Source organism: Dromiciops gliroides, chromosome 3, assembly GCF_019393635.1.
Source record: "Dromiciops gliroides isolate mDroGli1 chromosome 3, mDroGli1.pri, whole genome shotgun sequence".
NCBI lineage: Eukaryota > Metazoa > Chordata > Mammalia > Microbiotheria > Microbiotheriidae > Dromiciops > Dromiciops gliroides.
Genome location: NC_057863.1, coordinates 276,856,907 through 277,001,085, shown reverse-complemented (window position 1 = coordinate 277,001,085; position 144,179 = coordinate 276,856,907).

Below are 144,179 nucleotides of genomic sequence, written 5' to 3'. Positions count from 1 at the left end.
ACTGAACTGGAGGAAAACAATTGATCCGGTGTCTACTAGTGAAGTCATCCTTCCAATTTAGTCTCTAAGTTGGCGGTAACTACCTCTGCTACTTATTCATTTTATTTCCACTCTTCATGGCCAGATGACTTTGGTGATGAATTTAATCAGGCTGTCTCTACATACTGCTAAACATTCTGATGAAAAGCAAAAAAACAAAACAAAAAAAAGCAAAAAAAAAACACCTCATCTAATTATCTGAATCTTTTCAAATATTTCAGATGTTTGGTTTAGTTTACTATATGCCAACCCCACAAACTTTCATTTGAACCTAGGTGATTATATAGACAAAAATCTAATTTGCTACTTGTGTGTAGCAAGTTCCAAACCCAACTAAAAACAGACAAGTCTGGGGATATGTTTTAAAGGTTGTTCCCTTCCTGTCACAATTATTATAATTTCTAGGACTACTGTAATTTTGTCTTGGCCCTATCATCTAAATGGCCTTAAATATAATGCTCTCTCCCCCCCATACAAAAGAAGATAATTAAAATTTTATGACTCTCAAAGCAGAGAAGCATTAAGAGAACTTAACAAATGTTTTGAGATCCTTGTGTCAGGAAAAAAAGCTCCAAAAAGGCAAATTATAGTTTTTAAACATTGTCTATGTTAAGCTTTATTTTCCCTATTCCTTTCATGGAAAAAAAAAGTTCAAAGAAATTCATTGTGCACTTGTTGTTATTGCTGTTCATTGTTTTAACATTGTTAAACGTATACCCAAAACAGAAAAAAATTATAATAAAGTGGTACTAAAATTTCTTTAAACAAATTATTCACCTCATAAAATTTCTAAATTTTATCTCCATCATCTTTTAGACCAATAACATGAGGGTTGAATGCAATAACAAATTTGGCAAGTATTTTTACAGTTGGTAAGAATAGTGTTTTTATTTAAACCCAGGGAAAAATGTTTAGTCATTGGCAGAATTGAAGGTGGTTCCCAAAGTAATTTTTTTTCCTGAAGATGGGCACTCTGAAAGTGATTCTTTTTTTTAAAAAAATCACTTTGCTTGTTCCTTTGTTTAAAATGTCTCTTCAGATGAGAAATCAAATTAGGGAAAGCACTGAAGAATCACAGAATCATCCAGTTGGAAGGGACCTCAGTGGACAACTTGCCTAACTCATGATCATTTTATATCTACTTTTGTCATTTAATATATGTATTTCTGAAATTTATACTCTCCCATAAATTTAATAGATACACTATGTTGTTGGTCAGTTGTTTCAGTCATGCCTGACTCTTCATGATCCCTTTGGGGGTTTTCTTGGCAAAGATACTGGGATGGTTTTCCATTTCCATATCCAACTCATTTTATGTATGAGGAAACTGAGGTAAACAGGGTAAAGTGACTTGCCCAGGGTCACACAGATGGTGTGTGTCTGAGGTTGGATTTGAACTCAGGTCTTTTTGACTCCAGGCCCTGTGATCTATCCACTGTATTACCTAGCTGCCCTGGGAGATAGACAATGCTTTCATTTAAATCAATGACAAAAATGTTAAAGAGAAAAGATCTGAGGGTAGATGCTTCCTAACTGTATGACTATAACAAATCATTTAATTTCTATCTGCTTCAGATGGTAGATGGAGATGGTAGTAATAATAATAATAATAATAATAATAATAATAATAACACCTCTTACTACAAGGATAAAATGAGATTTTTGTAAAGTGCCTTAAAAAACTTAAAGCATGATACAAATGTTAGCTAATAATAATAATAATCCCAAAGAGTATAACATATTTAGCATACTCCAAGAAAAGATAGATACTGAAGGTTTCAAGCTGAATCCAAAGGTTACATTGAGCCATTGGATAAAGGCAACAGCTACATACCATGGTCTCCTTTAAGCAAGCAATATTGAACAAAAAGGTCAAAGAGAAGATTATGGCTAAATATGTAGAGATTTAGTGACATGCTGAAATCAAAGCTGGATTGGAAAAAAATGTTTAAAGAAATTAACACCTATGCTCTTCCAGGCTTAATATATATTTTTTTTCAGTTTCCTGAATTTTATTGAATTACAGTGAGTGACCACAGGGAAACCACCAGGAGGTGTTTCCAATATACATTTTCAGTACTGTAAAGTAGACCATAGCAGACTTTGAAAGTATCCCCACAAAAATCTATACAATATTAATGAAAAAGATGGTCTATCATCTTAAGCAGATAAGGATCCGAACATCCTCACCAAAAAAGAGGGAAGAACATTTATAGACATTCTTAGAGCACATGATAAACAAATAAAAATCCATAAAAATTCCTTGAAACAAATGGACATGACTTCACTAAGCAATGATAAATTACGATAACAGGTACACCTCACTAGATTTATCAAATATAACCACAGGTGGCTTTCATCTGGGTGGAGCATCCAAGAATAGAATTAAAAATCCCCCCATGAGGAATATTTATATGATATTAACCAAAAATATATTGACAAGGAATCAGTGAACAAATTTCTCAGTCATGCATATTTGTTTGTGGAAATAGAAGGATATATAATAGCAATTCAGGATTCAGGTCTTCACTCTCAGAAGTTACAAAAGGGTTATCTCTAAGAATTTGGTGATCAATGTAGTTTGCAAAAGAGAATCATGGAAACTGTGCAACATATCACCGTAGAGTATAAAGATGTTAGCACTTACTAAGTACCTAATAGAATATGATGTGATGGTTGTGAAATGACAAAACCTCAAATCATCATACTACAAATACAAATGTCAAAATATCATTCAGAACCCACCAACTGTGCTGGAATGAGACAATTATCACAGACTGAACTATTGCCCACAATTACCTGAATATCACATTAATCCCCCCAAACCTAAGAACAACATTTTATTTATTTATTTTTTGGCAAGAACAACAATTTAAACAGATATTATCAACACAACTATGAATAATATCCAAGCTACATGACATAAAATGCTTTCAAATTACAGAGACTGAGCAGAGGAAATCATAATCATGTGTAGACAAGATGAGATACATATCATTCTTGTGGTCCTTTATACTACTGGGTATTACCAAGGATGCTTTTAATGAACCTTCAGAGCTTACATGCTACTAGTTTTATTCAACTATGGAAAGCAATTATTTTATCCAACTGTGCAACAGTCCATAGAAAATGAAATATAAAACAATAATAAGATAGCAACTTGTCCTAGCACTATTTCTATCTGAAACTCATTCAAAAATATGAGAACACGATAGTAATAATAATTCATATTTACATTGCACATTAAGGTTTGTGAATTAGCCAAATAAGTGCTCAATAAGTATTTGTTGTTTGTTTTAAGTAATAAAATTTAGTTGTGCCAGCATCCTGTAAACTAGAAATTAGTAGATTTTTCCAATTTCTGGAGCTCAAAGGTAGATTGATATTTATAGTGATTATGCTGTAATGAGACAAGATATTGAAGGGCAGTTAGGTGCCACAATGATTTGAGTAGTGGTTCTGGAATCAAGAAGTGAGTTCAGTTGGGATTTTTTTTTAATGGGGCAATGAGGGTTAAGCGCCTTGCCCAGGGTCACACAGCTAGTAAGTGTCAAGTGTCTGCGGCTGGATTTGAACTCAGGTCCTCCTGAATCCAGGGCTGGTGCTTTATCCACTGTGCCACCCAGCTTCCCCCAAGAAGTGAGTTCAAATCTAGCCTCAGACATTTGCAAACTATGTGACTCTGGGCAAGTTACTAAACCACTGTCTCCCTCTCCTCTTCTGTAAAATGGGGCTAATAATACCACCCACCTTGCAGGGTGGTTGTGAGGATCAGATGAGAATATGTATATATAGTGCTTAGCATGATGCCTGACACATAATATGCACCAAATAATTGCTTTTTTACTTTGCTTCAAAAAAATGGTTAATTATAACTTGAATATAATATGCATCTTAGAGCATTTTGATTCTTTGAAAAAGAATATACATTTAGAATGTATAAGGGATCTTTCAATGAATTGGAATGTAAGTTATGCTAGAACATCCAAACAACACATCCAGAATATGCAGGACAGTAGAAAATTTCTGCTACTGAATAATCTGATTAGTTTTCTCAGTGGGGTTAACTTACATTACTCCAAACATTTTTAAAATGACTTAATCAATATTAAGTGCCTACTATGTGCCAGGCACTGTACTAAGCCCTAAAGATTAAAAAAAAGGCACAGGACAGTCCCTGCCCTCAAGGAACTTACATTGTAATGGAGGAGACAACAAGAAAATGAATATATACAAAACAAGCTATAAACAGGGTAAATAGGAGATAATTAGCAGCTGAAATGAAATTCTATTTAGGATAGTCAAAGTGTAAGATGTAATTACTTCTATCCATATTAAATTTGATAACTTAATGCAGCTATTCCATTTGTAGAATTCAATTGCATGGCTTTTGTTTCTAAAAATCTGAGACTGCTTTAACAATCATTTATATTTTTAAAAAAATACAACTTGATTTCTATCAAACTGATATCATAGTCAAAGTAAATCCACTTCCTTGAAATGCTAGCAGAGTTAAGGAGCTCTTTTCATTGGCCTTTCATATGTGTTCATGATATTAAAAAGGAAAATCTCATGTGAGGCCTTCATCCTAAAACTTTGCCCTACTATAAAGAAATGCCAAGTATATTGGCAAAGAGAAAAGAAAAATTATGAATACTGACATCACATTAGATGAAGGAATGAGGGGAAACAAAAACTTTGCACAGAAACATGGTTCTCAAAATGCAAAGTTAATTGTGATGATTTGAATCATTGTAAAATAAAGGCTTTACTTTGTCTAGTTTCCTACAAGTAAACATACAGATTATAATCATAAGCAGTTAAACGAAGAGGAGGATAAGGACAAAAGCAAGACATTTTAGAGAAGAAAGTATTCATCTCAGAGTTCACAATATGAGCTTTATTCCCTGTTTTATTCCTGGCTTTTTCTTCCAGATTGGGCAAATCATTAACCTCCTTGTAGCTCAGTTTCTTAATTTCCAAAGTGAGGATAACACCACCTGTCTGCAATCTAATTTAAAGAATTGTTAGGAGAAGTAATTGGTCGATATCTGTCTTGTAATTTGAGCGACAAAAATGGAGAATATTATATGTTTCAGCTAATATCAATCAACTACTGTCAAAAAACACCAATTAATAAATTGTACCTGTGTTAACACTTACAGTATGCTGCCAGCCTAATGGATTTCTTCAGAAATCTTAAGGGTACTTAGCACATCACAAGGCTGTCTAAAATGAAATAAAACCATCCTTGAGAAATACAAAAATAAACATGAAAAGTATAATTTAACATTTCATCAGATTTGATACTTTTCTAAATAATCAGCACTCTTTAGTTAAACCATTAAGGCCAGAAATAAAGTGTCAGAATGATCTGTTTGTTCTTTTTTGATGTGCATTTGAGAACTGATGGAAGTAAGCTATTGACATAAGTATAACAAACTCTTCTTTAGTTACTGAAACAAGACCTTGTGAATTTGTATCTGCACAATTTTTTCTTAAACATGGAATTTTAGTCAAAATTATGAAAAATAAGTTTTTAAAATATTTAATCACTTGAACTTAATCAATATAACTAATGAATGAAAATTTTCTTTTACTATCAATATTTCTTTTTCTAGGCTAGCATAAGAATTTCAAGAATTAATAAACCAAAAGAAAAGCCCTGAATGTTTTTTTGTTGTTGTTGTTTTTGTTTTTGGTGAGGCAATTGGGGTTAAGTGACTTGCCTAGAGTCACACAGCTAGTAAGTGTGTAAAGTGTCTGAGGCCGGATTTGAACTCAGTTCCTCCTGAATCCAGGGCCGGTGCTTTATCCACTGTGCCACCTAGCTGTCCCCCCCCCCAATGTATTTTTAATCCTAGGAGTATACTTAACACACATCACTGTCATCATTTATAAGAGCCATCAGTTTTATCTCTCAGATAATTGTTACTATGCAAGAGCTTGTCTTCTACCCCTCATAAACTTTCAAATTAAGCTCCTACATGCTCTTCTGATTCATAATTTTGTGCTTGTGGACAGTCCTGATATTAGAAGAAACCTAAAGTCTGTGGCTTTAGAAAATTCTATGGCTGCTCATCTCAGAATGGATAATTATCATCACCAGAGATTGAAAATGAACTAAAGACCCACAAAGTAGAAGGATAATAAAACAAGATAACTAAATAAGAATATGGGCAGAGTCTAATCCTTTGTTGAAGAGAAATTCTATTATTTCTCAGTAATAGAATGAAACTTAACAAAATGAGTTTAGTTCCGTTTTAACTTAAAATTTGCCATAATAGAGAGAGTGTAGTTAATTTAATCATAAATTGATCAAATTGGCTTAAGAAAAAGAAAAAAATTACTTTTTTTTTTTAAGGACAAAGGGTACCAGGTTATAAATGGCAGACTCAAAAGAATGGAGGTGGGTGTGATTAAAGCATCTAGTTGGTATAGGTCAGTGGTTCCAAAACTTTTTGGTTTTTGGACAACTTTATACACTTAAAAATTATTAAGGACTCCTCAAAGATCTCTTGTCTAAGTGGGTCATATTTATTTATCATATTTATTTACTATATTAGAAATTGAAACATCTTAGAATAATTGTAAAAATAGTTTTGACTTCAAAGATCCTCTGAAAGAGACTTGGGGACTCCTATGAGTCCCTAGACAACATGTCGAGAACTGTGGGTATAATGGATAACTGGATCTGACTTTAGGAAGCTCAGAAATTCCTTCATTTATTTTTATATATATATATTTATTTATTCATTCATTTATTCATTCATTCATTCATTCATTTATTAGTTTATTTGTTTGTTTATTTATTTGGTGAGGCAATTGGGGTTAAGTGACTTGCCCAGGGTCACAGAGCTAGTAAGTGTCAAGTGTCTGAGGTCGGATTTGAACTCAGGTCCTCCTGACTCCAGGGCTAGTGCTCTATCCACTGTACCACCCAGATACCCCTCTTATAGCAGATTTAAGTGCTAGGGAGAAGGTATGTATTATTAGACTAACTATAACAAAAAGGAAAAATTATAAAACGGTATGTTCAAAAATAGTAAATTGCATATTTCACCTGAATAGGGGTGGGATCAAGAACAGCCCTGTTCCATTTTAGCCTTGATTATCTCAATTAATCAATAATTCATCAGCATTAGACAAGGGGTTCTTAAACTTTTTTGAGTGTCACAGAACCTTTTTGGCAATTTTGTGATGGCTATGGATCCTTTCTCTGTGCTTTTAAATGCATAAAGTGAAATATACAGGATTTCAAAGGAAATCAGTTATATTGAAATATAGTTAACAAACTATTAAAAAAAAACAAACAAATCCATGCATCCCCTGAAATCTATCCACTGATCTGCTGTGGAGAGGGGAGGTCTGTGGAACTAAGGTTAAGAAACTATGCCTTGGGGGCAGCTAGGTGGCACAGTGGATAGAGTACCAGCCCTGGATTCAGGAGTACCTGAATTCAAATCTGCCTCAGACCCTTGACACTTACTAGCTCTGTGACCCTGGGCAAGTCACTTAACCCCAATTGCCTCACCAAAAAAAAAAAAAGAACCTATGCCTTAAATAGTTTATCTGTCAGATTTATGGATGGGGAAGAATTTAGAACCAAAAGACACAGAGAGCATTACAAAATGTAAACTAGATAATTTTGATTATATAAAATTAAAGAACTTTTACACAAACAAAACCAATGCAACCAGAATTATAAGGAAAACAGAAAACTGGCAAAGAATTTTTGGAACAAGTATCTCTGACAAAGGCCTCATTTCTCAAATACACAGAGAACTGAGTTAAATTTAGAAAAATCCAAGACATTCCCCAATTGATAAATGGTCAAAGGATATGAACAGGCAGTTTTCAGACGAAGAAATCAAAGGTATCTATAGTTGTGAGAAAAATATGGGCCCCCCCCTCAAAAGCTGATTGAAGTTGTCTGGGGAATGTCTGGGAGGTAAATTTCAGCTGGGAGAAGGGTGCTTGCTAATGGCTCCTTTCCTCCCCCTCCCCAGCAATCAGGATCACATAATGAGAGAGACCCAGGGTTGGTCATGTGGGAGAGGAGTTTAGAGGGCTGCCCCTTTGACTATATTGTATTCCAGTTGGCTAGCATTTGGTGCTAGTGTCTTGGTGAGAAGATTGTAACTGAGGAAGAAGGGCGGAGCCAGCCCGTTAAGAGATAAAAGGGTCCTGAGTCCCATGCTTGCCACCATTTCCATTAGGGAGCTGGCTCTTTCTCTAGTGAATGTATGAAGGTCTTTGATACTTCTCCAACACTGAGTCCCAGAAATTTTTAAATAGGGTTTCTCACAATTTTGTTTCCCACAATAGTCATATGAAAAAATACTCTAAATCACTATTGATCAGAGAAATCTAAATTTAAAAACTCTGAGGTACCACCTCACACCCATCAGAGTGGCTAATATAACAAAAAAGAAAAATGTTGGATGTTGGAGGGGATGTGGGAAACCAGATATACTAATTCACTGTTGGTGGAGTTGTGAAAAGATCCAACCATTCTGGAGAGCAATTTGGAACTATGCCCAAAGGGGTATAAAACTGTGCACATCCTTTGATTCAGGAATACCACTGCTAGGTTTATATCCCCCAAAAGAGAAAAAGACCTTTTTATACAAAAATATTTATAGCAGGTCTTTTTGTGGTGGCTAAGAATTGGAAATCAAAGGAATGCACATAAATTCAGGAATGACTAAACAAGCTGTGGTATATGATTTTTTTTTTTATTAGGGAGGCAATTGGGGTTAAGTGACTTGCCCAGGGTCACACAGCTGGTAAGTGTTAAGTGTCTGAGGCCGGATTTGAACTCAGGTTCTCCTGAATCCAGGGCCGGTGCTTTATCCACTGCGCCACCTAGCTGCCCCTGGTATATGATTTTAATGGAATATTATTGTGCTATAAGACATGACAAGCAGGATGATTTCAGAAAGGCCTGGAAAGATTTATATGAACTGATGTATAATGAAGTGTGCAGAACCAGAACATTGTACACAGTGACAGCAATATCATTTGATGAAAAACTGTGAATGACTTAACTAACTATTCTCAGCAATACAATAATCCAAGACAACCCCAAAGGACTAATGATGAAGTATACTATCCACCTACTGAGAAAGAACTGATATTGATTGAACACGAACTGAAGCATGATATTTTTCACTTTCATTCTTTCATATTTTTCTTTTATTTAAGTTTTTTTCTTATATAAAATGACTAATATGGTAATGTTTTGCATAACTGCACATGTATTACTTAAATCTGATTGCTTCCCCCCCTTAGGGAGGGGAGAAGGGGGGGAAGGGAAAAAAAGGATAGAATTTGGAACTTAGAACCCAAGGTCCAAGTCCTGGTCCCCCTACATTCTCCCCCAAAAAGGGGGTAAAAAAAAGACCAGATTTGGGACGGCTAGGTGGCGCAGTGGATAGAGCACCGGCCCTGGAGTCAGGAGTACCTGAGTTCAAATCCGGTCTCAGACACTTAACACTTACTAGCTGTGTGACCCTGGGCAAGTCACTTAACCCCAATTGCCTCACCAAAAAAAAAAAAGACCAGATTTTTCTCCTGGCTGGGGGCTTGATCTATATAAGAAAGAATCTTGTAGTTTTGATTTATAAATGCTTCTTATAAGTTCTTTACTAGCACAGCAAGCTTAAACCATGTGACTTACAATGACTCTTTAACTCTAGTCTTTAGAGATGAATAAGTAGGTTTAAATGGTGGAAAGAGGCTTGGCAAGGAGGCAGACACTTTTCTCAGAGTCAAATGGCCTCACCTATTTTTGCTTTCTCTATTTGTTCTCTCTCAGGCAGTCCCACCTTACTTCTTAGTGAGGGGCAGCATAGAGGTATTGTGAGAATTGGAGTGATGCCCCCTGCTGGAGAGATACTGTAGGAAAGCTCTGCCATGAGGAGAAGGCATCTGAGAGCAAGCCATGTGGCTTGGAAGGTCAGTTCCTTGGCATCAGGAAGTGACGTTTGCTCGAGGGTACTGTCGATCAAAGCTACCAACTTTTTGCTTACTATGTGCCAGATGACGTGCTGAGTATTTTATCATTTCTATCTCATTTGATCCTCCAGCAAACCTGTGACATAGGGGCTATTATTATCCCTATTTTACAGATGAGGAAACTGAGGCAGACAGGTTAAGTCACTTGCCCAGGTTCACACAGTTAGTGTCTGAAGTAAAATTTGAACTCAGCTCTTCCTGACTTCAAGATCAGAATTAAATCTACTGCTCCACTTAACTGGAAATAAAAATACAAATAAATAGAAACTACTTTGTAAAGTATGGGTTACAGGATTTGCCTGGTATAAATTCACTTACTCATTCATCCAACATTTATCATCTACTGAGGAAAAGTAACATAGTGGAAAGAAAATTGGATTTTGGAGTCAGAAGACCTGGTTTGGAATTCTAGGTCTACCACTAACTACATACCTGAGCAAATTACTTACCCTCATAATAACACAGTTTCTTCACCTATAAAATAAGGAGATTGAACTAGATAATTTCTAAAGTTCCGTCCAGTTCCAAATCTTACAATTTTATGTTGTGCAGAGTACTATTCTAGGCACTGGAAGACATGTAATATTTAGATAGGACATAGTCTTTGCCTTCTTGGAGCTACAATTTTAGTAAGAGAATAAAATACAAACACAGATGACTGTAATATGTAGCATTACCTGCTACATGTATTGGTATATTGAAAAATAAAGCACTCTGTAAGGTCCAAAAAATAATGTTCAATAATTATCAAAGAATAAGACATAAAAACTTATTAGGATTGGAAGTGAGATGTAAGAAATCTCCTTAAATAGAAAATGTTGCTATTTTTAGTTTAAAGGAGGCAGATAAATTGGATTTTGTTTTATTATTCTGACCTAATGAAATTAAGTGATAAAAAAGAAAAATCTTTCTTTAACATTATCCAAATTTTTAAAAAGGTGACTAAGATGGCTACATTAACACAATGAATCCAGTGAAGAGGATGATTTCTGAGAACTTAAAAAAGGGGAGAGATGATCACCTCTAATCAGAATGGGTTTATTATGAATAAATTGAGACTAACTTCATTTCCGGTTTTGACAGAATTTCCAGGTGAATAGACAAGGGAAAAGACATGAATAGTATACCTAAATTTAAACAAGGCATTTGGCAAATTCTCCCATGATATCCTTATGGACAACATGGAGTAGATAATAATATGGTTAGTAAGTTCAAAACTGTTTGATTGACTAGATTGTCATTGACTACTGGATCAGTGTCAGCTTAGAAAGAAGTCTTTAGTGAAATCAGATTTTAACTCAGGACTTCCTGACTTCATGTACAGTCTTCAATTGACAGTGCCACCTAGCTGCCTAGTAATAACAGCAATAACAACAACAACAACAACAGCTATCATCACCATCATGATCATCATTATAATTATTTTCAGGAAAGTCTGCTTGGTGCTGGGGAAGATAAATTTAATTGTAAGATATACTCCATGCTCTCAGGGACCTAGCATCTCTGAAATGTAAACATTTATATCCATAACTATGCCCTAGGCAGAGAGCCTTTTCCTTCCCAATACTCTGATCCTTGTATTGTTCAAGTCAAGGTCGTTTTGCTCTTCTCCCACCACTTGAAATCCCCATTCTTTTTAAAGTAAACTATTCTTCATCTTGTTCCTATATGTTCCTTGCATTTACTGAAATTTCAGCTTTCTACTGAGGAGATTGCATCCTGAATCACCCTCTCCAGTGAAGTAATATTTGTAAAACAATTAGCATAGTGCCTGGCACATAGTAGGCACTTAATAAATGTTTATTCCCTCTATTGCTGAGTATTTCTCTCACTTCCTCAAATTGCAGAGTCAGGAGAGATACTGGGATTCTTCTTGATGTCCACTCTTAACTCATTCTCTTCCTGGATATTTTTTCCTCCTTTGTCTGCTCTTCTCTAGTTTTCTTTCTGTTGGATTGCTCCTCAGCATCCTTAGTCAGATCCTTATCTATCTCCTGATCCTTTACCATAGCTATTCCCCAGGGCTCTGTTCTTATTTTTTTTTTTCCATCTCTGTCTTTACTCTTTCCCTTAGTGATATTATCCATTTCAATGGGTTCAATGTATACTTCTATAGAAATCTACATATTCAGGCCTAACCTCTCTGCCAAGCTTCAGGCCTGAGTCATTGACTCCTAGATGCTCTATAGACACCTCAAACTTAACAAGTACAACATATAACTATCTTCTTTTTCTAAATATGCAGTTCTTCAAAGTTTGTTTAGTTCTGTTTAGAGCACCATTATCCTCATAGTGATCAAGATCTGTAACCTGAAAGTCAGTCATTTTTTACTTTTCCATTTCCTTTACTAAGTATTGGAAGTCAGATGACACCAAGTGTAGTTGAGTCTCCCTTTATAATATTTCTTCCATCCCTCTCTGTCCACTCACTAAGATGCCATCCTAGTTCAGCCATTTACCACTTCTCCTATTCCTATTAGCCTAATTGATCTTTCTATTTCCAGTCATTTTCCTCTCCAGTTCATTCTCCACAAAATTTCCAAAAGAATTTCCATAAGACACATGCCTAAATATGTCATTCTCAAAAATCTTCAGTGGCTCCCCATTACCTCTAGGATAAACAAGTTACTCAACTTGGATAAAAGGCAATCTGACACTCACTTATCTTTATAGCCTCAATTTATATTACTCTCCTTCATGCACTGTGTTTTTCAGCCAAACTGACACATTAACTGTTCCTCTAATTGAACATTTCATCACCCATCTCCCTGACTTTGTAAAGGCCACATCCCACCCTCTCCTTCACCCTTATCCTTAATTCTATCCTCCTTCGTCCTTAGTCTCCTTCATGGAGTCAGCTTAAGTAATTCCTTTAATATCAAGATTTCACTGATTCACTCCAAACCCAAAAAATCATTACTGTTTTATTCCTCATGAAATTATCTTCTATGATAACCTGTGTCCATATTTTATCCCCAGTGGAATGCAAACTCCCTGAGGATAGAGAGTAGTTTTTGTTTGGCTTTTGTATCCCCCCAATGCTTAGTACAGTGCCTTTTATATAGAAGATGAATAATCAATGTCTATGGAAATTAATTCAGAGCCTTCCTATGCTGCCACCATTCAACAACCCTTCCTCCTTTGAATGTGATACCATCTTTATGCTTGTCATTGTCATATACTTACCATTGGTATGGGGAGAAGCCCACCTGCCACACAGGGGATATTCAGTGGGCTTTCTTATGCATGCTCTGATAAACAGTGCATGCTACTTGACCCACAGCCCAGGGCCCCAGAAACATGGTGCTCACCAGGTCCAGGACTAATCATTGGAATTTATCTAATAGAGCAATACTTCTCTTTGGCTTGTTATGCTCCAACCCAGAGTTTTCTCCGGGAAATCTCCCATTTTAGCTCATATGTAGTTTATATTTTATACACACATACATACATATGTATATATATGTGTGTGTATATATAGGTATATATTTATGAATATGTATGTATACATGTGTATGTGTGCTTGTGCATATGTGTACATATATAGATGTATATTTATGTATGGGCATGTATACATGTGTATGCATATATGTGCGCATGCATGTGTGTACATGTATGTGTATGTGTCCACAAATGTGGATAACAGAATCTCCAGGTCACATATAATCATTCAAGGTAACAATATATATTGGGCATGGGGCAGACTTTCTTGGTTTAAACATTTACTTTGACTTTATAAACAATCTTAATCAGGGATTTGCTGGATGTACCTACTGGAAATCAAGTCAGGAGGAGCCAATTGTTCTCAAGGGAGCATCCTCACAGAAAAGAAACTTAACAATGATGTGTTTTTTCCAGATTGCTGTCACTACAAATTTGTTATATAATTTTAACTGAGCCTTCATCGACACAAGGCAATCCTTTTGTACCCCACCTCCCCCAGTTGATTAATTCCATGGCTTTCCCTCTCTGACTCTTTCAGCTGAGGACCTTGCCTCAAACTGAAAAAAAACTGAGGCCATTTGTGAGAGCTCTCTCTTCTCCTCTTCTCACTTAGATGTCTTCCCCTGTCATATCCTTCATTCTTTATTCCATTTCACATGAAGAGTTTGCCTTTCTTCTTGCTAAGACTAACCCCTCTGCAGACCTCCTCCATCTGGTATTCTCCAGCCGACTGTCCCATCTATCATCCAGACTCTTTCACTAATATTTAATCATTCCCTATCTACTGGCTGTTTCTCTACTGCCTACAGACACACCCATGTCTTCCTCATCCTAAGAAATTTTTTACTTGATCCCTTTATAATCACTAGCTATCATTATATCTCCCTCCTTTTCATGACTAAAATTGTTGCCTACATTTCCCCTTCAAAACTCTATGCATTTTGGTTTCCCACCTCATTATTCAAATGAAAATACCAATGATTATGACTGCTAAATCCTTATCCTTGACCTCTCTGCAGACTGTCAATCATCCTTTTCTCTTTTCTCTAGGTTTTCATGATTCCGCCCTCTCCTGGCTTTCCTCTGCTTCTGTCTGACCCACTCCTCAACCTCCTTTGCTAGATCCGCATCCAGGTCACGTCTACTAACAATGAATGTCCCCAAGGCTCTGTCCTGTGTCTGCTTCTCTTCTCCCTCTCCTACTCTCCTCTTCCTAACTTCCTCATTACTGTCAAGGGCATCATCATTCTCTCAATTTCTTAGATTCACAGCCCAGTTGGTACCCTGGACTCCTTTCTCTCTCGTACTCCCCCATATCCAGTTTGTTGCCAAAGCCTGTTGAATCTACCTTTGTAACATCTCTTGTATAAATGCCCCCTTATCACTTCTGATAGTGCCACCACCCAGATGAAGTCTCTCATTACCTTATGCCTGGACTTTTGAAATGGCCTTCTGGTTGTTCTGCCTGTTTTATCTCTTCCCTATCCAGTCCATCCTCCATTCTGCTGTCAAAGTGATTTTCTTAAAGCACAAGATTGAGCATACCACTATCCTACTCAATAAACTCCGGTGGCTTCATGTTGCTTCCAGGTCCTTCTGTTTGACTTTTCTTTTCTTTCTTTTGGGTGAGGCAATTGGGGTTAAGTGACTTGCCCAGGGTCACACAGCTAGTAAGTGTCAAGTGTCTGAGGCCGGATTTGAACTCAGGTCCTCCTGACTCCAGGGCTGGTGCTCTATCCACTGTGCCACCTAGCTGCCCCCTCTGTTTGACTTTTAAAGCCCTTCACAACCTGGCCCCTTCCTGCCTTTTGAGTCTTATTCCACTTTACTGCCCTTCACATAATCAAAGATCCAGTGACACTGGCCTCCCTGTTGTCTCACACATCACATTTCTTTTCCAAATTCTGTGAATTTTTATTGACTGTCCCCCATGTCTGAAATGCTCTCCCTTCTCATTTTGTCTCATGGCTTTTCTGGGTACACTCAGGTCTCAGCTCAAATCCCACCTTCTGCAAGAGGCCTTTCCCAGTGCCTTCCCTCTGAGATTACCTCCAGTTTACTTTATAGACATATTTGATATACATCATTAGAATGTAAACTCCCAGGGGCAGCTAGGCCAGAGAATGATTGTTAAATGTTCAGTGTGAGTATTTATATCTCAGAAACAAACAATTTATTGCTGCACTCAAGAAAGTGATGGAAAAAAAGTTAATAATTGCAGATTAAACTTAAGCACATGTCTTGTGTACATTTTTTTTTCTTGGAGGGAGAACTCCTTGTTAAAGATTTACCAGTACACCCATACTTAGATCCAATTAATTGTGAAAGCCTTTAGATTCTATCTCTGTAATCCCTCGCATCTGTTCTCCCTTTTCCACTTAGTTTCTCATCTCTCACCTGAACTATTGTATGAACTTTATAACTGGTTTTCTTGTCTTAGTTCTATTTTTATTTTAATGCATCCTTCATATTTCATCCAGCCAGTGTAATCTTATGAAAGCACAAGTCTAAACATATCACTTCCAAGGCTCAAAAACCTTCAGTGGCTCCTTATAGTTTACCAAATCAAATATAAGAACCCAACCCTGGTATTTTAAGCCCTCCACAATTTAGCTCTACCCTACCTTTCTAGCCTTATAAGATACTAACCTTCTTCATTCACCCTATAGTCCAACTAAACCTTACCATATCTTGATCTTATCCCATGCTTTTCTCTATTCTGGGTTAGGCCTAGCTAAGGCAAATCCAGTTTTAGGATTGTAATTCAGTGAAACACTCATGTCCCCCCACCCCCCCCCCCAAAAAAAAATTCAGTCAAAATAAATTTACTCACAAGAAGATTATAAGGACACAATTCACCAAAAATAGATCTGACTCCTCTCTACCTCTGCATTTTCCAGGACAGTGATGCAGGATTAGAAAGATCTATGGTCTATGACACCATACACTCAGGGATAGACCTTTGCCATCCTATATCCCTTGTGATAGGTATTTCATTGTGGGAAATCTCTTCTCCAATGTACATTGTAATCCAGATATAACTCATAGCCTTAGAGAGATGTGAAAGGTTCAGGGTAGGATACATTACTTTCATATCATCACATAGCTAGTAATCAACAAACACATTTTATTAAGTATATATACCAGGCACTGTGATAGTTGGTGGGAATTCAACTACAAAAATGAAATAGGTCTTGCTCTCAGGTAGCTTATATTCTTTTTTTTTTTTTTTGGTGAGGCAATTGGGGTTAAGTGACTTGCCCAGGGTCACACAGCTAGAAAGTGTCAAGTGTCTGAGGCCAGATTTGAACTCAGGTCCTCCTGACTCCGGGGCCGGTGCTCTATCCACTGCGCCACCTAGCAGCCCCCCCCCCCATTTTTTTTAATTAATTTTTTTTTTTTGCGGGGCAGTGGGGGTTAAGTGACTTGCCCAGGGTCACATAGCTAGTAAGCGTTAAGTGTCTGAGGCCGGATTTGAACTCAAGTCTTCCTGAATCCAGGGCCAGTGCTTTATCCACTGCGCCACCTAGCTGCCATGCTGCCCCAATTTTTAATGTTTTTTTTGTTTTTGTTCACATTTAGTTTTAAATTCTCTCTTTCCCCCATTCCATTTCCCAGCTATTGAGAGAGCAAGAAATGCATTACATACTCAAGCAAAACAAAGTCCAAAATTAGTCATATAAAAGAAAGGAAATGAAAAGGAAAGGAAGGAAAGAAAACAAAAGAAAAGAAGGGAAAAGATCTGCTTTGATCTGCATTCTGAGTCCATCAGTTCTCTATCTCGAGGTGGATAGCATATTTCATCTTGAATTCTTTGGAATGATAGTAGGACATTGTATTGACCAGAGTTCCTAAATCTTTCCAAGTTATTTATCTTTTACTATTATCATTAGTGCATGGATTTATTAATTGGGGAATGGTTCTTATTCTAATACATTTGACTCAGTTTCATATATATGTATATATATTTATATGTATACATATATATTAGAAATGAGACATTTAAACTCATAGAAGAATGTGCTGCAATCATCTTCTAACCAAGAATGGCTTGGAAGGTCAGAAGGAGGGAACTGCTGTGCTAATACAGGAGTTGAGCCCAACCCCACAGTCACCTGACACAGATCCAGTCCCAGGAAGGCCTCACTAGAGAAGCAGACCCCCAGAGTCTCTGAATCAGCTGAAGTGCCAGTGTTGTCTGGAACTAAGCTCACAGTCTGGTGAGTGGGCTGAGCCCTGGGCAGGGGGGAGACTACAGAGGTCTATGTTGGTGCTAAGGCAGAACTTGGATTTTACACCCCTGCTGAGAACCAAGAGGTAGGCTTGAGTAGCAGTGGCCCAGGTGGGGGAGGGGCACAGGCTCGTTGGAGCTAACAACCACAACACACAAAGCTGGTTGATTAGCAAGTTGGTCTGGGGTCATCTAAGGACCAGGGAACAGGCCAGGTGAGTGAAGAACCTGATTCTCCTTAAATCATACCACCTGGGACTTCTTAAGCTTGGGATATTGCAGCCTGGAAACAGTGCCCCATTTTAAGGAGCTAAAAGTCAAGTAAAAGAAAGGCAAGATGAGCCGACAGAGAAACGTGAGGACCATAGAAAGTTTCTTCAGTAACAAGGAAGACCAAGGGGCACCCTCAGAGGAAGATGTCAACATTAGGGCCCCTATATCTAAAGCTTCCAAGAAAAATACGAATTGGTCTCAGGCCATAGAGGTGCTCAAAAAGGACTTTGAAGATAAAGGTGGAGAGGCAGAGGAAAAAATGGAAAGAGAAATGAGGGTGATGCAGGAAAGACATGAGAAAAAAGTCAACAGCTTGAAAAGTCAAGTGGAAAAGGAGGTACAAAAGCTCTCTGATGAAAATAATTGCCTAAGAATTAGGATTGAACAAATGGAAGTCAGTGACTTTATGAGAAACCAAGAAATGAGACATTTAACAGATAAAACTTGTTGCAGATTTCCCCCACCAATTTCCTGCTTCTCTTCTAGTTTTAGCTACATAGTTTTATTTGTGCAAAACTTAAAAAACAATTTATTTTATTACAAAATATAATCATATAATCAGAATTGTCTATTTTACCTTCTGTGAACCTCTCTCTCTTTCATTTGGATATAAACTCTACCTCTATCCACATATCTTAAAGGTCATTTCTTCCATGCTTTACTAATTCACTTATGATACCATTCTTTATGTCTGAATCATCTACCCATTTTCAGCTTTTCTTATTATATGGTATGGGATGTTGTTCCATGTGTAGTTTCTGCCAGAAAACTTTCCAGTTTTCTCAACAGTTTTCATTGAATAGTGAATTCTTGTTCTGATAGTTAAGATATTTGGGTTTATCTAACACTAGGTTACTGTATTCATTTGCTTCTGGATATTTTGTACCTATTTCTTTCATTGATCAACATCTCTTTTTCTTACTCAGTACCAAATTGTATTTTAGTGATTATGATTTTGAGTATAGGTTGAGATCTGATACTTCTAGTTCTCCTTCCTTCCCAGTTTTTTTCTTTAATTCTCTTTATATTCTTGGCCTATTGTTTATGTAAATCAATTTTGTTGCTATTTTTTCTATTTATCTAAAGTATTCTTGTGTTATTTGATTGATATGGCACTTATGACATAAATTAACTTAGAAATATTATTATTTTAATTCTATTGGCTCAGCCTACCATGAGCAATTCATGTTTCTCCAATTATTTAGATTTGTCTTTATTTATATGAAGAGTATTTTGTAATTGTGTTCTCATGGGTGTATCTTGGCAGGAAAACTCTCAAGTATTTTGTACTGTCTGTAGTTGTTTCAAATAGAATTTCTCTTTCTATCTCTTCCTGCTGGATTGCTTTGGCAATATTTCAAAAATGCTAATGATTTGTAGGGTTATATTATATCCTACAAATTTACTAAAGTTGTTCATTATTTAAATTAATTTTTATTTGACTCTCCAGGGTTCTCTAAAGTAATCCATCCATAATCATCTGGAAAAATTAATAGTTCAGTGTCTTCTTTACCTATGCTTATTCCTTCAATTCCTTTTTCTTGTCTTATTACTTCAATTAGTATTTCTAGTACAATATTGAAAAAATAATGGTGATAATGAGTATTATTTCTCTGTCTTTCATCCTATTGGAAAGTATTCTAACTTGTCCCCATTACAGATAATAGTGGCTATTGGTTTTTAAATAGATATTGCTTATCATTTTAAAGAAAGTTCCATATATTCCTTTGATTTCTAGTATTTAAAAAAAAACAGGGAATGGGTGTTGTTCTTGTAAAAAACCTTTTGTTATATCTATTGAAGTAGTTAATATGATTTTTGTGTTCTTGTTATTATATGGTCACTTATGTTTATAGTTTTCCTAATATTGAATCAGCCCTGCATTATTGCTATAAATCAACCCTTATCAAAATGTATGATCTTTGTAATATGTTGCTATAATCTCCTTGCTAATGTTTTATTTAAAATATTTGTATCAAGGCTCATTAGGGATAAGGGTCTATAGTATTCTTTGTTTTGATTATCCCTGGTTTAGGTATCATGAACATATTTATGTCATAGAAGGAATTTGGTAGGACCTCTTTTTGCTTTTTCTTCAAACAGGCAGAAGAAGAAACACTGAACAGCAGAAGCATCAGTTGAGATTAGAAGCTATAGTGAAGACAGCAAGAGGCATTAGTGAAAAATGAGAATGGAGAAGAGAAACACCAACTTGAAGATTACAAATGGCAGTATTCAGTGAAATAGCAATGTAAGACCTGCACGTTCAATTTCAAGTCATCAAACATTTATTTGCCATCTACTATGTGTAAGGCACTATGCTAGGTACTAGGGATAAAAAGACAAAAAATGAAGCAATTCTTGCTCTCAAGACATTCACATTCTATAGTCACATCTTAATTATTCCTAATGGCCTCTGTGTTATGGTATGGTCTCTAAGATCCCTTACAACTCTAACAGACTGAAAATGTATGAGTTGTATTCATTCAAAAATCCTTAAACACCTAGTATTTGTAGACATTTACTCTGCTATGTACTAGGAATACAAAGACACAAAATGAGTACCTTCCCTCAAGGAGTTTACATTCTATTCAGGGGGAAACAACATGTATTTAGAAAATTAAATATAAATATATACATACACAAATGTGTATACATATATATATATATATATATATTTTTTTTTTTGCAGGGCAATGAAGGTTAAGTGACTTGCCCAGGGTCACACAGCTAGTAAGTGTCAAGTATCTGATGTCAGATTTGAACTCAGGTCCTCCTGAATCCAGGGTCAGACTTTATCCACTGTACCACCTAGCTGCCCCTGTATATATTTTTATTATATATGTATGTATATATTTATTTTTTCTTTTTTTTTAGTGAGGCAATTGGGGTTAAGTGACTTGCTCAGGGTCACACAGCTAGTAAGTGTTAAGTGTCTGAGGCCGGATTTGAACTCGGGACCTCCTGAATCCAGGGCTGGTGCTCTATCTACTGCGCCATCTAGCTGCCCCAATGTATATATTTCTGAGAGAAGGACACTAGCAACTGGAGCATAAGGATTGACTTCTTGCAGTTTATTCAAAAGCATGATAACTAGAATAGCACAGCGGTTTGGGGTATTAACTAAAGGGACAAGCAGCCTGACATATCTCAATAACTCCTAAAGGCACAGTGTAAGTATTGTTTATAATAATGATTGTACTATTAAGAAATATGAAATTATGTTCAATTTTTGTTGTTTACTAGCACATGGAAATGTATAACAATTTTATTCAAATGGTTAAAATGTTTCAAACTGTTTCAACAGTTACCTGGAAAATTAACTTATTACTCATAGCTCATCAATCCAACCATTATGAACTGAGCTTTTACTGTATCAAAAAATAAAATAAAAGAGGGGTAGGTAGAGGCAAGATGGCAGAGTAAAGGCAGGGACTTACCTGAGTTCTCCTGAGTTTCCTTCCAAACATTGTTAAAATAATACTCCAAAAGGACTTCTGAAGTGATAGAAAGGCAACAGAAGGACGGGATGAAACAATTTTCCAGCCCAGACACCTTAGAAGGTTGGCAGAAAAGGTCTGTCTCACTGGGGTGAGAGTAGAGCTCAGTCCACAGTCTGCCATGCCCAGGTAAGACAACAGCAGGCCTTGGAGGACTATTGAATGGGTGGTGCCTTTCAGCGTTCCCAGCCTACAGATGATAAGGGGGTCAGACCATTGGTCAGAAGGATAATACAGGTCACCCTTTGTTGGCCCTGGGAGCAGGACTTTGTTGTATTGCCCATACATGTTTCTGGGTCACAGTCCCAGGGCAAGGAAGAGCACCTAGCAGAAGTTGTAGGATCCTGGACACAGTTCTGGAGTTGAAAAGAGTACCTGTGGTCTCTCACAGATCAGGGTTGCAGACCAGCAGAGCACTGACCAATCTCTCCATAGATTGTACCACCTTGGAAAAACTGAAAACTTATAAATCCCAGAACCTAGCCCTGAAAACAGCAGCATGAAAGACTTGAAGCTGGGGACAGTGTCCTTTTCACTCTGGGAGCAGAGTGCAACTTTAACATAAAGTTATAAGTCAAGAAATAGGCTGGAAAATGAGAACAACAATAACAAAAAAAGTCTGACATAGAAAATTGATATGGTGACCAGGGAAGGTCAAAACACAAACTTGGAAGAAGACAACAAAATGAAAGCAGCTTCTTGTAAAGCCTCAAAGAATTTGGTAGTGTCATTGGAAACAGAGAGAAATTACAAGGAAGACTAAATGAGAAAAAAATCAAGGTAGGAGTGTGGGAGACAAGTAGTAATGTGGAATGTACAGAGACTAACTTATTTGTGTTTCTCATTGTCTCTTTCCATTAAAAACCAGCCTTTCCCCCCTACCATTTACATAGTCTAAAACTTTGTTATGATCACAGATAGATGTCATTGGCTTGGAGGCAATATTTGTTATATGAATTTTTTGAAAATTCACCTACATGTTGGTGTTTGGTGGAGCTTTTTGTGGTTTATGTTTATTTTCTGATTCCAGAGGGGAAAGGAAAGGGATGTCAGTATCTTGTGTCCTTGTGGGTAATAAGGAAAAGGAATAAATATGTGTATAAATATTTAGAGTAGTTTTGTTATCATAATGGCACACTTCCTAGACAATAGACTGTGTTGGATTGAGGAGGGTTTTTTTTCCCGTTAGAAAAGCAGACAGGAAGTTTATTCATGTTTTATGGTTCAAATAATGTTTGTATAAACATAACCACTATTTGTGATCTCTTTGTCGGCACTACTTAGTTTCAAGTAGCTGATTGGTATAAGTTTGGGTAGCATATAAAGTCCAGTAACATATTGTATTTGAAAAAATGAAGGAATCTCTCTCTTCATTATATGGTATATATGTCGTCTATAATTGAGACAGGTTTATAAACAGGCAAGTTACTAGAACAGTGTTTCTATTTTCAAAATACTCATCTCTTCCCCTTTTTTACTTATTTCCCTCTATATAGTTCTTATATGTTTTTCCATGGCATAAAATGTTTGCCTAGATTAACCTAGTGGTCATGTATCTATAACCCCTGTAATGCCTTTCTCACAGAGACTAGAGATACTGTTACTCTTTCCTTAAGGGCCAAATGGAATGTTTCAGAAAGGGCAGCTTGTACTGGTAGTTTTGAGGTGATAGTTGAAACATGTCTTACTATGAGATGATTTTCCTTATGAAGTCAAAGAAGAGATTGTGAGGTTTTGGCTTTTGATTTATAAGGATCTATAAGATAAACTGTGGAGAGTAGTTGAGAGAAAACAAAGAGATTGTTCCCTGTTGTGACTGAGGAAAAGCTGGAAAAGACAGAGAGAAAGGAGATGGAGAGATTCTTGATCTGATGAAGCTCTTTTTACTTTTATATTCAAGAAGATTTTAGAAGAGATTGGGAGCAGAGCGGGCGCAGAACCAAGATGGTGGAGGAAAGACTTAAGCTCACAGGGCTCCTGATACAATAACCCCCAAAATAGCAATAAAAGAAACCCTTGGGGCAGAAAAACACACAAAAATACGGGCTGAGAGTTTTCTCCAGCTATAGATAGATTTCAGGGGGCCGTGCTGGACCAACAAGCCTAACCCCATAATCGGGACGACACACCAGACACCCACAGAGGAATTTGCCCCAGTGCCTCTGAATCGACTGCAGCACCGGAGTCGTCTGGAACCCCAGCACGTTGGTCGGACTGAATGGCTGGCCTGGGGGAGGTAAGTGCAGGGATACCAGTGGATTGGGGGGAAGGATTCGACTGTCCCACCCCAGCGGGCAACCAGGAAGAATCCTGAGCAGCTGAAGGCCCAGGTGGGGGAGAGGGAGCAGTCTCACCGGAAGCTGAGAAACCACACCACAGAAAGGCTTTGTTGATGGTTTCTTAGTAAATAGGCCTGAGATTATCTCCGGACCTGAGAACCAGACCAGGTGAGATTAAAAGCCTGCCCCACCCCCACCCAACCCAAAACACCTGGGACCCTCTGAAGCTGAGAACAGGAGTGGAGTCGAGAAGCAGCCCCCCCTCCCCCAGTGGAGAGTTTAAAATCAAATGAAAGCGAGGCCAGGCAGGCTGAGAAGAAGCCCAATCATCCCCCAGGGCCACGCTGTAGCTTGAACAGTGTGTCCTGGAAGCAGCGCCCAACTTAAAGAAGGAGTTAAAAGCCAAGAATAGTAAGCCAGGATGAGCAGGCAGAGAAGCAGAAAGACCATCAAAAACTTCTTTGGGGGTAAGGTAGACCACAATACAACCTCAGAGAAGAAGATAATGACAGGGTCAAGCTCCAACATCCAAAGCTTCAAGAAAACCATGAACTGGTCTCATGCCATGGAAGCTCTCAAAAGGGGACTTTGAAGAGAAAGTAGAGGGAGAAATAGAAGATGTAGAGAAAAGGAGGAAAGAATGGAAAGGGAAATGAGAGCAATGCAGGAGAGTCATGAGAAAAAAAGTCAACAGTTTGAAAAGCCCATGGAAAAGGAGATTAAAAAAACTGTCTGATGAAAATAACTGCCTAAGAATTAGGATGGAACAATGGAAGCTAGTGACTTTATGAGCAACCAAGACACAGTAAAGCAAATACAATTGAATGAAAAAATAGAGGGCAGTGTGAAATATCTTCTTGGAAAAACAGCTGACCTAGAAAATAAATCTAGGGGAGATAATTTGAAAATCATTGGACTACCTGAAACAATGACCAAAACAAAAGCTTAGACACCATCCTCCAAGAGATTGTGATGGATAAATTGCCCTGATATTCTAGAAGCAGAAGCTAAAATAGAAATTGAAAGAATCCACCGATCACCTCCTGAAAGAGATCCCAAAAGGAAAACCTCCAGGAATATTATTGCCAAATTCCAGGAACTCCCGGCTGTCAAGGAGAAAATACTGCAAGCAGCTAGAAAAAAGGAATTCAAATACTGTGGGAGCTCCAATAAGGATAAAGCAAGATCTAGCAGCTTCTACATTAAAGGACCAGAGGGCATGGAATATGATATTCCAGAGGGCAAAGGAACTGGACTTCAGCCAAAATCACGTAACCCAGCAAAACTGAGTATAATTTTTCAGAGGCAAAAATGGGATTTTCAATGAGAAAGAGATCTTTCAAGCATTTGTGATGAAAAGACCTGAACTGAATAGAAAAATTTGACTTTCATAATACAAGATCCTGGAGATGCATAAAAAGGTAAACAGGAAAAAGACTTCATGAGGGATATTAAAAGATCAAACTGTTTACATTCCTACATGGAAGATAATACGTTGAAATCATAAGAACTATCTCAATAAGAAATTCAGGGGCAGCTGGGTGGTACAGTGGATGGAGTGCCGGCCCTGGACTCAGAAGAACCTGAGTTCAGGTGTGACCTCAGACACTTGACAATAATAGCTGTGTGACCCTGGGCAAAGTTGCTTGGCCCGGGTTGCTATCACCAAAAAACAAAACAAAAACCAAACAAAACAAAAATTCTTCACAAGAAATTCGCAGAAGACAGGGCTGAATATTCATATGAAGGGATGATATCAGTAAAGCATTATGTTTTGTTCTTTGTAGGGCAGATGGGGAGGGGTGTCATGTCTGGGGCTGGATTGAGCTTGGGGGGAGCCTCCTGGGTCCAGGCTGGTGCTTTATCCATTGTGCCACCTAGCTAATCCATGATGATATCATTAAAATATGTTTGAGGTGTAGGAGGAATAAACTGGGGAGGGAGAAGGGGAGAGATGGTCTGGGGAGAGGTATTTCACATGAAAGAAACAAGAAGAAAGCTTATGGAGGAGAGTAGAAGAGGGGGAAGGAGTTGGGAATGAGTGAACCTCTAATATCATCAGAATTGGCTCAAAGAAGGACTAACATACATACTCTAGTAGGTATAATAATATACTTTTGGCCCTGGGGGGGGGGGAGGGAAGAAAAGGGACGGGGAGAAGGAAGGAGGAAAGGGCAGATTGGGGGACGAGAGCAGTAAAAAGCAAAACACTTTCAAGGAAGTGAAGATGTTCTGCATTACTGCACCAGTATGACATATTGAATTGCTTGATCTCATAGGGAGGGTTGAGGAGGGAGCGAGGAAGAAAAATTTAGAACACAGAATTAGCTCAGGGACCCTGATCTCATTGGAGTGGGCTCATGGAGAGAATAGCTTTCATATCAGTTGGGAAGAGCAATCTATTTATCCCTGTAGGAAAACAGGAGGAGAAGAGGACAAGGAAGGAAGGTGAAAAAAGGGAGTGCAGAGCGAGGAGAGGATAGTCAGAAGTAAGGCACCTCTGAGGAGGAATAGGTAAAAAGAAGATAGAATAATGTCATGGGAAGGGAGTGGGATGGAGGGAAAATAGTTATGATGATTGATTATAATGGCAAAATGTATGGTACCTACTTTTGCTGGGCTTTTGTGAAGAAGATTCTCTGTCAAGCTTAAGGTACTATATAGAGGTTGTGATGAACAGGATGCTATCTGGAAAACCTGGAGAGACCTACATGAGCTGAAGCAGAGTGAAATGTACTGTATACAAAATAACAGCAATGTTGGGGGATGATCTGCTGGGAAGCATGTGGTTGTTTTCAGCAAGGCAATGATCTAACATAACCCTGAGGGACTTATGAAGATTGCAGCCTATCTGCAGAGAAAGAACTGATAATATCTGAAAACATATGGAAACACATTAAAAAATTTTTTTTTCATTTCCTCTTTGACAATTCCTTAATCTAAAGTTTTGGGGTTTTTGACTGTTTTCTCTCACAACTAGCTAATATGGGGATTTTTCCATGACTGCTCATGTATAACTTATTTTGAATTGATTGAGTTCTTGTGGGTGGGGGATAGGAATGAAGGGGGGAAGAGAAGTTGGAACACAAAGTTTTTAAAAAATTGATGTTAAAATTTTGTTTTGGAAAATAAAATTCTATTCAGAATAAAAAAAAAAAAGAAGAAGAGATTGCGGGCAGCTAGGTGGTACAATGGGTAAAGCACCAGCCCTGGATTCAGAAGAACCTGAGTTCAAATCCAGCTCAGACACTTGACACTAGCTGTGTGACCCTGGACAAGTCACTTAACCTCATTGCCTCACAAAGAGAGAGAGATTCTACTTTGTGTCTTGAAAGAAACTCAATGGTTTGGAACTTAGTTTTTATAAGTAAAGGGAAGTCGATCTATATTAGAATGAGGGGTTGAGTGAGCTTTGGCTGTGTTCTTTTGCACTTCAAAACATGGCAAATAATTAATAAATTATATATGCATTGATTTTAATATCTGTTTAATCATGTGACATTAAGATATTTTACTATGCAGTAAAATAAGAGTAAACTATTGGGAAAGGAGATTTCTCCAGTTTATTAACTAGCATGTTTAATGAACTGGGATGAGAGCTTGAGCTAATTCATTAGTGGAAAAGAGTTGGCAACTTTATCAATGAGAGAAACTATCCAAACTCATTCCTTGATCAAGCTAGAGTTAGAGAGGATAAATGTTTTAAAAAAGATTAGAATCAAGTGATAGTTAGAAGGGTAATAACTACAAGCAGGTGTGGGAGTTCCCTTTCAAACTGGCCATATCTCATCATGGAATAGAGTTGAATTTGGGTTCTCAAAGCACATAGCAGTAGGGAAAACAACCCACAAAACTATTGCTGGTCCTACTAGCTAGAAAAGCCAGAAAATCTTTTATATTGGTCTCAGAGATGGAACTATACCTTTTTTCTACTAATGACAAGATCAGAAAGGCAGATCACTAGTCTGTCCACAGGGTGATGAATTTTTTTCAGCCACAACAATGTTCAAATGTCATCTATGTACAAAAAAAGTAATTATTAATAACTACAACTAACCTGGAAAATTATAACTGGACTTATGAAAAATTATGATTATATGAAAAATTATAAATTTAGAAAAATTATAATTGGGCCGTAAGTCCCTCATGGTCGCCATTCAAATGTTAGAATATTTTTAAATGACTAGCCTAATTTTGGGGGCTGAAGCTGACTGGAGGAACTAATTGGGGGACCTCTTGACTATTAGGCTTACCTGACTTCATTTAATTTAATATGGGCCATTTATAAAGTTCTCCCAACCACACTGCTCCCAAACTGATAGACTAAAGATTAAGAAACCTCTTAACCAAATAACAAAGCAGAGTTTATTTATGAGATACTATTTTCAAATTAGGAATACAGGGGAAAATAAAGTACAACCTGACTGCTTTCCTGAGGTCTCTTTCCACTGCGTCTCTTTCCCACCTGCTGCACTTGGAACTTCTTGAATACAATAAGGGCCTTAGCCGCCCCAACCTCAGGACAAGTTACACTTTCCCTGGTTTGTATTAAGGCCCATAACCTTGTCAGCCTGGTCTCTCCTTTTCCAAACCGAACTCTCCTCCGTCGTTGTCCGGGCTCCCCTCTAGTCAGCCCCTCTCCTAGTCCTTCCTCGAGTCTCCTTCCTCTAGTCCATCTCCTCCATCCATCTCTTGACCTCTTCTTGTCCGTCCGAACCCCTGAGTCTTGTCTATCTAGTCCGTCCTCAGCCTGTACTCTAGTCTGTCCTTCTTTATCTAGTCCGTCTCCTTCTAGTCTAACTCCCAGGTCTATATATACCTTTTCTTCTCTCCACTCAAATCTTGGGGCTTCCTTCGCCCCCATAAACCAGGCTAATCCGCTAGCCAGGGCTGCGGCTGGTGGGGGGGGGTGCGCTCCAAGTTTCACGTGCCTCAGCACAGGCTATCCGGGATCCTTCAGATAGCTCCGCTCAGGTCAGAGGGAGCTGGGGGCTTTTTTTCCCCCCCCAAAGCTGTCTGACCTGGCGTCTTGTATAGCCCATGGGGCTTTTTCACTTAGCTGAAGCTGAGGAGGAGGGGGAGAGACCCTGAGGGCCTAAGGCTTTCTAATCTCAGCCTAAAGGTAGGGTCCCCAAATCAAAATAAATTTCCACATCTATGAAGTTCTAGATACCTTGTAATGTGACAAATATGCTATGATATACATCAGTGGAAAGAGTCAATACCCTGATGAAACCAATGACCTTTGAAATCCTCATCTCTTATCACTCAGATGCTTTTTGCCACTTTCTCCTCCATAAGACTTATCTCACATGATGAGTTAACCTTAGCAAGGCTAACCCCTTTACTTGTTTGAGAGATCTCATTCCATCCTGGATGTTCAATAGACATTTTCAACTCAATATGTCCAAAACAGAACTCATTGTTTTTTCCCTCCTAAGCCCTTCCTGACTCCCACCTTCCTGCAGTAGAGGACAACACCATTCTCCCAGTCCCTCAGGCTCACAACCTAAGAGTCATCCTGAATTCCTCATTATTTCTTCCCATTACAAAGCCTGTCAGATTTCACCTTTGTAACATCTCTTGAATATGCTCCCTTCTCTCCTCTGACACTGCCATCACTCTGATGTCGGCTCCTATCACATCAGGCCTAGATTATTGTAATAGCCTGATGGTGGGTCTGCCTGTCATTCAGTCACTTAAGTGGACCATATCACCTCCCAACTTAATAAACTCTAGTGATTTCTTATTGCCTCTAGGAGCAGATTTAAAATGCTCCGGCCTTCAAACCCCTTTATAACCTAGCCCTTTCCTTCCTTTCTAGTTTCCTCATCCTTAATTGCCCAATATAAATTCTTTAATCCAGTCACACTGGCTTGTTGGCTGTTCCATGAACAAGACACTCCGTCTCTTGGCTCCAGACATTCTCTCTGGCTTTCTTTCATGCCTGGAATACTCTCCTTCCTCTGTTCCAACCATTGTGCTCCCTGGCTTCCTTTAAATCCCAACTAAAATCATACCTTCTACCAGAAGCCTTCCATTGTACCTCTCTCTTTCTTCTACTACCTTACCTCTGTTAATTACTTCCTATTTATCCTGTGTATAGCTTGTCTTGTATATATTTGTTTGCATGTTGTCTTCCCCATTAGATTGTAAGCTCCTTGAGGGGTAGGAACTTCTTTCGCCTCTTTTTGTATCCCCAGCACTTAATACAGTGTCTGGCACATAGTAGGCTCTAAATAAGTGTTCTTTGATTCGTTGAAGTACTGAGAAAATACTGGTTTGAGTTAGTCACTTAGGAATTCTCTTGCTGACCTGGTTCTACATTGTTCCTTCACCTTTCAATTTGCTTCTAGGATTGTCTGACTTTATTACTTGTAGAATAAATAAAGACCATTGGTTTCAAGTGGGTATAGCCAAACTCAGCAGAAAAGTCTTCTTCAATATCTTATGTGAGGGCAACTGGAAGAATAAGGAAAGATCTTGATTAAGAGACTATTGTTAAAACTGTGGAGCAAAGCCATCTTTGTTTAGACACCAAGAGGTCATAGTGTTTTGGTTTTTTTAGTCTGATCAATCAAAGTTGGAGTATCTGTTTCTATTACAATCTGGCTTGTTTTAAGAAATAAAAAGCCAAGTTGCTTATTAAGGTATGTCTTGAATATTTTACCCATTTATCTGAAGTATATGGGACAAGTTTAGACCTGTTTCCTGTGCATTTTTTTTGCCCAGAAAACAAAAGACTAAACCGTAGAGTGGGTCCTTAGAAGAGTACTTCTTTTTTGGATCTAGTACATAATAGCAAATCTTCAACTTTCCTGAAGAAATTAAATAACACTCCCATTTGTGTCAGTGAAGACCTATCATCTCTGTCACTATCCATTTAGGAGGTGTAAGAGGCTAAAATTAGCCTTAGGCACGCTGCAGGTCCCTCTGCGCCCCCCAGCCAGCAAGCCTCATGACATGCCCACACCCGGCTCAGCCAGGGGATATGCACGGGTTTCCAGAGCTCCCAGTGTGTCCAGCACAGCCTTAGGCATGGCCCTAGGCATGGCCCTGGGGGTGCCAGTGAATTAGCTTGGTGTTCATGGGCATGGTCAGCCTGAGGTTCAGGGGAGAGAAGGTTTTTATAGCCTGGGGGGGGAGAGACTCAGAGGGAGGTAGTGAAGACTGAATAAGAGGGGGAGCAGAGAAAGAAAGAGGCTGCTAATGAGAAAAGAAGAAGGGATTTCCAGTAGTTCATTGACTGAGGTTTCAGGTTGTATATTCTATTTGTCTTTATCCTTATCTCTAAGTTTATTATTATCAATAAACCCTGTTTTGTGTTAAATTGAAGGGAGGCTTTTTAATCTTGTTTCATTCAGTTTGGGAGAAGCAGTTGGGAAGGGAGCAGGCCCCTACAGATTGGCCCACATGGGGCTTAACAAACCTGGGGGATCTTTAGAAGCCCCCTTACAGATTGGCTAGGCAGATAAAAGCCTACAGACTGGCTTAGGCAGCTAGCAGCAGTCAGATGCCGAGCCAGCTAATTTGAGCTATAGAGAAAGTTTCAGATAGCCAGTCAGCCAGAAGTTTTCAGCTATAGTTTTTAGCTATAAAATTTTTTACAGAGGGTTAAGAAAGACTTTCAATATTGTATGGCTATAGTAAAACTCTATAAATTGCATCTACTCATTAGATCAATTCATTCAATAGACATTAGTTTGGATCTCTTATATTGAATACATATATTTTCTTTGTATAAGAGAGTCCATCAAGGAGCTCTTTGTCTAGCAGGCTAAGGGTAAACTCTTATACGTGATAAGTAACAATATAAGATTCTACACAAAATGAAAGTCTGAGGAGTATTATAGATTGAAAGTAAATTCCATAGGAATATAGAAAAGGGGAGAAGATAGGTAAGGGGTGGAGTGCTTGTAGAAAGTTTCATGAACCAGGTAGGCTTGAGTTGGGCTTTAAAGAAATGTTAGAATTCAGGTACTCAGAAAGGTGAAAAGAGGCTGTGCCATCTGGGGAGATCAGATCTTTGAATACCTATGCCCAACTCTATCCATTATACTGAGTCAATCCTACTAAGAGCAACTGATCAAATAGCTTAATTTTGCTCAGTCTCCCCTACTAAGAGAAACTGATCAAACTGAGCTTAACTCTGCTGAGTCCCCTATTTTTGAAAGGTAAACATTCTTGAATCTCTCACTTTGAGTTCTCTTCCTCTACTGTTATTTCCCTGACCTTCTTTCCTGAGGCCAGCACCCCCTCTAACAGAGCAACTCCATGCCTGTGTTTGACAACAACTCGGCCAAACACACCATGAGTACCAGTTTTATCTGGGAATTGAGTTATCTTGAGAATATTATGATGATGCTTCATGCTAAAAGAACATAATTTCTTTCTTTTTTAAAAAATAAAAGTATTTTAGTATTTTCCAGTTACATGTAGAGATAGCTTTCAGCATTTGTTTACATAAGATTTCCAATTTCAAACCTTTCTCCCTCCCTCCCGTCCTTCCCCCCCTCCCCCAGACAGCAGGCAATTCAATATAGGTTTTACACACACACACACACACACACATAACAACAACAACAACAACAGCATTAAACATATTTCTGCATCAGTCATGCTATAAGAGATGAATCAGAACAAAAAGAAAAACCTCAACATAGAAAAACAACAGCTCCAAAAACAAAAGAAATAGTATGGTTCAATCAGCATCCATATTCCATAGTTCTGGATTTGGAGAGCCTTTTCCATCATGAGACCCCTGGAACTCTCTTGTACCATTGTATTGGTGAGAAGAATCCAGTCCATAGAACATTATTTCTTTTGAAGTAAAGTCCATAAACTCATGGACTAGAAATTCAGTGCTTGTTTTTATCTTATGTAGAATAGGGTGGGTGCCCACCTTGTGTGAGAAAAAGTTACAGGAAAAGTCCTAGACAAAAAACAAAACCTTCCCCACAAGCCTGTCACTCAGTGACTGAAATGTCATCATTGGGTACTTAGTCTGGGTTCTTCAGTTAAAATGGAAATAACTTTGGGAGGAATAACCTAGTATATCTTTTCAGGTATTTATACCCTCCCATGAATCATTTTATCATGTCCCTTTCAATTTGACAGCTAGCTGAGAGCAGTGTTTTATGAAATGAGAAATAAAATAAGTAAAATTTCTTAAGTGGGAGGGGATCTAGAGGGGAGGTCCTTCTCAGGGAGCAGTCTGAATGATTAGGGGGCCATTTGAGGGTAGTGGAAATGGGAGGATAAGTGAAAAGGAGTGCCTAGGGCAGTGGGAGAGCCAAGAACAGAATGAAGGGTGTTAAAATAGAGAGTTTCACAGTGTTAAACACTCATTTTGCTGACTTTACAATTTTGCTTAGGGTTTCTTCTGGCTGCAGTAATGTCCTTTGATTGTCATTTGGTTAGGGTCTGTGGAGAACAACAACAACAACAAAAAGTTTAAGGCTTCATTTCATAAATATATGTTAATGAATGAATGAATTTATACTCCTGATTACCAAAGAGGACAATTATCTTGAATTAGACATCTAGGTGGGGCAATGACTTCATCTGGGGATGAAAGTATTGTCAGATTTTCCCATTCAGACAATAGCAGGCAGAGGCAAATTAATACATGTCATTGGTTACAACACAGCACCTATGCAATCACTACCATTGTTCTAGGTATCTAGTACAGGATCTAAGTTGAAGAACTATTTTGATGTATTAGGTGTTCCCATGGAGCACCAAATAAAGGGAGTATCTAACAGATATTTGTACTACAATTAAAGAATATAGGGGCAGCTAGGTGGCGCAGTGGATAGAGCACCGGCCCTGGAGTCAGGAGTACCTGAATTCAAATCCGGCCTCAGACACTTAACACTTACTAGCTGTGTGACCCTGGGCAAGTCACTTAACCCCAATTGCCTCATTAAAAAAAAAAAAGAATATATCTCTCTAACCTCAAAATTCTTTCATTATTTTATTATAGAAGAAATTAAATTGGATTGTGAGCTCATACAAAACAAAAACTTTAAATTACTGTTAATGGAATGAAAGCAAGCATCACTATGTATACACATATACATATGTGTGTGTATGTATACACACATGTATATAAACACATACATATATACATGTACACATACATTTATATACATATATACATTCATACACACATGCATATGAATGATTGCCTGCTTAAGGGGAATGTGCATTGGCTATTTTTTGGCTTCATTTTTTCAACATTATGGAATACTCTCCCACAACTGCCTCTTGTATGATAGTTTATATGATGTGATAAACACATAAGAAGCTATGCACTAAACACTTTCCTAAACTATTTATTAAGGAAGTTAAACTAATAGTCATTGATTTCTAGGAATTACTTGCTAAATTGGGCAGATTGGACATAAACATATTATAAAAACTAAAACAAAAGAGGCAGCAAGGTGCAGCAGCTAGGCTGGGTCTTGGAATCAGAAAGACCTGAGTTCAAATCTTGACTGACGTATGTTAGCTATGTTACCATAAGCAAGTCACTTAAATTCTCAGAGCTTCGTGCCACTCTCTAAGATTATAAATTCTACTATGCCCAAAGGGCAATCAAACCATGCATAATTTTTTATCCAGTAATACCACTACTAGGTCTATATCCCAAAGAGATCACAAAAGGTGGGAAAAGGCCTACATGTACAAAAATAATTATGGCAATTCTTTTTGTAGTGGCAAAGGATTAGAAATTGAGGGGATGCTCATCAATTGGGAAGTGGTTGGACTGAATTGTGGTATGTGAATGTAATGGAATAGTATATTATGTTTAGTATAGATATGAAAAATAGCAGATTTCAGAAAACCTGGAAAGACACATGAATTGATGCAAAGTGAAATGAACAGAATCAGGAGAACATCATAAACAGTAACAGCAATCATGCAATGATCAATTATGAATAATTTAGCTCTTCTCAGCAATACTGTAATCCAAGACAATTCCAAAGGACTCATGATGGAAAATGCTGTCCACATCTAGAGAAAGAACTGATGGAGTCTGAATGCAGAGTGAAACATGCTATTTTTTACTTTCTTTGTTGTGTGTGTATGTGTGTGTGTGTGTGTGTGTGTGTGGTGTGTTTTGCTTTTGGTCTATTTCTTCTTTTGCAATATGACTAATTATGGAAGTATTTTAAATGATTGCACATTCTTACTTTTTTTAGGGAGGGGGCAGCAGAGGGAAGAAGAGAGAAAATTTAAAACTCAAAATTTAAAAAAAGAATGTTAAAAATTGCCTTTACATGTAATTGGAAAAAAATTAAAATACTATTTAAAAAAAGATTTTAAGTTCTAGGCAAGTTATTGATCTTTAGTAGAGGAGGGACTATAGTGTATGTAGAGAAAGAGGTTACTATGCATCATTACCTGCAGAGGATAAAATGTAACAGAAATCAGTTTAGCAAACTCTTGATTAATTAAACTCAAATTTGCAGATTCCTCAAATAATCAAAACTTGCAGGGGTTTTCAAAAGAAACAGAAAAAATGAAGAAAAAATGCGATATCAGGACTTGGTCCAACAATATTCCCAAATTTCTTGGTTCATACGCCCTTGGTTCAGTACACATTCACATCAATTTCATATACCTTCTACATCTGTATTACTGTAAATGAAGCTTTGAAATATGATCTTGAGATATGAAACACTGAATTATTAAAGATGGTGTTTGCTATATTGTACTTGGTAAGGAAAATGGAGCAATTTCTGGAGAAGGTTTTTTTTTAGCAAGTAGCTAAAATTTTTTAGTTAAGTTAAAGATGAAATCAAATTTATGAAAACACCCCATTCTAAAAAATTCCAGTTAATAATAATTTCTCATAATATCAGAAGTTTGAGGATTTGAGGATTTCTATTATATGAAATGTGAAAATTGCTCACTAGAATGAAGTGAAGGGACTATTGTTTTCATATCTACTTAATATGTTGCTGATGAAATGATAGAAGGGCAATTTATAGACTGGAAGATAGAGGAGATTTAAGAAAGAAGAGGGCATTCTATGTGTAGGGAGGAAGAGATGAGATAGTCTGGGGGAGCGGAATTAAAAAAGGGATGTCTGAAGAGGCTTATGTTGAAGGGAAATAGGGAGAAGAAAAATAAGAAAGACAGTCTAGGTATACTGAAAAACCTTTCAGCTGAAGCAAGTGACTTGCATCTTAAAAGAAAGAATGGTGGTAATTTGATGACAGGAAATGACATAGTCAATAAAATGAGAGAAAGAGAAGTAGCAGTAGGTAGGAATTGATGTCTTATAATAACATGAGAAATAGTTGTCTTGTTAACCATATGATAGAGTGGACAAGAAAGTTGCAGGGCTCTTAACCTTCATTAAGAGATATATAAATGACCAATAACAAGGGAGATTTTGCCCCAGGCAGACCACATCTTAGGTACTGTATTCAGTTCTGGGTATTACCTTTTAGGAACTTCATTAACAAACTAGAGAACTTAGTTCTCTAGTGGAGATTGCAACTACTTGGTGTGTTTTACTGAACAGGTTTTTCTTCTCTTTTCCTTTATTCTTTTGTTGTTGTTGTTTTTAGTGAGGCAATTGGAGTTAAGTGACTTGCCCAGGGTCACACAGCTGGTAAGTGTTAAGTGTCTGAGGTCGGATTTGAACTCAGGTCCTCCTGACTCCAGGGCCGGTGCTCTATCCACTGTGCCACCAAGCTGCCCCTCTTTTCCTTTATTCTTTGTCAGGATGATTTTAGAACACTTAATTTGTGGTTTTTGCTAGTAACAAGTAATGGTTATATTTTGATATTTTGGTAGAACTGTGATTTCACTGAGGTGGCTCCTCCTTCTGTGCTAAGTAGGACAAATACTAAAGTCTTTGACAGATAGGCTAGTATACTTTTTTCTTAAAAAGGTAGTCAAGCTCTCTGAGCATTAATTGACCAAGAGTACTAAGGCCTGACATAGTGTTAAAGTTGTTGTAGCTTTCTGGTGGTTCAAATACAAAAGTCAGTGTCTGAGGAGCCAGGAGCTCCTGCCTTCAGTTTGATACATGCTTCTGACCAGAGAGGTACCAGAATGACCAGCACAGAAGCAAAAGAAGCTATATCCTCACTGAATATATCTTCTCCATGCTATGTCCAAGTCAATTTCCTTTTGTTGTTAGACGGATTGCCAGTATTTAATTTTATTCCAATCCTGAACTTAAACCATTGCCTTGGCCAAAGTCAGCCTTGGCCTATGACACTCTTCAAAAGCAGACATTGCTTGGTGTACTTGGTGTATACATGGTGTAGTCTTGTTCTGCACAGCTGTTGTCCTTGTCCTTTTGTTTTTAAAAAAATCCCCTACAGAGTATCTGTCCAAAATGGTGGGAAGCTTTCTTCTAGATCCCTTGACATTGATATTATTGGAGTACATAAGCTGTCTACTGGTAGACTCTTCCCTCTTGTTATACAACCAGTCCATCTGCTTTTTCTTTTTTTTTTTTTGCAGGGCAATGAGGGTTAAGTGACTTGCCCAGGGTCACACAGCTAGTAAGTGTCAGGTATCTGAGGCCAGGTTTGAACTTAGGTCCTCCTAAATCCTGGGCTGGTGTTTTATCCACTGCATCACCTAGCTGCCCAGTCCATCTGCTTTTGCAGCCATTTCCTTGATAATTTTATACTTATTCTATAAAATTCTTTACTGGCAATTTGCTTCAGCCTACTCATTCCCACCAAGCACATAGTTTTCCTATGGGAAAAAAAAGTGTTTTTTTTTTCTTAACAGAATTGATGACTTCTAAGCATTCTTGTTGAGAAAAGCATGATGTACAGTCATTGAAATGCAAAAGAGTAACAAAATAAATAATAAAGGTAAATCAGTATGAATAACTGGAAAAGGCTAATTGCTGATATAATACTTAAAAGGGAGATAAAAGTCTACAATTCTTTCAGAGTCCCATCCTGTCTAAAGGTCAGTGAAGGAACAAAGAGAAAGAAGCTCTGGGCTTGTATAGTAAAAGACAAAACCAAGCAAAAATAGCTTGAGGCAGCAAAGTAGTACAGTGGATTGAGAGCCAGAGTTAGAGTCAGGAAGACCTGAGTCCAAATCCAGCCTCAGATACTTACTAGCTGTGTGACTCTGGGCAAGTCACTTAACTTCTGCCTGTCTCTGTTTCCTTATCTGTACAATTGAGATACTAATAACACCTATCTCCTAAGGTTGTTGCTGCTTCATCCACTTCCACCACAACCACCACTACCAACACTACCATCACCACTACCACCACCACTACCACACATAACTACTACTATCACTACTATTATAACTGCCACTGTGGCATCTGCTATTACCACTACCACTACTACTACTATTATTACTACTGCTGCTGCTACTACTACTCCCACTACTACCACCACAACTGCTGCTGATGTTACTACTACTACTACTACTACCACCACCACCACCACCACCACCACCACCACCACCACCACCACTACTACTACTACTACAGTGCCCTAGGGAATAAGAGGAAGGAACTTATTATTTCAGATAAAGGTCATTCAAATATAGGGGAGGTGCTGGTGGAAAGTTTGAGCCAGGCAAGGTAAATACGCATTCATTAAATGGTTACTATGTGCCAGGCACTATGATAAGGACAATGGATAAAAGTGTAAACAAAAAGATAGTTCTTGTCCTTAAGGAGCTTACATTCTCATGGTGAAAGATACAAAAAGATGCTGAAAAAAGGTGAGGGGGAAAAGTTGTAGAACCTGCTCTAAGCAGGGGCATAGTTAAAGTACAGAAAGTCAGAAAGAGTGCCAGAAGAATGAAGATTGAGTGACCTGAGGTTCTTCCACCTCAAAAAAAAAAAAAAAATAGAGGCCTTGGGAGGAATTCATCAATAGGAGAAAAAAGCCCGTATGGCAGAGGGATGTTCCAGGGTAAAAAAAGTCCCAAATGTTGAGGGAAAGCCTAGAATAAGACACCTGAGGCATGGAAGGTAAAATCTGGAAAGTCCAAAGTAGAGCCAGGAGGAGAAATGAATGGGAAACTAATGAAACTAATTTTCATTTGGGCTGTGCTGATTATTATTTCTATGATTTGTTTTTTAAATTCCATTCTTTAGGATAACATTCTCTACTCTCCTTTATTAACATTGAGTCTATGACCTTTATTCATAAAAGGCAGCATGGCATAGTGGAGAGAGAACTGATCTCAGGAAAACCTGAGTTCAAGCCCTGCCTCTGGACACATCTGGCTGTGTGACTGGCCAAATCACAACCTCTCAGGGATTTAGGGGACTCTGAATGGAAGAAAGTTTCACCACCTCTTGGAGAGATAAATAAATAAGTTGGTAAATTTTGTTTTATTGTGTACTCAAAGGTAACAGGACACATTTCATGGTCTACTTGGTCATCTTGCATTGTAATTTTCATGATGAGCATTTGTAAAAAGAATACCATAAAGATAATTGCAACATATGCACCAACATCTGTTGGAAAGGATGAGGATATTAGGAAAACTCTCTGAAGAACTAAATAAAACTCTTCACATTAAATCAACATTTATTTAAGACTTGATGATTTCAATGCAATGCTGGGCATTGGGGAGGATGGCAAAAAAATTGGAAAATATGGCTCAGGAGTAAGTAATAGCTGCACATGCACAGAATCTAATTTGCTATCCCTTTGAGAGGGGAAGGTAAAAAGTCTATAGGAATACTTTCTTACTCTCCAGATTTTCATGGAAAATGAAGTATTCCTTGAAAAAGTGGAAGTGTTTCACAACAAAAACAAAAAAAAAGGGAAAAAATGAAAAATCAAAAGGCAACTTAACATGGAGAAGGGAGGAAAGAGGAAGGACAATTGAACATTTGGAGTTGGATAATAAATATAAGCCATTTATTGTTTGTTTGTTTTCCCTAGAAGGAAAGATCTGAACTCACTAAGAAGGAATCTTCTGATGCCTCAAGGAGAGTGATCATGCAGGCCAAAGGTAGCATAGGTGAATAGCAGTGTTTAGTGATTCCTTGTTGAGGGATACCAAGGCAACCATATGTTAAACTGACATGAACAATAGAGTGGTATGTTGTCTTCTTAGGGATATGGATCAAGGGAGATATATTTGGAATGAGATGGATAATTTTCTGAGACTTGTGAAATCTGATGGCATCTGCCCATGTGGCAATAAGTGATACCATCAGAAAGAAGCTAGAAGACATTGCTAGGGATTATGATACTGGATTAAAAAAAAAAAACCCTGAAGATTTTAGGGGCACATGTAGTATTTTCAAAATCACTCTTGCTGATTAAATATAGGGATTTCAGAAAAAGACAGATTTTGAATATGTATAAATGGCTAGGGAGAGGGTATCTCAGAAAGGAATTTAGATTTCTGTCCTATGATAGATATGATGGGTGCTTGGGAGGCATGAATTCACTTAGTGAAGACTGGTGAAATATATATTTGCCTAGAATTTAGTGAATCTGAGAGCCCTAAATTGAAAATATGGAAAGAAAAGTGAGAAAGCTGCCTACATTTATCTGCCGAGGCAGGTACCACACAGACTAGTCAATATAGCATAGGAAGAAACACATAAGACAACATCAGTAATTTATAGGAGACAATATGCAAGAGGAGAATTAGCAATACAATCAAAGATGCCTATATACAAACCCACTGTGTTGTAAGTATAGACAAAGTGAAATAATAGCTTAAAATAAGAAGGCAAATTTGACTTCACTGCTATTACTTAGATCACGTGAGATGGTACTCATGACTGAATCATAACTATGAAAGGTATATCACTCAAAAAGAACAAAATTCATTAGAAGGTTGATTGGGTGGCATTAGATGTATATGTATGAATGTGTGGCGAACACACACACACACACACACACACACACACACACACACACACACACTGGTTCAGCTGGGTGGAAGGGCTCAGAATCAGGAATATTTATCTTCCTGATTTCAAATCTGGCCTTAGACATTTGCTATCTGTGTGACCCCAGGCAAAACACTTAACCCTATTTGCCTCAGTTTCCCATCTATAAAATGAGCTGGAGAAGGAAACAGTAAACCATTTTAGTATCTTTGCCAAGAAAATCCCAAATGAGGTCATGAAGAGTCAGACACAACTGAAATGACTAAACAACAACAAAATATATGTGTGTGTGTATACATATATGTACTTTCTTAATTGCCATATTTATTAAAAATAAAGAGCAACACTACCCTGCTAATTATCATAATGCTGTTATATCAGCTTCAACAAAGTGATCATGAGATAATCTTTCCAAAAAAATGTACATTCCACAAAAAGACAAGAATTTCCACTGAGGAAATGAGATCATTTAAAAAAATAGCTTCTTTCTAATAAGTAATAATAACAATAATGATAATAGCTAATATTTATATGGTATTTACTTTGTGCCAGGCACTGTGCTAAGTGCTCTTTGATTATTATATCATTGGATCTTCAAAACAACCCTTGGGAGGGCTATTATTACCCCCATTTTGCAGAAGAGAAAACTGCAGGAAACAGAGGTTAAGAGACTTGGTCAGGGTCACATAACCATAAGGGTCTGAGGCCAGGTCTTCCTGACTTCAAGCCCAATGCTCTATCTACCACACCACCTAGCTGCCCCATTTGTATGGAATACTCATCACAAAATGGAGTTTGATACAATATTGACTATTGAATTAAAATTCATGAAGATTACATGCCACTGACACAACAGTACCACAAGTCCAAATAAATATCATGTATCCCAAATGGTATCAAACAGAAAAAACCTTCATGCTTTCAGTTGTTAGCATTTTCACCAAAGTCAAAGGCATCCTGCATCATTGGAGTTTTCATATTCATTCAGTAAAAGACTCTGATGTCTTTGTGTGCCTCTTCATTAACAAGTGAGAAGAGAAAATCTAACCAGATCATTTTCATGCTTTTACATGCCAATGAATCTCTTCTACTATGATCTTCATAGGTTGTCCAACTTCTTTAAGATATACAGTATGGGGGCAGCTAGGTGGCACAGTGGATAGAGCACCGGCCCTGAAGTCAGGAGTACCTGGGTTCAAATCCGGCCTCAGATGCTTAACACTTACTAGCTGTGTGACCCTGGGCAAGTCACTTAACCCTAATTGCCTCACTAAAACAAACAAACAAACAAAAAACCCCAAGATATACAGAATGGAAGGGGGCAGCTAGGTGGTGCAGTGGATAGAGCACCAGCCCTGGATTCAGGAGGACCTGAGTTCAAATCTAGCCTCAGATTTGAAATCTAAATTCCTTTCTGAGATACCCTCTCCCTAGCCATTTATACATATTCAAAATCTGTCTTTTTCTGAAATCTAGCTTAACTAGCTGTGTGACCTTGGGCAAGTCATTTAACCCCAATTGCCTCCCCCCCCCACAAAAGATATACAGTATAGCACACAGCAAGGCTATGTAGAGAAGGAAGTCTGTATAAGCCTTTATTAAGGGTTTACTATGTGCCAAGCACTGGGTTAAAGAAAGTCAGAAGATAGGCCCTGCCCTCAAGGAGCTCATAATCTAATGGGTGAGACAACAAGCAAATACTTAAGTATAAACAAGCTATGTATAGGACAAATAGGAAATGATTAACAGAAGGAAGGTACTGGAATTTAGAAGGGTTGGAAAAGGCTTCTTGTAGAAGATGGGATTTCGGTTTGGCTTGAAGGAAATCAGGGAAGCTAGGAGGCAGAAATGAGGAGCATTCCAGGAATGGGGGAAGAGTCAGAGAAAATGCCAGGGCCCGGCCATGAGAACAGTATCACCAGATCAAAGGGTGCTTTGGGAGGTGAAAGGTGTAAGAAGACTGAAAAGATGGGAGTAATGCTAAGTTATGAAACTTGGAACACCAGTCAGAGGAGTTTGAATTTGATTTTGAAGGTGATAGGGAACTGCTGTAGTTCAGTGAATAGAAGGGTGACATGGCTCAGAAAGTTAAGCAGGCCTGTCTAGGATAGAGAGAGAGTAAAAGCACCTCTGTTCCCTCCAGCGTTCCTGGGCTGAGAGAAAGACCAGCCCAGTGTAAGCTCGCTGAGGTCAGGATAAGAGCCAGCCCTTCCACAATGCTCAAAGCTAATTGGATCCATCATTCAAATCTATTGGTTTATTGGATTTGAGGGTGGTTCTGCAAAGTACATGCTGAGATCAAAGTACAGAAGACAGACCTTCTGAGGGGAAGGCTTTCATGTAGGTGTAGTTTTATCCTATATTGTCTGTATTCACAGTCCAAGGCCCAACTACATTTTCTTTGAAATTCTCCTCTTGTAATGGGAGGAGTTGGTGAGTAGGAATCAACATGTTGGGCTAATGCAATTCCATGGAATCACAGGGAGCCTGCTTCTAGAGAGGCATGATGACATGGACTGAAAGTGTCTTGGAGATATTTGGAGCATGTGCAGACAGTCTGTAACTGATTCTACTCTACTAACCATTGACTGGTTGTGTATCTGAAACTGGCGTTATATTCAAAAGGACACCCTAGCCAGATCACATGGTCTGACTACTATCTGATTGTATTCCAATGGGAGAAGAAAGATAATACTGCAAGGGCAGAGGTCTTCTGCTCTTCCCATCAGGGATTGAAATGTGGTTCATGAATGCTACTAGCCTTGGTTCTTTTTCTTACTGGATTTTTTTGTTTGTTTTCATAACAGGCAAAGGAGAATTGAGATGACTATGACCTTGTGAGTTTCAAAAGGTCAGGAGAATAAGCTACTTTAAGTTTCCAAGTGAAGTACCTGTCATGTTTTGCAACTATATAGTTTAGCATCAAATACCTTGCTGTTTCCCCTGATCCCTGGGACCCAGCCCATAAAGCTGAGACAAATATAGTACACATCTAGCAGTGATACCAAAATTAGCCATGAACTAGGTGAAACTAATTCTATGTAGAAATTGTATTAAGTCTGTGTCCACTCTCCCTGAGAGTGATTTAGGGGGAAGTGTATCTTACTAGTTGTTGCGAGGAAATATTTGAATTATATGTTTTCCATATCTTTGAAATGAATATCTTTAGAAAGCCATGGTTAGGGGCAGCTAGGTGGTGCAGTGGATGGAGCACTGGCCCTGGAGTCAGGAGTACCTGAGTTCAAATCCGGCCTCAGACACTTAACACTTACTAGCTGTGTGACCCTGGGCAAGTCACTCAACCCCAATTGCCTCACTAAAAAAAAAAAAAAAAGCCATGGTTAAATGGAACTGGAACATTAATCACTGTCATTTGATAGTGGGGTGAACACACTAGAATGGGGGTTTGAACTGGTAGAAAATTAGATAAAGACACTCAACCTGTCAAGGGTTTACCTAGAATACTGAAGGGGGGGGGTGTAAAAAGTCTCTTTGGAGAGTGAGGTCAGTCAAATTGCTACATCCTCAAGCTATTGGCCCACATTTCTTTCTCTTTATCAAAGCACAAAGAAAAAGGTTTTTTGTATTCTTACCTTCACTTCCTCTCCTTTGAGTCACTTCTCAACCCAATAATTTCTTAATTGCCAAATCTAAGACTTTTTTTTTCAATCCTAATACTTCTTGATTTCTCTGTAGCCTTTGACACTGTTAATCATCCTTTCCCAGACACTCTCTCCTTTCAGGGTTTTGTGTTCTTTTCTGGTTATCCTACTATCATCTCACTCCTCCTTAGTCTCCTTTGCTTGAGCTTCATCAAACTGTGGGTGTCCTGCAAGGCTATTTCCTTGGCCTTTTTCTCTTTTTTCTCTAGATTATCTGTCTTGGTGATCTCATCTACACCCATGGATTCAGTACTCTATGCTGATGATTCTCAGAACTATTTATACAGGTCTCCCACATGGTAAGTGTTTAACAAATGCTTTTTGATTGACTAACTGATCTTTGCTTTGTTGCTTGCAACCTTATCACTAAACTGAAACTGCTCTCTCCAAAGTTATGTCTTATTGGTCGTATCTGATGGCCTTTTCTCAGTCCTCATTATTTTTACCCATTGGTAGCATTTAACACTGTTGATTACTTTCACCTCTAAGATATTTTCTCTTAGGTTTTTAAGACCTTCCTCCTTCCTGGTTCTCCTCTTGCCTGTCTGATCACTCCTCATCTCCCTTGCCAGATCACCATCCATATTTTACTCCCTAACTTTGCCATTGTGCCTCAGCTGTTTCTTAAGCCTGGGAATTCCCTCAATGCTTAGGGCCTTCTCACACTGAATGATCTTTCTGCCAAGCCAGTCCCTTTCTCCCATTGGTGAGTTTCCCTCAGGGATTTCCATTTGGGAGATGGGCCCAGAGTAGCCATCTTCCATTCTCTTCCTGGCTGCAATCTTTACACTCTGGATTTTGATATCATGCCTTCATCCCTGATCCCTGCTCCCATATTTGGTTCCCTTTTGTGTGATATCTTTACTCATTAGAATGTAAGCTTTTTGAGGACAAGGACTGTCTTTCCTTTTGCTTGTATTTGTAGTCTCAGCTCTTAGCAGAGGATATAGCACATAGTAAGTCATTAGTAAATGTTTGTTGCCTCGCCCAATTTCTGGGTATTTCTTAAGGCTCTGTTCTGGGGCTCCTTCTCTCTATACTCTCACATGATGACCTCATCACTATGATAGGTTCAATGAAGGATTATATGCAAATTATACCTAGATCTATATATTTAGCTCTAGGATCTTGCTTTACTTCTAGTACTAGGTTACCAACTGGCTATTAGATATTTCAAACTGGATGTCCCATAGACACCTAAAATTCAGCGTGTTCAAAATAGAACTTATTATTTTTCTTTCAAAACCAATCCTTCTTCTGAATTTTCTTATTTCTGTCATAGATAACAACATCCTTCCAGTCACTCAGGTTCATAACCTCAGCATTATTCCTGACCTCTCACTCCCTCCTCCATATTTCTAATTACCGGCCAAATCTCATCTGCAACATCTCTCACAGTCATATCCTTCTCAATACTCATATAACCACTACTTTATTTCATAACTTTGTTACATCTTTCCTGGACTATTTTAAAAGCCTCCTAGGGGCAGCTAGGTGGCGCAGCGGATAGAGCACCGGCCCTTGATTCAGGAGGACCTGAGTTCAAATCTGGCCTCAGACACTTAACACTTACTAGCTGTGTGACCCTGGGCAAGTCACTTAACCCCAATTGCCTCATTTAAAAAAAAAAAGAATAGATGGTCCCCAAGGGCAAGGACTATCTTTTTGTTTGCATTTGTATGCCTAGCTTTTAGCACAGTATATGACAAATAGTAAGTGCTTAATAAATTTTCTATCTACCATCATCTATCTATCTATCTATCTATCTATCTATCTATCTATCTATCTATCTATCTATCTATCTATCTAATCTATCTATCCATCTATCTTCCTCTCCCTCCCCCTCCATTATCAACATCAAAATCACCACCACCACCACCATCATCAATCTATCTGAGTTACTGGTCTGTATGTATGGTAGTGATTATTTTATTTATGTTAACACATGAGGTCTTTAGTGGAGTACCTCAGGGATGCCTCCTTTGTATTGAATTATTTAATATTTTTAAAATGATTTGAATGAAAGCATAGATGAAATGTTTATCACATTTGCAGATAACACAAAGCTAGGGGGGGATAATGGGCACATTGGAAGACAGGGTCAAAATCTAAAAATACTTTCACTGGCTATCATGTAGACTAATTTGAATAAGAATATTTGATGAAAATAAATGTAGGGGGCAGATAGGTGGTGCAGTGGATAAAATACTGGCTCTGGATTCAGGAGCACCTGAATTCAAATCCAGACTCAGACACTTGACACTCACCAGCTGTGTGACTTTGGGCAAGTCACTTAACCCCCATTGCCCCACAAAAGAAAAAGAAAATAAATGTAAAATATACTTGGGTTAAAAAGCTTGACTGCCAAATGGAGGCTCAACAAAGGATACCTATGTAATTTGAAAATGATCTATGCCCTTTATGCAAACAGCCTTTCCCAGTCCCCCTTAATGCCAATGTCTCCCTTCTGTGATTATCTCCAATTTACCCTTTATACCTATTTGTTTGCATATTGTCATCCCCATTAGATTGTGAGCTCCTTGGGGAAGAGGACTGTTTTTGCCTCTTTTCATATGTTTGGTGCTTAGCACAGTGTCTGGAACATAATAGGTGCTTAATAAATGCATATTGAATTGATTTAACTAATATGCTTTAAGGCTTCATTAATAGCAGAAGGAAATGCTATAATCTTGATGTACTCTGCCCTGATCATATTACATCTATAATGTTTAGGAAAAACACTGATGAATTAAAGTAGCTTCAGGTGAAGATGATCAGCACAGCCAAGGGGACTGGAAATCATACCACATGAGGACTGATTGAAGAAACTGAGGATGCTTTTGTATTCGTTTAGCATCCTCCGCTCTCCGAAGTAAGTTGATAATAGATATCTTAGTGGCTTCTAGATACTGTCACTCTTATCACATATTTCTTTTGTGAATATTTGGTTAGGGTGAGATGCTCTTTCTGACTTCTCCTTAAATGCTATTTCTACTTCCTCATATAGCATTTCAGGTATAGATGTGTTGGAATACAAATGTAGGGATTTTACTTTCAATCATGAAAAGAGATGAGTGGGGAAATGTTGCCAAATAGGTTCCATTTTGCCTTTGTTTTCCTCTATTCCATTTTAAAATAAATGTTCTTAGAATGATTGTTCACAGCCCCATATATGCATGATAGGAATCCACTAATTTTGTTATGATGTTTTATTATGTTTCCTCTGGCTGGTTGGTGGTGACTTATGAATGGTAGTTTTGAGTGAGTGCTCACATTATCTTTGACCAGGTGGCTTTTCTGGGAGCCTCTGTGTGAGAGATGGTACTTTAGGTGCCATACACAGGATATTTACACATCACAGGTGAAAAAGATCAGCATGATCTAGTGCAGTGGGTCTTCCCATTTTTTGTACTGTCAACCCCTTTAGCAGTCTAGTGAAGCCTATGGACCCCTTCTCATTCTAATATTTTTAAAAGCATAAAAGTACAGCATTACAAAGGCAACTCATTATATTGAAATATAACTCTCAAAATATATTTTTAAAAGTTCATAAGGGGCAGCTAGGTGGTACAGTAGATAAAGCACTGGCCCTGGATTCAGGAGAACCTGAGTTCGAATCCAACCTCAGACACTTGACACTTACTAGCTGTGTGACCCTGGGCAAGTCACTTAACCCTCATTCCCCCCTCATAATAGTTCATAGGCCCCAATTTAAGAACCCCTGATTTAATAGAAAGAGGACTAGATGTGTTGTCAGAAAACCTGGGTTCAAAACGTAGCTCTTCTTTGTTTGTTTTGTTTTTGCAGGCCACCTAGCTGCCCCAAAACTCAGCTCTTCTTAAAACAAATAAAACACAGGCACTTATTAAGGACTTACTATGTGCCTAGTCTTAGGCTAAAAACTTTACAAATGTTATCTCACTTTATCTTTATAACAACCCTTCAGTCAAGAGAACTACTATTTCTGAATATTTCTAGAGGGGATTCTGGGTCAGTTTTGAGAAATGGTGTATCAGGCCAGAATTCTGAGAGATCCTCTTGGATAACCCTTTCGAGAAGGAGATTTCAGAATTGTTGCCATCAGTGGAGACAACAGCCTGGGGAGTTCTTGCTCCATGTCTCACTTTCCTTCTCAGTCTGGTAGGAAACTTTATTTTACTGCAGAGAAGAAACAACTTATTCTGTACCTTTTAACTTTATTTTTCAAATGTATACATCCTATAGTTGGATGTTTACAAACAGTAAAAATCATATCGTTACAAAAATACCCTTATAGAATTAAAAAATTACTTGGATTATATAAGAATAAAAAAGAACTACTATGGTAATGTGTACAGACAGGGAGTCATGGTATCTTTCCTCACCTCTTCTGTATCACTTGAACTTGGAAGCATGACTGCTACTTGAACCCAGGGTAGAAAAACACTCTGTAGGATCAATATCATTTGGACTGATTTGAGCTTGTGCCACATCTCTTCTGCACTTAGCCACGGTTCCTTACCACCTCCCCTCCTCACGCTTGCTCCTTTCCCCAAGAAAAAGATGAATTACTTAGTTCTAGTTAAAGGTGAAACCTGTGTAAACAAACTCTTGGTACAGCCATCATGTACCTAGGAAAGTTCTAGGGTCAAGGGGAACTAAGTAGAGTAGCTGTGACTTTTTTTTTTTTTTGGATATTGATTCTCCCTGTCTTGTCCAGCATTGGCTACTCATAACAATATCTTAATTGGTTAAGAAATTTTAACCTACTCCATTTTTCCAACCTGGGCCAGTTTGTTCCTCCTCTGCTCCTGGGGCCTCACTATTGAAGTGCCAGACTTAATGCAGACACTCAATCAGCTTTTTTTTTTTTTTTGGGGGGGGGGGTTGGTGGGACAATTGGGATTAAGTGACTTGCCCAGGGTCACATAGCTAGTAAGTGTTAAGTGTCTGAGGCCGAATTTGAACCCAGGTACTCCTGACTCCAGGGCCCGTGCTCTATCCACTGTGCCATCTAGCTGCCCCTCTCAATCAGCTTTTACTGAAGCTCATAATCCTGAACTCAAGGGATCTATCAACCTTAGCCTCGCCCAATTGTAGGGAGTTCTTCCCCTACTCCCCTCTCACCTCTAGCCAATAGAGCCATTTACAGCTAGATGGAGCAGTGGGTAGAGCATGGAGCTTGGAATGAGGAAGATTCATCTTCATGAGTTCAAATTCACCCTCAGACCCTTACTAGTTGTTACTTTGGACAAGTCACTTAACCTTCTTTGCCTCGGTTTCTCATATATAAAATGAGATGGAGAAGGAAATGGCAAAACACTTTAACATCTTTGCCAAGAAAACCCAAATTGAGTCATGAATAGTTGGATATGACTGAAAAAGGATTTAAGAACAACAATATAGCCATATTTCTATTTCTATTTCTGGGGGCGGAGCCAAGATGGCAGAGAGTAGCCAGCAAATCGCTTGAGCTCTCCTGTTCCCTCAAAGAGAACATATATTTCTATTTCTTTGGTATTCTCAAATAAAGCCTCTGCAAGCAAACCAGCCATGAATATGCTCCATTAGAATCCTGTGAACCAAAAGCTGATATTAAGAGAAGACAACTGCAACCTTCCAGAGATCTCATTCAAGATGCAGGATTACCAAAAATACCTTCACACTGCATGTTAGGATTAAGAATTCCATGTAAGATAGACAACACAGCTCACAGACAGTGGGTAACTATTGTTGATTACCCCCAGACTATTGAGAAGTGGTAAAGACACTTCTGAATTGCTAATCATTATATAGTTCTGGAGTAGGCATAGCAAGTCAGCCTTTTGAGTTGATAGAACAGAGCTGATATACCATAAGAACATGAGGTGAATGCGTTTAGGTGTGCATATATTTCCCTACAAGTGATAATACAGGAATAGAGGGCAGGAATTAATATTGAGTTTGAGTGAGGGTTACTTTGGGTACATATATATAGACACACACACACACACACACACACACACATTTGTGCGGGGCAGTGGGGGTTAAGTGACTTGCCCAGGGTCACACAGCTAGTGAGTGTCAAGTGTCTGAGGCCGGATTTGAACACAGGTACTCCTGAATCCAGGGCTGGTGCTTTATCCACTGTGCCACCTAGCTGCCCCTTGGGTATATATTCGTTTTTTTGTGTGTGGGGGGCAATGGGGGTTAAGTGACTTGGGGGTCACACAGCTAGTATATGTCAAGTGTCTGAGGCTGGATTTGGACTCAGGTCCTCCTGAATCCAGGGCTGGTGCTCTATCCACTGCACCATCTAGCTGCCCCTTGGGTATATATTCTTAAAGTTACTTTCATCCCTTTTAATGTGAACTCCTGAAGGGTTTTGGAACTGAAAGAAAACAAGAGAGGGAGAGAGAGAGAGAGAAAGAGAAAGAGAGAGATACACAGAGAGAGATAGAGAGATAAAAACAGATGGAGAGACAGAGAGAGACAGAGAGACAAAGACAGATGGAGACACAGAGACAGAGACAGAGACACACAGGAAATCAGAGAGACAGAGACAGAGACACACAGAAAATCAGAGAGACAGACAGAAAGTGAATGTTGACTGGTGTTCAGACTACTTTGCTGAGACTTCAAGTTTGGAGAGTATTTGTGTACTCAGTGTCAATGCCAATCCTCATGGAATGATTTCAGAATTTTCATGGATTGTTATGGTGAAATGGTATAACCATATTTTACATCTAAGACAGCAAATTCTGAGCCCTCTAGTTTTACCAAGGGAATTAAAAAACAAAAACTAAAGGCATTCAGGGAGGAGCCAAAGACAGAACACTGGAAAAAATTTGTGGTCTGATTGCAGAGTGTCTGAGTCCCTTAGTTTTTGGAAAATATATCCAAAATACACATTCACTTGCAATACACAACATTTTTTTTCTCATTCCCTGACTCTACATCTACTCACTCAGATCATGACACTAACTCTAAAGATCTAAAGATCATGACACTAACATCTGTGCTTCATTCTTCATAAGAGTGGTACTCCCAAATTAGGGCCAGTATCCTAACCATAGCTATTCTATCTACCACTAGAGTCAGAAGACTATCTTGACCACTCTTTCATTTCCTCAGTAATAATAATTACTACTGGCAGCTGGAAGACATCTTCAACTAAGCTGCACAGCTACTCCCTCTCAGACTCTAATGAAAAAACCAACAAACCAACAAACCCCAACACATAAAATATGTCATCGTTTCAAATGGTCTTACCTACAAAGGATTCCTATAGTCCTTCACAAGAAAAACATTTGGATATGGAGGAGGAATAGTCAACATTATCCTTGGAATCTTTCCTCTGGGAAGGGAAGGAACACTAACAAGTAATAGTTTCAATTGCTTCAGTCAGCAGCCTTACACGAGTTGATCTCATGGCTACTGGTCTGAAGAGCAGTTTATAATTAAACATTCAGTGTATACCAAGGTCTTTCCCATCCCTTAGAGGAGATAATTAAATTGAAAGAGGCCAGAATGAGTACTATGGGTTTGAATCTTGAACTCCAAAGCAAAATATGTTCAAATACATTCCTTTATCTTTATTAATCACCAAATAAGCTGAGTGTTATTAAAGCAACCCCTCTATCCATTAACATTCCTGTAATGACCTGACTTTTTGAGCAATGTTTATATCCTTAGCCAGAATGGAGGTGTGTAGGGAATTGTGGATAGGTAAGAAAAAAATCATTCTCCCCTAAAAATTCATTAAGTGATATTTTTGCCAGTGAGGATGCATTAGAATTAGAGAATAATTGTTTTTCAAAAATATATCTATTCATTTCCTTATATATGGATTTATAATCTATCCTTCTTACTATTCTCCAACTACTGAAACAAAAAAGAAAAACAAAATCCTCATAATGAGCATGCCTAGTTCATCAAAACAAATTATCACACTGACTATGCCTGAAAATTTATATCTTTCTGCATTTTAAATTCACTTCTCTGGCCAGGGGTGAGTGGTGTGTTTTGTCTTCAGTCCTCTGGATCTGTGATTCTAGATCAGAATTCTAAAGTCTTTCCAAGTTGTTTTTCTTTCTTTCTTTTTTTTTCTTTCTTTTATTTTTTTTTTAGTGAGGCAATTGGGGTTAAGTGACTTGCCCAGGGTCACACAGCTGGTAAGTGTTAAGTGTCTGAGGTCGGATTTGAACTCAGGTACTCCTGTATCCAGGGCCAGTGCTTTATCCACTGCACCATCTAGCTGCCCCCAAGTTGTTTTTCTCTACTGTGTTGTTGTATAATTTTTTTCTTTTAGATCTAATCACTTGGCTCTGTATCAGTTCATAGAGGTCTTCTAAATTTCATCTGAAACTGTTAATTTAAAGAGATGCCCCCACCATTTCTATTTATTTATTTAGAATTTTTGCCACCTTACAATTCGCCTTAGAATTGGCGCTACCTTCACCAAATTGTAACATCGGTTTTTAAAACTTTGTGTTTCAAATTCTCTTGCTTTCTTCCTATCCCCCATATAAGAACTCAAACAATTCAATATGTTATACATGGGCAGTCATGCAAAACATAACAGACAAAAAACTTTAGAAAAAGGAACTAACAACAACAAAATAGACTTCCATCTGTATTCAGATACCATCAGTTCTTTCTCTGTAGATGGATTGTATTTTTCATAGGTCCTTCAGAGATGTCTTGGATCATTGCATTGCTGAAAATGTCATTCACAGCAGATCATCTTACAATATTGCTTTTATTTGGATATAGTACACTTCACTTTGAATCAGCTCATGTAAGTCTTTTCAGATTTTTTTGATTGTATCTTTTTTAAAATAGGAAACTACATTTATATAGTACTTTAAAGGGAGATTTCCTTACAAAACACCAATGAGGTTGATTATTGCAACAACAATAATAGCTAACATTTATATAGTACCTTATACTTGACAAAGAATTTTCTTCACAAAAGCCCAGCAAAGTACTTACCCTCACCACCACCATCCTCTTCTTACATTGCTCTTACCTTTCCTTCAATTTTTTTCCTCAGTTACTATTGCTGTTTCCCTCCATCCTATTCCCTCCCCTTGATATTGACTCTATTTTCTATCTTCTTTTACCCTATCCCTCCTCAAAAGTGTTTTGCTTCTGACTGCCCCTCCCCCAATCTACCCTCCCTTCCTTCACTCCTCCTCCCTTTATCCCCTTCCCCTCCCACTTCCCCGAAGGGCAAGATATATTACTATACCCACTTGAATATGTATGTTATTCCCTCTTTGAGCAACTTCTGATGAGAGTAAGGCTCATTCACTCCCCCGCTACACCCCCATCTTCCCCTCCACTCCATTAGCTTTTTCTTGCTTCTTTTATGTGAGCTACTTTACCCCATTCTACCTCTCCCTTTCCCTTTCTTCCAGTGCATTCCCCTTATCCCTTAATTTTATTTTAAAGATGTCATGGGGCAGCTAGGTGACATAGTGGACAAAGCATCAGTCTCGGACCCAGGAAGCCCCCAGCACAAATCTAGTCCCAGACACAAGCCACCTCACCCTGCCTGCCCCACAAACAAAAAAGAAAACAAAACAATAAACAAAAAATAAATGCTTTACAGATATCATCCCTTCATAACCAATTCCCACCTGTGCCCTCAGTCTAAATTTATTCCTTTCAGCTGCCCTAATACTGAGAAAGTTCTTATGAGTTAGAAGTATCATCTTCCCATGTAGGAATGTAAACAGTTTAACCTTTTAACCTCCCTCATGATTTCTTTTTTCCTTTTTTCCTTTTTATGCTTCTCTAGGGTCTTGTATTTTAGAGTCAAATTTTCTATTGCATTGATGTATTTTCATCATGAATGCCTGAAAGTCCTCTTTTGCATTGAAGTCTCTTTTTTTCCCTGAAAGATTATACTCAGTTTTTCTGGGTAGGTGATTTTTGGTTGTAATCCCAACTCCTTTGCCCTCTGGAATATCATATTCCATGTCCTCTGGTCCTTTAATGTAGAAGCTGCCAGATCTTGTGTTATTCTGACTGTGACTCCACAGTACTTGAATTATTTCTTTCTGGCTGCTTGCAATATTTCCTCCTTGACCTGGGATCTTTGGCTATAATATTCCTGGGAGTTTTTATTTTGGGATCTCTTCCAGGAGGTGATTGGTGGATTTTTTCAATTTCTCTTTTACCTTCTGCTTCTAGAATATCAGGGTAATTTCCCCTGACAATGTCTTGGAAGATGATGTCTAAGCTCTTATTTTGACCATGGTTTTCAGGAAGTCCAATAATTTTCAATTAACTCTCCTGGATCTATTTTCCAGGTCAGCTATTTTTCCAAGGATATATTTCACATTGCCCTCTATTTTTTCATTCATTTGGATTTGCTTTACTGTGTCTTGATTTCTCATAAAGTCATTAGCTTCCATTTGTTCAATCCTAATTCTTAAGCAATTATTTTCTTCAGAGAGCTTTTCCATTTAGTTTTTCAAGCTGTTGACTTTTTTCTCATGACTTTCCTCCATCACCCTCATTTCTCTTTTCATTTTTTCCTGTTTCTCTCTTCCTTTTCCCTCTACCTCTCTTACTTTATCTTGAAAGTCATTTTTGAGTGCTTCTATGGCCTGAGACCAATTCATATTTTTCTCGGAAGCTTTGGATATAGGAGATTTGACTTTGTTATGTATTTCTGAGGGTGTATTTTGATCTTCCTTGTCACCAAAGAAACTTTCTATGGTCTGCATTCTTTTCTGTCTGTGTATTTCCCTCAATCCTATTTCTCTACCCTGTTTACCCTTCTTTCTCTCTTTTTTTACCCTTTCCCTCTCGAAAGTCTATTTTGCTTCTAACCAGTGCCTCTTTTAATTCACTCTTCCTTCTATCTCAGGTGGTATGATCTAGAGAGAAGCATGGTCACTGCTCTCCTGACCTGTGCTCTGGTCTTTACTCAGGAAGGGATGTTGTTCTTCTGTAACCACCATCACTAGCACTCCTTCTAGTCCTGGGATTGTGACCAGGTCCCCTGCTCTCTGGCAGGCTCAATTGCTAGTGTTTCCCTCCATCTAAGAATTGAGATCAAGGTTCCTACTCCCCCTGGGTCACAAGTGCTATTGTTCCTTTTGACTCTGGAACTGTCACCGGAACTGCATGTAGGTAATGCAACAGGGTCCTGAATCCAGCACCAGCAAAGGGTCCCCAGAAATATCCTTTTGACCAGTTGTCTGAATTTGATTTGAGGCATTATTTTAGAGTTGTTTTTTTAAAAACATTTTTTTAAGTGAGGCAATTGGGGTTAAGTGACTTGCCCAGGGTTACACAGCTAGTAAGTGTTAAGTATCTGAGGCTGGATTTGAACTCAGGTACTCCTGACTCCAGGGCCAGTGCTCTATCCACTGTACCACCTAGCTGCCCCTATTTTAGAGTTTTTAGAGGGAAATTTGGGAGAGCTCAAATGAGTGCTTCTCTACTCCACCATCTTGGATTTGTCTCTCTAATATATAGCATTTTTTAAAAGAAAAAAGAGAGGAAAACCCACCATAATTTCCCCATGGGAAACATATGAACATGTGTACAATGTACAATACTTGTTGACTTCCTGCTTCTTTAAAGGGATGAGGTGGGGTGTTTTCTTATTGATAAGAATCAGTTCTAATAACACAATATTTTCAGAAACTTCATTAATAGAAAAAATATATGTGTATATGTATATAATATATATATATTCTAGGATATGGACTACTTTCCAAATGTACCTTACTTGACCACTCCTGATCCAAATATGGTAGACTTTCTATATCTCTTGGCCTGTTTAGGGGCCACTGCCACATCTTTCAGGACAAATGGGATTCAATAAAAACTAATGTAAAACCATACATTAAAATTATTTTCTAAAACAGAAAAGTGTAGCCACAAAATACTGTACAACCTTTTGCCACATCATTAGAGGCATCTTTTAGAGATAGCTAGGTGACATAATACATACAGTGCTGGGCCTAGAGTCAAGAAATTGCGTTCAAATTTAGCCCTAGACACATAGTAGTTCTGTGACCCTGTTTGTCTCAGTTTCCTCATTTGTAAAATGGGGATAATAATAGCACCAGCCTCCCAGAGTTGTTGTGAGGATCAAATGAGATATTTGCCAAGTACTCAGCACAGTGCCTGACTGTGTGGAGTGTAAACTCTTCAATATCAGAGACTATTTCATATTAAAAGCTTGTGACTTGATCTAAATCCAGTAAAAGATATACATTCTTCAGATGAAAAGATCCAGAAAAATGATAAACACTAACAAAAGCTTGGCACATAAGAATATCATACCTAAACTTAATCTTTAAGGAATAAGACTTTTCTCACTACACCTTACAACAATGTGTTAAATAAACATCAATTAAATAAGTCCTCAATATTTGATGTCTAGTTTTTCAAATAATGTACACAAGAAGATCTGTGGTAAGCACATTTAGCCCCTGACATCACTTGTTTGTCCCTTTGTCAATCCAGTCACAGAAAGTTATTCATTGGTTTTCCTTTGTGAATGTAGCTTTCAGAGAGGCTATTTCATTCTAAGCATTTAACAAGAACATAAACAAATGATCACCTTCAAGTTATTTCAATTTAGAGATACAACCAACTTGGTAGGCAAACTTTATATGTTAGGCCTCAATTTTTAATTAGTCACAGTTACATTGATCTGGCCTCTCAATAAACCCTTTAAGTCAGACTTCATATGATTTGAACTTCAGAATTCTCTGGGGATTATACACACACAGAGGCACACATGTATGCACACACACATATATGCATACACATATTTTAAGATGACCAAGACTTTTTCCTATTCTCAAATCTGCCACTCTTTCCATTATTATAGGTATCTGTGTCCTCCCTGTTTCTAAAACATGAAACATTTTCAGAAATTATTCTTCTGTTCTCTCAAGAGCTATAGCTTCTTGGCTCACATAATTTTACTATCCTATTTCTTACTCCCCTTTTCTGTAATGTCATCTCATGTTCACAAACTAGTCATTTTGTGATTTGACTTATACAACTTGATCCCTATTCTGTTTTTTCCCAATAAACACTGTCAAAATAATTTTCTTCACATTTAGTTTTCTTCTCTCCATCTTTTACCCTCCCAATCTCCCACACCATTGTCTCCCTTTTAGCCTCCCTTCTCCATCTCATTTCTCCTTTCTCTGATATTTTACTCCTCCTTCTACTTAACTTCCTAATCCCCTGCTTTTCTTCTATTTATCTAAGTCACTGAAACAAGGAGAAATTACTACATATTTACTCTGTATGTATTTTGTATGTATAGAACTATGTATATGTAATTTTGTCCCAATAGAATGTAAGCTCTTCGAGGGCAGATACATTTGTTTTTGTCTTTATATACCAAGTACCTAGCATGTTGCTTGACATACTATAGGAATTTAAAAAGTACTTTGAGAAATAGAATAAATTTGGTGGAGAAAAAAAGGAATTTTCTCTGCAAGTTCAAGGAAAAAAGTCACATAGCCCACTTCCATGCCCAGTTTCTTCTTCTCACAGTATTCAATCAAGCTGTGACCTAGGAAGGCTTAGTAGAAGTTCAGAAGCTATTAGCCACTGGTAGAGTAAGAGTCTCTCATCATAGTAAAATTAATTGGGTGTTGTATCCACGTACTACAGCCCCAGGATGAATGGAAAATGAGAGCTTATTCAGAACTAAAAAGAAGGTAGGTAAAGAATTTTAGATGTTGTGTAGGTGGAAGATGAAAGGTGTTGCCCTCAAAGGAGGATTTAACAGATCTAAGAAAAGCAAGTTCAGGTTAATATATCAAGTTGGTGATTCGCTGTGCAAGCGAAAAACCTGTTTTACAGCTTCTGTGGGAGGTGGTCAATGAAGAGGTTGTTATTCCTGACAAAGAGAAGAGCAACAGATGGATAAGTTAAGTCACCTGGAACCTGGATACAATGGCACATGATGTAATTTTGAATAAGCAAGTCTGAGAAAATGGTTACATTGGTTTATGCTCAGAAGAGCTCTGAATAAGCTTACAAAGTGGAGAACACAGGGCACATTGTATCACAACAACCTCTCCATTCTAGTTCCTTGGCAAAACTTGGAATAATTTATTCCTTCCTGAGTGAGAGCTCTGTCTTATAAAATCATCAGATTAAGAGCTGGAAATTCCCTTAGATATCAACTGGTCCTACCTCATTGTTATGGGCAAGAAAATAAAGGCCCAGGAAGGTGAAGTGACCTTTCATAAGGTCACACAGGTGGTTAAGTATACCCTGCTTCCCAATCCAATCCAATTACTGCTCACACAAACTTTCCTAAGGATCACTAGGCAGATTAGATTTAAGAGAAAAAGTAATAACAGAATCCATACAATAGACAAAGCTTATCCAAGAAGAATCATTAAAATTAGTTATTATGTCACTAGCATCTTCAGTGGGAATGTCCTAGTGAAAGGTACTTGGCTTTGGAATTTTTGTTGTTTTTTTGTTCAACAGGAGGTGATGTCATGACTTTTAGTGAAGTGGATGTAAGTGAGGGAGGGCTGTGCAAAGTCACCAGCCTTACTTTCTCCTCCAGAGAGGGAGGGGAGAGAATGAGAGAAAGGAGAGTGGTCCAGTGGCAAGATATACGTCAGAACAAGTGGAGAAGGCCTCAGATATTTGAGACAATCAGGGTTAAGTGACTTGCCTAGGGTTACATAGCTGGTGAGTGTCAAGTGCTTGAGGTTGGATTTGAACTCAGGTCCTCCTGACTCCAGGGCCAGTGCTCTATCCACTGTGCCACCTCACAGCTCCTTGGCTTTGGGATTAGACACTCTTCCAATGGTGCCTGTAACATTGCACTATCCTGTTCCTTCTACCTCTTTTTTTTTTTTTTTTGCAGGGCAATGAGGGTTAAGTGACTTCCCCAGGGTCACACAGCTAGCAAGTGTCAAGTGTCTGAGGCCGAATTTGAACTCAGGTCCCCCTGAATCCAGGGCTGGTGCTTTATCCACTGTGCCACTTAGCTGCCCCTTTCTACCTCTTCAATGTATACATTGTCTACTTTATCTTCTCTCTATAAAGCTCCTTTGCTAATCTCACCCATCCAATAACTTCAACGAATATCTCCATGCAGATGATTCTCTATATCTATATCTATAGCTTCTGCCTTCTAACCAACTGTGGTATACCTTCTTCTGGTTGTTGTCAGTACCCCAAACTAAAAATATGCAAAAGCAAAATATGTATTTTCCTGGATGAATTACCTCATCCTCTTGACTTCCCTATTTTCGCAAACGGCATCACCATAGCTGGTCCCCACATGTGAAAGTCAGTCATTACTGCACCTCCCTTTTCTTTGTTCCCCCATCAAATCAGCCTGTCCTTTCAATTCTGTGAAATATCACACTCATTTGTCTGTAGTTGTCTTTCTTTTTCTCTATAGTTTCTCCCTTGGTGGTGTCATTTGCTTCTGTGACTTCAATTATCACCTCTACATAGATGATGTCTTTTTCTATATACCCAGTCCTCATCTCTCTCCTAGATTTTAGTCCCTCATCTTCAATTGCTTACCTGAAATCTCCATTTGAGTGATATGTTAGCACTTAAAATTCAACATCTTTGGGATTAAATTTAATACTTTTCCTCTTGAACACCCCGAAACTTCCATATTTCTGTTGATGGTACCTCTATATTCTTGTGAGACCACCACTAATTGAGGTGTATAACCTCATGGTTACCATTGGCTTTTCCCTTTCCCTCATACCCCATATCTGATAAATTGCCAATTTCCCCCTCACCCCCAACTCTACCTCTATGATGTCTCTTGAATCCGATTTCACCTCTCCACTCACATGCACACCATTCTCATTTAGACTAGGCTACTACTTGCCTTAATTATTTTAATGTCTATTTAATTTGCCTCCCTCTGCATCTAATCTTTCCCCTTCTCCAATCTAACCCTCACACAGGGAAAAGCCAGCATCATCTTTCTGAGGTATAGGTTTGAGCATATCATTATCATCAGAAACCTTCAGGGACTCTCATATTCCTCTGTGATAAAATGAAATTCCTCAGCCTGTCATCTGAGGCCCTCCGCAATCTGGGTCCAACCCCTAGAACAGGCACAATCAGGGGAGCACTTGATTAATTTGATAAGTATCTTCAGTCAATTCATTGAGATTATGGAGCATGCACTTCTGTTGGAAGGGCACCTTAACTAGCATTAGACATGTTCCCTAGCACTTTATTGAGAAGATATGGGGAAATCTTCTGATAAGCCACTAGTGACTGTGGACATGATGGTAGATTAGTCACTAGATGACTAAGAGTTGGAAGGGGGGAGTATGAACTCCTGTTGGAGAAACCATTTTTCCTGTGGTTTATGAAATCACATTGTGAAATGGCTTGCCCCTATTATTTTCTCATATTTTCTTTTTCTGAGATTTCCAGAGCATAATGCCAGAAGGAGGAGAGGGGATTTCTCCCTCACTCTTTCAGGATTAGAAAATGGTAACTGGCGGGGCAGTTAGGTGGCGCAGTGGATAGAGCACCGGCCCTGGAGTCAGGAGTACCTGAGTTCGAATCCAGCCTCAGACACTTAACACTTACTAGCTGTGTGACCCTGGGCAAGTCACTTAACCCCAATTGCCTCACTAAAAAAAAAAAAAAAAAGAAAGAAAAAAAGAAAATGGTAACTGGCAGGAGGAGCACAAGGCAACTTACCTATGCTCACTGAAGTGGCCTAAAGGGCAATTCATGACTATATGCCCCAAACTATTACAATGTGCATACTTTATAACCCAGTGATGCTGCTACTAGGTATACTCTGAGATCAAAGAAAGAGGAAAAGGACCCCCCATATATACAAAAATATTGATAGAAGCTATTTTTGTGGTAACAAAGAATTGGAAACTTAGGGGATACCATTAATTGGGGAATGGCTGAACAAGTTATGGCATGTGAATGTGAACTAACACAGAGTGAACAGAACCAGGAGAACAGTTTATATAATGACAATAATTTTGTAAAGACAGACAACTTTGAAAGACTTGGAAACTGTGACCTACACAACAACCGGTCATAATTCCATGATGAAACATGTTACCTAGAGAAATGATTCACTCGGAGTGCAGATTGAAGTTTCTTTCCCTTCCCCCCTCCCCTCCCCGTCCCTCCCTTCCCTTCTCTTCCCTTCTTTTTCTTTCTTTTTCTCTTTCTTTCTTTCTTTCTTTCTTTCTTTCTTTCTTTCTTTCTTTCTTTCTTTCTTTCTTTCTTTCTTTCTTTCTTTCTTTCTTTCTTTCTTTCTTTCTTTCTTTCTTTCTTTTTCTTTTTTTTTTAGTGAGGCAATTGGGGTTAAGTGACTTGCCTAGGGTCACACAGCTAGTAAGTGTTAAGTGTCCAAGGTCGGATTTGAACTCAGGTCCTCCTGACTCCAGGGCTGATGCTCTATCCACTGCGCCACCTAGCTGCCCCATCTTCCTTTCTTTCTGACAAGATTAATTCAGACTTTTTTTTTTGCATGATTATACACATTTGGTGGACTTGCCTTCTCAATGGTAGACGGGGGTGGAAAGAGGGAGAGAGAGCATCTTGAACTAAAAATAAAATTGAATTTAATAAGAGAGAGAGACACAGAGAGACAGACAGACAGAGAGAGACAGAGAGAGACAGAGACAGAGACAGAGAGAGGAGTTCATGGACCAAGGAGTTTCTAACTGCCTTCAGCTCTGAGTTTTTTTTTTAATACAAATTTGAGAATTCCCAAGAGATTAAAAGTTCCTATGTTTGGTTGTTTGGGTACTAGTTCACTAGAGGAAGATTTCTTTAACAGCATGCAATTCAGAGAAAAGAACTATTCTGAAATTGGAGGACTGAAGCTATATCCTGGGGAACCTTGAGATTTGGACTTTGCCATTCCTCTGATATTGCTGTGAGTTCCTTAACTAGGGCCAGTGGAAAGTGAATGGGGAGTTAGGAAGCCTCAAGATATCTTTGTTTTATGTACGGATTCATGTATGCAAGTATGTGTGTATGTATGTTTATATGTGGGAGGGATCTAAGTAGTCCAGTGAGGTTATCTGAGTTCTTTATGTTTCTGAGTGCATGTGTGTGTCAAATGGGATCTTGTGAGTCTTTTGCACTGCAGTACCCAGGGAGAGACTGTGTACTAGGGCAAGAAGAGGTCTCAGACCCATACCAGGGCACTCCATCAGGACATAGGTGCAGACTGGCAGCTTTGTCACTCACTACCCAGTTCTATGTCACAGATACAGGGCAGAGTGAGAAGGGGACCTGTACAGGGGAGTAACATTGGCAGATATGGAGGCTCTGGTGGTTTACCAGCAGCGGTGACAGTGTGGTCCAGACTTTGAGCCCTGAGCTAGGCATCACTTCAGCATCTAGTCCAGCTTGCAGAGGAATAATCAAGGCAGGAACTCTGGACCAAAAAGGAGCCTATAGTTTAGTCACTTAGAACCAACAGAACTTTCCAACTGTCTATTGGGGCAGAGTCTAGCAGCAGTATACTTTTGCACATACCTAAATCTACCTCAGGAACTTGCAGAGTTCAAATGAGAAGGTATGGAATATAATTAGCAATCGGTCTTTGTCCTAGATCAAACTACTTCAGGGACACTAAAAGCTTGCAGGTCTTCTGCCTGTCACTGTGATCCAGATAGCACAATAGTCAGTATCCCAAGAGAGCAGGAACAGGAGCAGCCCAGGCCTTCCCTCCAGAAATGTGGCAGAAGCCAGTCCTAACATCAAGTCTGAAGTCAGCAAATAGGCTGAAAGAATGTTCAAATAAAAAAGAGATCCACACCATAATGAGCTATTATGGTGGCAGTGATGCTTAAGACACAAATATAGAAGAGAATGACTCTAAAATATCTATAAGTAAAGCCTCAGAGAAAAATACAATGTGGGCACAAACTCAACTAGAATTCCAAGAAGAGATGAAGCAATGATATTTTTAAAAGAGTTTAAAAGGTTTAAAAAAATGGAATTAGAGCACTTGAGGGAAAAAATATTGGGAAAAAATGAGAGCCACAGAAGAAAGAATTAGTTTTGTGTGTGTGTGTGTGTGTGTGTGTGTGGCTAAAAAAATGAGAAGAAAGTAAAAGCTTGGAAAGGTATATCAGCAAAAAACAACTGATGCAGAAATAGATTGAGGACAAAAAAATTAAGAATCAGTGGACTATCTGAATTCCAAAACAAACAAAAAAAAAGCCTAGATATCATATTTCAAGAAATCTTAAAAGAAAACTTCCCAGATCTCTTAGAACCCGTGGGCAAAGCAGAAATTGAAAGAATACATTGGTAGGCTTCTGAAAGAAACTCCCAAATGAAAACTCCCACTAATATCATAACCAAAAGGTCAAAGGAAAATATTTTAAGCAACCACAAAGAAAGAATTCAAAGTACTGAGAAATGTCAGTGAGGATCACACACAATTTAGCAGCCACCACTATAAAGCAGTGGAGAACATGGAATACGATATTCCAGAAGGCAAAAGATATGGGCTTACAGTCAAGAACAACTTAGAAAAACTGAGTATTATGTGACAGGGGAAAATGGAACTTTAATGAAATAAAGGAATTCCAAGCATTTCTGATAATAAGACCAAAACTGCACAGAAACTATTAGATTTAATCATAGAAGTGTAGAGAAACATTAAAAGATAAACATTCAAATGTTTCCATGTTTTTTCATCATTTCTTATAGCACAGTAGTATTCCATCACAATCATATACCACAGCTTGTTCAGTCATTTTCCAATTGACAGGCATTTTTTGCAATTTCCAGTTCTTTGCCACCACCAAGAGACCTGCTATAAACATTCTAGAACATATAAGTTCTTTTCCTTTTCCCCAAGTCACCTTTGGAAATATACCTAGTAGCAGTATTGTGGGGTCAACAGGTATAGACAGTTTAATAGCTCTTTGGGCATAATTCCAGATTGCTTTCCAAAATGGTTGATTCTGTTCACAATTCCACCAACAATGAATTAGTATCCTGTTTTTTCTACCTCCTCTCCAACATGTGTCTCTTTTCCCTTAAATCATTTTAGCCAATCTGGTAGGTGTAAAATGATATGTCAGGGTTGTTTTCATTTTCATTTCTTTAGTCAATAATGATTTAGAGAATTTTTTCATATGACTATAAATTGTTTTGATTTCTTCATTGGATTCCAGATAACTAATGATGAAATGTGCCACCCAATTCCTGATGAAGAAGTGAAGTACTCAGAATATAGAATAAGACAATTTGTTTTTGGCAGAGCCAATGTGGAAGTTTGTTTTGATTGACTAGACATGTCTGGAATGGGTTTTGATTCTTTTGTATTCTCATTTGGAGGGGTGGGGTTAAGGTGTGAGGGTGAGAAGGTAGACCTTTGCTGATTGAAACAAATAAAAATATATATTTTTTAAAAAACAAGATTTTACTGTATTTATCCTATACCCTCTTATCTTTGTAAAGTCAAGCATTATCTGTTTTTTAATTTGTTATTGAGCTCCTTAGATTTTCTAAATATATGTTGACTTTATCTACCACCACCACCACCACCACCACCACCAACAACAACAACAAAGAAATAGATGGTTTAGCCACCTTCTCTACATCTTTATCACATTTACATTACTGGATACTTAATTTATTTTCTTGTATTGAACTCTGCTACATATATATCTTATTCCAGTGACACAAACAGATACTTTTTCCTATATCCCCATTTGCTGAAATTTTGTCCATCCTTCAAGACTCAGCTCAGATGCCAATTTCTTGGTGCATCCCTCTTTAATACCACCAAATGAAAGTGATTTATTTTTCCTTTGAAACTCCCATAGTTTCTTTGTATCTCTGTCTAATATATAAAATATACTAGCTTAAATTACAGTTGTGTGTATTGGTCTTATCTGCTCTGCTAGATATTATGTGGAGAAACTAGATTTTCTTCATTAGAATTTCTCTCACACAATAAATACCTTGATCATAAGAAGGGGGTATTCATTCCATATATATTGAATGAATGAAATGAACGTGGTTGAATTGTAGATCTTGTTAAATTTTAGATCAGACAGGATTTTCTTCTCACTTCTGTATAAGTGAAACATTAACTTAGGCTATTTGATTTTAGAATAGTCATTTTTACTTGCTAGAACAGATCTGTCTAGGGCCAGTGGTAAAATTAAGTAAATACTTGGAGTGGTCTAACACTTTTACTATTCCATCTGACTTTAAGCAGCCTGTATGGGTGTGTCTATTCCAAAGACATGCTTAGAAGTAGTTAAATGTGTTTTCTATATCTTGGGATTCTGAACTTTTCCCAGACAAATGTTTTCTGTAACTAGGCCTTTGTTTAGATTCCCCCCCCCATTTTCCTATTGCTTGCTCCTTATACCATTTATCTTTAGAATTTACTATGATTTTATGGTTATATTTAAATATTAAAATGTTATTAATCAAGAGAGATAATCTGATTTGGTCTGTTGGCCTAAATAAATGGGGGGAAACTGATAAACTGATGACTTATTTCACTTAATTTTTATACTGTCATATTGAAAATTTGCTGGAGAATGAATAGAAATCACTGTTAAAAGAATTTATATATTTTCAGACTCATTAATTAGTAGTGAAATAAATATCATCACATGAGAAATACTTTGTGACAGTGCAACAAATCTGTCATATGCTATGGTGTATAAATTCTTAGAGACTGCTACTTTGTAAATCATTTTCCTCTCACATGCAAATGTAGTTTTTCATGGATGAGCAGGCAAATAGAGGAAAAGAGTTCATATGGTTACATGTAACTCCTGGCTAGAAGAAATAATTGTATGGGACTCTCTCCTCATTGGTAGATATCAATGATTCTTCAAGCAAAAGGGTTATGATAGAGAATTTACAAGGAAAACAGAAGCATATTATCCAGAAATAACTCTTGAAAACTCAGTTTTCAGGTTTTTATGGCCCAATATAAATGGCAACTAAAAGAAAAATTAATGAAGCCATGTGAAAGAAGAGGAGTTGGGGTCAATTCTTTGATATACTCTTGTACCTTTGCACAGTCACTTCCCATTTCAGTGTTCCTTTACAATTATCATGCCATCTGCTCATGTAACCATTGGGAAAAGATTTTCTGGTTAAGGAGGTGAAACAATCAGATCTGGACAGTTTAAATTCTAGAGCTCCAAGAATCCTACGTTTAGGAAAGTTCTTTAAGGATGAAAAAAAAAGATTCTTGGCCAGGAAGGGCAAGAGATCATACTTGTGGTTTGGGGGACTATTAGGCTGCACAGTGAATAGAGCACTGGGCTTGGAATCAAGATGACTTATCTTCATGAATTCAAATACAGCTTCATACTCTTATTAGCTGTGTGACCCTGGGCAAGTCACTTAAACCTTTTTGCCTCAATTTCTTCATCTGTAAACTTAGCTGGAAAAGGAAATGGCAAACCACTACAGTGTCTTTGCCAAGAAAACCCTAAATGGGGTCATAAAGAATTGGATATGAATGAACAACCACACAAAAAAATGGATTTTAGTTCTATTTTATACTACTTCTCTCCTACCTACTTTCAATAACATATGATATATGGAAAGAACTTTTTTAAGATAGGGTGATTCTTTATTTTTATTTTTTAATTAAAAATTTTTTCAACATAAGTTACACATGTGTAGTCATACAAAATATTTCCACATTAATCAGGTTGTGAAAGAAAACAGAAAAAAACTTCATTAAAAAGGAACTAACAAAAAATTATACTTCCATTTATATTCAGATACCATCAGTTCTTTCTCTGTAGATGGATTGCATCTTTCATAAGTCCTTCAGAGTTGTATGGGATCATTGCAAAGCTGAAGATAACTAAGTCATTCACAGCAGATCTTATAATATTGCTGTTTTGTATATAGTACATTTCACTTTGCATCAGCTCATGTGTATCTCTCCAGGCTTTTCTGATAGCATCCTTCTCATCATTTCTTTTTCTTTCTTTCTTTCTTTCATTTTTTTTTTGCAGGGCAACGAGGATTAAGTGACTTGCCCAGGGTCACACAGCTAGTGAGTGTCAAGTGTCTGAGGCCAAATTTGAACTCAGGTCCTCCTGAATCCAGGGCTGGTGCTTTATCCACTGTGCCACCTAGCTACCCTGTGCTCATCATTTCTTACAGCACAATAGTGTTCCATTCTAATCTCATCCCACAATTTGTTCAGCCATTCCCCAACTGATGGGCATCACCCCAATTTCAAATTCAACTTTTTAGAATCTCTCTTAGGATACCAACCTAGTAGTGGTATTGCTAGGTCGGAGAGTATGCATGGTTTTATAACAAGAACTGTTTTTTTTTTTAAATCAATGGTGTGGGGGCAGCTAGGTGGCCCAGTGGATAAAGCACTAGCCCTGGATTCAGGAGGACCTGAGTTCAAATCTGGCCTCAGACACTTGACACTCACTAGCTGTGTGACCCTGGGCAAGTCACTTAACCCTCATTGCCCTGCAAAAAAAAAATCAATAGTGTCACCCTGGAAGGCAAAGAATGATAATAAATTGTGTATTTAATGAAAAGGAAACTGTTAGAATTGATGGTTTTCATTGGAGCAATACTTTATTGAAAGGGAGAGTTGAATCAGTCTAAATACAATGTGAAGCTTTCTATAATAAGACTTCAATCATGGGAATCTTTATTAGGAGTCAGATTGTACTTTCTGAGAAGGACTGCAGAAATAACCTGTACAAGGACTAAGGGTAGAACTTGATGACCCTTGAGGGCCTTCCATTGATAATATTTTCTTTTTTAAAATATCAGTGGTATAGTTATTTGAAACACATATTTCAAAAATGTATTATTAGTATTTAAGAGATTTCATACTTTAGCTCCAAATATTTTCTTCTGAAAGGGCTCTATTGACTCTGGTTCAGGCATGCAATTTATAAATCACCCAAAATAATCTCTGGGATATGATCTGCCAGCATTGTAAAGGAAGACTAGAAAAGATAAGCAGAGCCAGTTTAATGGAGCTGCTGAAATACAATGAATGAAGAGGTATTCTTTTGGGGGATTAGAGTAGGAAATGGCTAGTAGATATACACAATTCACATTTGTGTCAAATTTTAAGGCTTAGAAAACACTTTCTTCATAACAATCCTGTAAGGTAAATAATATAAATATTATAGTTCCAATTTTATAGGTGTAGGGAGACAGAGGTTTTGCACTAACCAGAATGCTGCACATAAGTCAGGGTTGTTTTGTTTTGTTTTCCCTTTGATGTCAGAAATATCTAGTAAAGGCAGGAATGTAGGGCAGAAATGTAAAGGGTAATGACCCTGCCCTCTAGCATAGCTTATCTGTTTGCTCAGATTTATTTATGAAACTTTTATAAAATCTGAGAATCTTTATCTGAACCCTCAGTCTCACTGATGAATTAGGTCCCCCCAGAGCAAGGTTACATCATTCCCCCCCCCCTTAGGCTTCTAGGGGCTACCCAGGAGGGATTAGAGATGTCTTTCTCTTATGATATCAGCACAAGTTTTCATTCCAGCATGTTCTTCTTCAATATCAATAGACAATTCAGGGGGAACAGCACCTCTGTTGTGAGGGTTGCCAAGCTCTTTTCAGGGTCTCTCATCTAACTTTGGTGTCCACCTTCATCCAACTCTCAACTATGGGTCAAGAAGTTGTAGCATGCACAGTGGCCACACCTCAATAAAACCATCATGGAAGATGGGTTAAACCGGGTTTAGAGTGATTAATAAGTTTCAAACCCATCAGGGAGGTAAGGGAATGCTTATCCCAAGCATGAGAAGACTTCCCTTGGTGGGATGAAAAGATGAGAACAATTTGTTCTAACAGTCACAAAGCAGGTGCTGTGGAGTGCTTAGAGCTTGGTCCCACATCAAAAATGCCAAGGTCATCCACTGTATCCTGGGCCATCACCAAATCATCCTGACTTTTGTCTTGCCACCAGATTTCAATGATTTTGGAAGAGTGGCTTTGTGCAATTCTGCCTCAACTCCAATTCACACAAAAGTTAAAACATTACCTATCACATTGTGATATCATCGGTCCTCTCTGAAAATGAAGGATGAGCAACAGAATAGTAGTAGTAGTAATAGCAGCAGTGGTAGTGATAGTGATAGTAGTAGTTAGCATTTATATGATGTTTTAAGGTTTGTTGAGTGCTTTATAAATATTATCTAATTTGATCCAGACAACAACCCTGGAAGGTAGGTGTTGTTATTGTCCTTTTACAGATGAGAAAATCAAGGCTGAGAAGTTAAATGACTTCACCAGAGTCACATACCTAGTAAGTATCTGATGTCAGATTTGACCTTCCTAATTCCAGGTTCAGTCTTCTATCCACTGGTGCTACTTCCAGTGATCATTTAACCAATGAACACCAATTAATTTTTAATAAAAGGGATCTTTACTGAGAAGATACAGTAAGAACAAGGGTACAAAGTCACTCCCCAATTGATAAATGGTCAAAGGATATGAACAGGCATTATTTTTTAGATGAAATTAAAGTTATCTATAGTCATGAAAAAATCCTTTAAACCACCATTAATTAGAAAAATGCAAATTAAAACAACTGTGAGTTACCACCTCACACATATCAGAGTGGCTAATATAACTCATATAATATAGACTCAAGTACTACTTACTATCTTCGTGGTGTCTTTTCTGATGTTCCCCAATTGTTAGTGCCCTTCCTATCTTGTATTTATGTAGTATATATTCATCTTTCATATATTTATATATATTTATGTTCTCACCCTTGAAAGAATGTAAGAATTCTTTTTATTTTTATTTTTTGGTATCTCTGGTACCTAGCACAGTGATAGGCACATTGTAGCTGCTTTGTAAATAATTATTGATTGATTAGGAGCTCATTTACACAGTGCCTCAAACCTGGAGTAGTTTTTCTAAGAGTCATAAAAGATAGGGATTAATTACCCTTGGGCTTTACGAATGAAGAAATAGGTTTTAGAGTGGTTAAGGGATTTGTATGTTCTCTTATAAATGGCAAAATTGGAACTCAGACCAATTCTCTTTCCACTCTTCTGATGCCTCTGTAGGCTCCATGTTATCTTTATCTCCCCAAGGATTCAGCCTTTGCTCATATTATTCCCCAAGTCTGGCATGCTCTTTACTTTTCATCTATTGAAATGATAATTATCCTTTAAAGTCTCATTCAAAGGTCTCCTCCCAGAGGAAACTTCTCTGATTCTCCATTCTCTAATGACCTTTCCACCCTCAGGCTTCACTTAGTGTTTGGCTTACATCTCTGTTTGGCAGCTCTCTTGTGTTATATACTAATTGTGTGCACAAATTAGTTCACCTCTCTTGAAGCTCAATTTCCTCTTTTGCAATAAAATACTTGCAATACCTATCTCACAAAATTATTTTGAAGACATGCTTTATAAACCTGGAAATGTTAAATAAATGTGAGTTATCATTTTATATATGTGTGTTGCTATACCCTTCTGATGTGGGCAGAATTTGGGGTCAAATTGATCGTGAGTCATCCCAAAAGAATTACAAGACTCAGTGACTCAGTTTTCCAAGTTTTATTGCAATACTGTGAGTGACCACAGGGAGAGAACCAGAATAGTGGAAAGGTATCTCTCAAATAAGGAAAGGAAAGACAGTTATATTTATAGTACAGATAAATTGATTTATCAGTCTCATTATAATATTCTCCACTTTGGGGAGATACAGGGGAGGGCCTATCCTAATTTGGAGTTCCGGGGGCCCTAAGCCAACCCCTGAGGCGGGTACCTTTTTCAGTGGAGGTGTGTTTTGGGGGTTTACACATTATAAGGTGAATCTGGGGACAAATTTGGCCTTTTCTGCGCATGTCTCTTTCTGTTTCCCATGGCTAGTTTCAAAACATATTCATTTTTCTTTTATTTCTAGTCTAAGTTTCTATAGGCTGTCAATTTCTTTATTGTCATAGTCTTCAGATCTCCATGGCCCAGCTCCCTCTGTTCCTGTTGTGGGTAAGAGAACCTAGCATCCTGACTTGTAAGTTATCCATTAACTGGGGTCTGACTCCCTTTTAGAGCTAATATCTGAATTAAAGCTTGGTTCTTAGGTTTTTCTGTTAACCCTTTTTTCACCTTCTATATCACCTCTACTAACTTCCAGGAGAGTTGGGACCTTAACCAACTTAGAAACTCCTACAGTGTCTAACTTACCCACCCTGAACCAAATTGAAATTGTTGACTTACCGAGTTATTCACACTGTGGCATGAGTTTAATCAAGTCCTTCTAAAGGGGTAGCTAGCTCAGAGCAGTTTTGATAAAAATGATGAGAAGGTGAAGAGAGAGTTTCAGACCATAAGGTCTAAATTTTTGAACTTCTTGTAGCCTATCATCAGTGGTCTTCAAAGTGGGCACCAGTGCTGACCCTAGTGTAGGTTTTGGTCTGATCCCAAAAGGGCTGTGGTCTGACTCCAAGAGGTGTGTAATCAGGGTGGGAAGATGTGTTCTATTCCATCCTTTCTTTCTTTCCTTCTTTTTTCTTTTTCTTTTTCTATCTTTCTTTCTTTTTAAATAATAAACATTTTTATTTGTAGTTTTGAGTTCCAATTTTTATTCTTTCCTCCCCTCTCCCCTCCCTGAGGTGGGAAGCAATAAGATATGGGTTATATATGTATGATTATGTAAAACATTTTCATATTAGTCATTTTGTACAAGAAAACTTGAATAAAAAAATGAAAGTGTCATGGGGAGAATGGGGTACGGGGTTTGGGGTAGGGGTTAGGGGTTTGGTGTCCTTAGGAATTCCTCTTTAGAGAATTACACCAGGGGCAGCTAGGTGGCACAGTGGATAGAGCACTGGCCCTGGATTCAGCAGTACCTGAGTTCAAATCCAGCCTCAGACACTTGACACTTACTAGCTGTGTGATGTTGGGCAAGTCACTTAAGCCTCATTGCCCAACCAAAAAAAAAAAGAATTACACCCTCTTGCACACAAAAGCAGTTAGAATAAGATAGTAGTTCATTTCTGGGCTGAGGAAGGGAAGGGAAGGGAAGGGAAACCAAGTGAAATCCTTGGACTTCTCATGGGGAGAGAGGCATGGCACAAAGCATGTGGCTCTGAGATACCAATCTCCTCGAGCAGGAGACTGGCAGGTACTTTTATAGAGGACTGATGGGGGTGACCGTCTGACTGTGGAAAGTTCCTTTAGTGAGGGAGGAACATCCCTCACTGGTGGTGGCTGGAGGAATTGGGTGAGGGGTGGAGGACCATCCCCCACTAGTGGTGGCTGGAGGAGTTGGGTGAGGGGTGGCTGCAGATCTCCCAAGCCATTTCTTCAGGACACAAAGGAAGCAGCCACACCTAATCTTATATCCCCAGGGTTGAGGGAGACTAGAATGAAGGGTGGGGGTCTTGGAGCTAGCTCAGTCTAATCTGGTTCCGCTTTTTCTCTCTAGGCGTATCTGTCCTCTGGTTTAGTTTTTCAAGGAGAAGGTTCTTTGATGTGCCCCAGAGAACTTCTGGGGTGCTCTGGGCCCATAACAAAAGAAAGTGAAAAATGCATGATCCAATCTGTGTTCAATCAATATCAGTTCCTTCTTTGGAGGTGGATAGTATGCTCCATCATTAGTCCTTTGGGATTGTTTTGAATCATTGTATTGCTGAGAATATGAAATCATTCACAGTTCTTCATCAAACAATATTGCTGTCTCTGTGTACAATGTTCTCTTGGTTCTGCTCACTTCACTATACATCAGTTCATACAAGTCTTTCCAGGACTTTCTGAAATCATCCTGCTTGTCATATCTTATAGCACAACAATATTCCATCACCATCATATACCACAGCTTGTTTAGCTACTCCCCAGTTGATGGGTATTCCTTTGATTTCCAATTCTTAGCCACCACAAAAAGAGCTGCTAGAAATATTTTGTACAAATAGTTCTTTTTCTCTTTTTTGAGAAGTCTTTGTGATATAAACCTACCAGTGGTATTACTAGATCAAAGGGTATGCACAGTTTTATAGCCCTTTGGTCCTAGTTCCAAATTGCTCTCCAAAATGGTTTATTCCATCCTTTCTAAGACAGCCAATTATGATATTTATTTCTAACACAACCACGCTATAAAATTATAACACAATATTCTTTTGGTCTGTTCCCTCTCTTTGCTTGTGTAACTTCCCTTATCCCCTCCTTCTGAGCTAGGCCCACTATTGTGGCACTCACAGCAGGAGCCACACAGGGGTCATTGGGGAAAGTCCCACTTCTTTTCCCTGATCATTGGATGGCTATATCAGGCACCCTTAGATCAAAGCTATATGGAAATTGTGAAAAATTTGGCAACAGAAAAAGGTTATGCATACCTATTTTATATACCTATATACTTGGGTTTGCATAAAAATTTCTTGGGCAAAAAGGGGTAGCAAGTGGAAAAAGTTTAAATAGCCCTGCTTTAGTGAGTAAGCTAGGGCAATAAATGGTAAGGCAGGGCCTCACCATTTTTTTTGTTTTGGGTAGAATAAAGTGAGTCTCACAAAATGAACAGGAATAGATGGGTTGTAATATTCATTACATTTTCTCCTTGGTGAGGCCAAGATACTACACAATGATTTTTTCATCACAACTAGATCTCAGTTCCAATACCACTTGAGTGTAGGGACACTTACAGAGGTCACCATCATCTTTCCCCACTGCAACAATATAGTTTGATTAAAAGCATGAGAAAGCATCTTCTGTGATAAAAACCTAACATAGACAAAGTTTGAAAAATTCAATTTGAGAATGAAGTCTTAGGAACTGTCCTTGGAAGAACATATGTGGAAGAAAAAGAAGAACCAGAAATGCATGAGTAATGATGATAGAAAAAAACTCTGGAATGACATTGGAAGTACAATTTAGGAATGAAAACAAATAGCAGAGTTAAGGGGAAAATTAAAAAAAGCTATGGACAGAAGAGATAACAGCAGAAGAAATGGAGTAAAATAAGGTGAAAGAGAATAAGACCGACTGAACAAAATGTCAACTAAGCTCTAAATCTAACTAGTCCCAGACCATGATTCACACATTACCTAGTCCATGATTCACCTACCACCACTGGGACACCAGGACTTTGGTTCAGCTACCTCACCATCTGCTCTATCCCTGAACAGATACTGCCTCCCTCTAACCAATTCCATCTCTTACTTGCCCTGGGGACAACTGTCAAATCAATACTACCATTGCTCTTAGAAAGATCATGGGAATCTGCTGTCCCATGAAGCAATGGATAGAGTGCTGGAGTCAGGAAGACTTGAATTCAAATCCATCCTTAGATACTTCCTGGCTATATGATTGGGGGCAAGTCATATAACCACTGTCTGCCTCTGTTTTGAAGAAACTGAAAAAATGGTGATGATGATAGAACCTATCTTACAAGGTTGTTGTGAACAAATGAGATAATATTTGTAAAGTGTTCAGCACAGTTCCTGGCGCCTAGTAAGTTCTTCATATTTATTCTCTTCCTTTCCCCAAGCCTTCAATATAAGTATATTTGCTTGTTTATAAATTATATACATGTAATACTACACTAATAATTATGGGCATTTGTCATTGTTCAGTCATTTCAGTCATATCCAACTCTTTATGACCCCATTTGGGATTTTCTTGGCAAAGATGGCATTTCCTTCTCCAGCTCATTTTATAAATGAGGAAATTGAGACCAACAGGGTTAAATGAATTGCCCAGGGTAACATAGCTAGTAAGTGTGTGAAGCCAGATTTGAACTCAGAAAGATGAGTCTTCCTATCTTCAGGCCCAGCACTTTATCCACAGCACCACCTAGCTACCCCAATTATGGACATTACTATAAAACTTATAAAAAAAAAGATGAGATAGAGATATTTAATCCTAGAGTCATTAGGGAACATATGTAGTTTATTGAGCAAAGGAGCAATACAGCCAAATGTGTGCTTTAAGAAAATCACTTTGGCAGTAGTGTGATGGGTAGACTATAAAGGGAAGAGAATTGAGGCAAGGAAACTAATAAGGAAGCTATTAGAACAGTCCAGGAAAGAGAGGATGTGGGCCAGTACTGGGAGGTAGGTGTTTGAGCAGAGAGAAGGGGATAAATAAGAGAGATGTCACAAATTTAGAAAGGACAAGATTTGATAATTGATATGAAGGATAAGGAAGAGTGGAAAGTTGAAGAGGGCACTGAGTTTGTGAACCTGGATAAGTTAAAGGATAATGATGGGTGGAAAAGGGATAGTGGTGCCCTCAAGGAAAATAGAGAATCTTGGAAAAGTTGTAGATTTGTGAGGAAAGATAATTTAATGAAATACGAGGTACAAATTACAACCTGAAATAAAAAAAGGGGTGGGCTTCTTATTCATCATTCACTGTCCCAGAACAGAGACTATTTTTCAAGGAGTATTTGCTTCAGTTATTCATTCATCTGGGGAACAGAAGGTAAGGATGCTGGGAGAGAGGAATTCTCCCTTCTCCCCAAGTTGTACTCACACAGCTGCTGCTGTGTATTGAGCCATCTTAGAAGTGGGAAGGTTGGGAGGTTGCCCAGTGGAAGGAGTAGAGTTGGGGAATGTTGGATTATAAAGGTAGTTATAGTTGTGTTGGAGACAAATCCCATGACTTTCTATTTTTGGTAGAGTGGGTCAGACCACAACCATTTTGGGGTTAGTCCATGGTCAACTGGGGAGCCCCAGTTAATACTTTAGAGGTCACTGGCCTAGACCATAACTTCCTTCCCTGACCACCATTTCTCTATATGTGGTTGTATCTTGTTGTTGGAATGTAAGTTTTCTGAGGGCATGGACTACGCTTTTATAGGCCTTAGCTCAGACCTATACGGTAGGTATTTAATGATTGCTTGTTGATTGATTGAAGAAGAATAAAAATGAAATCTAAAGACAGATAAGAGTTCCAAGGATGTACTGAATATCAGAAAACTTTCACCCAGAGTAAAATGATACTTGAACATTTACAAATCCACTAAGGAAGCATGGAAAGTGGTGATAGTTCCCAGTTTGAAGCCCCCATTAGTTCATGCACATATGCTTTTTCTTGAAAGAAAGTGAAAGAAGATGAAGAGAAAGAAAGGAATATTTCCAGAGGCTGGTTCCTGCAAAGGGATTCCATCCATGAGCCTGAGGCTATGAAGGCATACAACTACCCACAACTTCTTCCCCCCACCCCCCAACTTCTAATCATGCATGGGCTTATTTAGAATGAATTATTTAAGGTGCCCTTGAAGCTAGTTCTAGGGTATGGTGAAGTACATGAACAGAAAAATAGTTATGTAGAGTGAGCTGGTGATGACTGAGTCTGAGATAAAGACAGACAAGGATAGTCTGAGACAGAGACAGAGAGAGAAGCAGAGACCAAGAGATCAACCGAGAAAGAGTAAGGGAATGTCCAGGATCTTAGAGCCCTGGTGGATGAGTGGGAAGGTGACAGTGTGATTAGTAACAGAATGGGTTTCTGGAAATCTATGTGTTTTGAGGCTGAGAAAATGGCTGTTTGTGAAAGCCAAGAGATTCAGTGTGAAGTCTGGTCTTGGCAGCTTCAACATTGCATGAAATTCATTGTGAAAGAAAATGTGTGCAGCAGGAAGGTTGTATAGTATTGTGTTCTGGGTCCTAGTGTCCTGACACATTGATACGTGTATTGAGAGCAAAGATGAGTTTCCATTAATTGGATTTGTCTCTAATTGACAGACTAGCAAGTTTCTGAGTTGTATGTGGTCTCTCGTAAAGGGAGAAAGTGTCCAGGGGTTATAAAAGTCATACGTTGATGTGTCAGTGACTACATGAGAGGACCTTAATACTGTATGAACTTGTCCTTTCCAAGGAAGAAAAGGTGGCAGGAGAAATTCTTCAGCTGCAGGGATTTTAGAAGAAAGCAGAGGGTGAACTTATAACAAAAAGCTTTAAACAAAATATGTGCTCAACAATTGAGGAATAGCTGAACAAACAATTGGATATGAATGTAATAGAATATTACTATGGTATAAGTAATGATGAATTTGAAGAATATAGAGAAACATATGTGATTTGATTGAAGTGATGCAGAGTAAGCCAAAAGAATAGGCACAATACCTAAAACAGTTTAAATAAAGGAATTGCTAAGAAGCTAAGGAATTTGGGTCAAACACAAAAATGTTCTTACATATGAAAGTTAAAATACACGTCTTTTTCTGTTTAACAATGGTTAAGTTACAAAAGATGGAAAGCCAGTCAGTCAATAAATGTTTGAGTGCCTACTATGTGCTAGGCACTATGTTAAGCACTGGGAATACAAGGAAAGGCCAAAAAAAGCAAACCATTTCTGCTATACAAGCATTCTCAATATAATGGGGAAGACAGCATGCAAATAACTGCATACAAACAAGCTACAGACAAGATAAATGTCCCATGATATCACTTGTAATCGTGATGTTATGAGATTTGGCTTAACTCTTTTGGAGGAATGTACTTTGCAGAGAGGAAAGATTTTAAAAGATTTGTTAGGAAGTGTTGCTTGTGTTAAAGCAGAATGTATCGACGATTGTTTTCTTTTAATGAGAAAGTAAAAGATAGGGTTGGTTGCACATGGTTGGGCATTAAATCACCCATACATATGCTTACTCATATGAACACTGAGTGGGTCAAATTAAGATAAATCTGAATAACTTAACACTTTGTTCCTTGCTTAATCCTGAACTATTGAAGCCTGTTTAATGGGTGTCTGGATTTCCTCCATTCTTTTGCCCCATTGGCTTGCTATCCAACATACAGGGTTATGAGAGGAGGTGGCCACTGCTACATCTAACTCTCTTGGTGTTTTCAGTCAACAAACATTTATTCAGTGCCTACTATGTGTCAGGCACTGTGCTAAGTATTCATAGGGGTGGAAAGCTATATTCTTATTATGAACACTTTAGCTTGTGAGCTCTCACCATTGTGCTTACCATTTAACAAATGTGCTAGTGGAATGCCATTAACTCAATCAAAACATTTACTAAACAGAAGGCAAAGCAAGAATAATTATAATGGCATTCTACCAGTAAAGCTGGGGCACATACTCTTCTATCAATTCAAAAATGTCTGTGAGAGAGACCGGGCATAGATTTAAGGTACTATCCTAGTGAGGAAACCCATGTGTCCAGGGCAGTTCAGAACACTGGAATTTGGAATCTTTTCTTCAGAAACAATTTGCATCAAAAGTTCATCGACATGGGTGGTGGTGTCAGGGGTGGATGGTGGCTCCTCTGCTGTGCTGAGTTACTCTTTGGATGGACCTTTCCTTTTCTAGGCAGGACTGCTTCTCCTTTGGACCACTCTGTTCCTGTGTTCTGTGGAACTGCTCTTCCCTGTCAAGGTAGTATTGTATTCTTTTTCTTCTTCTTCTTTTTTTTTTTAAGTGAGGCAATTGGGGTTAAGTGACTTGCCCTGGGTCACACAGCTAGTAAGTGTGTGTTAAGTGTCTGAGGCCGGATTTGAACTCAGGTACTCCTGACTCCAGGGCTGGTGCTCTATCCACTGTGCCACCTAGCTGCCCCTGGTATTGTATTCTTTCAGAAAGAGCCCTTCCCATCCATCTATCCGTAGTAACAAATAATAAAAAAGAAAGAAAGAAATCAATTCGTCAAAGTTAGGCAACACATCAACAGGATATGTAATACTTCATGGTGCCCTAACCCTCCTGGAAAGGAAGAGAGATGCTTTTTCTCAACTCTTTTCTTGTCTTTTAGGAATAGGGTTTATCTCTGTCTACCTCTACCTATAATATGTTTGTATCTTTATATACAGTATATATATATATATATATATAATAAGATAGATATAATACATGTTATATATATAACATGTATTATATCTATCTTATTATATATGTATATATACATATATGTATATCAATAGTATAATTATACTAGGTAGATCTCTATAGGAACTTATGATTCCTAGTTTATCTTCTGTTTCCACTTCTGACATTTCCTCCCATCCTTGGTCCTTCCAAGCTCCATGATTCATCTTTACAGGTCTGAATCTTGGTTTCTTGGCACTTTACTTCTGACTCCTATGCCCCAGAAAATTTTGGACTGCAATATTCTTTCCACTTTTCCTCCCCAACCAGCCTTAATGATCCTAGGCTTCCCAAATTGGAAAGGGTTTAATCAGCATTCCAGACTGTTTAAATGATGTCCTCAACAGACTCTGATCTTAGTTTTGCCCAGGGTCTGGAGAAAAGTACAACCATTAGAGGCCAGGGTCATAAGGATTAAGGGAAATGCAACAGAGTAGGTCATAAATTCAGTTCAATTCAATTTCATTATTTAAATTCAAGTACTTATTCATTACTTATTATGTTAATAATATCCTTTTAGACATTGAAGATAGAGAGACAAAAATGAACACAATCCCTACCCTCAAGTATTGGAAACCAGTGGCACAGTGGGTAAGACTTTGAGTCAGGAAGACCTGGGCTCAAATCCTTCCTTAAACACTTATTAGTTGCATGACCCTGGGTAAATCACTTAACCTTGCTCAGTTTTCTCATCTGTAAAATGGACATAATTTACCTACCTCATAGGGTCATGATGAGGATAAAATAACATATATAAGGGGCAGCTAGGTGGCTCAGTGGATAGAGCACTGGCCCTGGATTCAGGAGTATCTGAGTTCAAATCCGGCCTCAGACACTTGACACTTACTAGCTGTGTGACCCTGGGCAAGTCACTTAACCCCAATTGCCTCACCAAAAAAAAAATAGCATATATAAAACACTTTGAAAACATTAAAGCCCTATCACCATATTAATTAATTAATTAATATTAAACCAAATCATCAATGGAAAAGTGAGTGTCAGGCAGCCTTATATACCTAATTGCCTGACCTGGCAATGTCCAACTGACCTTGATTTCCATGTTAATCCCAGACTTCACAGAGCATCTGAACCACAGAAAACCTTTGGAACATGATCTTGATATTCCTTTAGAGGAGGCTTTTGTTTTAATATCAGACTTCGAATGAGAGGATTTTTTTCTAAAATGAAAAATATCTCAATTTAAAGGTTTTTCTCCCCACAAAAGACAAATGAATTTTCTAGTAATATTCATCTTTAAAATCACATTACTCCATAGAGAAAGCTAATTACTTAATTCACAAAAATGAGATTTTTGAATAATACCTTTGCCACCTTATGCTGTATGGCATTTTAACTACATTCCAGAAAAATTAGTACTACCCTTATGCAGTTTTCCATAGCTCATATTTTAGAAATGTAATGAATAATTTTTTGGTGGGGGGGAAGGGGGAGAGGAAGAGGGAAGTTCTTGCTCTTGCACATAAAGCTACATGTTCTGGATTTCTTCCTTTCACTGGCTCCATCATTGTTCTTGTTAAACTCATATAGATGTAGATTAGGTCATCCACTAGATTAATTTATTGAACACTTCAAGAAGGCCAGGACCAAACCATCTCCAGCATTGGTACACACCTCCATTTCTGGGGAACTGGTCAGGCTGTCTCAGGAACAGGGAGAACTGTTCCTCCCATGTCTTGTTAACTGCAGATGGAGGTCCTTGCCCCATTCCCCTGCACAGTCTACTTACTACCTCAGTGTGTACTGATACAGAGGGAAGAATGCGAGATTTACTCAGAGTATCTGGATTCAGTTCTGGGCTTTGCCACATGCTGTCTATATGACCTTAGACAAGTTACTTAACCTCTATGGGCCCAGTTTTCTCATCTATAAAGTAAGCGGTTGATCTAGATGAACTCCAAGTTTCCCTCCAGGTCTTCATTCTATGATTCTGTGATCCATTCTCTGGTCTAGGACCAGAGCCTTCCACACTCACCTGAATCTTGATGTTGTTGTTTTTTAGTCATTTCAGTCATATTTAATTCTTTGTGACCTTATTTGGCATTTTTTGGGCAAAGATACTGAAGTGATTTACCATTTCTTTCTCCAGCTCATTTTACAGATGAGGAAACTGAGGCAAACAGGGTTAAGTGACTTGCTCAGGGCCATGCATAGCTAATGTGTAATTTAAGATTATAAATGTGGATTCTAATCTGTTCCCCCAGTTTTGGGGGAAACTGACTAAAATCACTGATAAAATGAGTTTAGGTTTTTAAGGGTTTATTGAAAAATAGAAAGAAAAAGATTGAGAACAGAATTCCAACAGCCTGGCATTCCTATCTTTCCTCAAATTTCCTGTGAAGTCCTCTGCCGCCACCACCACCATCAAGTCAGGAACCCCCAAAAAAGCGAGAGCTCTCCGCGCAGGCTCTCTTTCCTCCTTCCTGTCTCCTCCCAGAAAATAGGAGGCTCCTCAAGTTGATTGGCTGGTAGCCTTGATAGACAGCACCCATGAGCAAATGTCACTTCCTGACGCCAAGGAAAAGCTACATGGCCTTGCCCTCTGAGGCATTTTCCTCATGGTGGAGCTTTCCCACAGCAAGTCTCCAGTAGGTGGCATCATTCCGATCATTACACTAATAAGTGTCTGAGGCCAGATCTGAACTCAGGAAGATGAGTCTTTCTGACTCCAGGTCCAGCATTCTATCCACTGCACCATCTAGCTGCCCAAATACTGATATAGCCTCAAATACTCTGGCCTTTTGGTTCAACTCTTCAAAACCCATGACCTACAACTTCGATTCATCCAGACAGTGACAGCCAATGTAAAAAAATGCCTTATCCAGGAGGTGTGCCTATACTGGAAGCCTAAATCTGATATCATCATAAGCCACAAGTGTTTCACTTATGGAATAGAGAATTTGAACTTCCTCTTTCTGACCATAACCTCCTATCCTTCTACCTCTCCATATGCTTCACTCTTCCTAAAATGTCTAGTCACTCTACCTCTCCCTGTTTTCTCTGCTCTGATTTTACTTTTCAGTCTTTGCAGTCTTAACACTTAGTTAACCAGTTCAATTACATGCTGTCTTCTGTCTCAGAACCTCTTTCTGCTTAGTGTGACTGTTGCTCACTATTTTTTATATCTAAACCCTAAAAAAAACCCCCAAACCCAACCCATCTGCATACACACTCATACTGCTCTGATCATATTTCAGTGCTATTGAAAACTTGTGGAAGGCTCCCACTATGAATTTATGTTATCCAAGATCAAACGGACTTACATGATTGCATGGCAACACTTCTTCTTCTTCTTCTTTTTTTTTTTGGCAGGGCAATGAGGGTTAAGTGACTTGCCCAGGGTCACACAGCTAGTAAGTGTCAAGTGTCTGAGACCGGATTTGAACTCAGATCCTCCTGAATCCAGGGCTGGTGCTTTATCCACTGCGCCACCTAGCTGCCCCATGGCAACACTTCTTCTCCCAAACTTCCTCTTCTTTCCTTGAGAAACCTATGCCATATCTCTGTCCCTCAGTACCATCAAAGGCCTTGCCTCATACTGTGCTGAGAAAATTGAGGCTATCTGTCACAAGCTCCTCCTTCTCCCCATTTGTACTTTGAATGCCCTCATAATCATAATTCATCCAATCCTCCCTTGCTTCAGATTCTGAGCTTGATGTAGCTCTTGTCCTTGCCAAGGCCAACCAGATGTGGTGAATGTACTGATTTTTTTTTCTTACCTGTACTTTTGTTAAAAGGTAGGGCTATATGAGGGTGTATTGTGTGGAAAGCATTAGGGAGTGAGAACCATGTTTAAAAAATCAATTGAATGTAACATTTAAAAAAAAGAAAGAATATGTTATAAATGTTGATTAATTCTCTTGCAAATACTGCCATCATCCAGGCAAATTTTGGTTTAAAGAAGCTTTTGTGGGCCAGTCTGGTAACCTAAATGATTTCTAATAAAGTTTCTATGGGAACATGTATTTCAAGTTCTAATTGACTTTCAAATGAACTCCTGTAAACAACCAATTTGTAATTTGTGGACTACATGTGCAGACATCTATAAACATTTTTAAAAGCAGACTTTTATTCAAGCCCAGTTCTGTTTTTCAGTTTTATGTTCATGTAATTCAAAAGATTCTAGAAATAATAAAAACCAATCATCTAAAATATCTCATTAAATAAACATTTATTAAATGTTTACTGTATTGGTTTACTAATACTATTAAGGATCATACAATGATACTTGAAGCACAGTTTCTGCCCTCAAGGAGTTTATAGTCTAATAAGGAAAATGATATATGCACTTAACAAACTTAACAATGTTCCCCCCCCCCTACCCTATCTACTTGCCTACCTGCCTGCCTGGGAGAATTTCATTCTCAGGCCAACTCAAAGATAACTGCATCCTGGCATGTAAAGAGAAGGTCTAGCTCACTCTCTAGCTTCAATCTCTGGCTCAGTCCTTCACTATACTGGTTGCCTGACCATTGTCAAGTGCCCTAGTTCCATCTTCTTCTTCTCCCATCCCTGTTTTCTAGTACCTCTATATGTTTCATTTTCTCCTAAGTGTAGGGACCCATTTTGTTTTCTTGTTTTTGTTTCCCTACTGCTTAGTATAGGAACTGTCATTTGTAACTGCTTGATAAATGCTCTAGTTATTGACTTTGATACTTCACTAGTGTGATTTCATCAGTATGTATATTCTATACAGCAATGATGGTTTGGAATTTCTCTATGACTTGAGTAGAAGGTATTTGAGAGTTGCCATGGTTGGGATAGTCATCACTTTGTGATCAATTTGGTGATGAACCCTTCTACACTTAGCTAGTCTGGATGCTCTTTGATGAATGTACAATCTTAGTTACTCAACTCCTTCTTGAATCTTTCTTACTTGTTGATATGTGTCAGAGCTCATGACTTCTGTTGGCATGGCCTTGGAGAAATCAGGGTTACCTCTTTGTCAGGGGAAGTCTTTGAATTAGGAATGCATACAAAAGACTATAATACAAAATAAAAAGTAAGAAAGTATAAGTAAGTATATGAGTAAGAAAGGTATAAACCAAGTGTTGTATCATATTTAAAAAATTAAAATTAGAAATTTTTATTTAAAAGTATAACTATGTGTTTACAATAACATATTTTCAGATTACCTACACTAGGTGAGAGATATCTTGTAAGAAAGTATATTAAGAAAAACTAAGAATGTAGTGACCTCATCTGAAAGTGTATGCAGTATTGATTATCTATAGCAACCCCACCTCTATTTTTTTTTTTTGAGGCAATTGAGGTTAAGTGACTTGCCCATGGTCACACAGCTAGTAAGTGTTCCACTGTGCCACCTAGCTGCCCCTCCCACCTCTATTTTTAAAAATGTTTTTCAATTAATAGAAATCTATTTTCTCTTCCTCCTACCTAAAGCCCTATTGAATAAAAAGAAAAAAAACCAAATCCTTGTAGCAAATATGCATAGTCAAGCAAAACAAATTTTTTCATTGGAAGAATGTATATATTATATATGTATGTATGCATGTCTCATTCTGCACCCTAAATTCGTGACCCTTATGTTACAAAGTGATATTAGTTTTCAGCATTTGTCTTCTGTACTCATGGATGGTCATTGTATTGGTTATAGTTCTTATATATTTCAAAGTTGTTTGTTTTTTGTGTATAAATTATTCTCATTCTACTCATCACATCAGTTTATAAAAATCCCCCAAATTGTTAATTTTTATAATGGTGATATTATAGTATAAATAAAGGAGAAAATTTGGAACTCAGAATTAAAAAAAATTGAATGTTAAAATTGTCTTTACGTGGGGCAGCTAAGTGGTGCAGTGGATAGAGCACCGGCCCTGGAGTCAGGAGTACCTGAGTTCAAATCCGGCCTCAGACACTTAACACTTACTAGCTATGTGACCCGGGGCAAGTCACTTAACCTCAATTGCCTCACTAAAAAAAAATGTCTTTATGTGTAATTGGGAAAAATAAATATCATTAAAAAGAATGTGTTGAATTTGAAATTTAAAACTTCATATTTTCACTCAAAAGATTTTAAAAAATTATTGTTTTTAACTTAAAATCTGTTAACTAAGTTATAGGTTAAAACTTAGTTAACCTTTGAATTAAATATTTTTTAAAACTCAAAAAAATGTATCAGACCTTTTCCAAATTATTTTTTTAAAAATCTCTTTAGGTATAGTTGGGTTAAAGGGCATGTACTGTGTAATGACTTTTTTGAATATAATTCCAACTTGCTTTCTAGAATGGTTGTGTCCATTCACAGGTGAACCTTCACCAGTGTGCCTATTTTCCCATTGCCCTTCCAACATCTATCGCTTTCCCTTTTTGTCATTTTTGTCAATCTGATAAGCGTGAGGTTGAATCTCAAAATTGCTTTAGTTTTAGTTTTTCTAATTAGTAGTGATTTGGAGCTTTTTTCCATATGGGTATAACCTGGATCTCTTCCCTTGAGAACTGCCTCTTCATATCCTTAGACAATTTTTTGGTTTGTTTACTTATTTTTTTTTCTGTGGCCTCAAGAGTTGAGATATAGACCTTTCCTGATTTAGGGATTAGTTTGAGTTGAGCTGTGTCAGTTTTGAGGAAGGGAAGATAATTTTTGATTCAGGGAATAAGTGACAAGGGATAATGGAAATCATGGTACTTGAGTCAGGTGACATATAGAAGAGATGACAACAGTTGGAAAGAGACAAGGGTGGGAAGAGATAGGCATTCCATGTTTAGGGACAATACTGGATGTTACCTAATTAGTGATTCAGTTTTCAAAGTCTTTAAAGACTTTGTCTATATTTTCATTTTTGGTGGGTTCTTGAGAAATTCATTGAAAGGCTTCTTCATTCATTATTAGGAAGAGGATTGGGGGTGGAGTTTTCCTACTCCCATTTTGTAAACAATTCCAGTTTACATTGTTCATTAGACCAGAAGAGCTAAATGAAAAACCATAACACTGGTATTTTGAACAGAATTAGAGTGTCACTGATTGATAAAATGAAATTTTTGTTACAGTTCAGTTGAGTCTGACTCTTTGTGACCCCATTTGAGGTTTTCTTGCCAAAGATACTGGAATGGTTTGTCACTTCCTTCTCCAGTTCATTTAAAAATGAAGAAACTGAGGCAATCAGGGTTAAGTGACTTGTCCAGGGTCACACAACTGGTAAATGTCTGAGGTTGGATTTGAACTTAAGTCTTCAGAACTCCAGGCCTGGCACTCTATCCATTGTGTCACCTAGTTATCTTTAAAATAAAATAGCTAACTTCACTAAAGCTGCCTTTAAACAGTTTTAAAACCTTGATTATATTATTTAATACTTTCATAAAGCTAGAAAGCTATTCTCCATAATACATTTAGACATCTTTTTTACTTTTGTGTATGAAGATGATATTAATGACCAGATGCAGATTTAGAAGTCAAGGAAATTTGTCTTTAGTCTTTGGCAGCTTTAAATCACAATATCTCACTACCCTTCTTTTTTCTTTCCTTTCACCTCGCACACTTTGATTAATAGTATCCCCCTCAATTACATGTAATGATAATTTTAAACATTAATTTTTTTTTTTTGCAGGGCAATGAGAGTTAAGTGACTTGCCCAGGGTCACACAGCTAGTAAGTGTCAAGTGTCTGAGGCCAGATTTGAACTCAGGCACTCCTGAATCCAGGGCCGGTGCTTTATCCACTGTGCCACCTAGCTGCCCCCTCAACATTAATTTGTTTTTGTTTTTGTTTTTTTGTTTTTTGCAGGCAATGGGAGTTAAGTGACTTGCCCAGGGTCACACAGCTAGTAAGTGTCGAGTGTCTGAGGCCAGATTTTAACTCCTGTACTCCTGAATCCAGGGCCGGTGCTTTAACCACTGTGCCATCTAGCTGCCCCAACATTCAGTTTTGTAAGATTTTTGAGTTCCCAAAATTTTTCCCTCCCCTCTCCCCAACACAGCAAACAATCTGATGTGTTATATTTGTACAACTATATTAAACATATCTCTACATCACCTTACATACTTTATCTCTTTAATGAAGTCTTTTCTCTTAGTAAATTCATTGCCCCTGACTACAGAGAACTCTGTGGAGCTCTTAGGAATGTAGTTTTCCTGTTAGGAGCCAGATGGGTTACTCATCATTGGAAATATCATTCTCCATTGACATTGGATTTACTTTTTTTTTTTTTTAATTAAGGGAGGGAGAATAATAAGTTGCCCTTCCTCAACTTGGCTGGAGGCAGAACAAAAAGTCACAGGAAAGTGGTATCCAGTGATTCAGAGGCAGAGTGCCCTGGATTTGAAGGCAGAGGACCTGGGTTTGAATCTCATCTCTGCTGTTTACTACCTATGTGACTTTGGGTCAGTTACCTGACCTCTGTGAGTCTTAGTTTCCTCATCTTTAAAATGAGGGTGTTGGAAATCAGGTAGCCTTCCACTTTGAAACTATAATTCTATTATGGTTATGAATGAATCAAGGAAACAGTTTTTGTTGTTGTTGTTGTTGGTTTGTTATCAAGGCTGGCCCTTCTTGATTCAAAAATGCCTTGGGGAAAACCTCAAAAGAGAAGGGGAAAAAAATGCCTTGGGCTTTGAAAAATAACATTTCCACAGACCTTCAGATCTAGAATAGACTGGAATATAGAAGGTGTAATGTTGTTTGTTTCAATCCTCTAGGAAACTGAGTGTCATATCTGGAGACCCTAGTATATAATCTGATTAGCTCAGAAATGGAAAGAATTAAAAAGAGAGTTTTTCTGAGTTTTCTCTCTTCTTGGGCCTTTCTTGAGAAACAGAATAGCTCCAGTTGTCAGCAGTGCTCCTCTGGTGGATAAGTGAGGACCAGAGCAACTGATTTTTAATTCAATCCTCCTTTCTGTTTGGTTTGGAGATAGGAAGCCTGCATAGCCTAGGGCAAAGGTAGGCCCAACTAGTCCTTAAAGGGGGAATCTAATTCTATGATATTTATAAGAAAGCTTGAGTGTCTTGTTTCTTTAGAGTTACTGTTAAATATTATATTCTTATTCCATTTTTAATGCATTTGTATGTTTGTTATTAAGTGGGATGTTTTCCCTATTCCCATGTGTTTTCTAGTTCTTGTTAAATGTGTCCCTCCCTTTATGCTTGAACAAAAACCCCTCTATTCAATGGACGTTGGTCCTCCAAGTGTCCTACCGATCACTGTCAAAAGCCAGTGACTTTAATGTACAATGCCACCTCTGATGGGTTCCCCTAACCTACTGTAGCTTATTTGACTTCCAGTGAACAGCTGGCCATCAGGCACAATTAACTTTTAACAAAGGCATTTACTAATAGGCATATTAAAATGATAGTTAGAAAAACATTCTTCCCATAATCCTGGGTGCACTTTCCCATAAAAATAGACACAGTTCTATGAAAAAAGTAAATACAAGCTTAGAGTTCAATGACAGTGAGGCAAGGCTACTCAATAGGCTGGTAATGTAATACCCAGATGTTCTTCTCTTGCCTCCTCACCCTGGGTTCAGCATTTCTGCTGGGTGACCTGTTCATCTGGGCTTCCAGAGTCTGCTCTTCTTGGCAGAACAGTTCTTGATTACTCAGTCTGCTTCTCTCTTGAATTCACAGCTGGCTAATTTTTTCGCCCCCCCCCCCCTTCCTACCAATGGTTTTTCTCCTGCAAGCTGCTTCCTCCCTCTTGAGATTGCTTCTTGGTATTTGTGTCCATGTGGAGTGTACATCTCTTCCCATTCCCTGCTGGATGCAGTGTCTCCTATTACTCTAATAATTCCACTTCAGAGTTACATGGGCATTATGGGATGAGGAACATTGAGAGGAGAGTGAAATCCTTCTTCTCTTTCCCAGGCAGCTCCTAACATTCACTCTGCTTTAATTGCTGAATTCATCTAGAACTTAGTGATTTAAAGCTCTGCAAAGGCATATCCAACATTTGTTTGTTCCTTAAATTCTAGCAGAGAAAAGCCTGACTTACCTTATGACCAGCCTGATTTGGGGACCACTAAATCTGCCTTCTGAGATATCAGGCTTTAGATATGGGTCCCTCTTGACATACACTTGTATGGGTTGGCCCATCAATTTGTGAAATTTGAATGAGAGATAGTTCATATAGATACCCTGAGAATGGTGGGAAGAGACACAGTGTTTACCAACCTTCTAGGTGGGCGGAAAGAAATGACATCCTTTTCCCAGAGGGAGCTTTGGGTGTGGGTCTTAAAATATGGAGTTTGTAAGTAAGTATTCAATTGTTATCCTGGGGTGGTAATGTTAGTAAAATCGTACTGTGGCATTTGGCACTTCAGCTCCTCCCTCCCAAGAGTAAGGCAAATATAGACCCTTCCCCATTTGGCTATTGCTAGACACTGGAAGTCAAGTTACTATGATAACAAGGTACTCTCAGTTGGCTCATTGGGGCATCCCAGTTTCCATAGCATGGAGTTTAGATAGTAGGCATCTGAGAGAAGGGACATGAGCTCTTAGGAATCAGAACCTATATAGTCCTTTTGACAATTTCTATATGAGCTATTTTGGGAGTTAGGTCCAAAAGGAAACCCTTGGAATTGCCATCATCCCATTAATTAATAATACTAAACAGTTTGGTTAATACCAAACGTTATTGGATCTCAAGAAACATTTCTTCTCTAGTGAAAGAGTTAAATGAGGTGGAAGTATTATTATTATTTTTTTTTTTGCAGGGCAATGAGAGTTAAGTGACTTGCCCAGGGTCACACAGCTAGTAAGTGTCAAGTGTCTGAGGCCAGATTTGAACTCAGGTCCTCCTGAATCCAGGGCTGGTGCTTTATCCACTGTGCCACCTAGCTGCCCCTTAGTGGAAGTATTTTCTTATGCCAGCTCCCCTTATAACAACACTAGGTAACCTGTGAGGAAGGTTGATGGTACCTAGTGGATTATGATGGGCTATAGATAGTTGAAAAAAGCTGTCATACCCAATGCTACCCATTCCTGACTTCATTAATGTAGTGGATAGGAAGACCAGCTTTAGAGTAAATGGTATGAAGTTATGCCCTCCTCCAACACTTTCCCCCACTATTTTTTATGGCTGAGATTAATCAAGAGAAGTTTGCTTTCACCTAAGAAAGACTCCAATATGTTTTCCCCATCCTTCCCCATTGTTATCTGAAGTCTTCTTCATGCTGTAGTAATCTGGTGGGCAAACTAAGGAACCTTGAAGGACTGGGCAGACAAGATTTTTGTATGGATTTCTGGGTAGTGACTATGAGTTTGGTACAGTGGTCTAAAGAGAATCCAGCTGGACACTTAAAACCTCTGTACTTTGGAGTCAGGAAAAGTGTGAGAATTTTGGACCATTTGAGACATTCTCAAAGACATAATATCTTGCATTTTACCTACATCACTTCTTCATCCCTGGTTTCCTTACAATGGGACAAACAACAACAAAAACCCATTTGACCTTGGCTTACCATCTATTCCTGTTCCTTCCCTAATATGTTTATTTTAAGGAAACATGAACATTCTTACTTTAGAAAATAAAATTAATACAAATGTATTGACTTAAAATATTAGTAAAGGCATTTTAATGAAAAATAAAATGTTAATGACTATTAAAGATTATTAAGATTTAAGGAAAAGGTATGGTCTTTATACTTCTGAATTTTTTGGTGATTGTTTTTAGCAAAATGACAAAACTATTTTGTTTAAGGCCCTCAAAATTTAACCATTGGCATATAAACAAGAGTTATTGCGTACACTTTTATTTATTTATTTTTTTGTTTTGGTGAGGCAATTGGGGTTAAGTGACTTGCCCAGCTAGTAAGTGGTAAGTGTCTGAGGCCGGATTTGAACTTAGGTACTCCTAAATCCAGGGCTGGTGCTTTATCCACTGCACCATCTAGCTGCCCTGCATATACTTTTATATAATGATGATGCTGTGTTGATGATGAGTAATGAGAAGACAGATGTCTGCCATCCAAAGGCTATTTGGATTATAATAGAAATTTCTTTAGTTACTGATTTGCTTCTGAGCCCAAATTAAATTAAGAAACACTGGGTCAGACTGTAAAAATCTATTTTCCTTTTAAGTCAAGCATACAATCTTCTATTAGTGGCCTGAACAGAACATGGGCAATACCTTTATAAAATATGAACACTTTTAACTGATAGAATTTTAAAAAGCCTCCATTGGATCAACAAAATTTACCACACCCCTGTAGGCATTTAATTGCCTATCTAGACCTGGAGTGAGTCATTGAGTTTGAGAATTTGAAAAAATACAGGTCAGAGTAGATACAGAGGTTGGATGAGAGCCCTGGAGGACAGAGAAGGGGATTTCTCTTTCCTACCTGAACTGGTCATGGCATATGCCAGCAGATATATTTGCTCAGAAAGGGATACTCTGTCTGGCAGTTGAAACTAACTTTGAGAGAATTCAAGGCATAGTTGAGGGAGCAGAAACATATAATCTAGATAGACATGAATCCAGAGGGGTGATATTTCAAGGGAAGAAGCATATTTAAAGAGTTAGGCCTCTGGCATCAGAAAAGAGAGCCAACTATAGACACAGGAGAGAGCTAGCCCTGGAACTTGATTTGAACTGTAGAGAAGAACAGACCCGGTGAGCCCAACTGAGTATATTTGTTATAACCAGTGAGGAGATTTATGTGGGTTCCACTGGGTGATAATAGACTTTAAGACCCCAAAGTATCAGAATTGTAAGTTGCCTTACTTAGGTGTTTTCTCTATCAATGTGGTCCATTTCCTTTGTGCTTGAAATTTGTTAACAATTTTTTCATGAATACTGTGTATTTGTGGGAGAGTTTATTGGGATAAATGTTTTTATTTATTGTTTTTGCTATGGTATCTTAATAAATGCTTTTCCTAAGAGCTAATTGGGCCTTACAGGATGATTGTTAACAGGAAGCAAACTAGTGCTTTCTTCCTTTCTGGGCTTTACTTCTGAATGAATCTCCACACTTTCTCTATCATGATACAGCGATCTCCTCACCCTGGAAATTCTTTTTGCCCTTGGACTTCTCAAAGTGGAAACACACTCTGTTCCTGTGGTCCCTTCTTAGTCTGGTTCTTCTTAGACTCTCCCTTTTAAGGAAAGAGCACAGGCCAACCAAGTCTTTATTACTCTCCAGGCTCACCTCTGAACTCTCTGCATTTTCTCCATCATGCTCCTGGGCAGGTACCTTCTTCCTCTCCCCTCTATCCATTTTGAGCTTCCTTTTATTTGTTGTCTTCCCCATTAGAATAAATTTCTTGAGGGCAGGGACTATGATTTTGCTTCTATTTTTATCCCCATCACTTAGAATAGTGCCTGGAACTAATAAATACTTGGTGACTTGACTCAAGCGGGGTTTATAAGGTACAGTAGTAAAAATATGGATCTGTAGGTTATCCTTGAAACGTAGGGTTGCAGTCCCCTTCTGGGGACATAAGTATAAATGAAAAATTAAGTTGGGGGAACAACAGGGGTGGGGTGCTACACAAACATCAATGGTTATCCAGCAAATAGATTTTTGAGAACTTTCACTTGGCCATGGAATCTTCTTGCTCCCAAGTTTTGTCTATTTCCAGTAGAGGCAGATTAGCTGATATTTACCACAAAAAAGGGAATTTCAGGCCCTTAGATGTTCAAGATCATTTTGCAATTTCAGATAAGATAGTATTATTTCACTTTTCCCTAGGGTCTAGTTTCTGAAGGCAATGTGCAATTTTATCATCTAGAAGAATTCAGAAAACAAAATAAGAGCTTTTCATTGTTCCAATGTGGTCTGAGTGCTGAGAAAAGGGCTGAATTGCACTTGGAGGGTTTTCCATTTTGAAAATTGTATAAAAGGGGGCCAAGAAGGGTTGCAGTTAGTGTCACCAAACCAGTGTTGCACATTTCTTATCAGTCATATCCTGAGCATTCACTTTATTCTGGTAAAAAAAAAATGCCATCTTGTTTTACATTTCAGTTTATTTCTCCACCTTTTAAAGTAGATTTGATGCCAGAACAACAATGTTTGACTTTCCTTGATGGTGTGCCTGAATTTACATATTTAATTCTGTATTACCATAGGGGATTGCATTTAGGATAATGATATTTCAAAAGCTAGTGGTAAAGATTGTAAGAACAGGGTGTTAAGAGGTTGAATTAAAACCTGGCCACTGCAGGGGCTTCAGACTAGTACATTTTTCTTCCTGCCTTGAAAACAGATTAGCATCATAGGGAGAGTGCTAATCAGCTATGTTTCCCATTGATCTGAATGACAGTGCAGATGTGTTTAGATGTGAGACAGGTGGGAGTAGAATTTCATCCTATGGAAATATCTAGGAGGCTTGCAAAAAAAGTCACATAGATAGAATATAACCATTCATTTATAATACAGGGTGTCCCCAAAGTCTTAGTGCAGTTTTAAACTACTAAAGATCTTTAAGCTTAAAACTGCACTATGGCATCTGTGTATTGTTGCTTTAGATTTTTTTTCTATAGTAACCCCTGTCCTAATAAATGAAGCACACTTATTGTTTAGACTGTGACATGCAGTTGGATAGATAACCCATAAATTTGGTCCCTACATACATCCTAGGCAAACATTACAAAGGGACAATGAATTGAACCCAGAATCAAACAGAAGGAAGAGAATTAGTTGAATTACTTTTTGGTATTTATGAAGTTCTTTTAATGACTTTAAGTTTTCCACTGAAATAGAGGCTCATTTTTTTCATGTTGATATTCTTCTGGTGATACTCTTCACTGTAGATCATGATATACCTCAGTCTATAAAGAATTGGGGTTAATGATGACCCAGTGGAGAGGTCCTTGTTGCATGTGAGTGAGCTGCGGTGCATTATAAATAAGGAATTATGCAGGAGCATAAAGGCTGTCATCAGAGAAATCTATGACTATGAAAAAAGAAAGATTGGTCAGGGAAAAGGATATGGGAACAAGATAAAACCAATGGGCAGACCATGTGCTCCATTGTTATCTATCAGAGTAAAGAGAGCTAAAAGATGACCTCCAGTATGCTGGGTGGACCTGCTGTGGCAAATTTTTAGGGGAAATAGGCAAGTATTACACTGAATAGTCAGGTAGAGATGCATTGAGATCTTCATCAATGGAGGGAGTAAGTTAAGACTACAGATCCACTGATCTATAGAAAATTTAATACCTTTTCTTTTCAGAGCCCAGCTATTAAGCTATGAACCCTTTTATATCTTCCCCCCCTTTCTTTGTGTCCCTAGGGCTTAGCACAATGCCTGACACAAAATAGGCACTTAATAAATGCAAATCAATTTGACTTTGGCAACTTTACCTTTCCAGAAAATGATAAAAAAAGGTCTTTTATTATCCAAAATAGACAGGATGTATTAATTTATAGCATGGTTATCACTTAGGTTTTTCCTCAAAGAGAAGAGAAAAGCAGATTTTAGGACCTTTACAGAGGTAGAGCTAGAAGAAATGTTATATCTAATGCCCTTGTCTTGTCAAAGACCAAATAATTATTTAAGGACACATTGTGGAAGACTTCAAAAAACCAAACCAATCCTCTAAGAAATAATGACATTTCCCATTCTGCTAAGTAGCAGCAACTCTTTGATTCCTTCCCAGGGATGCTTTCCTCTACCTACTTCCCATTTTCCATGCATTTTCCATAGTCCATGAATATATTGCCACGTACTCCTGTGAAGCAGTTATCTATAGGTAGAACCCATCTCTGAAAAAACATGTATGTCAAGACTCTCAAACCAAGTTTCCCAAACTGCTGTGTTCGGTCATTAAACACAGCAGATGTACCCGGTAATACTTCCCACTTGTACTAATCATGGAACAGAACTTAATTTTGTTTTCTAGGGAAAACAATATGCAACCTGCATAATTAGAAACTAACTGCTATATTCTGAATTATGCAAATGGCTCTTCAGTAAGAAGTTAAAAGTAAGCTGGGGGTGGGGAGAAGCCCTTGCAAGCATCGTTTTTACTTAAAGCAAATTTATGTCATTGCATTTACCACACTAAAAATATCATAAAAAATTAGGAGGATTTATAATTAGATATCTATCACAATTTGGAGAGAAAGGAAATTATTTTATCAATTCAGTAAACAGAAGAAAGTATAGTAGACAAAATAGATGGATTGGATTGTTTAAAAAAATAAGGAAAACTGCAAACAGAATAAAAAGGAAAAGAACCAATGGGAAAATATATTTCTGATAAAAACCTGACATGTAAAGTCTGTAAAAGAGTCACAGATTTCTAAGAGGAAAATTGAATCCCCACTTGAAAACTGGTCAACACTATCAACAGGAAGTTCTAAAAATAAGAAATACAAATGATCACTACCTCAAAAAAGTGTTCAAACATTCTAATAATTAGAGAAACAAAAATCAAAGCAACTGTACATCCATGAAATTGGCAGAGATGATTAAAAATGACAAAATCCAGGGCCAGTGTCAATGGAGAAAAGGCACACTATTACAATGCTGTTGGACTGGATCAACCTTTTTGGAAACCAACGTGTATTATGAAGTGCTTTGTCTCAGTGACTCAAGTATTAGGATTATCATCCTAAGTATGTGACCAATAGGAAAGAAAGACTTTTTTGTATAAATATCTTCTTCATCTGTTAAAAATGGGGAGAATGGTGTTGTGTAGCATGTGGGACACCCTCTTTCATATGTTGGGCCCTCAGAAGAGCTACCCTAGGTTCAAGGTACTCAGTGGGTCCAGAGGATGATGTGGGAGGCCTTATGTTACACAGTAGAATGCCAGGTTTGCAGTTAGAAGACCTGGGTTGAAATCCCAGCTTTATGGTTAACTGCTTTTTGAACACTTTTTTTTGTATGTAAACTGCTTTTGCAATCTTTTGAGGCCTCAGCTTCCTCCTCTGACAATTATGGGTTTGGACTAAATCTAAATCTGTGCTCCTCTGACCCACTTAAAACCATAGCTAAGGGACTTAAAGTGTTTACTTTTTTCCATAGTTAACAAGAACACACAATTAGTTCAAGACAAAAAGCATTTAATGAAATTACAAAAGATACAATAGGATATTCTTTCCGTAAACCCTGGGTAAACTCACCCAGAAAAGCAGCCATCTTTTTTTTTTTTTTTAAGGAGGAAATTGAGGTTAAGTGACTTGCCCAGGGTCACACAGCCAGTAAGTGTTAAGTGTCTGAGGCTGGATTTGAACTCAGGTACTCCTGACTCCAGGGCTGGTGCTCTATCCACTGTGCCACCTAGCTGCCCCAGCAGCCATCTTTAGTGGGGAAATTGAATGCATATAGGGACCATATATGAGGGGCACATGTGTAGAGATCTCATATGGTCAGGGTATACACATGAAAACCTGCTATTCTTCCACTGATTATGTTTGGTCATTAACTTTTCCCTTATCCATAGATCTGGCTGGTACATTTTTCATGTTCTCCTAATTTACTTGTTTCACCCTTTATGTTTAAATCATGTACCGATGATTTTTGATCTTATCTTGGTATATGCTGTGAGATGTTGGTGTATGCCTAGTTTCTATAAAGCTGCTTTCTAGTTTTCCCAGAAATTTTTGTCAGATGGAGAAGTTTGTTAAAAACTAGATTAATTTGGTTATTTACTACTGTTTCTTGTGTACCTAATCTATTCCACTGATCTATCATTCTGTTTCTTATCCAGTACTTGATTGTTTTGATGATTACCGCTTTATACTATAGTTGGAGATTTGAACCCAGGTTTTCTTAAGTTTGCGTCTTAAAGTGCTCTATGGATGGAAAGAGAAATGATTATTATTATGTTTACAAGGAAAAAGGTCTTGGTAGAAGAAAGAGGCAACAATCAGGTGAAACTCCTTTGTGGCATAGCAATGTGGCAGAGCTTTGGGGCTCTGTTGTTCCCATGTGACTCTCCCTATGTGACTTTTTTGTCCTCCTGAATTATGTGTGTCCCTGAGGACAGCTTGTATACTGAACCATACCATGAGCTATCCAAGGACTTCAGCATGGAAAACAGAAAAAGATTTGGTAATAACAAATCTGTGTCGATTGTGTTCTTGACAACATCTTCTGCATCAGAGTCTGGTCTCCCTGCCAAACTTATGTGAAAGGTTATGAGACCCTTTAACACTAGAAATGCTTGAAAAGCTGTATGATTTCACAATGAACGTGTTGGGTAGGCAGGTGGATTAGGTGGCCAATATAGTCCATTCCATCCATATCTTAGATTCAATGTTTCAAGAGCTATATCATTACATTCATTAATGTATGATTAATCAAAGGTCCTGGAAATGATCAATACCATCTCTTGATAAGTAAATCTTGAAAAGTCATCTATTCATTCATTGATTCATCTAGAGTTGTTGTCACTTGATATAATAGGAGAGCAGAGCCATTAAATGCCAAACTTTACCAACTTATTCTTTCTGTCTCTATTTCTACTGGAACAAGTAAGCTATTAGATCAACCTACCAAAGTTTCAGTCTCCCAATCATTTGGCGATGGCCCTGTGGAATCCAACCTATAACAGCTTCAGGCTTTATTATGAACCAGTGATAGCACAAGTAGTTATTAAAGGATTTTTGGTTGACTGATTGGTCAACTCATCTGTAGAAGACCAGCCTTGATTTAGCTGAGTCAAGGTAGTTCATATCTGAAACTGGAACAAAATGAGACACTCATAAACCATCTGAAAGTTCACAAAAGGAAGTTTATTTAGCTATAGCAAAGGAAAGATTTTCAGATCAGGAAAAGTTATTTTTAAGAGCAATTACATGTAAAAACAATTTTCAACTTTCATTTTTAAAAAAAAATAAATTGAGTTCCAAGTTCTCTCTCTTTCTCTCTCTCTCTCTTTCTCTCTCTCTCTCTCCTTCTCTCTCTCTCTCCCTCTCTCTCTCCAACTTGAGATAGCAAGCAGAAAGATATATATCATGTAATCATTTGAAACATAATTCCATATTAGTCATTTTGTGAAAGAAAACTTGAACTAAAAAAAGTAAAAAATAGTATGCTTCAGTCTGCATTCAGACTCTATTAGTTTTTTCTCTACAGTCAGATAGCATTTTTCATAAGCTCTTTAGGATTGTCTTGGATAATTGTATTGCTGAGAAGAGTTTAGTCATTTGCAGTTGTTCACAGTACAATATTGCTGTTACTGTGTACAATGTTCTTCTGGTTTTGCTCACTTCATGTTGCATCAGTTCATGTAAGTTCGGATTTTTCTGAAATCATCCTGCTTGTCATTTCTTATAGCACAATAGTATACCATTACAATCATATACCACAACTTGTTCAGCCATTCCCAAATTGATGGGTATCTCCTCAATTTCTAATTCTTGGCCACCACAAAAAGATCCATTAAATTTTTTTTTTGTACAAATAGGTCCTTTTCCCTTAAAAAAAAAATCTCTTTGTGATGTAGACCTAGTAGTGGTATTTCTGGGTCAAAGGGCACACACAGTTTTATATACCTTTGGGCATAGTTCCAAATCCAAAATGGTTGGATCAGTTCACAACTCCACCAAGAGTGCATTAGTGTCCCAATTTTCCCACATCGTCTCCAATATTTATCTTTTTCCTTTTCTATCATATTAGACAAACTGATAGGTATGAAGTGGTACCTCAGATTTGTTTTAATTTGGATTTTTTTAAGTAATAGTGATTTAGAACAATTTTTCATATGACTATAGATAGCTTTGATTTTTTTTTTGTCAGAAAACTGTCCATATCCTTTGACTACTTATCAATTGGGAAATATCTTGTATTCTTATAAATTTGACTCAGTTCTCTATATATTTGAGAAATGAGGCCTTTATCAGAGATACTTGCTATAAAAATTTCCCCTCAGCTTTCTTTCTGATCTTGGTTGCATTGGTTTTGTTTGTGCAAAAACTTTTAAATTTAATTATCCATTTTAAATTTCATAATGCTCTCTAGCTCTTGTTTGGTCTTATATTATTCCCTTATTTAGAGAACTGACAGGTAAACTATTAGAGCAGGGAAAGAATCTTCAGCAAGAATCTTCTGATTGGCATGCCAATCAGAAACCTGAGGGAAGAGCCAGACATTCTACTTCCCTGAAATCTATGTCAATAGTCCAAACTTTAGGCCCCTTTGAGTCAATTAGGTCTCAAAGGAAGTTTCAATTCCTTTTAAGGAAAAACCTCTCCTACCTGGGGCACCCCTTTAGGAGATTGCTCCTGCAACACTCCACCCCTTTGTAGTAAAATCCCAAATGTCTTCTAGAATAATCTCCACAATTTAAAGGACTCTAAGAATGTTATTGGACAATGTGGGCCCTTGGGAATAGCCTAGTACTGCTAGCTACTCAGCATTCCCTGACCCACTTGCTAGAGTTGCTCCTTCCTGGGATCCTCCTACTTGAAGAGGAGATATTAAATCTTTGCCCCTTTAGAGACTTCTGCTGAAGGACATCCCCTCCTTATTCTACAGGGGGTTGGTAGTTTCACCTCTCCCCATCACCAGATTGTAGCTTCTTGGTCCTCTAAGCCCTTCTGGAAAAGCAGTTGTCCAATGATCCCTGGGCAGAGATCATAGTGGCAGCAACGTTGAGGGACTCCTCAACATTATCAGTTGCATTGGATTTGCCTTTGCCACTTCCATGTCAGTGTTCACTCCACCAGGACCTGTGTTTGCTGATCACTCTGCTACAGCTGGAATCTTTTGTGCTGCCTATTGCCGATGAGTCTGCAGAGGATTGAAAGAAACTTCCCACTCTATTGGGACAAAGCACTGACTCTCTGTGGGAGGGCCCTTCAAGAGGCTGCCACTTTACTCTATGCTTGGCGCTATTACCACAGGGGCCTGAACTCTTCTCTCTTATTTATGGACCTGAGCAATGCCATGGCCACTACCACTGCCCTTATATGATGGGTACTGTTGTGGCCTGAGTATTCTCTCCATGATGGGGTTTAGCAATGCCATCTTTGCCAAGGCTTGAATGTTACCACTTCTCTCTAGTCCCACAGTTGTAACTCTGACACTGTTTGGGTCTGAACTCTGCCTCTCTCCCCCAAGGTATTATTTTAGTGATGCTCCATACACAGTACCAGATAAGATATTATAGCCATGTATAAGGGCTGTTTTATCCACTGCTAATACTATAGGCCAAACCATTACAAGCCCTGTATGATCCACTATATTAACAAAGTCAGGCAAATATTGGAAACGATGTAAAAAATTGAGACACTAATGTACTATTGATGAAGTTTTAAACTTGTCCAACCATTCTGGAGAACAAGTTGGAACTATGCCCAATGGGCTATAAAACCACACATACCCTTTGACCCAGAATTACTACCACTAGGTCTATGTCCCAAAGAGATCAAAGAAAAAGGTAAAGAACTTATATGTTTTATATATATATATACATATATATGTATATGTATGTATATATATGTATATACACATGTATTTATTGTGTGTGTAATATGTATATATGTATGTATATATGTATTGTGTGTTTGTATATATATATATATATATCAGCTCTTTTTTTTCAGTGGCAAAGAATTGGAAATTGAGGAGATGTCTATCAATTGGGGAATGACTGAACAAGTCATGGTTTATGATAGTGATGGAATACTATTATGCTATAAGAAATGATGAGGGGGATGATTTGGGAAGATTTATATGAACTCATGCAAAATAAACTGAGCAGAACCAAGGGAGCATTGTACAAATTAACAGCAATATTGTAATAATGATCAGCTATGAAAGATTTAGCTACTCTGATCAATACAATAATCCAAGATAATTCTGAAGGACTCATAATGAAAAAATTCTATCCACCTCTAGAGAGAGAACTGATAAACTCTGAGTGCAGATTGAAGTATAATTTTTTACTTTCTTTTTCTTTTTTTTTGGCAACATACCTAATGTGGACATATGTTTTGCATGATTTCAAATGTGTAATTGATATATTGCTTGCTTTCTCAGTGGATGAGAGATAGATTGGGGGGAGAGTACTCAGAACTCAAAATTTAAAATAATGAATGTTAAAAAGAAATAAGTAATAAATTTATTAAAGAAAAAAAGCTTCCATAAGGCCAGGAGTGGTTATACAGGATGGCTTAAACAAAGCCAACAGTGCCAGCTAGGAGAGAGTTTGGGTCATTCTCTCTAATGAAGGAAATTCTTCCTCCTGCCAGTTAGTACCAACTGAGGGTCCTAGGAGCTCTTAATGTCTTAAACTCACAATTCTGTCACCAAGACTAGAAATGCCCACCTTAGGATCACTCATATATGCTCAGGAAAAGAGACACAAAGCAAAAGAGGTGGCTAGAGCCTCATTATTTTTTCTTATAGATCAACATTCCATGGTGCGTAGACCATCCAGTTCATTTAAATATAATATTTTTTGGTATTTTTCTTATTTACTTTCAATTGGTTGTGAATCTTCTTTTTCATGATAATTCCCCCATCTATTTTCCCATTCTAAACAACAGCTTTTTAAAATCAACTCAACAGCTCTTTTATATATATTTCCTTTGATTTAAAAAATTTATACTTTTGTGCTTGTTTGGGGATTATTAATTTGTTACTTTTGTAGTTGCTTCAGCTGAATGCGCATTTAATTAGTCTCCTGTTTTTCTAATGTATTAGTTTAAGTGTTGAGAAGTACATTTTCCTCTAAAGGCTACATTAGCAGTTTTGCCTCAAATTTTGGGATGTTGTTTCATTTTTATTTTCTTCAACATAATTATTGAGGCAGCTAGTTGGCACAGAGAGAGAGCATTGGACTTGGAGTTAGGAAGACTTGCATTTAAATCACTCAGATACTTGCCTGGTGCATGACTCTGGGTAGGTAAGTCACTTGACTATACCATCTGCCTCTGGATCCTCATCTGTAAGATGGGGATAATAATAGCACCTACCTCCCAGAGTTGTTGTGAGGATAACATTTGCAAACTGCTTTACAAACATTCAAATGCTAGCTATTATTATTTATTGATTCCATGATGATTATTCTTTGATTAATTATTTAGAATAACATTATATAGTATCCACATAAGTCTGTTTCTTGTGTTCACATTTCCCTTATTGGTTATCATTTTTACTGTATATAATGTGGCTTAACAGAAAACTATTATAAGGCAATTCTAGTGCCAGTTCAAGGTTTAAAGATGTCATAAACATTTGTGGACCATAAAATTCAATTTAAAAAGTACTTTACTTCTTAGAAATTCAAAGTATAGAAAAATACAATGCTATTGCCCTCAGAAGTGACTAATTAAAGAATTTAGGAAAATGATCTGCAGGCAGTTGGAGTTCTTGAATAGTCCCAATCTCCCCATGCCCACTCCAGGGTGAACCTTTTATACTTCAAGTCACAAGGATATAGCAGCCTGAGCTCCTCCATGGGGCTGAGCAAAGAGAGGAGGGGAGGAGGAAACAGCTCCTACTGGCTAAGCTGCAAAAGTTGTGGGAATGTGAGAGCACTCACTTGTGCTCTGAATGAGGTGTGTACATATTTCTTGCACTTTTGTTGTTGTTCAGCTGTGCCTGACTTTTCATGATCCCATGGACCTGTCCATGGAGTTTTCTAGGCAAAGATGTTGGAGTGGTTTGCCATTTTCTTCTCTAGGGTATTAAGGGTAAACAGAGGTTAAGTGACTTGCCCAGAATCACATAGCAGCAAGTGTCTAAGGCCTGATTTGAGCCGAAGTCTTCTCGACCCAGCATTCTATCCACTGGGCTATCCAGCTACCCATTTTGTGCACTGACACTCTCAAAAGATAATGAGCAGAATTGAGAAGGTTGAAGAGAACAGAATGGCTTATCTTGGGGAATTTTCATAGTTCTTTTTAATAACTCTGAACTTCTCCCTGGAACAAGATCATTACTCCATTTCTGGGAAGACCAGACCTGAACATAAGGGTATGGAGAATGCTAAGTTAATTGAGCCTGGCAAGGCACTTTGACAAAAAGCACCCTAAGAATATCCTAGTTTTCTTGTTAATCTGTTCAGTCTCAGCAAGAGAAAGTTTAAATCAATTCTTGCCTTTTCTCCTGCGCCTGTCTTTGACACAGTGTAAGTCACTTTCCTTCTTGACTCAGGTAATTCTCTAGGACTTGGAATGAGTATCAGTAGGGGAGATTTCTACACTGGGACCTTTTTTTTTTAACTGACAGAAGGACAGATCTTTCTTTGTTAATCTGGTAAATAAAGAACTGGATTTGAAAAGAACAAAGATATTAGAAGAAGAGAAAAGACTTGGGAAGTGAAGTCTACTGTGGATTTTTGGTTCTTCTTAGCCTTAGCTATGATACTGAGAAGAATAGCTCAGACCTGGAAAGTCTTTGTTGACTTTGGTTGAGTTTGGCATTCCATTAAAAAACATTTACTAGATTTGTATTATGTCAAAGCACTCAACAATGCATGGAACATATAAAGATGAAAAATGACCCAATCCCTGCCTCTGAGGAATTTATGATCTAATAGAGGAATGTGGTACACATACAAATTAGCATGATACAGGAAGGAATGTAACAGGAGCAAAGGAGAAGTCCAAAGTGCTCTAAGAAAATTTGAGGAGGATAAGACTGTTTTTAGGCAGGGATTGGGATCACAGAAGACTTTTTGGAGGAGGTGCCATAAGAGCTGAAAGAAGAGAAGGACCTTTGAAAGAAGAGAAGGACTTCTCTGTAGGCAGAGGAAAGAAGAGAGTATACTCCAGGCATAAGAAATAGAGAGACAAGATTAGAGAACAAGTCCAGATGAACTCAAATGTGCAGTGTGTGAAAGGAAATATTGCAAAATAAGATTTGAAAGGTAAGTTGGAACCTGATCTTGGACAAGTCACAAACTGTCTAGGCATTAGTTTTTTCAACCATAAAATGAAGGCATCAGATTAGATAATCTCTAACCTTTGAGTTCTAAATCTCATAATCTTAAGGTTTATATTTTATTCCATAGGCATATCTGGAGATAAATATTATCAATGTAGGCAGTGGTGTATTGGAATTGGCTTGACCTGAGTCCAAAGAGTTTATTATTACATTTTCATTGTGAACATTTATACTTCAGAAATTGGAAAATGCTATATGTTAGGTTTTTATTTATTGGATTTTTAAAATTGTGTAGCTTTAAGAAAGTAATAGGGAAATGTTAATAATGTAGACTAAACTTAAAAATAATATTTTATGTAAACATTCTACTCTCCATCCATGAAAGCTTGTTGTTAAACATTTACCAGAACACCTCTGCATGTATAAGTACATTTTTACTCTTTTTCTCTAATATTCTTTTAGCTTGAAAACCAAGTTGAAATACATTTGGGAGAAAAATGATTATATCATTTGTGTCTATAGTAGGGAACTGTTTCCAAGAATATGACCAACATATTGAATCCAGAACTAGAAGGGATTTCAGAGGTCACCCAATCCAAAGACCACCTCTGCAGTATCCCTGATGAGATGCTGTTCAACCTTTCCTTGAAGACCCATGGGATCTCATGAGGTGACTCATTCTATTTTTTGATAATTAGGAATGTTTGGGAGCACATCTTTTATATTAAGTTAAAATATGTGTCTGTCACTTCTACTGACTATCCTGGTTTGTAAGAACTAGGAAATTCTAGGACCAATAAAAAAGAAACAACAAAACAAAACAACAAAAAACCCTAAATCTAATTTGTTTTTTAAATGACATTTCTTCAAATATTTGAAGACAGCTATCTTATTCTGTTTCCCCATGCCCCTTATTAATCCCTTTTCTTCATATTAAATCATTCCCAATTCCTTTAAATGATCATCATCAAAAAGCATAGTTTTAAGTCCCTCACCTATAGTCTCTTCTAAAATGGGGCATCCTGGAAAATAGTCCAGATTTTTTTCTCCCCTTAAATTTTATTTTCCTAAATTAGATGTAAATACAAATTTGGACATAAATTTAAAAAAATGTTGTGTTCCAAATTCTCTTCCTCCCTCCCTCCCCCCCTTCCAAAAAGTCAAGCAGTTCAATATAAGCTATACATGAACAGTCATGAAAAACATTTCCACATTAGCCAGGTTGTGAAAGAAAACAGACAAAAATAAAACTTAAGATAAAGGAACTAACAAAAAAAATTATGCTTCAATCTGTATTTAGACATCATTAGCTCTCTCTCTATAGATGGACTACATTTTTCATAGGACCTTCAGAGATGTCTTAGATCATTGCATTGCTGAAAATAAGCAAGTCATTCATAGCTGATCATCTTACAGTATAGTCCAGAGTATTTTGTTTTGTTTTGGTGGGGCAATAGGGTTAAATGACTTACCCAGAGTCACACAGCTAGTAAGTGTCAAGTGTCTGAGGCTGGATTTCAATTCCAGGGCTGGTGCTTTATCTACTACACTACCTAGCTGCCCCCTCTCATTTAATTTCTTATGCCAACCCATGATATATTGAAACCACAATGGGGAAAGTTGAAATGTGGAAGGCATAACTGTACTTTGATAATTTCTAGAGCAAAAATATTTTTGAGTTTAGGCCACTAAATCCTCCAACACTTTTTGTTCCATATGAACTATTTTAAAATCCTATCTCCTCTACTTTGTACTTGTATAGTCTATTTTTTTTTTGTTTCCAACTATAGAACTTTATATTTATCCCTACTAAATTTCACATCATTAAATTTGGTCCATCATTTTAACTGGTCAAAATATTTTTGGGTTTTTGACTAAGCATGCTATCTATATCTTTATCTATATCATTGATAAAAATGTTTAAGTCAGAATAGAGTCCTGTGGCACTGGAGCAGAGGTAAGTCATTTAGAGATAGAAGAATTCATGCATTCTAGAAAATAGCTGAAAGAATATGGTGCTAGATCATTGGGTGTGTTTGGTAGTAAGGCAGACAAATTTCCTTTTTTTTTTTTTCCATTTTAATTCTTTCCCCCCACTTCTCAGAAAGTGTAAGCCACTTCTCCCAGAGTGTCTCTTCTGTCCTTCCTTAGTATCCATTACACAGAAGGGTATAGTGACATATTCTAATATGTTTCAGAATTTGGGGGCTTGGGGCAAAGCACTTAATTTCCTGTGTTCCTCTGTCTCCAGCCCTGAACCAAATTCCATGGTGTCAGGCTATGGAAAGTTTTGGTTTCTTTTCTGTGATGTTTTGAGATTCCTTTTATATCTTTGATTTTAAGTCATTTGGCTTAAGGATGGTGGGATCACTTCTCCTGGGGTTCAATGTGTCTGTCAAATTATTTGTGTCAAAATGTCCAAGGCAAGCTCACAAAAAAACCCCCAACAACCCTATTGAAGGAGTAGCATAATAATAATAATAATAGCTGGTATTTATACAGTGCTTTAAAGTTGTAAAGCACTTTATGCACATTTTCTTTTTTTACTTATTTTATTTCAATTCACAGAACAAAACAAACATTTCTATAGCACCGTACAATAAAAAGATTGTTGTACATGAAACTGCAAATTGACCATATACAACTTGCTAATACCTCCAAATAGGCAACAAAGTAATCATGTAATTTTCTTTTCCCCCCTTTTTTCTTCCCTCCTGCACCCTTCCCTCCCCTTTCCCCTGCCCTAGAGATGGCAACAATTAGACACAAATAGGTAGAAATTTCTATAATTATTCTCTACATATTTCTATTATTTCTTTCTCTGGATATAGATAGAATCCTTATTTTATTTTTAATTTGTATATTTATAATAGTCAAAGTGACTTAGTAGTTTAAAGTCTTTCTTAAAACAATATTGCTGTTACTGTATACAAGGTTGAGCTCCTGAAGAGAATTTATGCACATTTTCTTATTTGGTTTTTATAACAAACAATCCTGTGAGATAGGTGTAGTTATTATTCCCCTTCTACAGATAATGTAATTATGATTTAGAGATGTGATATTTGGTAATTATCCCATCATCAAGCAGCTAGTAATTGTCAGAGGCAAGATTTGAACCCAGATCTTCCTAAGACCAGGTCCATTATTCTATCCATTTTGTTATGAGGGATGTGATGCAGGTGTTTCATGCTGTATTGTGCCATCTAACTGAATCATGTCAGTTTAAATATATACTCTATAGGCAATAGGTAACATTTTTGTGAAGAAATACTCCAGTTCTATCTATCTAACATCCTTTCAAGAAAATGAAAAATTAGATGCTAGTCAACAAACATTTATTAAGCACTTCTTATGTTCCAAGTACTGTGGTAAGAGCTGTGGATACAAAGAAGGCAAAAACAGTTTCTTTTCTCAAGTTCAAATTTGAATGTGGGAGGCAACAAGTATATAACTAGAAATAACCGAGATGCATACAATTGTTCCGTTTGACAAATGGTGATTTTTGCTTCTTGTCTCATTCTTTCTTAGTGGTGTTCTAAGTAACTCATCCTTTTATGTTAAATTTCCTGCTAATCAATCATATGAAAATTACATGGGATGTCAGCATAGCTCCAGCAATGTCATTGGTTTAATTCAATTCAACACACATTTATTAAGCACCTACTATATGCAAGGCATTTTGTTAGGAAACTAGAGTCAAAACAGGCATATCTGAATATGGCTATATTGTTGGTTTCTATTTTCTGATTATTCATTGGAATAATTGCAGCTTACATTTCTATCGAAAAATCTCTTAAAAATTTAAATACCCCCAAAGAACTTATATATTCTGTTATGACTGGTTTGCAGGGATAAAGCTTTTCTATTTCATTTAGCTTGAAAAGTTGCTGTTTGAGACTATATTAAAGGGATTGTTCTCTTTCAGCACAAATAAATTTTGTTTATTTTGAGGGAACTGCTTCTGAGAAAATTATTCCCAATAGACTTGTGATGATCTTAATACATCTATAAACAATGCCATTTCCCCAGAAATGCTGTTGTTAAGGGATTCTTCTATTTATTAGTTCCTATTCAAATTTGTTTGAAAAGAATTGATTTTGGTTTTACCTATACAAACCTCATTTTAAACTTCATTCAATATCTTTTCTTCCTTCTTCCCCCCATCTCTCCTTCCTTTCCTCCCTCCTTCCCTTCTTTTTTCCCTTCTTTCCTCTTTTGGTTTGAACCTGGGACTTCATAGGGTAGGACACTCTCAGTGAAAAACCTCAACTCACTCCACCAGTAAAGATCAGCACCTACTTTGCATCTTACAGTCTGTGAGCTATTTGGGGACACTGTGACCTTGAGTCAAACAGCTAGTATGTGTCAGAAGTAGACTTGAGTCCAGGTTTTCCTGACTTTGAAATATCTTTCTATTCACTCTCTTTGCTCTCTTTGCCTCTTTTTAAAACCTATTTTCAAGGTTCAAAAGTATACTTTACTGATGGGGAGATAGTGTTTAATAGAAGAAAGAAAAATGGAAGGCAAATCAGTATACCTGGATTCTAATCCTAGACCTGCTACTAATTAGTCACAGAACCTTGATTGAATCACTTAAATGTTCTAGATCCCAGCTTCTTCACCTGTAAAAGAAAGGGATTACATTGGATCACAGAATTTGGAGTTGGAATGGGACCTTAGAGATCATCTCTTTCAAAGTTTTCATTTTGCAGATGAAGAAACTGAGGCCTGGAGAAATCTGCCCAAAGTCACACAGGTGATAATCAACAGAGCCTTGTTGTTGTTTGTCCTTCCTTCTTGAAGAGGACCATGACATCTGGGTAATGTCATGACTTGTATTGAACTGAATTTGAATAAGGGGGGCTGTACAAATTCACCAACGTCCCTCTTTCCTTTAGAGTCATCTGGGTCCAGTGGCAACACACACACGTGTGTGAATATATATATACACACATATATGTGTATATACACACATGTACACACATGTATACACACATATATGTACATGTGTGTGTATATATATATATATATATATATATATATATATATATATATATATATATATATATATATATATATATATATATATTCAGGATGACTGGAATGGATCTGGATGTTTAGGCAATAGAGTTTGTGACTTGCCCAGGGTCACATGGCTAGTAAGTCTTCCCAACTTCAGAGCCAATGTTCTATCCACCTAGCTACCCCCTATCAACAGAGCCAGGATTAGGTCAAAAGTCCTATACATCTATTGCTCTTCCTACACTGATTTCCAACATGATTTCCAGTTTTTTTATTCCATGGAGCTATATCCCAAGTGAGATCAGACTGCTTATTCTGGTGTTTATTTTGATTTTGCATTTCTGCTTTTTTGTAATTAGGATCACAGAGATGGAATAGATCTTAGAGGCCATTTAGTCCAGCTCCCTGTATTCTGAATATGAAGAAACTGAAATCCAGAGAGGTTAAGTTACTAACCCAAGGTCACACAGGTACTTCATGTTAAAGAAAGGATTTGAATACAAGTTCTCTGACTACAAATCCAGTTTTGATGCCTGGTGGTTGTTATCATTGTCAGGTCTTAAGTTAGAGAAAGAAAACAACACAATTACATGATTTCTCTATTTGAGTGCTAAGAACTGCCTAGCCATGAGCATATTCTCCTCACTGAGGCTTTGTTTGGATCTTTCCAGAACAAAGGGATCTTCAGAGAGATTCAGTGCCTGCAAGGTTTTCAATGCTTTTCTGGTCTGATGTGATGGGCAAAATGGAGCCTTTTGAGCTCTGTGATGGATCTGAATGCAGAGTAATTCAGGGACAGGCCACTTCAGGCTGTTTTCTCCATTCCCTACTATTATTTACTATAAATGCTTGTCTGAATGACCGGGGTCATTCAATCTACTTCAGATTCTTTTTCAAGAATATATTCCATAAGCATACATTTGACTCGAACAATATTTGCATAAAATTCAAGTTGCTTGTAAATTATGTTTGAATGTTTACAAATGCATGATTTCCTCCAATCTTGTGTTCCCTCCCTCCCCTCATTGTGCCTCCTACTCCCTGACCCCATGCACACATATTATAGATTTGCGCTTCTGGACCTGGACATTGTCCAAGAAAACAGGTGCATTTTTCCTGTTGTTCCTAGAGCTGGCGTTCATTTTATCTGATGGACTTATCATCAACTCCTTACTGTGCATATTTATTAATAATTCTCTCACAGCTTTCCATGCCCAGGACTGTGAGGATTGTGCATTAGAGAACTATATATATATATATTTTCAAATCATAAAAGTTTTTTTTTTATTATTTTCCAGTTACATGTAGAAATAGTTTTCTTTTTTTTTTAAGTGAGGCAATTGGGGTTAAGTGACTTGCCCAGGGTCACACAGGTAGTAAGTGTCAAGTGTCTGAGGCCGGATTTGAACTCAGGTCCTCCTGACTCCAGGGCCGGTGCTCTATCCACTGAGCCACTTAGCTGCCCCTAGAAATAGTTTACAACATTTGTTTTTATAAGATTTCTAGTTCCAAATTTTTCTCCCTCCCTCCCTTCCTTCTCCACTCCCCAAGATAGTAAGCAATCTGATATAGGTTATATATGTACAATCACATTAAACATATTTCTGCATTAGTCATATTGTGAAAGAAGAATCAGAACACAAGGGAAAAACCTTAATAAACAAAAAACAAACAAAAAAAGTAAAAACAGTATGGTTCAATCTGCATCCAGATTTCAAAGTTCTTTTTTCTGGATGTGAAAAGCATTTCCCATCATGAGTCCTTTGGAATTATCTTGGATCATTGTATTGCTGAGAAGAGCTAAGTCTATCACAGTTGATCATCACACAATGTTCTTGATACTGTGTACAATGTTCTCCTGGTTCTGCTCATCTCACTCATTATCAGTTCATGCAAGTCCTTCCAGGTTTCCCCGAACTCCTGCTCATCGTTTCTTACAGCACAATAGAATTCCATTACATTCATATACCACAACTTGTTCAGCCATTCCCCAATTAATGGGCATCCCCTCAATTTCCAATTCTTCACCACCACAAAAAGAGCAGCTATAGATATTTTTGTGCACGTGGGTCCTTTTTCCTTTTTTATGGTTTCTTTGGGATACATACCTAGTAGTGGAATTGCTGGGTCAAAGGGTATGCACAGTTTTATAGCCCTTTAGGCATGGCTCTCCAGAATGTCTGGATCAGTTCACAACTCCACCAACACTGCATTAGTAGAACTATACTTCTTAAGCTATCTAGCTATATTCCTTCTTTCTTTCTTTCTTTCTTTCTTTCTTTCTTTCTTTCTTTCTTTCTTTCTTTCTTTCTTTCTTTCTTTCTTTCTTTCTTCCTTCCTTCCTTCCTTCCTTCCTTCCTTCCTTCCTTCCTTCCTTCCTTCCTTCCTTCCTTCCTTCCTTCCTTCCTTCCTTCCTTCCTTCCTTCCTTCCTTCCTTCCTTCCTTCCTTCCTTCCTTCCTTCCTTCTTTCCTTCCTTCCTTCCTTCCTTCCCAGTGTGCTTTTCACTATACCACTCTACCTTCTGAAAGGAAGGACAGTGAACAATGTTGGATGCTGTGGGAATTGAAGTGAAACTTTTCAGTAGTGTAAATTCTTCAGAGGGCTAGATGTTACTGGATTACATTATGATAAATGGCAGAAAATGTTGGCTGGTATCAGGTAAGAGACTAATGTACATGGTCCTACTATAGGCTCCAAAATACTTAGGAACAGTTCTGTCCCAAATAGCAAAACACTTCAACCAATAAGGCAATCAACAGGTTACTTATTACAACATATATGCAAAAAGAAATACATGGCATTTTTTTTTAGGTGAGTGGTGAGGTGGCGCTGTGGTGAGTGGTGAGGTGGCGCTGTGGTGAGTGGTGAGGTGGTGTTGACTATAGCTACTGGGGTAGAGGTCAAGGAATGCTTCACATAGAAGATGTCATGGTTCCCAGAGTTTTCTTTTCCCCATCATACCTCTGTATTAATTTTGAGGAAGCCTAGTTACTCCCATAGTGTGACCTTTATTCTTGTGTAGGTGGAGCTCCTCTTTCCCAACACTTCCCTTAAGGGGACTCTCTGAGACACTTGTCTGAGCCTGCCTTGGGTGTTAGAACAATAGGAAGAACAAGTTGTCTATGACCACTACCTCAGAGGTGCTTTGGGAGAAAGCTTCACTTGCTAAGCCTTCTTCCTCCTAAATTTTTTGACTCATTAGTACCCAAGGAAAATCCATGATGGCCAGTATTTACATGGCTTAACTTTTTCCTTGCTTTTGGGGAATTATAATAATATTTATCTACAAGATCACTTTGGTTTGTTTTGAGCAGCCTGATAAGGAAGTGAGAAAGAGAATGTCTTTGTTTCCTTGTAGCTACCATAATCTCCCACAATCTTAACCAAATTTCTCCATAATCTTCTTGAGAAAATAAAATATATCACACCAATAATGCAATGGTTAACCATTATTTATCTTAATATCTTTTAGAGACTAGGTGAACATTTTGTAAAGTATAAGCTCTAAAGAAACATATATATATGTATATATATATTTCTTTAGAAACATTCATTAATATGTATGTATATATAGATAGATAAATATAAAGAAACAGAGATAAGTTAAAAAAAAGACTTAAGTATGTAGAGATATAGTATTTCCTGGGAAGGAGAAAGAAGAGGGAGTTTTTATTATTTATAGTCTCTTGCAAATGAGGAACTTTTTACCAATCACTCCTGTGGTTGAAGCCAAAGGAAGCGAAGGTGGTAGTAGGGGAAGATGGTGGTAAGTCCCCTTTCCTGCCACATACCAATGAGTTTGTAGTTTCTTTTCATTGATATGGCGGCAGTGTGCTCTCAAACACCTTCCTTCATATGAGATTTCAGTTTCTTCATCTGTTTTTCATGGAAGGAGGAAAAGATTGTCTTAAGGTAAAGTGACACTTGCCATAGCTTCAAGGGACTTCAGTAGATAGGCATTGTGTAGACAGTATTGAGTAGGCAGGCATTCAGTAGACAGGCTGCCAGCAGACACTGATCTCCAATGCTTGTTACAAAGGGATAGAGCTCGGGGCAGCTAGATGGTGCAGTGGATAAGCACCAGCCCTGGATTCAGGAGTACCTGAGTTCAAATCTGGCCTCAGACACTTACTAGCTGTGTGACCCTGGGCAAGTCACTTAACCCCAATTGCCTCACCAAAATAAAAAAAAAACAACAAAAAACAACAACAACAACAAAAAAACAAAGGGATAGAGCTCAAAATGAGTGGAAATAATGCTATAAAGAGTAGCAAAGGGGCAGCTAGATGGCGCAGTGGTTAAAGTACCGGCCCTGGATTCAGGAGGAGCTGAGTTCAAATCCGGTCTCAGACACTTGACACTTACTAGCTGTGTGACCTTGGGCAAGTCACTTAACCCCCATTGCCTAAAAAACAAAAAACAAAACAAAACAAAAAGAGTAGCAAAGTCCCTGGGCCAGCTCTCCAAAATTATTTTAATCATAATGAAGCTTAACCATGTTAATACCAGGTTTACTTCAATATTTCAAAGATCTGTGATTTGGGCTCTCCTTTCACTCACCCACTTTGTGCCTTATTGCTGTCACAGTTTTCATGAAATATGTGGCAAAAAATTAATAATGCTACAAGTAACCTGTTGATAAATTTTTATAAAATTAGCTAAGGAAACATATGAACAGGCTGTTATTGGGTAATCCTCAATATCTTTCTAGTTTAGAACTTGTCAGATTTGCATCCTGCTGGAGTAGCTTTTAAGAATCCAGAATAACAGGAATTCCACCTTGATGGATTGGGGTAGAACCTTATTAGAATGAAGTACAATTCATTTATGTTATGGGTTAAGTAGAGTAGCTTGGAAACTTGACCACCACTGAAAATATTGACAATTGGGAAGAATTTTCACATAGAAGCTATCTAAAGATATAGAATCTGTCTGTAAGGGATGTTTTGCCTTAAATGAGAATATAATATGCTATATAGTATACCTTATTCATTTGAGAGTCAGTTTGACATCATTAATGAACTAGCATTGGAGTCATCATAAACTGGGTTCATCTCCCAACTCTGACTCTATTGGCTATACAATGTTGGACTAGTCATTTTTGAAGTGGTCACTGCTCTAGTCTCCAAGACTACGGTTGTAGAATAGTTGCCAATGGGTATTGATGAGTTTCCTTCTCATCAAAGAACTTACTAGGTATTTATTGAATCATAGATCTGAGCCAAAAGAAAAAAAACACCACCTACTTTATGCTGCATTGTAAAGTTATGGTGGAAATCAAAACCTCCTGCTGGTTACTTGGATTTGTTTTAGAATAGAATATAGGAAACTTCAAAGCTTTGCTATTTTCTACCTGCTTCTCATGGCTGCTGTTGCAAAACTGATAAAGCCATACCCTGAGTAAATCAGCATAATCAGTGACATACTTTACCCTTCTCTTACCCATACCTTCTCTCTTTTATTTTCTTTTGAGGGAATGAATCTTTGGAGTTGTTAACTTTAGGCTATGTTTTAGTTGAATTTAGTTACAAATAGTATCACTATTCCACCATAGTAATTTAGCTGGCTGATTGTTGTACCACTAGCCAGCTACATAAAGCAGTTATTATGTACCAGACACTGTACTAAGCACCGGAGATGAAAATACAAGCAAACAAGACCTTAGTCCTTGCCCTGAAGTAGCTTACATTCTAATAGGGGAGGGGAAAGGAGATGGCACGGTGTACAGACAGATAGCTGGGAAGTACGGTGGAGGCATGGTTCTAACTCAACAACCAGATATTGGTAACCCAGGGTCAGAGTACCAGGTTCTGGTGGGGGATAGAGGGATGACAGCCACAGTGTAGGCAGCTTGGTGTGGAGATGATTGGAAAGTATTGTGAAAGCCTAGTTTATGCAAAGTAAGGTGAAAACTCATTTCTCAGAGAAGATGACTTAAGATAAATTCAATTCAACAGTTATTAAGCACCTATTTTATGCCTCATAATGTGCTAGATGAGAAGGCTGCTGATTCACTTTCATCAGGACTTATACCTAGAGTTACATTTCTAGCTAAGTAAGGCTCTGAATTCACTATCCAAGAGTGAGACCAGCTATTCCAAGTCTCAGGGTTATAGAGGTGTCCATGAGGGGTTGAGAGTGTCTTTTTCAGTTCCATCCCCCAGTGAGCCCTTATTCTGGTGTGTTCTCCCACTGTTAACTGCCAGTGATGAGGGCCCCAGTTTCATTTAACTGATTAACACCAATTAGCTTTGTCAAAGGGATATTTACTGAGAAGATACAATAAGAACAGAAATTACAATGCATTTGCCACCAGACTGGGTTGGAGAGGGTCATGCTCTTTCATTTATCACCTCAGTCCCTGGGAAGATTGAGCTCAAACTTAAAAGAGTTTCCACACACCAAGAGGGTAAGAGATTTACCCCACCAAGTTCACTTCTGAAATTCACCGTAGCTTATAGATGAATTGCTGTAGCTCTCTCTCGGTTGCCTATGATCTATGCTGGGTTAAAAAGGTTTCTTGGGACTTCTGGCTTCCTGAAAATACTGACATTGATTCCGGCTCCCAGACTTCTGGTGATTGCCATTCTGATCATTGGAAGCTCACAAGGTTGTAATCCTCTTTAATAGTCCTTCACCTAAAATCAGGAAGTACAGACTCAATAGACACCAGGCCATGTACTCAAGGGCCAAGTGGTGGCAGCCCCAGGGCCTTTTTTCTCTTGAAGGACAAACAGTCCTTGCCTCTCCACTGGAATGTAGCCAGGCTGGAAAAAGGAAGAGACTTTTTTCTGTCTACTTTCTGTTTTCATCAGTCAATCACACAGTTAGCAGCCTGGAACTACTTATAGAATGTCTGTACAGGCTCCATGTTAGGGAGTAGGGCCCTTCCGTTATATATCATCATGACTTTCTCGATGCAGGCTCCCCAGTCTCTTCCATGTGGGTTGGACATAGGCAGGACATACTGTGCTTGCTCTGAGGATGGACTTCCATTGAGCAGGCCCCCATGGGGAGAGGGAGTGTCATAAGTCTTCCTTGTTCCATCCATATACTCTTGTGCCCTTGTGAGCAAATAGCATGCATTTGCAAGAAGGGTAATTAGGGGTAAGGAATGCAGTCCACAGTCATGGAGAAGAACACAAATAACTTGACTTATGGGGTTCACAGCCACAACTATACCCCAATCAGTTCAGAATTCTAAACAACTGAGCTAACTAGTCACAGATTGTGGAAGTTTCATGTTACTTGGAAAGTTAGATTCCTGCATTGCAATGCAATCTTTGAATTCATTGGTGGGGCAGAACCTGTTCTAAAATTCTTTGGTAACAATGGAAAACACAGTCCAAAATTGTAATCCCTTGAGCTTAAATATCTTGATGTTTTAAGATGAAACAGTATCACTAGAGATTAGGGTTTATTTAAATTTAAGGTGATATCTACCTTCTTACCATTGATTCAGTGCAAATTATACCTTCATTTTATTAAGTGGGCAAGTCACAACTCTTTTTGCCTCAATTAATTAATAATAAATGAATATTTTTAAGTGCCTATAATGTACAAAGCACTGGGCTAGATACAGGTAGTGATGGGTGGGGGATGAGTGAAATATAGGTAACTATAGCATGGTTTGTTTCCTCAAGGAATTCACAATATAGTAAATTAAATGACTTGGAAATGCAGTCTATCTTTCTTTGTACTTAATTTAAGGCTATTGTTTATTTCAGTCACTGGAATCTGGGATCCCTGTAGAGTAAATTAAATGAATAATCACTTGCTCAAGTCCCCTAAACAGATGGAAAGTGGTTAAAAATAGCATATTTCCTTCATGGAGACCTCTAAGTCAAATTCTTGCTATAATTATTTAAATATTGTGGTTCAGTGTCTTCTATTAGATCCTGTTTTTCCTTTTCCAGAAGTCCAGATGTTGAATTTACCCCCTTTATATCCTCAACAAGGATGCATCTCTGGCTGCCAAAAATATCTGGAAAACTATGTGCTTCAATAGTTTTATTATATTATTTTGAGTTTTTAAGAGTATCTGAATACACTTGCCCTTTGAGCTGAAAAATATACTGAATCCATGTTAAATATTCTGAATGTAGTAAATATTATGCTATAAGATATGGAAAATCAATTTAATGCAATAATGGAAAAGAAGAGCTTAGAGATTAATTCTAAGACTATAGTCTAGTGTAGAGGAGGGAAATTTGGATCCTTCTCTTCTCTGAGCCCTGCTTCCCCCTCCCCAGTTGTTACAGTAACGGGATGAGACATGGTGGTAATCAAAGTTTTTTTCCCCAGTGGTTCCTTTACAAAGTATTTTTTATACTTTTTTAATATATACTTTTTTTTATACCTTCCTCTCATAAAATTATGTGGAGCCTGGTTATTGGATAAACAAACAAAAAATGCCAATGTCCTTGGGGGGCAATAAATAGGTAAGTCCTGGAGACAGTATTTAAAGCAGTTGGACAGTTGGTGACAGTTTAGGCAGGAGCCTTCAGTTGAGGAAGAACCTTGACCCTGAGAAGGAATCACTCTTGGGCATAGATGATTATTTTCTCCCCTCCTCCACTTTTTCCCTTTGGTCTAGCAGCTACTCGTCCAAGAGGAGAAACTGTACCCCAGAGTTAGAGGGTGAGTCAAAACAGTTTGAGACAGAATGGAGGGAGCAGAACCACATACTCTAGACTGCTACAGATGCAAAGAGAGTCACTTCGGGCTAGTATCAATGTGGAGGAGTGGTATTTCTGGCAGCATAAAAGGGAGATGACTATAGACTCAAGACAGAGTTATCCCTGTCAGCTTTGGAGAGGAGCAGACCCTGGGAGTGAAGTGGAACAAATTACCTAATGGATACTTAAGCATCCAGGAAGGAGCTTTGTGAAGATTCCACAAGAGAAAGGACAGAAAGGCCCTCAAGTACTGGAGTCATGAGTTTTCTGGGCCACATGTGTTCCCTTTTCTATGTTCTTCACTAACAGTGTACCTACTCTAATTTTATTTCTATTCTTCTTATGGACACTGTGTATTTGTGATACAAATACAAGTCAGTATTACTAATACAGTATGATATGGTAAAAAGAAAAACAGTCGTGTAATCAAAGGACCTGGGTTTAAGTCCTAGTTCTCTCCTTCTCTCTCTCTCTTTCTCTTTTTCTCTCTGGCTATGTGACATTTAGTAAAATATGAGCCTGTTTCTTCATCTGTAAATTGATGGTACATATACACCACCTACTTCACAGGGTTGTTGTGAGGAAGGCACTTTGCGAACCACAAATGTGAGCTTTTATTAGTAACATGGTTAATGGAGCCAAGTATCAAATTCTTTATACATAAAAATGGCACAAAAGTAGTATAATGAGGGTCTGGCACATGTTCAGACTCTATTAGCTTGCCTGGCTGATTCAGTAATGTGGAGGATTCTGGGAAGATGGTTTCTGGGAGGTCCGTGATGACATGTCAGGTAAGTTCCTTCCAGAGACTATGGAACATACATAGATATTCTATAACTGGTTCCAGTCAGCTAACCATTTGTTGAAGGGGAGGCTTTTTGACTTCTTCAGAAGTATTTAAAAAAGCCTATCTACATTAGCCACATACTCTTGGCTCATTTTCTTTTGGCTTCATCTGGTGTCTTAGCTCACAACTTCTGGTGAGAGACCATGCTGATCTTGAGAATTTTCAAAGGTTGGGAGAGTGAGCCACAGGAATCTGGGAGTCAGGGTCCAGGCCAAGTTTCAAAACCAGTGCAGCATTTATGCCTCTAAAAAGCAAGGAATTTTGGGAGGGATCTTTGGAGTCCCAACCCCTGAAATACAAACTCATCCAGCATCCATACCAGCATCCATCTTTGGACATAAACTTGGCAAGACCAATGCTATGTACAGGTAGTGAGTTAAGTTTTGAGTAAGCTTCCCCTAATACCAAGGTACTGACAATGTGAGTAGGATAATTATACATTTTTTCTTGCTATATTTTTGAAGCAAATATTCCTTTGCCTCATTACTGGCCTCCAATAATGGAGAGAAAATATTCAGTGGGAACTCAATCCAATGGTAGTAAACATAGTTACTGAACTTTTCTAGATGTGAATGAAGTGGAGGAAGGAGTTGAAGCCACCAGAACAGACCTTTTTGAAGCCATCCTGAAGGCAATGATTCAGTCTTTCCTTCAGCATGTGGTTAGCTGACCAGAACCAGTTATGAAATGTCTATATAATGCTTCAAGGTTACTCCCATATAGTTCTTCAAATAATCACAATTTTCCAGGAAGCCATCTCCCCAGCATCCTTCACATAGAAGGGTTGCATCAGCCAAGAAAGTTGATGCTGTTTGCATGTGTTGTAGATCCTAATTGCAGTAGAAATGTAAGTTCCTAGGGGGCAGCTAGGTGGCGCAGTGGATAAAGCACTGGCCCTGGATTCAAGAGGACCTGAGTTCAAATCCGACCTCAGACACTTGATACTGACTAGCTGTGTGACCTTGGGCTAGTCACTTAACCCTCATTGTCCCCCCCCCCCCATGTAAGTTCCTGGAATGCAGGAACTTTTATTTTTTGCCTTTGTTTCCCTAGTGCCTAGAATGGTGTCTGGTACACAGATATACTTATTAAGTATTTGTTGAAATTAAAGGGAAAAATAAATTGAACAGTAGAAGGAGGATTGATTGGTGCTTTTTGGAAATTATATAGTACTTTTAGTGACTCCCCAAGTATTTCCTTGTATTAAACGGCTGCTTTAAAAATTTTTTTGGCTATAAAGTCATGGAATACCATGGTTCCTAAAGAATTAAAATGATAGGAAAATGTAGAGGTGCATGTACATTTAAGTAGGCTGTAATAAATTACCAAATAAATTACTTAAATATTTGAGGCAGGCAAAGTAACATGAAGGATAGATATCATTAATCAAGGCATAAGACACCAAAGGAAGTATGGCAACCTGGTAGCAAATTGAGGGACAACTTATGGACAGGCTGTGTGCTCCACTGATATCCATATAATGTCAAATGATGGAGAGTAAGGCCCCAGGATGTTGGGTAGACCCTCTGTGGACTATCTCTGAGAGGATATAGACAAGAAAGATACAATATGAGCAGGTGGGAATGGATAAAGATAAGGACAAATGGGGTGGCTACCGACATTCATGAGAAGAAAGGTTCTATGAAATACTGAGGTAGTATCTACACACACATACACACAAGCATGACAGTTGCTTTACAATATGTTTTGAAGTCTAGAGAGGCAGGTGCCTTTTTATCTACGTTTTTGTCCCTTTAAATTCATCTTTGATATTACTTCCCTTTTCATTTCATAGGCAAATTTAATTAATAGTTTATTTGCCTATATTAAAAAAACCACAACTATGGATATTTGTATTGGTATTGACCTAAATCTGTCAATTGATTTAAAGAGTATTGTCATCTTTACTATATTGATCCAAACCATTGAAAAATATTCTTTTCCTCTCATTATTTAGATCTTCCTTGTATTTCTGTCAAACCAGTTTTATAGTTCTCATTATATGGAGTGTCCCAAAAGCCTTGGTGTAGTTTTAGGCTTTATTGGTGTGATAAAATAATGGGATTTAGCAGATACTCAAAGGCCCACCTGGAGATTAACCTAAACTGATTGAATAAAGTGGGAGTGATTGACTGCTGATTAGCCTACTTCAAGTTAACTAGATTGTAATCACACCTGGCTAGCTCTTAAGAAAGTATTGTTCTGAGAAGCTAGACTTTGAACTTACCTCAAGACCACCTTCAAGTCCAGCTAACCAATGTATTTGGATGATATTAACCAATCCAGCTTTGAGCAGTATGAAAGGACCGCCCATGCTCCAGACCTATAAAAAGCTTCTACACTTAGTTTGCTAGAGAGTTAGTGGTTGAAGCAGGCTTGTGGACTTAAGGAAGAAACCAACCAGGCTGGAACTCTAGGCTAGATAGGCCTTTTCTTAACTTTCTGAACTCCACTTGAATACCTGGTATGCTTTAATGAATGCTTTATGCCCAAAGACTGATGCTAAAGCTTCTAATTTAATGCTACCACACATTTAGATTTTAAATGACACAGTTGTCTTGTGCAATACATTTCTCATATTTGTTAATGCCATCACCATCCTCTCAGCCATTGAGACCCAACCTTAGTGTCATATTATTGAATCTTGGTGTGGTAAGACACTTTTAGAGATCACCTTGTCTAATCATCTGTCCCTATGTTTCCCTGTAAAGTGGGACTTTCCTTCATAAGAGCTATGACAGATAGTCATTGGACATCTGCTTGAACATTTCAAGGGACTGAGGTTTCCAAGAAACGGCAGCCTATTCCATTTTTGGGCAATAATAATTAGGAAAAAAAATCCTGATATTGATCCAAAAAATTGGTCCTAATTCTGCTTGGGGGAAATTAAAAAAAAAAAAAATATATATATATATATATATATATATATATATATATATATATATAAAGCTGATTAATCTCTTGGCCACAAAAGAGCCTTTCAAATATTTAAAGTTAGCTATAGCATTAATCTTTTCTTTTAGACTAAACACTTTCTGTTTCTTTGACCTTTCCTCATGTGACATGTTTTTCAGACCTTTGAATCTTGTTTTCTTTCTTCCCCATACATTCCTGTATCAGTGTGCTGTCTGAACCAAACATAATCCTCCAAATGCACAGTTGTACTCTATCCAGTTCATACTGGCTTGGGCTGATCTTTAAATTTTCAGTTTGAACATTTATTTATACCACATAAATCAACAAAGGCTACAAATCAAGGTTTGATTTATTGTTTTGTTCATTGTCTAGACTTAAGAAAGTGATGTACAAATGTTAATCATGCAGATTAAATTTAAAAGCGTGTCCAGAGAGCCAGTTGTCAAATATTTACCATTGCACCCATGTCAAGATAATAGTCTGACCAGTTCAGAGTACAAGGGGATTATTACCTCCTTTTATGTGTATACATATATTTATTAATTCAGACTTAGATTGCATTAACTTTTTTTGGGAGGGGGCAGCTTCATGTTATTGTAGGCTCAACACAATTTGCGTGCGCATGTGCGCGCGTGCACACACACACACTGCCCCGACCACATCTTTTTCTCAGGAACTGCTGTTACTCTTCTCAACTTGAGTAGTCTGATTTTTTTTGAGCTCTGGAGATCCTTATCCCCACTCCCATCCATGCTGACAAATTGGCTTCCCAGCAAGAGACAGGCTAGATTTCCCCACTCTGATTTCTAAGAGTACTCCTGAAGGGTAGTGGGGGTTTTCCATAATATGATTGACTTAAGGACCTATTCTAATATGTTCTCACCAATATCAATTGTCAGTTATAGTCAGTATCTCTCTTATGTCATTGATTGACCCAAGGATTAGTGCACACCTATCAATATAGCTAGTTAAAATCAATAAATTTTTACCAGGAGATATTTACTAAGAACATATGGCAAGAATGGAAATTACAAAGCATTTCTTCCAACAAGGGACACACTCTCTAATCTACCAGTTTTGGAGAGACTGGGCTCAGACTTAAAGTGGAAACTACATAGCAGTAGCCCCAAATTTACTTCTGAATGTTTCAGAACTGTTTGATGAGCTGCTCCCTTCCCGTAGGATATTGGCATGACTCATTCTTAATAACCCATGTTGAATCTTCCTGCTTCCTGCTTTCTTTTGTAGTTGCTCAGAAACCATATGCTCAATCTGTTCTAGAACATTGCTAAAAATTAATAGCAAGCACATTAGCCTGTGTTTTCTGGAATCTATCCTTTTCTTTTTTCTTGAAATGTAGGCATTTCTGACCTTCAGTTTTTGGTACCTTTCATGTTATATAGCAATCCTCAAAAAATTACTGTCAGTGGTTCTGTGATTCTCTAAACTAGTTTTTTCATTATCCTCCAACATAATTTGCCTGAAGTAGAGAATTCAACTCACATAAAGCAGCTAGATATATGTTTACTATTTTCTTTACTACTTTGTACTGCATCTTTCATGTAATTGTAGTTGGTCTGCTCTTTCCAATCTGAACATCATTCCCTAGAGAAGTAGGAAAGGACTTGGGTTGTTCAGCATCCTTTCTGTAATATCTCAGTTTTATTTTATAACAACCCATTCCATGCACTGGACATATTTTCTTCTTGATCTTCTTATTCCATTAGCTTAAAGAAGCCTTTTCTCTCATAGTTAGCATTTTTTTCAATCTTCACATCATTTTGGACTTTGGTATTCCTATATTCTTTCAGGCTTATCCCAATTTGTCCTTGGTTATATGTTCCTGCTTTTGTCTTTTATACATATATATATATAAAATATATATATATATAAAATATATATATATATATAAAATCTGAGCAACCTGTGAAGTCACATTGTTCTTCCTATTTGTTTAGAGCAGGGCTTAAACTCTTCCACTCATGACCTCTTTTTGCCCTAGAAATTTTTACACGACCCCGGGTATATAGATATATAAAATAGGTGTCATGAAAAAATTTCTAGGGCAAAAAGGGGTCTTGAGTGAAAAGAGTTTAAGAAGTCCTGGTTTACAGGAGTCAGGGACTCATTACCATGGACTTCGAGTAGCTGGGACTCAATGGGCAGTTGTAAACTGATCTTAAGAGATTTGTCATCAACCAAGAGGAAGGTGGGAAGAGACAACCTATACTGGGATTTGTCTTTGATACAAGCACATCTCCACAGGGCAGGCTACCAACCTAGTTCTGCGACTGGCCCACTACTGAGGTACCTATTGAAACAGTAGCACAACTATCTTCTGTTCCCCAGATCACATGGTGAGCAGAGGGCAGTTTCTATGCTCTGGGGCAGTGAACAATGAGTAAGAGTCCTACTTCCCCCTTTTTTTTGTTTTGGATGAGATAGAATGAGTCTCTCAGGATAAACAAGCATGAATGGGTTGTGATTTGCATCTCAAATCACATTACATCATCCTTCCTCACAAATTCCCTTCTCTTCCAAACTGTTTTTCCCAAATGTTTGCCAAGGGTAGCATTCTCCTAGTCACTCAAGTTCACAATATCTTTCTGTCCTCTTTGACTCTTCTCTCTCACTCATTCCATATATTCAATGAGTTGCCAAATCTTGTCCTTTCTGTCTCTACCACATCTTACATTTCCTTCTCTTCTCTCTACACACAGCCACCACCCTAGTCTAAACTCTCTCTTCCCTATCTCAAATTTCTTTCCTCTCCAGTTCATCCCCTACACAAGTAATTTTCAATGTATGGCCCAAGGACCACTGGGAGCCCCTGAAATCTTTCAAAGGGTTCCTATCTTCAAAACTATTTTCATAATAGTACTAAGATGTTATTTGTCTATTAAAATACTCCTCCCTTTTCCAACTACATATATATGTGAGACTGGATTGTCTTCTTAAAGTTCAGTCAAAACAACTTATCACAACAGATTGAATGTAGAAACAGATAGAAGAATACAGCAATCTTCTATTAAGCCAGACACTAAAGATGTAATTTGGTAATATGTTAGGTTTATTATTGTTATTCATAAATGAATTAATAAATGCTTTAAAATTTATCAATCTTGAGGCAGCTAGGTGGCGCAGTGGATAGAGGACCAGCCCTGGAGTCAGGAGTACCTGACTTCAAATTCGGCCTCAGACACTTAACACTTACTAGCTGTGTGACCCTGGGCAAGTCACTTAACCCCAATTGCCTCACTAAAAAAAAAATTATCAATCTTAATTTCTAATATGGTAAATATTGATTGGGAATACACACACACACACACACACACACACACACACACACACACACACACTCTTTGGGATGCTCAATAAAAGTGCAAAGGTGTCCTAAGCCATTAAGATTGAGAATCTTTGTTCTACACAAATATCAAAGGGGGGGTACCTAAAATGCAAGTCTGAACATGGCATTCCCTTACTCAAACAGCAGTAGCGCCATATTGACTCTAGAATCAATATTATTTCATTTTTATCCTTTTATCCTTCTAAAATGTCTACTTTTAATGTAAATTTTATAATGTATGTAATTATTAGTATAGTAGTACATACCTAATTTATAAATATGTAAATATATATATAATAGAAATGTATGTTCAAAAAATTTTTTTTTACTGGTCAAGGTGCTCAGTCAAAAACATTTAGATGCCCATAGTCTCTAGAAATAGTTTAGGAAAATCAACTTAGATACCTGGGATTCTCTTGATTTTATCTATTGCCCACCTCAGAGTGGGAAAGAAGTTGATGCCTTCATAGAGCTGTTGGTAGCTGCCACCATCTAAGTTTTATAGATCAATTGCTCTCTTTCTCTTTGATAGTAGTAACAAGACCCTCTTGAATTGTACTCTTTTTAAAAAAATTTAATTTAAAAATTTTTATTTTTTTTATTTGTAATAAAGTATTTTATTTTTTCCCGTTACATGTAAAGATAGTTCTCAACTTTCGTCTATACAAGCTTTCCAATTTCTGACTTTTCTCCCTCCCTCCTCCCCTAGACAGCAGACAATCTGATATAGGTTATATATGTGTGTGTGTATATATATATATATATATATATATATATATATATATATATATATATATATGTATATACATAATAACATTAAACATATTTCCGCATTAGTCATGTTATAAGAGAAAAATCAGAGCAATGACGAAAAACCTCAAAATAGAAAAACAGCAGCACCAAAGACAAAAGAATTAGTATGGTCCATTCAGCATCTATACTCCACAGTTCTTATTTTTTTTTCCCCTGGATTTGGAGATCCTCTTCTATCATGAGTTCCCTGGAACTCTTCTGTACCATTTCATTGGTGAGAAGAATATAGTCCATCACAGTAGATCAACATACAATGTTGATGATACTGTGTACAGTGTTCTTCTGGTTCTGGTCATCTCACTCATCATCAGCTCATGCAAGACCCTCCAGGTTTCTCTGAACTCCTCCTGCTCATCGTTTCTTATAGCACAATAGTATTCCATTACATTCATATACCACAACTTGTCCAGCCATTCCCCAATTGATGGGCATCCCCTCACCTTCCAATTCCTTGCCACCACGTAAAGAGCAGCTATAAATATTTTTGTACATGTGGGTCCCTCTCTCCTTTCCGTGATCTCTTTGGGAAAAAGACCCAAAAGTGGTATTGCTGGGTCAAAGGGTATGCACAGCTTTATAGCCCTTTGGGCATAATTCCAAATTGCTCTCCAGAATGGTTGGATCAGTTCACAGCTCCACCAACAATGCATTAGTGTTCCAATTTTTCCACAGCTTCTCCAACATTTATTATTTTCCTTTTTTATCATTTTAGCCAATCTGATAGGTGTCAGGTGGTACCTCAGAGTTGTTTTAATTTGCATCTCTCTAATCATTAGAGATTTAGAGCATTTTTTCATATGGGAATAGATAGCTTTGGTTTCTTCATCAGAAAACTGCCTGTTCATATCCTTTGACCATTTCTCAATTGGGGAATGACTTGGATTCTTATAAATTTGATTTAGTTCCCTATATATTTTAGAAATAAGGCTTTTATCAGAAGTACTGGCCACAAAAAGTGTTTCCAAGCTTTCTGCCTCCCTTCTAATTTTGGATGCATTGCTTCTGTTTGTACAAAATTTTTAAAATTTAATGTAATCAAAATCATCCATTTTGCATTTTATAATATTCTCTATCTCTTGTTTGGTCATAAACTGTTTTCCTTTCCAAAGATCTGAAAAGTAGACTATTCCTTTCTCTCCTAATTTACCTATGGTATCACCTCTTATGTCTAAATCATGTATCCATTTTGACCTTATTTTAGTATAAGGTGTAAGATGTTGGTCTATGTCTAATTTCTGCCATACTATCTTTCAGTTTTCCCAGCAGTTTTTGTCAAATACTGAGTTCCTATCCCAGAAGCTGGAGTCTTTGGGTTTATCAAACACTACATTACTAGTGTCATTTACTACTGTGTTTCCTGTGCCTAGCCCATTCCATTGATCCTCCACTCTATTTCTTAGCCAGTACCAGATAGTTTTGATGACTGCCGCTTTATAGTAAAGCTCCAGGTTTGGTACCACTAACCCACTTTCCTGTGAATTTTTTTTTCATTATTTCCCTGGATATTCCTGATTTTTTGTTTTTCCAGATGAATTTTGTTATTATTTTTTCTAGCTCTATAAAATAATTTTAGGTAGTCTGATTGGTATGGCACTGTGTACTCTTTTTTAAAAGTCTCTGGAAATGGAATCCTACTGATGTTTTCTCTGAGCTTTTCAAAATGATTTCTCCTAAAGCTTATGGGTATGGGTTTGAGTGAGTTCTCTGCCTTGGCTATTATGAGAAATCTAAAATGACATTATTGCTTTCTTCCAAGTTTCCCATTACTTCCACTTCACCAACCATCTTGTCCTTGTTGATCATAATTAAATGCAGAGTAGCTGCTCAGTGGCATGCTCCAGGGCTCTTGTCCTTGACTCTGTTATGTTAAAGATTTTTTTTAATGACATGGATGAAGACAGACATGGCAAGAGATCTTGACAGTCTAGAATGATAGGGTATATCCAATAAGATAGAGAAAAATATAAAGTATTACACTTGGGTTGCAAAAAATGAACTCTTCAAGTATAATGTGGAGTCAATATGTGTAGAAAACAGTTCATATAAAAAAGATTTTGAGGTTTTGGTGTATTATAAGCACAAGATGAATCCAACCTGATGTAGTGGCTGAAAATCCCCCAAAACCCAACCCCCCAAACAAAACCCAACTGACTAATGGGATTTAAGAATACATTAGGAGGATAGAGCACCGGCCCTGGAGTCAGGAGTACCTGAGTTCAAATCCGGCCTCAGACACTTAACACTTACTAGCTGTGTGACTCTGGGCAAGTCACTTAACCCCAATTGCTTCACTAAAAAAATAATAAAAAAAAGAATAAATTAGGAGGGGGCAGCTAGGTGGCACAGTGGATAAAGAAGTGGCCTTGGATTCAGGAGAACCTGAGTTCAAATCCAGCCTCAGACACTTGACACTTACTAGTTGTGTGACCCTGGGCAAGTCACTTAACCCTCACTGCCCTGCAAAAACAAAACAAAATGAACAAGATAAACAAAAAAAGAATGCATTAGGAGAAGTATGGGATTTACAGGGTTTTTAGGGAAGACTAGCACCTCTGGTATAAGGGCTTGCTAAGCCCTTTTCAGGGTTGCTCATCCACCATTGGTGTCCACCTGTCACCCAAGTCTCACCTATGGCTTTGAGAAGCCGTGGTGTGCTTAGTGGTCACATCCCATTAAAGTAATTTCAGCAGATGGGCTAAACCAGGTTGAGGGTAACCTAAAGGCTTCAGGCCATCAGTGAGGTAGAGGGTTGTCTACCCCAAGCATATGAAGATTCCCTTGGTAAAATGGACAAATAAGAACAATTTGTTCCAACAGTAATGAAGGTGTCTTAAGTGGGAGCTATGGAGTGCTTAGAGCTTAGGCAGTCATGGAAGACGCCAAGGTCATCCATTGCATCCTGGGCCATCACTATTTGTCTTGATTTTTGTCCTGGGCTTTGATGACTCAGGAAGAGACATCGAGGCTCACCATTTTGTGTGACTCTGCCTCACTTAAATCCAATTCAGGCACAAGTCAAAACTTCGCCCTATGATGTTATTGGTCCTCTTCTAAAAGGAAGGATGAACAACAATCAGAGCAGAAGTATAATATCCAGAATGAGCAAAGTGATAGACTTTATTATACTTTTCCCTTGTCAGCTAGGACTATGACTTAGAAAGGAGATTGATTTACTGAATCATGTCTAGAGGAGAGCATCCTGGATGACATAGGGATATAAAGCCCTGCCATGTGAGGATCAATGGAAGAAATTCCAGTTTATAAAAGATTTAGCAGAGACATAATTACTGTGTAAAACCTGTTTCAAATGCTTCTCCTATAGAGGCTTCAGCAATTGTTACTGTTTCTTTAAGAATAAGGAGAGACTGGAGAATAACAACTTAATCTATGACAGGAATTTTTAATTTTTGTTTGTCATAGGCTCCTTTGGCAGTTAGATGAAGCCTATTCTCAAAATATTCTCAGAACCTTTCTCAGAATAATTTGTTTAAAGACATACAATGAAATACATAGGATTACAAAAGAAACCAATGATATTGACAAAGTTAACCAAAAGTGTAAGGGGCTAAAATTCTAGCTAGTCTGTTTAAAATAGCTAATGAGTGGTTGCCAATAAGTTATAAGCTTTAGCAAGAGTTAGACTTTTAAGCATTTATTAAGGAGAATAAGAATTTGGTGAAGAGAGAGAAAAAGGCCTAGATTCATCTATCTATCAAAAGGAGAGCACATTTTAGCTCCACTCTCCATGAGAGTCCTCACGAAAAAGTGCGAACCACCCCTTCCTCAATCCCACTAGCCTCCTGTAAAAACTGGAAATGTCCTCTCCCCACAAACAGCTCCAAGCTAATTGGCTGATAGCTTTGATTGACAGTACCCATGAGCAAGCGTCACTTCCTGACATCAAGGACCTGACTGCATGGCTTTCCCTCAGACGCCTTCTCCTCATGGTAGAGGTTTCCTACAGTAGATCTCCAGCAGATTGTCATTCCAATCATTACAAATGTTAAAAACAAAAACCAGGTTTGCAGACTCCAGATTACAAAGTGCTAGTATGACTTTGAAGAAGATGAGGAGAGTTAATAGTGAAGATCTGAGAAAAACTGAAGACAGAGAATGAGGAAGAGCAAAAGCTTTCTTGGGAGAACTGTTTTAACTTTGTATTGTGAAGAAACATTATAAAGAGAATTCCATGAGGAGTGGATCTAGAAAGAGACTGGAATTATGACTTGAGAGAAACTATAGAGAAGACAAGGACAATGAGGCAAAAACATTTTTTCCCCTGATGGAACTGATTTAATCTTTATCTTGTCTAGAGACTGGAGGGGATTCTCGTGAAGAGAGTAAGTTGAAATAAATTGAACCCTGTAAAACTTTGGTGTGATAGTTAGAAGTGACTCTGGCTATGATCTTTCTTGCAGATAAAATATTGTGAATAATTATTTATGTCTTCCCTTCCCTTCCCTTCCCTTCCCTTCCCTTCCCTTCCCTTCCCTTCCCTTCCCTTCCCTTCCCTTCCCTTCCCTTCCCTTCCCTTCCCTTCCCTTCCCTTCCCTTCCCTTCCCTTCCCTTCCCTTCCCTTCCCTTCCCTTCCCTTCCCTTCCCTTCCCTTCCCTTCCCTTCCCTTCCCTTCCCTTCCCTTCCCTTCCCTTCCCTTCCCTTCCCTTCCCTTCCCTTCCCTTCCCTTCCCTTCCCTTCCCTTCCCTTCCCTTCCCTTCCCTTCCCTTCCCTTCCCTTCCCTTCCCTTCCCTTCCCTTCCCTTCCCTTCCCTTCCCTTCCCTTCCCTTCCCTTCCCTTCCCTTCCCTTCCCTTCCCTTCCCTTCCCTTCCCTTCCCTTCCCTTCCCTTCCCTTCCCTTCCCTTCCCTTCCCTTCCCTTCCCTTCCCTTCCCTTCCCTTCCCTTCCCTTCCCTTCCCTTCCCTTCCCTTCCCTTCCCTTCCCTTCCCTTCCCTTCCCTTCCCTTCCCTTCCCTTCCCTTCCCTTCCCTTCCCTTCCCTTCCCTTCCCTTCCCTTCCCTTCCCTTCCCTTCCCTTCCCTTCCCTTCCCTTCCCTTCCCTTCCCTTCCCTTCCCTTCCCTTCCCTTCCCTTCCCTTCCCTTCCCTTCCCTTCCCTTCCCTTCCCTTCCCTTCCCTTCCCTTCCCTCCCCTTTCCTTCCATGTGAAGACTAATCCTTTCATACCTATTACTATTATTATCTTCAAATATTTGATGTTCCATTGTCTAGAAGAAGGATTAGACTCATTCTGGATAATCCCAAAGGTAAGACGAGGACTAAGGAAAAAAAATTATAGGGAGGCAGATTTCAGATCAATATAAGGAAAATCTTTCTAGCAATTCAAGGTGTTCAGAAATGGAATGGACTGCCTTAGGAGGTTTTAATTTCTCCATTACTAGAGTACTTCAGGTGAACTCTGGATAATCTGGTGATAATAATGTGTTGCTATAGAAATGATTAATGCTTCAGATATGGGTTCTTAGGTTCCTTTCAATGAGTCTATTATTTTATGATTCTGCTTATAGTTAATGAGAGATCATAGGATTATAGATTTAGAAATGGAAGGGAACTTTGGAGGTTAAGTAGCTTGCTCAAGGCTTTATAAGTAAGAAGTGACAGAGCCAGGATTTTAATTCATATGCTCTGATTTTCATCCAGGACTCCTTCTACTTTCTATTATGCATTTCAATGGTCAACAAGATATATAAGGAATTTATTAGATATTCTACTTTCAACTAAGTCAAACCTCCAGAAGGTATCTGAGTTGTTTATTCTTATCACTGTCTGACCTCTGTGTTAGTTGTGTAACCTGTACTAGTAAAGCATCATCGGTATCTTCTCCTTGACAGTCTGTAGTTTGTTGTCCATCCTTCATTTTCCAGGAGGACCAATGACATCACAGATTATGTCTTCACTTGTGTGTGAACTGGATTTAGGTGAGGCAGAGTTGCATAAAACGATCAGCCTCAGTCTCTTTTCCAGAGTCATTGAAGTTCAGTGGCAAGACAAAAGTCAAGATGACTGGCAATGACACAGGATGCAGTGGATAAACTTGGCATCTTTGATCCCTAACCAAGATCTAAGCACTCTACAGTGTCTGCTTCAGCTGCCTTCAGGCCTGTTGAAACAAATTGTTCTCATTTACTTATTCCATCAGGGGAAGTCTTCACATGCATGGGGTAGAGATCCTTCTTACTCACAAGTCAATCTGATTTATCCAGTCTGCCAAGATAATTTTATTGGGTTGTAGCTGCTTCAAATGCTACAGCTTCTTGGAGCCTTAGCTAAGAGTTGGGTGAAGGTGAACACCAAAGGTGGATGAGCAGGCCTGAAAAGAGCTCAGCAAGCTCTCACCCAGAAGTTCTACTCCTCCATGACTCCTGCAAAGATATCACTTCTGTATCTCTCCCTTTTATTTTTACCCCAATATTTATTATCATGCTTCCACTCTCACATTTGTGGCTTTTCACTTTTTCAGAAGAGTTACTTCTTTCATAGAGAGGCATTACTTAGTCTTCCTATTGAATCTGTTTTCTTTGGAAAATATACCATTCCACTGCCATATTCCAATTGATCTCGTCAGCTAAGTCTATGGAATGTCTATGAGATTGTATTTGCTGTTCACAAATTCCTTGTGTTAAATTTCTTTGTTTACTGTGTCAACTTCTCATAATCTCTGCTTTGTTATATAGACACTTGTATCTGTACATATTGTTATCAAATCCTTTTTGTTGTTTTCTCCTGATAATTACCAGGCACTTCCTTCCCCATGCATGCAAGTGGACAGATATGAATTTGGCAAAACAATGAAGGTAGAAGATAATGATAAGGATAAGAACTGAGCTTGACTTGGTATACACACTCTTTGGTGAGAAACTGCCTGCCCCAATGGAGATCAGCACTTTGCAGTTCTAAGACTGTTGTTTTAAAGAATTGTCTAGGACCCAAGAGTTAAGTGATTTTTCTGAAGGTTACACAGCTAGTACATGTCAGAGGTAAGATTTTTTTTTTTTGGTGAGGCAGTTGGGGTTAAGTGACTTGCCCAGGGTCACACAGCTAGTAAGTGTTAAGTGTCTGAAGCTGGATTTGAACTCAGGTCCTCCTGAATCCAGGGCTGGTGCTCTATTCACTACACCACCTGGCTGCCCCAAGAGGTAAGATTTTTTTTTTTTTAGTAAGGCAATTGGGGTTAAGTGACTTGCCCAGGGTCACACAGCTAGTAAGTGTTAAGTGTCTGAGGCCAGATTTGAACTCAGGACCTCCTGAATCCAGGGCCGGTGCTCTATCCACTGAGCCATCTAGCTGCCCCCAAGAGGTAAGATTTTAACCCAAGACTCTCGAGCATTAAGGCTATTCCTCTATCCATTATATCACAATGCCTTCATGCAAAATAAAATACCTATTTTTGGGTGGTGAAAGGGGAAAAGGAGATCATAAGTCTTTTCTATTTACACTAGTTATGGACAAACTAAGAAGGGAGAAAGTCATGTCAAATGTGAATTAAGAGACACAGGGTTATTTGTAGAAAGCTTACTTATTTTTGTCTATTTTCATTTTAAAAGACATTTCTACCTTCTTAAATTCAGTTTAGCACCTAGACAGGATATGGTGTCAACATTTGGCTCTAACAAGGCTTTTGGATAAAATGGTGGGTATTGATCTATAAATCATGTTATTGGTTACCACTAGTATAGTTTAGCTTTCTTTACAGACATCAATTCTTTTTTGTAAGATATTTTATTTCTCTCCCCAATTACATGTTAAAACAAGTTTAACATTTTTTTGAGTATTTAGAGACTACTCCATTTTCCTTATTCCTCCCCCATCCTTCCTTTTAAAAGTCAATACTATTTCCTTGCTGGATTTAAAGATAGGAATATGGGAACTGTACCCTATGTATTCATCTGCTTATTCTTAACCATCAAAGAACTGATAAGAGCATACATAGTTTTAATAATTCAAGGGCCAAGGGTCCCATAGTATTTCCAATGGCCATTCTAGAGGTCTTCTACAGTTTCAACATTTTAGGAGAAGAATGATGTTGTGGAGAGAGCAGAGAGAACATTAGACTCGGTTTCAGAATGATTGGATTTTAATCCTGGTTCTGCTCTATACTGTAAGGGTCAAATTTTAATTGGGGAGTGTTAATTAGGCAGCTCACTGTAATATTGGGGTAAGGAAGGAGATTAACAGCCTCTTTCAAAAAAACAAAACAGGCTTTATTAACAGGAACACATTTAAAACACAGGTAAGATTAGTAGAACTAGAGACAAGGGAAAAAAGGGAATGGGGAAGGAAAATAATATGACCTGAAATCACACCAACTGGACTCAGCTGCGCCATGTCTAACCCTCTCTCTCATTCCCTCATTCATGCTGGAATGAGCTGACTCCTCCCTTCTCTCTATCACCAAAGGCCCCTCTTCCTCAGGAAACAGGGTCCACATACACATAGCCCCAAGCTAATTGGCTGGCAGCCCTGATTGACAGAATCAACAGGCAGCTGTACAAACCCCAGCTTCCCCAGTTTCCAGACACCAGGGTCACCTGACTACCCTCACTAGGCTTCCAATCATTATAATTTGGTCAGGCCATGTAAGCATTGGCCCGAGGTGGGTGGACACTGTGCTGGCAAAGAGGTGGCGCTTGAGGCCAGCTGGTCCGCTGAGGCTTCTAACCCTAGCCAAAGATGGGGTCAGAGAAACCTCAAATCACAATTAATTCTTTATAATACTCAGCTGCATGATCTTGAGAAAAGTCACTTAACCTCTCTGATTCTGGATTTCATCATTTGTAAAATGGAGACATTGGATCCTACAATCTATAAATTTGATAGGCAATGCATTACAGTGGCAAGCACTTGAGATTTTGAATGAGAAGACTACAGTTTAAGTCCAAGTTCAACAATTTATTACCCATGACCTTGTATGAACCACTACTGTTAGACTCAGTTTCCACATCTGTGAAATAGGGGTGATAGAATAGATAATCCCTTATAACTCTAAATCTATGATCCCTTCCAGTTTTAATATTCTAGGATACCAGAAAAACAAAGAACTTCATGGAATCAAGAGTACTTCCATTGTTCATGGGTAGATTATCTATTGTAATAATACCTTATATTTAGGGACAGCTAGGTGGTGCAGTGGATAGAGAGCACTGGCCCTGGAGTCAGGAGGACCTGAGTTCAAATCTCACCCCAGACACTTACTAGTTGTGTGACCCTGGGCAAATCACTTAACCCTAATTGCCTTAAACACCCAGGACCATCTCCGGTTACCCTGCACAGACCTTCCTCACTTAAATCCAATTCACTGCAAGTCATGATACCACCACAATGTCATGGTCCTCTTTGAGAATGAAGGACAAACAACAACAACAACCTTATGTTTAAATAGTGCTTTAAACTCTTTCCCTCTCAGGTGCTTTCTTATCAGTTATTTCATTTGATCTTCTCCACAACCCTGTCAGTTAGTAAGATATTTGTCTATTTGACAGGTGAAGAAACTGAAACTTAAATGACTTTCCTAGGTTCACATAATAGCAGTAGAGACAGATCTGGAAACTTGGTCTCCTGACTTGTAGTTCAGTATTCTATCCATTATTGTATGTTGTCTCCCATTCCATTTTCTTTGAATACCATTGCCTACTTCTTTCTCCCTCTCATAATTTCACTGACATTTTTGATTTTCTGGGTTTTAGGAACCATGTAATAGTTATTTATTTATTTTTCAAGAGTCTCACACCTTTGAATTCTGTGGTTGGTACTTGTTCACCTACTAATATGTTTTTTCTTTTTTTTGTGGGGCAATAAGGGTTAATCCACTGAGCTACCTAGCTGCCCCTCACCTACTAATCTTAACCCTTGGGTATTAGTGCTCCAGAGTCACTCTTGTTACAGAACTGGGTCTTTCCCTCAGCATTGCTTTAGGAATCTTTTGGCTAACCTTAGAGCCATAGTGCCCATTCCTGGACATCTCCAAGTTAAGCTTCCTTTGTTTTAGCTTCCTTCTTGGCTTCGTCTCCTGTGAACTTCGTCTCCTGTGGACTCCTGTACCTGAGATCCTGGGTTCTAGTTGCTTATCTTATCTTACTTCATCCCCAGACAATTACACTACTCTCAAGTTACCTCCAAGGCATCACACTGTACAGGGAGACTTTGCCACATTCTTGCTTCCACTTCCAATATTTAGCTCTTACTCCCTGGCATGTGTTCCTTCTCCCTCTAGAATACAGGCTTTTTGAAGGCACATAGTATGTAGTTAATAAATGCTATTTTCCCCATCAATTTTGGGGCAGAGGAAATAAGGAGCTATCTTATGCCTGATGCACTTTGTACCTTGGGTACCTTTCTAGAAGTGATCATATAATTTCTTTTGGGAGGATCCTAGGCATTAGGCAGACCTAAGCTTTAATAGATGATCCCTCAAGTTTTACTCTGGAGTGAGGATATAATGAGGCAGAGATAATTTAAAAATTCTTATTCCTCTCTTCAGTAGCCAATCTCCCCTAGGACTTAAGTTGATCTGTGTGATCATAGAACTGGGTGTCTCTGGTCAGAGAGGGTATCTTAACTCCTTGGGCCTGTGGGTCTATTGCTTGTATAATTGAACTGAATAACTAGAGGATGAAGACTGCCAAAAGGAGGCAAGACTGGATCAGGTTGATAGCCTAGGAGAACTAGGACAATTGGAGGGATTGAATTTTTCAATGAAGCCAAAAAGTAGGTTTAAGGGGAATGAAATAAAGGGAAAGAGGGAAGGGCAAGAGATTATGATCACAGAGGGGAATTTCACCTTTCAAAATCATGGAGGTAGCAGAGTGCTCTAAGATGGAGAGGTGTAAGATATGACTATTCCTATTGGTGACTGAGATGAAGATAAAGTTCATGGGAGTTGGAGAAAGTTAATGAACTGGGAGAATAGGGAATAGGGTGTTCAAAGGGACATTAAAGCATATGTATGTGTGTATGTGTGTGTGTATATATATACATATATATATATATCCTTATTACATGCATGACCCATGTTACAAGAGATACTATGTCATAAGAAATAACAAATTTGAAGAATTTACAGATGTAGAGGAAGATATAACTTAATACTGAGTAAAGTAAGGAGAACAAAGAAAATAATATACACCACGGCTACAAAAGCTCAAATATAAAGAATAACAAAAAAGAAATAACAGAATAAAAAAAAAGAAATAGCAAAAAATAAATTGAACATTGCATAATTTCATAACCAAGCTTGGCTCTGTAGAAGGGTTCAAAAATGTTCCTCCTTCCATTCATTTTAGAGATGAGGAACTATGGATATGGAGTAATGCTATAAGCAAGGCTGATAGTTAATTTGGCTAACTGCTTTTTTTCTCTTTCTTTAAAATTTTTTTTTACAAGGGATAATTTAGAAATAAAAAATAATGTAAAAACAAATAGATCAAAATTAAATACTTTTTAAAACATAATTTTTTTCTGGGGGCAAAGAATCTTGTGATAGAGATGAAAATCCTTGTGAGCTGATGAAAACTAGTTTTACTGGTAGAGACATAAACTCTAGGAAGCAGGTATGCTAAGGCCGAACTGACCTGAAGACCAGCTGTCTCTCTCCATCCCCCCCCCCCCAGCTATTTGCTTGCTGTTGGCACAGTTAGATTTAGGTTTCCCAGGTCCTGGCCCCTCATTTCTCATTCCTTATTAGGCTACTCAGAAAATACCTCTTATTTTAGTGATCCAGATTACCCCATTGCTTTCTCCCATGGATTATGTGATAGTCTCTCATTAGTGCCACATCACATTTTCATCTAAAATTCTATTTCGATTTAGGTCCTCAGTGGCTTGGGGCCAGGATTGGAATATGCAGCTCATCACATGCTTAAGCTACCCAGCCTGACTATGGAGCTGTAGACAGTGAAAGGTGGGGAGGGTTCCCTATGCTATTCTCTATTGGCATTTGTCCCTCTCCCATGTTTGCTTTCCCTGCATGACAAAGTCCCTCTGTGGGAATAATTTCCTCCCCTTTTGTCCTGTGATCATGTTCTAGCTATGATTATGAAAGGAACAAACAGAGAAATGTTTATCAGGGATGTTCTCTTCCTCCCCCCAAGTTGCTGAATTGAAGGACTGCTACATTTATGAAAGAACGTTTGAGAGTCTTGGGGTTTTAAATTAAAGGATCATGTCAGCTGAAGCCCAAAGTGGGAAGCAGAAGTTCCAGGGCCCAGTGGAACTCTGCCTGGCAGGGGCTAGCAGAGACCACAAAGCCAGCTATGCAGTGTCCTACAGAGATTACACAGCCTGTGGAGACTACATGGTATCTAAGGCCCCTCTCAGCTCTAAACCGGTGATCCTATTATAATAAGGTTATAGGGTCTGCCAAGCTTACTTGTAGGTCACTCTTCAATCTGCCACATGATTCATTCTGATATTTAATCTCATCATCTCAAATTCTAGGGTAATCTAGGAGGTATGTTTGTTTATTTGCTCATTAGTAAAATTAGAACCTCCTTCTCATTAATTAATTAGTTACTTCAGAGTCCTTACCCCAAATTTATGAAATATTGTTTATTTTATAAATGGAAATATCATTTAATTATTAAATTCAATAAATTTCTTTCTCTGTAAGCAATTGCTCTGTCCATCTCTTTATATATCAAAATAACTAATCTCCTAGGATTCCCTCAATATTAAAACTATAAACTGTGCAAAATTTATTAATGGCATAATCAATAATCAGAGGAAGACATAACTATTTATAATATTTTAGTTGTGGGAATGATTGCAACCAGAGTCATTGCTAAGTATCATTGGAACTGCAGAAAATGTCCCTCACTTCCCTGGAAACACATTTGTGCCATTCGTTTCATTCAAAATACCTAATAAAATCTTTTCTTGAGAATTCTCTTCTTACTCTTTATAAGAGAATAATCTTTTTAACTTGGCCCCTTCCTACCTTTCCAGTCTTCTTACACCTTACTTCTGTCTGTGTACTCTGTGACCCAGATATATAGATTATCTTCAGTTTATCCTGCATATAGCTTGTTTGTGCATAGTTTGCATGTTGTCTCCTCCATTAAACTGAGTTTCATGAGAACAGTGACTCTTTTGTGCTTAGCACAATGCCTTATACATATTAGATACTTATAAATGCTTGTGGATATGTTGAAAATATAGAGGTTAAAGCAGTTGCATTAAGAAGTAAAGCCAAGGGCAGCTAGGTGGCACAGTGGATTAATGCACTGGCTCTGGATTCAGGAGGACCTGAGTTCAAATCTGGCCTCAGACACTTGACACTTACTAGCTGTGTGACCCTGGGCAAGTCACTTAACCCTCATTGCCCTGAAAAAAAAAAAAGAAGAGAAGGCCCTCCAATTCCCTTTCTCTCTGACCAACCATGAAAGGAAAAGTCTCTTTATTTTTTCTCAAGCTACGACTTTCAAGAGTATCGCTAGGTGACATGGTAGATAAAGACACTTGACACTTACTAGCTTTGTGACCCTGGGCAAGTTACGTAACCCTCACTGCCCCACCAAAAAAAAAAAAAAAAAAGAGTATCTCTAGATTCACTCTTTTTTTTTTTTTTTTTTTTTTTTAGTGAGGCAATTGTGCTTAAGTGACTTGCCCAGGGTCACACAGCTAGTAAGTGTTAAGTGTGTGAGGCCGGATTTGAGCTCAGGTACTCCTGACTCCAGGGCCGGTGCTCTATCCACTGCACCACCTAGCTTCCCCTAGATTCACTCTTAAAATTTTATTTCTACTGTTTCTTCCTAATATAACAGTTAAGAATTTTGTGTTTTATGTGATGGGGGTCTGGCACATTCCCAGAGTGCCTCAGATGAAGTCTCCACATGGAAAATAGCTGCTTCCAAGAGAATTGTGATGACGTGTAAGGAAAGTGCCTTGGCGAGAAAGACCGTGGATCATGTGTAGACATTCTGCAGCTTGTTCTGATCAGCTAACCACCTAAGGAAGAGGAAGGTTCTTTGATTAGCTATGGAGGCATTAAAAAAGGCCAGATAGTTTCAGCCTCTTCCTCTTGGTCTCAGTGCTTTTGGGAAAGCTCAGCAACCGTTGAAGAAAATATGATCTTGGGAATCCAGAGGGCTCCTTGGCATCCTGTCCTTTGAGAATGCAGTTTCATAGATAAACTATATCAATGCCCTGGATTTTGAAGGCAGTAGGGCCTCTCTCAGCATCCTGTGATTCTGGAGCCTGTGGCATCAATGCCCTGAGGAGCAAGGGGCAACCTTTGGGGCTCCTGACCAGTGATACTGAGATGCCAACTTATGGAGCAGTCATATTGCATATGGACATGAGCTTGGTGGGACCAATGCTACGTAGGAACTGAGTTAAGTTTCAAGTCTTCTCCCTCAGAGACTGAGGTGAAATAAGGGAGAATATGCTCCAGAAGTGTTGGGGGAATTAATTTTATCTTTGTTCTTGTTACATCTTTGATGTAAAGATTCTTGTGTAATAGTTATTTGATGTTAAAGGGAATGGAATTTGGGGGTTAGTCACTGGAGCTTCTAAATCGAATGGCATACAGGTGATGGGGGCTTGAGCCAACAATGATAGAGAAAAATATAACCAGCTACAAACCCTTCTGGGTACCTAAAAACCCTGAGGTGGTGATGTTTGTTATAGGTCTGGCTCTTGAAGAGAGGGCCAGAACATAAATATTACACTAACAAGAAAGCATTTTCTCTTTACTTTCTTTCCCTATACGTTCTCTACAAACTTTTCACAGATTCTCATAGATCAAAGTTAAACTCACAACTTCTCCATTTGGAAAAGCACCTAGCTGAATGAGAATTATAGCTATGACTGCTAACTTCTTTCCTTTTTAAAGAGACAATAGCAGTTTCTCTATAGGAGAGGTTTTTGAAATGAGTTACACTCAGATCCTCTGAACTTCACTGTACTTTGGGATTATTTACCTTGTGGGAACAGCATGATAACATTAGTGGAATAGGTACATAGCTTTGCAGTGTTGGAGGCAAGAGTTAACCTAGCTATCTGCCCTTTTCCTTATGTATGCTTTTCCATTTATGTTCACTATATGTCTACCTTCTTCCCATTGATGGTGTGTGCTACTGATTTATTGGGAAATGTTTTGTTGTTATTTTTCTTACTATGCTATTTTATGAAATTATTTTGCTTTGAACGAATTGTGTTCTTTGGCTAAGAAAGGTAAACACATCAGTGAGGGATCATGAGTTATGGTTTTGAGTGGATGTGAATCTACATGATACCTTGAAACTGGGTTAACTCTGTCTAAGGCAGCCCCTAATAGCACCCCAGTGCTCCAACCAATATCTCAGGGATCATTAGGGGAACACATGTGACTTAATTTTTAAAATAAATTTGTTTATGATTTCATGTATGAGCACTTATCATTTTTCTTTGGGTATTTGAATTATTGTTTTTATTGACATTGTTTCTAAGTTTAGAATAAAAATTTTGGTTTTTTTGGGTTTTTTGCGGGGCAATTGGGTTTAAGTGACTTGCCCAGGGTCACACAGCTAGTAAGTGTTAAGTGTCTGAGGCTGGATTTGAACTCTTGAATCCAGGGCCGGTGCTCTATCCACTGCGCCATGTAGCTGCCCCTTAGAATAAAAATTTTAATGTTATATAGTTATCTCTTCTACATCATGACTTTCCTCATTGTGGTTTTGATATATCATGGGTTGGCATAAGAATTTAAATGGGAATTTTGGGGGAATGACACAGATAACATACAAAAGCCAGCAAATGAAACAGAAAAAATTTAGAAATTCAGAAATGCATTAATATATGTATAGTTTTGCATAATATCAACATACTTTATCTTTTAATAACATAATACTTCAGATTTCTTCTCTGGTATGAAGGGAGGGCCAACAAATTTAAGGGGGTTTTCCACATCCTGGGGGTGCTCCTAACCCCCCAAATGTGGAAGGGATAACGATATCAATCCTACCCTGAAAATGTTGTCAAACTGTGGTGACAGCATTATCAAGCTAGCAAAATATAGACACTAATGACATGCCAGGAAAGACAATTATGCATGGCATTAGAATATTTGAGATTTTCTTGGGATTGAAGTGATTAAAATAGTAGATAAGAATGATTGAATTGCTAATAGAAAGGAAGAGAGGACCTTCAAGTCACTGACTCTATTGTCTCTTCAGTAATAGTTCCAACACTGAGATATGGTTTACAGGAAAGGAAATTAGTTGCAATGATATAGTTACTTAAAATTTCACCAAATAATGATTCAGGTTGTCCTCTTGAGATAATATTATGGCATTGTGAGAGTGATTCCACATCTGGACTCCACTCCACTCCATTCCTGATTTCACTTGAAACTTTTGTTGTATCCTAAAAGCATGTATTGATTTTTTTTGTTGTTGCTGTTGTTGCTGTTAGAAAGTTCACCTGCCAGATTATACTGATTTTCTGCAATGTCCTTGGTCAAAAGAAAGGTCAGAGTTCTTTTATGTGAGGGCATATTTTTTTCTCTTGTTTCATTTGCTTATTTTCTTTTTGGCCTTTTCTTTATGAAGATTGTCTGCTATGGGATAGTTTTTGAGATATTTAAAGTAACAGTACTTAACCTTGGCACCGTGGCTTTCATCTTCAGGGACCTTTACCAATATGTATAAAGTCAGAAACCATCCTACAAAGGCCGTGAGTGATATATGGAATTCTTATGGGAGTTTCCAGTTTCCAAGAGACATTTAGTAACCCCTCTTCAAGTCCCCCTCTAAGAGCAGCAAAAAGCATTGAAATGTCACATTGCTCATACTTCTATACTATCCTTGGTGCTTTGGAGAGAATCTTCCATGGACTATTTCACAGACAGGTTGCTATAAATTTGCATATAATGTCATGCCATGAATTATGCAAATAATATTATGATAAGAGAAATGGCAGATTAATTTGGCAAGTGGAGGAAAAGAGAAGGGGAAAGGAATAAGCATTTATAAAGTACCTACTATGTTCCAGGTACTGTGCTAAGTGCCTTATAAATATTAACTCATTTGATCCTCACAACAGTTTTGTGATATGCTACTGAGAATCTATCTCAAATAGTGAGGGATGTACATTTTCATGTTTTTTTTTTTTAAGTGAGGCAATTGGGGTTAAGTGACTTGCCTAGGGTCACACAGCTAGTAAGTGTCAAGTGTCTGAGGCCGGATTTGAACTCAGGTACTCCTGACTCCAGGGCCGGTGCTCTATCCACTGCGCCACCTAGCTGCCCGAGATGTACATTTTCAAGGACAAAATCTGGGACTAAGTATTGGTCAGTGTTATCAGTGAATTAGTGAAATCCACAAAGAATTCAAAAAGTGTAGTATAAAGTATAGGGGCCATTTCAGACTCCTCTTTGAACCAAATTGTTAACCAGAAGCTATAGCAAATGGGCTGGATTTCTCTTCTCTTTCTTCTTTTGATATTCAATCATGTAATTCCTAGATTATTAAGCAAGGACATTGAGCTGACAATCAAAGACTTTCCCCTGAATGAGATTTCTCCCTATGTGGTTTTCCTTTTCTCACCTTTATTCCTTTCATAACTGTTTTTACATTTCCCCTACCCTCTTGTCCTGCAGTCTCTGTTCATGTCCAAGTTCCATCTCTTCTTTACTTGTTGGGCTTCTTCCTTAGACATTTATTTCTCATATTCCCTTTCACTGCCTGTTAATTTAGGTATAGGAATCAGGATTTCATTCATATAAGGAATTCCTGGATGAGAAAATTCCCTCTTCTAATGCCAATTGGAACCCACATTGTAATTTATTGTCTTAGGTAGTTGGTTAGACTACAGAATTGTCAACCTCTCAGGCCTCAGCTAACCTGCAAAACAAAATAAATAAAAATATGATGGAAAAATAATGTTGATTTGTGGTTTTCTGGGTAATTATATGGTCTTCAGAATCTATTTGAGTTTGACACCAATGGCTTAGATCACTGAGAACTTAAACAATTTTTCCAGGATCACACAGCCATTATATTTCAGATGTGGGAATTAAACCCAGATTTTCCTGACTTTGAGGCCAGCTCTCTATCCACTATGCACCCTCAATTATGGAAATAAAAATTAAAGTATAAAACCAGCAATAGGTATTTATTGAGCACCCACTCTGTGGCCAGCATTTTGGTAGGCACAGTGTGAGGGCTATAAAAGGAAGTCAAAGTATGTCAAAGTATGACTGAGGACAGTCCCTGTCTTCAAGGAGCTTGTGATATAGTTGGAAAAACAAGACTTATACATATGAAACACTTACAAGACAATGAAGATAAGATAAATTTAAGGCAAATTAACGTATTACAAACCATTAGTTCCATAGGAGATTACATAAACTAGAGATCAGCAAACCTTTGAAAGCTAATTAGGATTTGGGTAGTTATTGGGACTCATTTGGGACATTTGGTGTGTATTTATTTCATTTCATTTGGTCATGACATTTGTATATAATTATTTCAGTACTGAAAATTTCAATTATTTATTAAGCACCTACTATGTACCATGTGAGGCTACTAAGTGATTCAATGGATAGAGCACTGGACCTGGAGTCAAGGAAGACCAAAGTTCAAATCTGGCCTCAGACACTTACTATCTATGTGACCCTGGGCAATGGTTTAAGTCACTTAACCTGTATTTGCCTTGTTGGTGTTGCTGTTCATCCTTCATTCTCCAAAAGGACCAATAACATCAGGAGGGGTGATATCTTGACT